The 144,179-nt window shown below is 46.5% G+C and overlaps 1 protein-coding gene across 1 annotated transcript; it reads left to right on the top strand.

Annotated features, from left to right (window-relative positions):
• The first annotated feature begins 59,435 nt into the window (after positions 1-59,435).
• On the top strand, positions 59,436-142,758 carry LOC143961559 (proteinase-activated receptor 1-like). Its single transcript, XM_077470868.1, has 7 exons — positions 59,436-59,591; positions 71,355-71,611; positions 77,092-77,202; positions 91,865-91,931; positions 96,127-96,294; positions 98,365-98,391; positions 139,555-142,758. Exons 1-7 carry the CDS (start codon positions 59,507-59,509, stop codon positions 140,490-140,492), a joined length of 1,653 nt encoding a protein of 550 aa, XP_077326994.1. The 5' UTR covers positions 59,436-59,506; the 3' UTR covers positions 140,493-142,758.
• The last annotated feature ends 1,421 nt before the right edge of the window (positions 142,759-144,179 follow it).

Below are 144,179 nucleotides of genomic sequence, written 5' to 3'. Positions count from 1 at the left end.
TTGGGACGAAGTTAGGATAGCCACCTAAAACTACTGCCCCTCCCCCCCAGCAGAGGCTGGGAAAGGGGTACACCAGTGATAAACTAAGCTATGAGATGGTATGGACCCACCCCTTAATGATGGGGTGCTATCATGCACTGGAACCCCTATGCAGCGGAGGAGGAATGAATGACAAGGCAGCTTCGGAAACGCACGACATACCTGAACTAAAGGAAACACAAGCTAGAGAAATGAGAACAGACAACCAACACAAAAAACAACATCACCTGACAAGTATGAGGATGTGGGTGCAGAAATGACAAGACCAACAGCGCATGAATGTGAACCTAATGATGACATAACCGTAGTGTATGTGACGAGCGAGCCTGAGCAACCTGCCGCGCCAAGACAGGAAATTAAAAATGAACACTCAGGGCTGAGATACCCACAGACCGTGGTGGGTAGTAGTAATGGTGAACATGCACGTATGATGTATCGTATACGGGCGAGAAGATTGTGGGGCGACAATCAATTAAAAACGAAACCTCAGCCCATATGGGTTCGTAGACGTGACAGACCCTGAATGTGAGCCCTAGCTAACAGAAATGCTATGAACAACATGCAACAACAGAAAACAACAAAAACAGGTAACAAAACAAACCCTCAAGGCTAGTGTACCCACAGACTGTGGTGGGTAGACATACAAGTGTAATGAAAAAGAGCATGCATCGTATGACATGTTATACGGGTGAGAAGATTAAGGAACAACCACCAATTGAAACGAAACCTCAACCCGCATGGGACCAAAGGCGTGACAGACCCTAGATTGAGCCCTAGCTAGCAGAAATGCTGCAAATGAAATGCTAAGACAGAAAACAGGCATGTAGCAAACAAACCCTCAGAGGTAGTGTACCCACAGACCGTGGTGGGTAGACGTACGAGTGTAATGAAATGAGTGTGCATCGTATGATGTACGGATGAGTCGAACACCCCCCGGTTCGGTTCGCACCAGAACTTTCGAACGGACCGAAAATTCGTGTGAACTTTAGAACCCGATTGAAGTCTATGGGACTCGAATGTTCGAAACAAAAAGTGCTAATTTTAATGGCTAATATGCAAGATATTGTCCTAAAAAGGGTTTGGGGACCTGGCTCCTGCCCCAGGGAACATGGGTCAATGCCTAAAATGTTTTTAAAAATGGCCATTTTTTCGGGAGCACTGATTTTAATGACGATTAACCACTTTCAGACCGGACCATTTTGCTGGTAAATGACCAGAGGTCTTTTTACACTTTGGCACTGCGCTGCTTTAACTGGTAATTGCGTGGTCATGCAATGTTGTACCCAAACAAAATTTGCGTCCTTTTCTTCCCACAAATAGAGCTTTCTTTTGATGGTATTTGATTGCCTCTGCGATTTTTATTTTTTGCGATATAAACGTAAAAAGACCGCAAATTTTGAAAAAAAATTATATTTTCTACTTTTTGTTATTAGAAAAATCCAATAAACTCAATTTTAGTCATACATTTAGGCCAAAATGTATTCAGCCACATGTCTTTGGTAAAAAAAAAGTCAATAATTGTATATTTATTGGTTTGCGCAAAAGTTGTCACATCTACAAACTAAGGTACGTTTTCTGGAATTTACGCAGCTTTTAGTTTACGACTGCCTATCTCATTTCTTGAGGTGCTAAAATGGCAGGGCAGTACAAAACCCCCCCAAATGACCCCATTTTGGAAAGTAGACCCCCTAAGGAAATTGATAAGAGGCATGTTGAGCCCATTGAATATTTTATTTTTTTGCCTCAAGCGATTGAATAATGACAAAAACATTTTTTTTTTTTTTTTTTTACACAAAGTTGTCACTAAATGATATATTGCTCACACATGCTATGGGCGTATGTGAAATGACACCCCAAAATAAATTCTGCTGCTTCTCCTGAGTACGGGGATACCACATATGTGGGACTTTTTGGGAGCCTAGCCGCGTACGGGGCCCCGAAAACCAAGCACCGCCTTCAGGCTTTCTAAGGGCGTAAATTTTTGAGTTCACTTCTCACTACCTATTACAGTTTTGAAGGCCATAAAATGCCAAGATGGCACAAAACCCCCACAAATGACCCCATTTTAGAAAGTAGACACCCCAAGCTATTTGCTGAGAGGCATGTTGAGTTCATGGAATATTTTATATTTTGCCACAAGTTGCGGGAAAATTACAAACTTTTTTTTTTTTTTTTTTTTTTTCACAAAGTTGTCACTAAATGATATATTGCTCACACATGCCATGGGCATATGTGAAATGACACCCCCAAATAAATTCTGCTGCTTCTCCTGAGTACGGGGATACCACATATGTGGGACTTTTTGGGAGCCTAGCCGCGTACGGGGCCCCGAAAACCAAGCACCGCCTTCAGGCTTTCTAAGGGCGTACATTTTTGAGTTCACTTCTCACTACCTATTACAGTTTTGAAGGCCATAAAATGCCAAGATGGCACAAAACCCCCACAAATGACCCCATTTTAGAAAGTAGACACCCCAAGCTATTTGCTGAGAGGCATGTTGAGTCCATGGAATATTTTATATTTTGCCACAAGTTGCGGGAAAATTACAAACTTTTTTTTTTTTTTTTTTTCACAAAGTTGTCACTAAATGATATATTGCTCACGCATGCCATGGGCATATGTGAAATGACACCCCAAAATAAATTCTGCTGCTTCTCCTGAGTACGGGGATACCACATATGTGGGACTTTTTGGGAGCCTAGCCGCGTACGGGGCCCCGAAAACCAAGCACCGCCTTCAGGCTTTCTAAGGGCGTTACAGTTTTGAAGGCCATAAAATGCCAAGATGGCACAAACCCCCCCCAAATGACCCCATTTTGGAAAGTAGACACCCCTAAATTTAGGGATACACTAGTGAGACTAGGTAATAAATGGCGGGTGCCCTGAAACTATAAAAAAATAACTAACCAACCAGCGTCACCTGTAACAGTTATATGGTGATCACTGGTGAAAGGGTTAACTAGGGGGCAATCAGGGGGCTTTATGCGGTAGTATATGGGGGTCCCTGGCGCTATAAAAATCTGCGGCGAACCTAAATACCTACCTGCCTAACTAGCGTCACCTGTGACACTAATACAGCGATCAGAAAAACGATCGCTTATTAGGCTGGGTTCACACTGGAGCGATGCGGGAACGCCACGAATGCGCGGCGGGTTCCCGCATCGCATGCCTCCCGGCGGCAGTTCACACTGCCCTATGCGAACTGCTGGGACTGTCAGTGAAATGTTACTGACACCCCCAGATCAGTTCGCATATCGCAGTGCGATCTGCAAACTCGGATCGCATGGTGTGAACACCCATGCGATCCGATTCTGCTGCGGGCCAAAAAAAGGGTCCCGTGCGAATTTGCGGCGGGTGCGGTGGGTGTGGCGGGTGCGGCGGGTGCGGCGAATGGCTGAACTCGAATCGCACAGAGATCGGATGTGATTTGCACTGCAGTGCGGTGCGAATCACATCCGTTCTCAAACCGCTGCAATGTGAACCCAGCCTTAGTGACACTGGCGATGGGGGGTGATCACGGGGTTAAACCTTTATTGGGGGGGTTAGGGGGGTACCTTAGAACTAAAGGGGGCTAACCCTAACTGCCCTAACAGTTATTAGTCACAAATGACACCCGCCGGGTGATCAGGGGGTTAAACCTTTATTAGGTAATAAATGGCGGGTGCCCTGAAACTATAAAAAAATAACTAACCAACCAGCGTCACCTGTAACAGTTATATGGTGATCACAGGTGAAAGGGTTAACTAGGGGGCAATCAGGGGGCTTTATGCGGTAGTATATGGGGGTCCCTGGCGCTATAAAAAGCTGCGGCGAACCTAAATACCTACCTGCCTAACTAGCGTCACCTGTGACACTAATACGGCGATCAGAAAAATGATCGCTTATTAGGCTGGGTTCACACTGGAGCGATGCGGAAACGCCGCGAATCCGCGGCGGGTTCCCGCATCGCATGCCTCCCGGCGGCAGTTCACACTGCCCTATGCGAACTGCTGGGAGTGTCAGTGAAATGTTACTGACACCCCCAGATCAGTTCGCATATCGCAGTGCGATCTGCAAACTCGGATCGCATGGTGTGTACACCCATGCGATCCGATTCTGCTGCGGGCCAAAAAAAGGGTCCCGTGCGAATTTGCGGCGGGTGCGGCGGGTGTGGCGGGTGCGGCGGGTGCGGCGAATGGCTGAACTCGAATCGCACAGAGATCGGATGTGATTTGCACTGCAGTGCGGTGCGAATCACATTCGTTCTCATAAACCGCTGCAATGTGAACCCAGCCTTAGTGACACTGGCGACGGGGGGTGATCACGGGGTTAAACCTTTATTGGGGGGGTTAGGGGGGTACATTAGAACTAAAGGGGGCTAACTCTAACTGCCCTAACAGTTATTACAGTCACAAATGACACCAATGCAAAAAAAATAAAAAAATTACATTGGTGTCACTGTGACTGGGGGGCAGGGGTAATTGGGGGGGTGATCGGGGGGTAAAGGGGGGGTGTGAGTGTGCCTGGCATGTTCTACTGTGTGTGTAGAGTGTTGGTGCAACTCACCGATCCGCTCTCCTCCGTGTCGGAACGAAAAATACCGACACGGAGGAGAGAATACATCACTTCCTCTCCTGTGTTTACATTACAGGAGAGGAAGTGATGTCACGGGGGATTTCCATTCGTCGAGAGCGATCGCGAGGGGGTGGCCATGAATGAATGGCCGCCCCCTCATCCCGGATCGCTCTCGAAGGAATGCCGACCGCCGCAGGCACCGGGGGGGGGCCCGATCGGGCCCCCCACCCGCGGGCAGGCAGGGACTTATATATACGCCCATATGCCTGCCCGTGCCATTCTGCCGACGTATATCGTCGTGCGGCGGTCGGCAAGTGGTTAAAGTGAAAAAAAAGTGAAATATTCCTTTAAATATCGTGCCTGGGGGGTGTCTATAGTATGCCTGTGAAGTGCCACGTGTTTCCTGTGTTTAGAACAATACCTGCACAAAATGACATTTAATGGAATAAAAAGTAATTTAAAACTGCTTTTAACGGTTTTCATGGAATATCTGGTTCCGGCAATATGGATGAAAATCATTGGAAAAATGGCATGGGTAGCCCCCCTGCCCATTACCAGCCCCTTTGGGTCTTGTACAGATATTAAGGGGAACCCCAAACCCATATTAAAAAAAGAAAAGACGTGGTGCCCCCAGGCCCTATATACTCAGAACAGCAGTATACAGGCGGTGCAAACAAGACAGGGACTGTGTAGGTTTGTTGTGTTAAGTAGAATCTGTTTTTAATTTTGAACTGGTACATTTTTAAAGTGTAGCTCCAGTCAAAAAAACTATTTTTTAAGCTTTTTGGAAAACATAGGGAAGGGTTATCACCCCTGTATAATTTGTTTTGCCATCCGTCTTTTTTCATCTCACTTCCTGTTGTCTCCTTCCGTTTGCAAATAGGAGACGTTTGTAAGTTGGATGTTTGAAAATAGGGGCCTGCCCTATATGCTCTGCAGAAATGGAGGAACAAGGTGTTGGTGTTGCCACAACATTGTAAGCCCTCAAAGTGACTCTTGATGGGTGCTGGAGCGACCTGCTGTGAACGATTATATCAAGAATTGTAATTACATGCCATTGTTGAACAGTGGTAGAAAAATTGGGCCTTTGGTGGTTGTGGTGGTGGTGCTGGTGCCACAACACTATAAGTCCTCACAGTTACTCTCACGTGGGCACAGGAACGGGCCCTGCTGTGAAATATTATATCAAGAATTGTAGTTAAACAGGGGCTGAAAAATTGGGCCTTAGGCACTGCTTGCTGGTGCCATGACACTGCAATCTCTCCCATATACTCTAGTTGGAGTGCAGGAATGAGCCCTGCTGCAAAGCATTGCATCAAAAATTGTAATTACATGCCCCTGTTAAACAGGGGCTGAGAAATTGGGCCTTAGGCACTGCAACCTCTCCCATATACTCTAGTTGTAGTGCAGGAATGAGCCCTGCTCCAAAGCATTGCATCAAAAATTGTAATTAAATGCCCCTGTTAAACAGGGGCTGAGAAATTGGGCCTTAGGCACTGCAACCTCTCCCATATACTCTAGTTGTAGTGCAGGAATGAGCCCTGCTCCAAAGCATTGCATCAAAAATTGTAATTAAATGCCCCTGTTAAACAAGGGCTGAAAAATTGGGCCTTAGGCACTGGTGCTGGTTCCACGACACTGCAACCTCTCCCATATACTCTAGTTGTAGTGCAGGAATGAGCCCTGCTCCAAAGCATTGCATCAAAAATTGTAATTAAATGCCCCTGTTAAACAGGGGCTGAGAAATTGGGCCTTAGGCACTGCAACCTCTCCCATATACTCTAGTTGTAGTGCAGGAATGAGCCCTGCTCCAAAGCATTGCATCAAAAATTGTAATTAAATGCCCCTGTTAAACAGGGGCTGAGAAATTGGGCCTTAGGCACTGAAACCTCTCCCATATACTCTAGTTGTAGTGCAGGAATGAGCCCTGCTCCAAAGCATTGCATCAAAAATTGTAATTAAATGCCCCTGTTAAACAGGGGCTGAAAAATTGGGCCTATACTCTGCAACCTCTCTCATATTGTCACGATCACTCTGACGTTTCGGCCAAACACAGGAGTCTTACCCGTCGAAACCTGTCGTGGAGAGTCCGTCGTTTCCCCTTGACGCGCGCTAAAGCTAACGAACGCTTTCGCGTCGACGTGAACGCGCGCACACACGCACGCAGGTCACGAACGGGTGCACGTGTACGTGCGAGGGCGCGCTGACCCGTCGTACGTCCGTTTGGCGCCCTAAGGTCTTCTTTAGTCACTGGCTCCCTTCTATCCGTGCTGTCCAGTCTACAGTGTGTCCGTGATCTTGCTATCAGTATCTGTATCCGTTACCTTGGTTCCTGATATCCGGCTTGTTCCTTGACCCTGATCCGTTGCTGCCTGTCTACGACCCCTGCTTGTCTGACCACGTCTCTGCCTCATCCTCTGTACCTTGCTGATCGATTCCTGCTGACCCGGCCTGTACCCGACTCTGCTGTTCCTGTTGTCCGTCTGAGTTCCTGTGTTATCGGACGTCTGCTCACCAGCCAGTTCCCGCACTTGTGCCCGCCTGCTACAGTCAAGCACCACCTGCTCTACCAACTTGCTGTCAGTGCCCAGCTGATTATCCAGACCAGTACTACCTGGCAGGCACTTGTGCCCCCTGAGCTATTGAATACCTGTCTCCACCTCCAGGGGTTCATTAACCAGGGGATACGAGGGGCCGCTCCCTGCATTCCAGGCTCAACAACTAGGTACGTGACACATATACTCTAGTTGTAGTGCAGGAATGAGCCCTGCTGCAAAGCATTGCATTAAAAATTGTAATTACACGCCCCTGTTAAACAGGGGCTGAAAAATTGGGCTGGTGGCATCACCCAGAACCAAAAATGTTATTCTAAGATATCAGCAGAGGAGGAAGAGAATAGACATTCAACATAACAGGACAGTCACTCAGCATCAGCATAGGCAGTCTTGAAGGGATGTGATATTTCAAACAAAAATTATTCGGTTACATCAGCTTCAGGTGCTTGGTAGCTGTGGGTGATCCAAGACTGATTCATCATTATGAAGGTCAGTCGATCAACCAAGTCAGTGGACAGGCGCACCCTGTGATCGGTAACAAAGCCACCAGCAGCACTGAAGGTGCGTTCTGAAACAACGCTGGATGCCGGACAGGCCAGTAGCTCAATTGCATACTGTGCAAGCTCTGGCCAGTGATCCATCCTCAAGACCCAATAAGCCAGAGGATTTTCGGTGGGAAAGGTGTCGAAGTCTGACCTTGCCCTTAGGTATTCCTGCACCATGTAAATCAGACACTGGCGAAGATTGCTGGAAACGATCATACCTTGGGGCTGCAGACTAAAAAATTGTCTGAACGCATCGGTCAGACGGCCACCTTCTCCACCGCTCCTTCTGACCGATGCCTCAGCAACATGTTGTCCAGGACCAGGAGTTTGTAACCTCCCAGTCTCTGAAAACGCGTTGCACAGACCTTTCTGCAAGGCCTCCCAGAGATGTCTCATCCTCTGCTCCCTCTGCGATGGCAAGATAAGGTTGGCAACCTTACCCTTGTACCGTGGATCAAGGAGAGTGGCCAGCCAGTAATGGTCCCTCTCCTTGATCCGAAGAATACGAGGATCCTTCCGCAGGCTTTGCAGGATCAGGGAGGTCATGCAGCATAGGTTAGCTGAGGCATTCGGTCCAGAGTCCTCTGGGTCACTAAGGACAACATGATCCGCAGCTACCTCCTCCCAGCCACGTACAAGTCCACAGGTTTCTTGGGACTGTAAATCATCCCTACAAGACTGCTGATGCTGAGTGCCAGCCTCCACCTCCATGCTGACACAATCCTCCTCCTCCTCCTAGTCCTCTTCCTGTGTGATGGTTGGGACAGCAGGAACACTGTCTAAATAAGAGGCAAGGAAGTCCTCCTCTTCCTGCCTCTGTTCTGCCTCAAGTGCCCTGTCCATTATTCCACGCAGCGTATGCTCCAACAGGTGGACAAGTGGTACAGTATCACTGATACATGCACTGTCACTGCTCACCATCCTTGTGGCCTCCTCAAACGGTGACAGGACAGTGCATGCATCCCTGATCATGCCCCACTGGCGTGGTGAGAAAAAAAACAAGGCTCCCCTGACCCTGTCCTGGTGCCGTAGTCGCACAGGTACTCATTGATGGACCTCAGCTGCGTGTGCAGCCTCTGCAGCATGACCAATGTTGAGTTCCACCTGGTGGGCATGTCACATATAAGGCGGTTCTTGGAAAGGTTCAACTCCTTTTGGAGCTCAGCCAGCCGAGCACAGGCATTAAATGATTGGCGGAAATGCACACAGACTTTCCTGGCCTGCTTCAGGACATCCTGTAAGCCTGGGTACCTGTCCAAGAACCGCTGCACCACCAGGTTAAGGACGTGAGCTACACAGGGCACATGGGTCAGTTGTCCCTGTCAGAGGGCGGAGAGGAGGTTGGTGCCATTGTTGCAAACCACCAATCCTGGCTTAAGGTGGCGTCAACCACCTCTCGGCCTGCCCCTGCAGAGCTGACAAAATATTTGCCCCAGTGTGGCTCCTGTCCCCCAAACAATCAAGTGCAAGCACGGCATGGCATCGTTTTGCCTGCGTACTTGCGTATCCCCTTGAACGCCTAAGGAGCACCACTGGTTCCGACGACAGAGCACTGGAAGAGGCCATGGAGGAAGTAGAAGAGGAGGGGGTGGAGGAGAGAGGTGTGTCACAACCAGTAGTAGAATTTTGGAGGCGTGGTGGCGGAACAATCTCCAACACTACTGCACCTTGTCCTGCATCCTTCCCAGCTGCCAGAAGAGTGACCCAATGGGCCGTGAAAGACAGGTAACGTCCTTGTCCATGCCTGCTGGACCACGAGTCAGCGGTAATATGCACCTTTCCGCTGACCTCCCTGTCCAGCGAGGCAAGGACATTGCCTTCCACATGCCGGTAGAGAGCTGGAATCGCCTTCCGTGAAAAAAAGTGGCGTTGGGGGACCTGCCACTGAGGAACCACACATTGCACAAACTCACGGAAGGGGGCGAGTCTACCAACTGAAAAGGTAGCAGTTGAAGTGCCATCAATTTAGCCAAGCTAGCATTCAACTGCTGGGCATGTGGATGGCTGGGAGTGAACTTCTTTCTACGGTCCAGCAGCTGGGGCAGAGAAATTTGCCTGCTACAATCGGACGTGGCTGTACTGCTAGCAGAGTGCCCTCAAGTGCTTTGCTGTGACACACCTAATTCTACACCTTCATTCCTCTCATCGCAGGTTTCAGAGAGGACTGAAGGTCTAGTGGGGTTGGAGATCCCAGCTGATGAGGAGCAAGGAGAGGTCCGCTTTGTTCTTTGGTGTGGGTCTTTGAGGTACGCTTGCCAACGAGCTGCATGGCAGGTCAACATATGTCTGGTCAAGCATGTGATGCCCAAGCGGCTGATGTTTTGGCCACACGAGATACGCTTGAGACATATGTTGCAAATAGCAGCGGTGCGATCTGATGCACTAGTCTCAAAAAACGGTCCACACCAAAGAACTTTTAGAAAAACACGCAGAGGCAGCGCCCTGCACAGGCGGAGCTCTGTGGTATGATTCAGTCGGTGTGCTGCCCCTAACCTGGTCCCCAGAGGGCATCCTGCCTCGTTGGAGATGTGCCTTCTCCTCTCTCCTACCAGGCACCCACATGGAGTCAGTGCCCTCACCATCCCCTACTTCTTCTTCACTGGAGCAAACCTGGCAGTATGCTGCAGCTTGTGGAACATGACTGCTAGATTGCTGTCCTTCTTGAGCATCCCCTCTCCCTGCGCTCATGCTACTGCCTTCCTCTAGCTGAGTATCATCATCAGAGCCTACAAAACACTGGGCATCCTCCTGAAGCACGTACCCAACACTGTGCTCAAAGAGTTCAGGGGACTTCTCAGGAGGACATAGTGGGTCTAGGGAAGGAATCACTGATGATGACATTGAGACGAGGGAAGAGGATGCGTTGGCAGCTGCTTTGCTAGTACCCTGAGCCTGGGTGAGAGAGGATGAGGAGGATGAAGAGGGCTTGGTCATCCACTCTACCAAGTCATGATGCGGCTCAAGACGTTCCAGCTGCCGAAAATAAGGACAAACGTGTCCCATGGCCACGTGCTGATGATGATGCACCGCGTCCATGACCAGCACTGTTGTCTCTAGACACAGAGCCTGCTTGCCCTCTTTTATCGGCTTGTGCCTGTTTGCCTCTCCTTGTTGGCCTTCCAGACATGGCAATGGCCTGAAGGGAGATAGGAAAACCAGCAATTGGGTAGTGTATATTGTGGCGGAGGCACACAACACCCACTAACTCCTGCAGATACCCTTTATTATAGAACAACAGGAATTAAAGGGTAGATACCGATGTATACTGTGCTGTGCTGGAGGCACACAACACCAACTAACTCCTGCAGATGGCAGATGGCTCAATTAGAGAAGAGCAAAATAGGTAGATAAAGGTATATGCTGCTCTCAGGGCACACAGACAACACCCAGAAACTCTTGCAGATGGCTGATAGCTCAATTATAGAAGAGCAATATAGCTATATAGGTGGATAAAGGTGTATACTGCACCCAGGGCACACAGAAAACACCCAGAAACTCCTGCAGATGGCCGATAGCTCAATTACATCAGAGCAATATAGCTAGATAGGTGGATAAAGGTGTATACTGCACTCAGGGCACCCAGACAACACCCAGAAACTCCTGCAGATGGCTGATAGCTCGATAACAGAAGAGTAATATAGCTATATAGGTGGATAAAGGTGTATACTGCACTCAGGGCACACAGACAACACCCAGAAACTCCTGCATATGGCTGATAGCTCAATTACAGAAGAGAAATAACGCTAAATAGGTAGATACAGGTGTATACTGCGCTGAAGGTACACAGACAACTCCCACTAACTCCTGCAGATGCCAACACACTACACAGGGCCGCAGCGCTGGTGACCTTATATAGTGTGGGGCGTGTACTACACAGCCTGAGCTATGATTGGCCACAGGCATCCTGCCTGTGGCCAATCATGGCTCTCCTCGCTGCCGGCGCTGTGATTGGCCAAGCATGGGTCACAGTGCATGCTTGGCCAATCATGAGCCAGCAATGCACTGCAATGGTGCAGTACATTGTGGGCCGTGAGCGCCACACGAATTTGGCACGAACGGCCCACAGAGTTCTGGCTTTACCGAAAGGGCAAACAGCCGGTGATCAAGTCGAACACGCGTTCGACTCAAACACCAAGCTCATCCCTAGTATGATGTATGTAACCAGGTGAGAGGATTGCGGGACAACAATCAATTGGAACGAAACCTCAGCCCGCATGAATCCGTAGACGTGACAGATCCTAGATGTGAGGCCTAGCTAACAGAAATGCTACGACAGGGAAATGTTACAAAGGAAAAAGACACAAAATGGAAATTGCTTATGACAGGAAAAACTATGACAGAAAAGCTACGAACAAAACACAAATGACGACAGAAGTGCTACAACAGAAAAAAAAATGCATACGACAGGGAAAACACTACGAACGAAAGCTGCGACAAGAAAAAACAAGACTGAAATGCTGCGACCGGAAAATGCTACGAATGAAATGCTAATGACAGGAAAAACGCTGACAGGACAAGCTACGGATGAAATGCTGCGACAGGAAAATGCTACAAATGAAATGCTGCGACCGGAAAACGCTGCGAATAAAATGCTGTGACCGGAAATTGCTACGAATGAAATGCTAATGCCAGGCAATCGCTGACGACAGGAAAAGCTACGGAGACAGGAAAAGCTACGGATGAAATGCTGCGACAAGAAATACTACAACTGAAGTGCTAATGACAGGAAAACGCTGACGACAGGCAAAGCTACGGATGAAATGCTACAACAAGAAAATGCTACAAATGAAATGCTGCGAACGAAAAAAGCTATGAGGGAAATGCTAATGCCAGGAAAACACTGACGACAGGAAAAGCTACGGATAAAATGCTGCGACAAGAAAAAATGCTACGAATAAATGCTGCGACAGGAAAATGCTACGAATAAATGCTGCGACAGGAAAATGCTATGACCAAAATACTGCGACAGGAAACAGCTATGAATGAAATGCTAATGACAGGAAAAGCTACGAATGAAATGCTGTGACAGGAAAATGCTACTAACAAAATGCTGAGACAGGAAAATGCAAAGACTGAAATGCTGCGACAGGAAAATGCTATGAATAAAAATGCTAATGACAGGAAAACGCTAATGACCGGAAAAACTACGAATGAAATGCTGCAACAGAAAAAAGCAGACTGAAATGCTGTGACAGGAAAAAGCTACAAATGAAATGATGCAACAGGAAATGCTACGAATGAAATGCTGCGACATGACTAGGGTAGCCAGATAACTTACTTCCCCAACAATACATGTAAACCTTAACTGTTAATCTTAAAATAAATACCCGGACACCTGCTTGGATGAAAATGGCCTCAACAGCCTTTATTTAAATAACAATAAAAAATTAAACTTTATTTTAAATATTTTAATAATACAAAAACTTGTAACAACTTCAGTTACCCAAAAGACCCTAAGTGCTTTTTTGGCTGGTCCCTGACGACCCCTTATTATTTTGAGCCTGTGATCCCCACTTCGTCAGCATCTGTCCCCAGCCGCCAAACTTGCCTCGAGGACTCACTAACTGACCACAGACCCCCAAATATGTTAGCCATTAATCTGGACTGACACCAGCCCAAACACAATGACTCCATCTCTGGCATGGGTCCCAACCTTTTTCAATTGACCCATGCATTTCTACATATATATATTCATATATATATATAGAAGTCGCCAAGGACCCAACGCCACCGCGGAACAAGTGTGAAACCTTACACTTGTGACCGCCGCCATGCCAGCAAAGCCCGGTGCACACCATCTTCCAGCCCTAAGGCCCACAGATCAATGCCCACAGGGTTCAAATGAACCCCGTCGCCCCTCAAATACCTCCAGGTGTCCACTTCTAACTCCCAATGACGGATGACCACCCCACCATTCCGGGCCACAAACCTCCCCACCTCTTTGTTGACCTTAATCCTGGTTTTGTTCAGTTTTTCCCAGGATCGAGCCCCTCTCCACGACATGCGGGCCACTATATCCGACCACACCACCGTCATGTCCGGGAAAGCGGTACGGAGCCTCAAGAAATCCCACTGTATGTCTTTGATCACTTGTCGCATCGGTCGGATCCCCAGATCATTGCCCCCAACATGGAGCACCAAAATATCCGGGGACCGATCCAAGGCAGCAAAACGATGTACCTCGGGGACCACCTTATGCCACATCATACCCGGGATCCCAATCCATCTGACCGTGCCTTCCTCCCTGGCCACCCTGAGTTGTCTACCTTCAGGCCTGACATCCGCCCTCCTGGCCCCCCAAAAAACAAAAGAATGTCCCATTATCCAAACGAGACATCTTGGGGGATCTGAAAAAGAAAGGAAAAAACCATGCAAACCCATCAACAGTAGTAACATACAAAATCAACAAAACAATTCAGCACAACAGTTGTGGCCTAACATATAACCGGTATCTAGCCGATTCCCACCGACCAATCCTCTTAATGACTTCCGACGGAAGTCCCCATCTAGCTGCCTCAGTAGCCGCCCCTATCCGAAACGAGTGGGAAGCATACTCACCCGAAGGAAGACCAGCTGCCTCCAGACACCTCCGAAAAACCGCAGAAAATTGGAACCTGGACAGGCAGGAGCCATCCCGATGCACCAGCAACGCCCCGTCCCCCGGCGGGCGGAGGGCCAAAAACCGTTGCAGAGCCAGTACCGGACAAAGCTGCTCCTCCACCCCTGTAAACAACTCCACCCAGGCCCCCCTGTCTTTCTGATCCATCTTTGACTTCCTAATCCAGATCCTCACCTTGTCTCCCGAGCATTGGACATCACTCCACCGCAGTCCACCAGCCACCCTCCTGGACGGCGAGACCAGCTCCCCAATCCGAAAAGCCCCAAAGAACGCCAGCACAAACGCCGCCGTAAACAGTACTACCTCGTAACCCGTGGAACACACCTCCCCCAACACTGACAGAACTGACCCCAGCACCGCAAAAGAAACAGGGCGCCTGGAGTCGCGTGTTTGGGAACCTCTTCTGTACCCCCACAGAGCCCTGCGAACCAAAAATGCCTTTGTGACATCCACCCTACCTTCCATCTGAAACCAGAAGGCCAACGCAACCATCTTCCATCCGATGGCTGCCCCGGACACTCCCTTTGCATGATTAGCACATACAAAGATCAACACCAGCATCTCCATCCCATCCGGGCCCCCCATACCTCCTACCTCATTCACCAAGTCCAACCATTCCTGCCAAACTTTCTGATAAGCCTTCCACGTTCCTGCGCTGAGAGACTGTCTGATCAATCCTGCGGCGACTCCAATGCAACCGTCCACAGCTCCTGCGGGCACAGTTCCCCTTCCTGGCGTGCCTCCGGTGCCAATTTGCGAAACGTGTCCCACTGGAAACGAGACAAAGCATCCGCTAAGCCATTGTCGACCCCAGGGATATGCACAGCATATATAAACGCATTTATGCGCAAACAGCAAAGCACCAAGTGGCGCAACAACCGTATCACCGGGGGGGAAGAGGCCGAGATGTTGTTAATGGCCATCACCACCCCCAAGTTGTCGCAATTGAATCGCACCTTCCTGTTCTCAAAGACCTCCCCCCACAACTCCACAGCTAAAACAATGGGGAACAACTCCAGCAAGACTAAATTTTTGAGAAAACCCGCTTCCCTCCAACTCTCCGGCCACGGGCCCGCGCTCCATCTACCCTGGCAATAAGCGCCATAGCCACCCGACCCAGCCGCGTCCGTGAACAGGACCAGATCAGCATTGCCGACCGGCCCAACCTGCCAAATGGCCCGCCCATTGAATTCCGCCAGAAAGGAATCCCAAATCTTCATGTCTTCCCGTAACTCCCTCGTCAACCTCACAAAATGATTCGGCATGCGTACCCCCGCGGTCGCCGCCGCCAATCGTCTACAGAAAATACGCCCCATAGGGATAATCCTGCAAGCAAAATTCAATTTGCCAAGCAAGGACTGCACTTCCTTCAAGCGAAGCTTACGCTTGCCGCTGGCCACACACACCTCCTGCCGCAATGCCACCAATTTGTCCTCCGGCAATCTACACTCCATGGCCATTGAATCAATCGTGATGCCCAGGAAAACCAAGGCCGATGTGGGGCCTTCGGTCTTATCCGCCGCCAGGGGGATCCCAAATCTGTGCGCTAAATGTTGAACCGTCCCGAGCAAAATGCCACAACAACGAGAATCCGGGGGGCCTATGCATAAAAAATCATCCAAATAGTGGATAATAGAACTCACCCCCGCAACCTCCCTCACTGCCCATTCAAAAAACGAGCTAAACTGCTCAAAATACGCACAAGAAATGGAACACCCCATCGGGAGACACCTATCCACGAAGTACTCCCCCAGCCAGCAACAACCCAACAAACACATGCTCTCGGGGTGTACAGGCAACAAACGAAAGGCCGATTCCACATCGGTTTTCGCCATCAGAGATCCCCTACCATATCTTCTAACCCACGCTACCGCCGCATCAAATGATGTATAGGTAACCGCGCAAGCCTGCGGGTCAATACCATCATTAACCGAGCCGCCCTTAGGGTAGGACAGATGATGAATCATCCTGTACTGACCCGGTTCCTTTTTTGGAACAACTCCCAACGGGGAAACAACTAAACCTGACAGCGGAGGATCCACGAACGGGCCCGCCATCCGCCCCAACGCCACCTCCTTGGCCAATTTGGCCGACACCACCTCCTGATGGAGACGGGCCGACCTCAAGTTATCCGAGAGCGGTGGCACTTCCCGCACCATACTCGGAATCCTAAACCCCTCCCTAAAGCCAACCTCCAAAAACAGCGCCGCCGTCCTGTCCGGATACCTACTTAGAAAAGGAAGCATCCTTACCAGACTCACCGGCGTCATCCCTTTTTCCAGCGTTGTCCCCTGGCCGACCCTTGCCCTGCTTAAAGCAACGCAGGAAGGGGTGGCTCCCGCTGCAGCCTGCGCACTCGTGCTTGTATCTGCACGCTGAGCCGAAACGGCAAGTTCCTTCATTGAACTGCCAGCAGACCCCTTTCTTTTTAGGGGCCGGCGATCCCGCGGAGGAAGCGCTGCCGGCCCCCCCTGGAAAAAACGGCCCGACCCCCTCGAAGATGTCATCAACTTCATCCAAAGACTAATGTCTTTGTGATCCCATCTGATGGAGGGGCGAACAGCCTTCCGCTGACGAAACTGCTCGTCATACCGAAGCCACGCCAAACCCCCATAAACCCTATGAGCCTCACTGATCGCCTCCAAATAGCAGAACAGTGCGGAGCAATTTTCCGGGGCCTTCTCCCCGATCACACTTGCAAAAATCGCAAATGCCTGCAGCCAGTTTGCAAATGTGCGCGGGATTAACCTATACCTCCTCTTCTCCTCCTCATCCTTTTTACTCTCATCCGGTTTCACCCGATCTAAATTAAATTTCTCCAAGGGGAGCAGGGAAAATATTTCCACAAACTCGTCCTTCCAAATCTTTTCCCGCACCTCCTTCTTCAAGTGGGCCCCCAATGGGCCCTCAAAACACACATATACCTCACAGCGCGCTGCATGCGCCAAACGCACCTTGTCCAAGTCCTTGTCCCCCGTCTCTGATCCAGGCTTAGTACCCCCGGCGTCCTTGTCCGTCTGCGTCTCCGTCGTCACCGACGTCTTCTGAGCCGTCCCCCCCCCACCAGCCTGCCCCCCCACCACCGCCGGCGGAACAACCCACGGCGTCACCGGAGCCGGGGGTCTCACCTCCCCCCCGTCCAATCGCCGTAGCAGCTCCCTGAGGGACTCCCACAACCCCTGCGACCCCTCCCCCACCCCCTGCCCGGCCTGAGCACTACCCTCCCCCACCCCCCTCCCCCCTACAACTGCCACGCTCCCCCCCCCAGAGGCCCCCCCGCCCCCACTCCCCCCCGACAACCCTCCCCCACCCCACAAGACAAAGAAGCGTGTGAACACTCACCAGGCTGTCCCAGGCGATGAGAACCTCCAGCCGCCCCACCGGATACTCCTGCAGCCTCCTGGGGATCTTCAGGCAGCTCTCCCTCCTCACTGCTGCTGCCAGCCCGGTCCACCGACATCGGATACCGCTGATGTCCGTCAGGTCCTCCTCCTCCCCTGGGCACTGCAGCGCTGGGCAGAGGAGAAAAGCTGGGATTCCTCACAGTGTTCCTGTCAGCATTCAAAATTGGCGCCGAGCCGGTGACGTCATCAAGCCGCGCCGCAATCTCGTCCAACGCGCAGGCATTCCTCTGGCCAGCCCTCCCAGGACCCAAACTGAGCCCGGAGGCGGGGCCTCCCGACCGACGTGCGGCAATGGCGCGATCCTGCTCACTGCCAGCAGCCAAGATGGCGACTCCACGAGGTAAGCCCCCAGCTGCCTCAACTCCCGCACTGGTGCCCGCTCTTCTGTGTCTCCCACGGCGGACTGCCCCCCCGACCGGAACCTCGCCGGAGGCAGCAGCCGAACGGATCCGAGCCATTGAGGTGGAAGGAGGGGGTGGGGGCCCGCCGGCCCCCCGAACTTCCCCCCCCTGGGACTTTGCCGTGGACGGGGATTCCTTCCAGGCCCCCCGCTGGCTGGCCGGAGTGTCCGCTCGGCGGGGGTGGCTGAAGGGTCCCGGCTGGGGCTCCCATAACGGCGTCGAGTCCGGGGGGTATTGTCTGGGCTCAGGCGCTCCGGGGGTCTAGACCTCCGAGCACGCAGCTGGACAGGCCCGGCCGTGGAAGGACCCTGTCCTACCCCCTGCAGCGTGGCAGCAATCTGGCCCTGAAGCCACTCCGTGCCATGCACCTCCGCTGCTTCCCTAAGCTGCGCCCAAAGCTCTTGCAACCCACTCATCCTAACTAACCTCTCTCTATCTGCTTGCAGGACACAACGTCTCTCCTCGCTTGCTGACCCCCAACTGCTGACTTGCCCCACCCTGGCACATGGACGAAAGACCCACACTCCTCCCCCCTTGTGACCTTCCACCAATAGGGTAAGTACGCCTGCATCTTAAACCACCCCCACGCTGCTTTTACTTTAGCCCAGTAATTCCCTTGTACCCTGTCATGTATGTCCTGCGCTTCCTTTTCTATACAGCTCCGTACATGTCTAGAAAAATGCTATGAATTGCATGCTAATACCCGGAAAAGCTACGAACGAAGTACTGGGACAGGAAAAATGCTACTAATGCAAACAGGAAATGCTACGAATGGCTGCTTAGATCATAATTGGCCCTAAAATTAAGATAAAAATAAAAACTTGCAGCGTTTAGAAAATAAATATTCTGGAGCTGTTTATATCTGTTTATGAATGTGTTTGAATAAATTATGGAGAAAAATGTATAACGTGAAATATTCCTTGCAGCTTAGTGAAAGGGCCCCTATGTCTATACACCTGGCTGCTCCATGGTACGTCATCAATGCTGCATTATTTGTGCCTGGGTAGAGCCGGGGTCCTCCAGGTTTGTTGATGTGTCGGAGGTAGTTTGCTCCCCTCTCGCTGCTGCTGTGAGCTGTGATTGGCTGCTGCCCAGAAGCAGTGCGTGGGAAGAGAGGAGAGTTCCCGGGCTGCCCACACAGTCTGAGCTCACAGTCACATCGCTGTATACAGAGGCTTTACTGCAGTGCCTTACCATCTGGCTACTGCACTTTACCTGCTTTCACCGGCAGCATGACAGCCTCAACCCTCATCTTTACCAACTTCCTGCGGCGGCCGAACCCCCCCCCCCCCCCCCCCTGCAGACATCAAGCAGACATGGACAGACTCATGGACCTGGATGTGTGTGGGGACTGGATGTGTGTGGGGAGAGGAATGAGGAATCGGAGGGGGGTGGCCGACCCCCCTCCAGCACCAGGCAGATATTGCACCCTTGGAACTGAATGTGTATGGGGAGAGAAATCGGAGGGTGGCCAAACCCCCCTCCACCGGCGGGCACCGGCAGGCAGCTCCCTTATGGAGCTGGACAAGCATATGGATGCCCCCTCCAGCAGCCGGATCTGCCCCGGGAGAGAGGAGCTGGTGGGCGGCTGGTGGGTACCCAGGGGGAGCAAGGTGGGTGGGCAGGTGGTCTCCCTGGCATGACCACAGAGAGATACACCGCCATCACTGCAGCAGATAGTAGCTCGGCAAAGACCCGGAAGTGACGTATGTCAGCCCCACCCCCTCCTGAACCCACAAATTAGTCGACGCAGGCTCTGATGGAGGAGGGATATAAAGCCCTCAGACTCCTCCTACGGCTAGCCTTCCAACATGTATATACACAGTATCTCACAAAAGTAAGTACACCTCTCACATTTTTGTAAATATTGTATTCTATCTTTTCATGTGACAACACTGACGAAATGACACTTTGCTACAATGTAAAGTAGTGAGTGTACAGCTTGTATAACAGTGTCAATTTTCTGTCCTCTCAAAATGACTCAACACACACCCACCCTCCCTGGTGTCATGTGACTCATTAATGTTACAAGTTCTCAGGTGTGAATGGGGAGCAGGTGTTTTAAATTTGGTGTTATCGCTCTCACTCTCTCAACATGGCACCTCATGACAAAGAACTCTCTGAGGATCTGAAAAAAGAATTATGGCTCTACATGAAGATGGTCTAGGCTATAAGAAGATTGTCAAGACCCTGAAACTGAGCTGCAGCATGGTGGCCAAGACCATACAGAAGTTTAACAGGACAGGTTCCACTCAGAACAGGCCTCATCATGGTCGACCAAAGAAGTTGAGTGCAGGTGCTCAGCGTCATATCCAGAGATTGTCTTTGGGAAATAGATGTATGAGTGCTGCCAACATTGCTGCAGAGGTTTAAGGGGTGGGGGGGTCAGCCTATCAGTGCTCAGACCATACACCGCACACTGCACCAAATTGGTCTCCATGGGTGTTGTCCCAGAAGGAAGCCTCTTCTAAAGATGATGCATAAGAAAGCCCGCAAACCGTTTACTGAAGACAAGCAGACAAAGGACATGGATTACTGGAACCATGTCCTGTGGTCTGATGAGACCAAGATAAACTTATTTGGTTCAGATGGGGGCCAAGCGTGTGTGGTGGCAACCACAGTACAAAGACAAGTGTGTCTTGCCTACAGTCAAGCATGGTGGTGGGAGTGTCATGGTCTGAGGCTGCATGAGTGCTGCAGGCACTGGGGAGCTACAGTTCATTGAGGGAACCATGAATGCCAACATGAGCAGAGCATGATCCTCTCCGCTTCAGAGACTGGGCCGCAGGGCAGTATTCCAACATAACGACCCCAAACACATCTCCAAGATAACCACTGCCTTGCTAAAGAAGCTGAGGTTAAAATTAATGGACTGGCCAAGCATGTCTCCAGACCTAAACCCTATTGAACATCTGTGGGGCATCCTCAAACGGAAGGTGGAGGAGCGCAAGGTCTCCAACATCCACCAGCTCCATGATGATTTTTTTTCGCCTTCCTCTGGATCAATTGTGGGCATAAAATTGGGTATCTGGATTGTACGATTATTTTTTATTTTATTTATTTGTTTTTAAGGTTGAACTGGATGGACTTGTGTCTTTTTTCAACCTGACTAACTATGTAACTATGTAACTATGTAACTATGTCATCATGGAGGAGTGGAAGAGGACTCTAGTGGCAACATGCCCAAGTGGGTTAAGGCAGTGCTGAAAAATAATGGTGGCCATACATTTTTACTTAGGGGTGTACTCACTTTTGCTGCCAGCAGTTTAGACATTAATGGCTGTGTGTTGAGTTATTTTGAGGGGATGGTAAATTTACACTGTTATACAAGCTGTACGCTCACTACTTTACATTGTAGCAAAGTGTCATTTCTTCAGTGTTGTCACATGAAAAGATATGATAAAATATTATTTGTGTCTGTGCTGACAGCCTCTGTAACCATCAAGTTCTGAACCTATGCATCCAGCATATGTGATTTTAACAGTGTTTTACCAATAAATTGTTTTACGGAATCACGCTATGGGGCTGCAATTTGTGAGATTGCAGTTTTATCTCCAGGATTTTTGTCGGAGGATGATCAGTTGGTGAACATCATAGACGGTGCAATCAGCAGGATCCTAGAACCATCCATCAGTGTTAAAAAGCTTCCCAGGAGGAGGATTGAAGAGATCATTCATTCAGGCTCTGCATTTGCCGAGGTCTGATAAGTGTCCATTTCACAGTCAGAGGGATTCGTACACAGGTGTCTGTTTATAAAACAGAGATAAGCCGTGATCCTCAGGATCTCTGGTTCTCTTTGGGGTGTACTGGTTTATATAGCTGAGATAAGGAGCAGAGAACATGTTCTCTGCTTCTCATCACAGTACAGGACCATTCTGTCACAAACGGCCAGATCTCACAGCCTTTACACTGAAATATGTCCCTTACAAATTCACCAGCTCAGAAGTGGAGAATAGAGATGGCCTTGCGGTTCGTCCGGCGGTTGGTTCGTGGCGAATTTTGCATGTTCACGGTTTGCCAAACCGGCGGACTCCTGGCGCTGTTCGCCCGGCGGAAATATGCATTTACATTGTGAAAGAACTTTGACCCATGATGACACATCCATCATGGGGTAAAGGACAGCCATTGAGACATTTCAGTGCATGGACAAATGGACATTCCCCCTACCTTATAAATAGACCTGATCTGGCGGCCATTTTACATTCTGTCTTATGTCGGTGTAGGGAGAGGTTGCTGTGTGGAGCAGGGACAGACTGTAGTGACACAAATCACTAGCTATTAGGTCCACAAAAGTCCTTTAAGGACTGGTATAGGTGTACAGTATATAGGGTTCTGGTGCACTGCTGCTGACAGCTGTGCTGCTGATTGCTGAGTGCACTGCTGACTGATTCTGCAGCTGTCTTTTGTCAGTGTAGGGACAGGACGCTGTGTGGAGCAGGGACAGTCAGTTTAATCACTAGCTATTACTATTAGGTCCACAAAGGTCCTTTTAAGGACTGCTATAGGTGTACAGTATATAGGGTTGTACACATATAATATACTTTCTTTCAAATACAGAAAGCCTATTATACTTGACTGCTGACCGATTCTGAAGCTGACTTTTGTCAGTGTAGGGACTGAGGGACAGTCTGCAAATCACTAGCTACTAGGTCCACAAAGGTCCTTTTAAGGACTGGTATAGGTGTACTATTTGGTGTGCAGTATATAGGTGTGTAATACACGTATAAAATACTTGCACATATACAAAGCATAGTATAGTGCATTTCCACTGTGCAGCATTGTGACTGCTGAGCGGTTTAGCAGCGATACTACAAGAGTGAAAAACGCAATTAAAAAAAAAGTTTTATAACTGGAATGATAGACCAGTGGCCCCCAAAAACGACAGATTGAAGCGTGGTGTTATATACCTTCTTCCACATACATACTGCACTTCTCTAGAGACTTTTGTCACAGGGTCATTTAAAAAATGACAGGCAGAGGAAGAGGCAGGCCCTTCTGCAGGGGTGGTAGGGGTAGGGCAGGAGCAACAGGCTTGAGCCAAAGTGGCAAATTGCAGAAGGTGCGTGCGATTACATCAAAAGATGCACCAGACTTGGTTGAGTGGCTCACTCAGCCTTACTGTTTTGCACCCTCCTCATCCTCTCGATCTGCACCCTCTTCTTCACTCTCTGCTGTGTGCAGCCCCAAAGACACTACCACCAACACCACCACCACCATATACCCTCCGCTTGAGTCACAATAATTATTTTCCGATCCATATTAAGACATTTCCGATGCACAGCCATTCTTGGCATTGGATCCGGAAGAGGAGGTAATGACAACCGCCACTCAGCAGTCTGACGACAGTACCCAGGTCAGCCCAAGGAGGTTGGTCCCCGGTGTTGCTGCCTACTCTGAGATCTCTAATTATAGTGGTGGGGAAGGTGACGTTGATGATGACGTGTCCACACCACATGGTGATGAAAAAGGTCCACACCAAAGAACTTTTAGAAAAACACGCAGAGGCAGCGCCCTGCACAGGCGGAGCTCTGTGGTATGATTCAGTCGGTGTGCTGCCCCTAACCTGGTCCCCAGAGGGCATCCTGCCTCGTTGGAGATGTGCCTTCTCCTCTCTCCTACCAGGCACCCACATGGAGTCAGTGCCCTCACCATCCCCTACTTCTTCTTCACTGGAGCAAACCTGGCAGTATGCTGCAGCTTGTGGAACATGACTGCTAGATTGCTGTCCTTCTTGAGCATCCCCTCTCCCTGCGCTCATGCTACTGCCTTCCTCTAGCTGAGTATCATCATCAAAGCCTACAAAACACTGGGCATCCTCCTGAAGCACGTACCCAACACTGTGCTCAAAGAGTTCAGGGGACTTCTCAGGAGGACATGGTGGGTCTAGGGAAGGAATCACTGATGATGACATTGAGACGAGGGAAGAGGATGCGTTGGCAGCTGCTTTGCTAGTACCCTGAGCCTGGGTGAGAGAGGATGAGGAGGATGAAGAGGGCTTGGTCATCCACTCTACCAAGTCATGATGCGGCTCAAGACGTCCAGCTGCCGAAAATAAGGACAAACGTGTCCCATGACCACGTGCTGATGATGATGCACCGCGTCCATGACCAGCACTGTTGTCTCTAGACACAGAGCCTGCTTGCCCTCTTTTATCGGCTTGTGCCTGTCTGCCTCTCCTTGTTGGCCTTCCAGACATGGCAATGGCCTGAAGGGAGATAGGAAAACCAGCAATTGGGTAGTGTATATTGTGGCGGAGGCACACAACACCCACTAACTCCTGCAGATACCCTTTATTATAGAACAACAGGAATTAAAGGGTAGATACCGATGTATACTGTGCTGTGCTGGAGGCACACAACACCAACTAACTCCTGCAGATGGCAGATGGCTCAATTAGAGAAGAGCAAAATAGGTAGATAAAGGTATATGCTGCTCTCAGGGCACACAGACAACACCCAGAAACTCCTGCAGATGGCTGATAGCTCAATTATAGAAGAGCAATATAGCTATATAGGTGGATAAAGGTGTATACTGCACCCAGGGCACACAGAAAACACCCAGAAACTCCTGCAGATGGCCGATAGCTCAATTACATCAGAGCAATATAGCTAGATAGGTGGATAAAGGTGTATACTGCACTCAGGGCACCCAGACAACACCCAGAAACTCCTGCAGATGGCTGATAGCTCGATAACAGAAGAGTAATATAGCTATATAGGTGGATAAAGGTGTATACTGCACTCAGGACACACAGTCAACACCCAGAAACTCCTGCATATGGCTGATAGCTCAATTACAGAAGAGAAATAACGCTAAATAGGTAGATACAGGTGTATACTGCGCTGAAGGTACACAGACAACTCCCACTAACTCCTGCAGATGCCAACACACTACACAGGGCCGCAGCGCTGGTGACCTTATATAGTGTGGGGCGTGTACTACACAGCCTGAGCTATGATTGGCCACAGGCATCCTGCCTGTGGCCAATCATGGCTCTCCTCGCTGCCGGCGCTGTGATTGGCCAAGCATGGGTCACAGTGCATGCTTGGCCAATCATGAGCCAGCAATGCACTGCAATGGTGCAGTACATTGTGGGCCGTGAGCGCCACACGAATTTGACGCGAACGGCCCACAGAGTTCTGGCTTTACCGAAAGGGCAAACAGCCGGTGATCAAGTCGAACACGCGTTCGACTCAAACACCAAGCTCATCCCTAGTATGATGTATGTAACCAGGTGAGAGGATTGCGGGACAACAATCAATTGGAACGAAACCTCAGCCCGCATGAATCCGTAGACGTGACAGATCCTAGATGTGAGGCCTAGCTAACAGAAATGCTACGACAGGGAAATGTTACAAAGGAAAAAGACACAAAATGGAAATTGCTTATGACAGGAAAAACTATGACAGAAAAGCTACGAACAAAACACAAATGATGACAGAAGTGCTACAACAGAAAAAAAAATGCATACGACAGGGAAAACGCTACGAACGAAAGCTGCGACAAGAAAAAACAAGACTGAAATGCTGCGACCGTAAAATGCTACGAATGAAATGCTAATGACAGGAAAAACGCTGTCAGGAAAAGCTACGTATGAAATGCTGCGACAGGAAAATGCTACAAATGAAATGCTGCGACCGGAAAACGCTACGAATAAAATGCTGTGACCGGAAATTGCTACGAATGAAATGCTAATGCCAGGCAATCGCTGACGACAGGAAAGCTACGGAGACAGGAAAAGCTACGGATGAAATGCTGCGACAAGAAATACTACAACTGAAGTGCTAATGACAGGAAAACGCTGACGACAGGCAAAGCTACGGATGAAATGCTACAACAAGAAAATGCTACAAATGAAATGCTGCGACCGAAAAAAGCTATGAGGGAAATGCTAATGCCAGGAAAACACTGACGACAGGAAAAGCTACGGATAAAATGCTGCGACAAGAAAAAATGCTACAAATAAATGCTGCGACAGGAAAATGCTACGAATAAATGCTGCGACAGGAAAATGCTATGACCAAAATACTGCGACAGGAAACAGCTATGAATGAAATGCTAATGACAGGAAAAGCTACGAATGAAATGATGTGACAGGAAAATGCTACTAACAAAATGCTGAGACAGGAAAATGCAAAGACTGAAATGCTGCGACAGGAAAATGCTATGAATAAAAATGCTAATGACAGGAAAACGCTAATGACCGGAAAAGCTACGAATGAAATGCTGCAACAGAAAAAAGCAGACTGAAATGCTGTGACAGGAAAAAGCTACAAATGAAAAGATGCAACAGGAAATGCTACGAATGAAATGCTGCGACAAGAAAAATGCTATGAATTGCATGCTAATACCCGGAAAAGCTACGAATGAAGTACTGGGACAGGAAAAATGCTACTAATGCAAACAGGAAATGCTACGAATGGCTGCTTAGATCATAATTGGCCCTAAAATTAAGATAAAAATAAAAACTTGCAGCGTTTAGAAAATAAATATTCTGGAGCTGTTTATATCTGTTTATGAATGTGTTTGAATAAATTATGGAGAAAAATGTATAACGTGAAATATTCCTTGCAGCTTAGTGAAAGGGCCCCTATGTCTATACGCCTGGCTGCTCCATGGTACGTCATCAATGCTGCATTATTTGTGCCTGGGTAGAGCCGGGGTCCTCCAGGTTTGTTGATGTGTCGGAGGTAGTTTGCTCCCCTCTCGCTGCTGCTGTGAGCTGTGATTGGCTGCTGCCCAGAAGCAGTGCGTGGGAAGAGAGGAGAGTTCCCGGGCTGCCCACACAGTCTGAGCTCACAGTCACATCGCTGTATACAGAGGCTTTACTGCAGTGCCTTACCATCTGGCTACTGCACTTTACCTGCTTTCACCGGCAGCATGACAGCCTCAACCCTCATCTTTACCAACTTCCTGCGGCGGCCGAACCCCCCCCCCCCCCCTGCAGACATCAAGCAGACATGGACAGACTCATGGACCTGGATGTGTGTGGGGACTGGATGTGTGTGGGGAGAGGAATGAGGAATCGGAGGGGGGTGGCCGACCCCCCTCCAGCACCAGGCAGATATTGCACCCTTGGAACTGAATGTGTATGGGGAGAGAAATCGGAGGGTGGCCAAACCCCCCTCCCCCGGCGGGCACCGGCAGGCAGCTCCCTCATGGAGCTGGACAAGCATATGGACGCCCCCTCCAGCAGCCGGATCTGCCCCGGGAGAGAGGAGCTGGTGGGCGGCTGGTGGGTACCCAGGGGGAGCAAGGTGGGTGGGCAGGTGGTCTCCCTGGCATGACCACAGAGAGATACACCGCCATCACTGCAGCAGATAGTAGCTCGGCAAAGACCCGGAAGTGACGTATGTCAGCCCCACCCCCTCCTGAACCCACAAATTAGTCGACGCAGGCTCTGATGGAGGAGGGATATAAAGCCCTCAGACTCCTCCTACGGCTAGCCTTCCAACATGTATATACACAGTATCTCACAAAAGTAAGTACACCTCTCACATTTTTGTAAATATTGTATTCTATCTTTTCATGTGACAACACTGACGAAATGACACTTTGCTACAATGTAAAGTAGTGAGTGTACAGCTTGTATAACAGTGTCAATTTTCTGTCCTCTCAAAATGACTCAACACACACCCACCCTCCCTGGTGTCATGTGACTCATTAATGTTACAAGTTCTCAGGTGTGAATGGGGAGCAGGTGTTTTAAATTTGGTGTTATCGCTCTCACTCTCTCAACATGGCACCTCATGACAAAGAACTCTCTGAGGATCTGAAAAAAGAATTATGGCTCTACATGAAGATGGTCTAGGCTATAAGAAGATTGTCAAGACCCTGAAACTGAGCTGCAGCATGGTGGCCAAGACCATACAGAAGTTTAACAGGACAGGTTCCACTCAGAACAGGCCTCATCATGGTCGACCAAAGAAGTTGAGTGCAGGTGCTCAGCGTCATATCCAGAGATTGTCTTTGGGAAATAGATGTATGAGTGCTGCCAACATTGCTGCAGAGGTTTAAGGGGTGGGGGGGTCAGCCTATCAGTGCTCAGACCATACACCGCACACTGCACCAAATTGGTCTCCATGGGTGTTGTCCCAGAAGGAAGCCTCTTCTAAAGATGATGCATAAGAAAGCCTGCAAACCGTTTACTGAAGACAAGCAGACAAAGGACATGGATTACTGGAACCATGTCCTGTGGTCTGATGAGACCAAGATAAACTTATTTGGTTCAGATGGGGGCCAAGCGTGTGTGGTGGCAACCACAGTACAAAGACAAGTGTGTCTTGCCTACAGTCAAGCATGGTGGTGGGAGTGTCATGGTCTGGGGCTGCATGAGTGCTGCAAGCACTGGGGAGCTACAGTTCATTGAGGGAACCATGAATGCCAACATGAGCAGAGCATGATCCTCTCCGCTTCAGAGACTGGGCCGCAGGGCAGTATTCCAACATAACGACCCCAAACACATCTCCAAGATAACCACTGCCTTGCTAAAGAAGCTGAGGTTAAAATTAATGGACTGGCCAAGCATGTCTCCAGACCTAAACCCTATTGAACATCTGTGGGGCATCCTCAAACGGAAGGTGGAGGAGCGCAAGGTCTCCAACATCCACCAGCTCCATGATGTCATCATGGAGGAGTGGAAGAGGACTCTAGTGGCAACATGCCCAAGTGGGTTAAGGCAGTGCTGAAAAATAATGGTGGCCATACATTTTTACTTAGGGGTGTACTCACTTTTGCTGCCAGCAGTTTAGACATTAATGGCTGTGTGTTGAGTTATTTTGAGGGGATGGTAAATTTACACTGTTATACAAGCTGTACGCTCACTACTTTACATTGTAGCAAAGTGTCATTTCTTCAGTGTTGTCACATGAAAAGATATGATAAAATATTATTTGTGTCTGTGCTGACAGCCTCTGTAACCATCAAGTTCTGAACCTATGCATCCAGCATATGTGATTTTAACAGTGTTTTACCAATAAATTGTTTTACAGAATCACGCTATGGGGCTGCAATTTGTGAGATTGCAGTTTTATCTCCAGGATTTTTGTCGGAGGATGATCAGTTGGTGAACATCATAGACGGTGCAATCAGCAGGATCCTAGAACCATCCATCAGTGTTAAACAGCTTCCCAGGAGGAGGATTGAAGAGATCATTCATTCAGGCTCTGCATTTGCCGAGGTCTGATAAGTGTCCATTTCACAGTCAGAGGGATTCGTACACAGGTGTCTGTTTATAAAACAGAGATAAGCCGTGATCCTCAGGATCTCTGGTTCTCTTTGGGGTGTACTGGTTTATATAGCTGAGATAAGGAGCAGAGAACATGTTCTCTGCTTCTCATCACAGTACAGGACCATTCTGTCACAAACGGCCAGATCTCACAGCCTTTACACTGAAATATGTCCCTTACAAATTCACCAGCTCAGAAGTGGAGAATAGAGATGGCCTTGCGGTTCGTCCGGCGGTTGGTTCGTGGCGAATTTTGCATGTTCACGGTTTGCCAAACCGGCGGACTCCTGGCGCTGTTCGCCCGGCGGAAATATGCATTTACATTGTGAAAGAACTTTGACCCATGATGACACATCCATCATGGGGTAAAGGACAGCCATTGAGACATTTCAGTGCATGGACAAATGGACATTCCCCCTACCTTATAAATAGACCTGATCTGGCGGCCATTTTACATTCTGTCTTATGTCGGTGTAGGGAGAGGTTGCTGTGTGGAGCAGGGACAGACTGTAGTGACACAAATCACTAGCTATTAGGTCCACAAAAGTCCTTTAAGGACTGGTATAGGTGTACAGTATATAGGGTTCTGGTGCACTGCTGCTGACAGCTGTGCTGCTGATTGCTGAGTGCACTGCTGACTGATTCTGCAGCTGTCTTTTGTCAGTGTAGGGACAGGACGCTGTGTGGAGCAGGGACAGTCAGTTTAATCACTAGCTATTACTATTAGGTCCACAAAGGTCCTTTTAAGGACTGCTATAGGTGTACAGTATATAGGGTTGTACACATATAATATACTTTCTTTCAAATACAGAAAGCCTATTATACTTGACTGCTGACCGATTCTGAAGCTGACTTTTGTCAGTGTAGGGACTGAGGGACAGTCTGCAAATCACTAGCTACTAGGTCCACAAAGGTCCTTTTAAGGACTGGTATAGGTGTACTATTTGGTGTGCAGTATATAGGTGTGTAATACACGTATAAAATACTTGCACATATACAAAGCATAGTATAGTGCATTTCCACTGTGCAGCATTGTGACTGCTGAGCGGTTTAGCAGCGATACTACAAGAGTGAAAAACGCAATTAAAAAAAAAGTTTTATAACTGGAATGATAGACCAGTGGCCCCCAAAAACGACAGATTGAAGCGTGGTGTTATATACCTTCTTCCACATACATACTGCACTTCTCTAGAGACTTTTGTCACAGGGTCATTTAAAAAATGACAGGCAGAGGAAGAGGCAGGCCCTTCTGCAGGGGTGGTAGGGGTAGGGCAGGAGCAACAGGCTTGAGCCAAAGTGGCAAATTGCAGAAGGTGCGTGCGATTACATCAAAAGATGCACCAGACTTGGTTGAGTGGCTCACTCAGCCTTACTGTTTTGCACCCTCCTCATCCTCTCGATCTGCACCCTCTTCTTCACTCTCTGCTGTGTGCAGCCCCAAAGACACTACCACCAACACCACCACCACCATATACCCTCCGCTTGAGTCACAATAATTATTTTCCGATCCATATTAAGACATTTCCGATGCACAGCCATTCTTGGCATTGGATCCGGAAGAGGAGGTAATGACAACCGCCACTCAGCAGTCTGACGACAGTACCCAGGTCAGCCCAAGGAGGTTGGTCCCCGGTGTTGCTGCCTACTCTGAGATCTCTAATTATAGTGGTGGGGAAGGTGACGTTGATGATGACGTGTCCACACCACATGGTGATGAAAAAGGTCCACACCAAAGAACTTTTAGAAAAACACGCAGAGGCAGCGCCCTGCACAGGCGGAGCTCTGTGGTATGATTCAGTCGGTGTGCTGCCCCTAACCTGGTCCCCAGAGGGCATCCTGCCTCGTTGGAGATGTGCCTTCTCCTCTCTCCTACCAGGCACCCACATGGAGTCAGTGCCCTCACCATCCCCTACTTCTTCTTCACTGGAGCAAACCTGGCAGTATGCTGCAGCTTGTGGAACATGACTGCTAGATTGCTGTCCTTCTTGAGCATCCCCTCTCCCTGCGCTCATGCTACTGCCTTCCTCTAGCTGAGTATCATCATCAAAGCCTACAAAACACTGGGCATCCTCCTGAAGCACGTACCCAACACTGTGCTCAAAGAGTTCAGGGGACTTCTCAGGAGGACATGGTGGGTCTAGGGAAGGAATCACTGATGATGACATTGAGACGAGGGAAGAGGATGCGTTGGCAGCTGCTTTGCTAGTACCCTGAGCCTGGGTGAGAGAGGATGAGGAGGATGAAGAGGGCTTGGTCATCCACTCTACCAAGTCATGATGCGGCTCAAGACGTCCAGCTGCCGAAAATAAGGACAAACGTGTCCCATGACCACGTGCTGATGATGATGCACCGCGTCCATGACCAGCACTGTTGTCTCTAGACACAGAGCCTGCTTGCCCTCTTTTATCGGCTTGTGCCTGTCTGCCTCTCCTTGTTGGCCTTCCAGACATGGCAATGGCCTGAAGGGAGATAGGAAAACCAGCAATTGGGTAGTGTATATTGTGGCGGAGGCACACAACACCCACTAACTCCTGCAGATACCCTTTATTATAGAACAACAGGAATTAAAGGGTAGATACCGATGTATACTGTGCTGTGCTGGAGGCACACAACACCAACTAACTCCTGCAGATGGCAGATGGCTCAATTAGAGAAGAGCAAAATAGGTAGATAAAGGTATATGCTGCTCTCAGGGCACACAGACAACACCCAGAAACTCCTGCAGATGGCTGATAGCTCAATTATAGAAGAGCAATATAGCTATATAGGTGGATAAAGGTGTATACTGCACCCAGGGCACACAGAAAACACCCAGAAACTCCTGCAGATGGCCGATAGCTCAATTACATCAGAGCAATATAGCTAGATAGGTGGATAAAGGTGTATACTGCACTCAGGGCACCCAGACAACACCCAGAAACTCCTGCAGATGGCTGATAGCTCGATAACAGAAGAGTAATATAGCTATATAGGTGGATAAAGGTGTATACTGCACTCAGGACACACAGTCAACACCCAGAAACTCCTGCATATGGCTGATAGCTCAATTACAGAAGAGAAATAACGCTAAATAGGTAGATACAGGTGTATACTGCGCTGAAGGTACACAGACAACTCCCACTAACTCCTGCAGATGCCAACACACTACACAGGGCCGCAGCGCTGGTGACCTTATATAGTGTGGGGCGTGTACTACACAGCCTGAGCTATGATTGGCCACAGGCATCCTGCCTGTGGCCAATCATGGCTCTCCTCGCTGCCGGCGCTGTGATTGGCCAAGCATGGGTCACAGTGCATGCTTGGCCAATCATGAGCCAGCAATGCACTGCAATGGTGCAGTACATTGTGGGCCGTGAGCGCCACACGAATTTGACGCGAACGGCCCACAGAGTTCTGGCTTTACCGAAAGGGCAAACAGCCGGTGATCAAGTCGAACACGCGTTCGACTCAAACACCAAGCTCATCCCTAGTATGATGTATGTAACCAGGTGAGAGGATTGCGGGACAACAATCAATTGGAACGAAACCTCAGCCCGCATGAATCCGTAGACGTGACAGATCCTAGATGTGAGGCCTAGCTAACAGAAATGCTACGACAGGGAAATGTTACAAAGGAAAAAGACACAAAATGGAAATTGCTTATGACAGGAAAAACTATGACAGAAAAGCTACGAACAAAACACAAATGATGACAGAAGTGCTACAACAGAAAAAAAAATGCATACGACAGGGAAAACGCTACGAACGAAAGCTGCGACAAGAAAAAACAAGACTGAAATGCTGCGACCGTAAAATGCTACGAATGAAATGCTAATGACAGGAAAAACGCTGTCAGGAAAAGCTACGTATGAAATGCTGCGACAGGAAAATGCTACAAATGAAATGCTGCGACCGGAAAACGCTACGAATAAAATGCTGTGACCGGAAATTGCTACGAATGAAATGCTAATGCCAGGCAATCGCTGACGACAGGAAAGCTACGGAGACAGGAAAAGCTACGGATGAAATGCTGCGACAAGAAATACTACAACTGAAGTGCTAATGACAGGAAAACGCTGACGACAGGCAAAGCTACGGATGAAATGCTACAACAAGAAAATGCTACAAATGAAATGCTGCGACCGAAAAAAGCTATGAGGGAAATGCTAATGCCAGGAAAACACTGACGACAGGAAAAGCTACGGATAAAATGCTGCGACAAGAAAAAATGCTACAAATAAATGCTGCGACAGGAAAATGCTACGAATAAATGCTGCGACAGGAAAATGCTATGACCAAAATACTGCGACAGGAAACAGCTATGAATGAAATGCTAATGACAGGAAAAGCTACGAATGAAATGATGTGACAGGAAAATGCTACTAACAAAATGCTGAGACAGGAAAATGCAAAGACTGAAATGCTGCGACAGGAAAATGCTATGAATAAAAATGCTAATGACAGGAAAACGCTAATGACCGGAAAAGCTACGAATGAAATGCTGCAACAGAAAAAAGCAGACTGAAATGCTGTGACAGGAAAAAGCTACAAATGAAAAGATGCAACAGGAAATGCTACGAATGAAATGCTGCGACAAGAAAAATGCTATGAATTGCATGCTAATACCCGGAAAAGCTACGAATGAAGTACTGGGACAGGAAAAATGCTACTAATGCAAACAGGAAATGCTACGAATGGCTGCTTAGATCATAATTGGCCCTAAAATTAAGATAAAAATAAAAACTTGCAGCGTTTAGAAAATAAATATTCTGGAGCTGTTTATATCTGTTTATGAATGTGTTTGAATAAATTATGGAGAAAAATGTATAACGTGAAATATTCCTTGCAGCTTAGTGAAAGGGCCCCTATGTCTATACGCCTGGCTGCTCCATGGTACGTCATCAATGCTGCATTATTTGTGCCTGGGTAGAGCCGGGGTCCTCCAGGTTTGTTGATGTGTCGGAGGTAGTTTGCTCCCCTCTCGCTGCTGCTGTGAGCTGTGATTGGCTGCTGCCCAGAAGCAGTGCGTGGGAAGAGAGGAGAGTTCCCGGGCTGCCCACACAGTCTGAGCTCACAGTCACATCGCTGTATACAGAGGCTTTACTGCAGTGCCTTACCATCTGGCTACTGCACTTTACCTGCTTTCACCGGCAGCATGACAGCCTCAACCCTCATCTTTACCAACTTCCTGCGGCGGCCGAACCCCCCCCCCCCCCCTGCAGACATCAAGCAGACATGGACAGACTCATGGACCTGGATGTGTGTGGGGACTGGATGTGTGTGGGGAGAGGAATGAGGAATCGGAGGGGGGTGGCCGACCCCCCTCCAGCACCAGGCAGATATTGCACCCTTGGAACTGAATGTGTATGGGGAGAGAAATCGGAGGGTGGCCAAACCCCCCTCCCCCGGCGGGCACCGGCAGGCAGCTCCCTCATGGAGCTGGACAAGCATATGGACGCCCCCTCCAGCAGCCGGATCTGCCCCGGGAGAGAGGAGCTGGTGGGCGGCTGGTGGGTACCCAGGGGGAGCAAGGTGGGTGGGCAGGTGGTCTCCCTGGCATGACCACAGAGAGATACACCGCCATCACTGCAGCAGATAGTAGCTCGGCAAAGACCCGGAAGTGACGTATGTCAGCCCCACCCCCTCCTGAACCCACAAATTAGTCGACGCAGGCTCTGATGGAGGAGGGATATAAAGCCCTCAGACTCCTCCTACGGCTAGCCTTCCAACATGTATATACACAGTATCTCACAAAAGTAAGTACACCTCTCACATTTTTGTAAATATTGTATTCTATCTTTTCATGTGACAACACTGACGAAATGACACTTTGCTACAATGTAAAGTAGTGAGTGTACAGCTTGTATAACAGTGTCAATTTTCTGTCCTCTCAAAATGACTCAACACACACCCACCCTCCCTGGTGTCATGTGACTCATTAATGTTACAAGTTCTCAGGTGTGAATGGGGAGCAGGTGTTTTAAATTTGGTGTTATCGCTCTCACTCTCTCAACATGGCACCTCATGACAAAGAACTCTCTGAGGATCTGAAAAAAGAATTATGGCTCTACATGAAGATGGTCTAGGCTATAAGAAGATTGTCAAGACCCTGAAACTGAGCTGCAGCATGGTGGCCAAGACCATACAGAAGTTTAACAGGACAGGTTCCACTCAGAACAGGCCTCATCATGGTCGACCAAAGAAGTTGAGTGCAGGTGCTCAGCGTCATATCCAGAGATTGTCTTTGGGAAATAGATGTATGAGTGCTGCCAACATTGCTGCAGAGGTTTAAGGGGTGGGGGGGTCAGCCTATCAGTGCTCAGACCATACACCGCACACTGCACCAAATTGGTCTCCATGGGTGTTGTCCCAGAAGGAAGCCTCTTCTAAAGATGATGCATAAGAAAGCCTGCAAACCGTTTACTGAAGACAAGCAGACAAAGGACATGGATTACTGGAACCATGTCCTGTGGTCTGATGAGACCAAGATAAACTTATTTGGTTCAGATGGGGGCCAAGCGTGTGTGGTGGCAACCACAGTACAAAGACAAGTGTGTCTTGCCTACAGTCAAGCATGGTGGTGGGAGTGTCATGGTCTGGGGCTGCATGAGTGCTGCAAGCACTGGGGAGCTACAGTTCATTGAGGGAACCATGAATGCCAACATGAGCAGAGCATGATCCTCTCCGCTTCAGAGACTGGGCCGCAGGGCAGTATTCCAACATAACGACCCCAAACACATCTCCAAGATAACCACTGCCTTGCTAAAGAAGCTGAGGTTAAAATTAATGGACTGGCCAAGCATGTCTCCAGACCTAAACCCTATTGAACATCTGTGGGGCATCCTCAAACGGAAGGTGGAGGAGCGCAAGGTCTCCAACATCCACCAGCTCCATGATGTCATCATGGAGGAGTGGAAGAGGACTCTAGTGGCAACATGCCCAAGTGGGTTAAGGCAGTGCTGAAAAATAATGGTGGCCATACATTTTTACTTAGGGGTGTACTCACTTTTGCTGCCAGCAGTTTAGACATTAATGGCTGTGTGTTGAGTTATTTTGAGGGGATGGTAAATTTACACTGTTATACAAGCTGTACGCTCACTACTTTACATTGTAGCAAAGTGTCATTTCTTCAGTGTTGTCACATGAAAAGATATGATAAAATATTATTTGTGTCTGTGCTGACAGCCTCTGTAACCATCAAGTTCTGAACCTATGCATCCAGCATATGTGATTTTAACAGTGTTTTACCAATAAATTGTTTTACAGAATCACGCTATGGGGCTGCAATTTGTGAGATTGCAGTTTTATCTCCAGGATTTTTGTCGGAGGATGATCAGTTGGTGAACATCATAGACGGTGCAATCAGCAGGATCCTAGAACCATCCATCAGTGTTAAACAGCTTCCCAGGAGGAGGATTGAAGAGATCATTCATTCAGGCTCTGCATTTGCCGAGGTCTGATAAGTGTCCATTTCACAGTCAGAGGGATTCGTACACAGGTATCTGTTTATAAAACAGAGATAAGCCGTGATCCTCAGGATCTCTGGTTATCTCTGGGGTGTACTGGTTTATATAGCTGAGATAAGGAGCAGAGAACATGTTCTCTGCTTCTCATCACAGTACAGGACCATTCTGTCACAAACGGCCAGATCTCACAGCCTTTACACTGAAATATCTCCCTTACAAATTCACCAGCTCAGAAGTGGAGAATAGAGATGGCCTTGCGGTTCGTCCGGCGGTTGGTTCGTGTCGAATTTTGCATGTTCACGGTTTGCCAAACCGGCGGACTCCTGGCGCTGTTCGCCCGGCGGAAATATGCATTTACATTGTGAAAGAACTTTGACCCATGATGACACATCCATCATGGGGTAAAGGACAGCCATTGAGACATTTCAGTGCATGGACAATTGGACATTCCCCCTACCTTATAAATAGACCTGATCTGGCGGCCATTTTACATTCTGTCTTATGTCGGTGTAGGGAGAGGTTGCTGTGTGGAGCAGGGACAGACTGTAGTGACACAAATCACTAGCTATTAGGTCCACAAAAGTCCTTTAAGGACTGGTATAGGTGTACAGTATATAGGGTTCTGGTGCACTGCTGCTGACTGCTGTGCTGCTGATTGCTGAGTGCACTGCTGACTGATTCTGCAGCTGTCTTTTGTCAGTGTAGGGACAGGACGCTGTGTGGAGCAGGGACAGTCAGTTTAATCACTAGCTATTACTATTAGGTCCACAAAGGTCCTTTTAAGGACTGCTATAGGTGTACAGTATATAGGGTTCTGGTGCACTGCTGCTGACTGCTGCCTGATTCTGCAGCTGTCTTTTATCAGTGTAGGGACTGAGGGACAGTCTGCAAATCACTAGCTACTAGGTCCACAAAGGTCCTTTTAAGGACTGGTATAGGTGTACAGTATATAGGGTTGTACACATATAATATACTTTCTTTCAAATACAGAAAGCCTATTATACTTGACTGCTGCCTGATTCTGCAGCTGACTTTTGTCAGTGTAGGGACTGAGGGACAGTCTGCAAATCACTAGCTACTAGGTCCACAAAGGTCCTTTTAAGGACTGGTATAGGTGTACAGTATATAGGGTTGTACACATATAATATACTTTCTTTCAAATACAGAAAGCCTATTATACTTGACTGCTGACCGATTCTGCAGCTGACTTTTGTCAGTGTAGGGACTGAGGGACAGTCTGCAAATCACTAGCTACTAGGTCCACAAAGGTCCTTTTAAGGACTGGTATAGGTGTACTATTTGGTGTGCAGTATATAGGTGTGTAATACACGTATAAAATACTTGCACATATACAAAGCATAGTATAGTGCATTTCCACTGTGCGGCATTGTGACTGTTGAGCGGTTCAGCAGCGATACTACAAGAGTGAAAAACGCAATAAAAAAAAAAGTTTTATAACTGGAATGATAGACCAGTGGCCCCCAAAAATGACAGATTGAAGCGTGGTGTTATATACCTTCATCCACATACATACTGCACTAGAGACTTTTGTCACAGGGTCATTTAAAAAATGACAGGCAGAGGAAGAGGCAGGCCCTTCTGCAGGGGTGGTAGGGGTAGGGCAGGAGCAACAGGCTTGAGCCAAAGTGGCAAATTGCAGAAGGTGCGTGCGATTACATCAAAAGATGCACCAGACTTGGTTGAGTGGCTCACTCAGCCTTACTGTTTTGCACCCTCCTCATCCTCTCGATCTGCACCCTCTTCTTCACTCTCTGCTGTGTGCAGCCCCAAAGACACTACCACCAACACCACCACCACCATATACCCTCCGCTTGAGTCACAATAATTATTTTCCGATCCATATTAAGACATTTCCGATGCACAGCCATTCTTGGCATTGGATCCGGAAGAGGAGGTAATGACAACCGCCACTCAGCAGTCTGACGACAGTACCCAGGTTAGCCCAAGGAGGTTGGTCCCCGGTGTTGCTGCCTACTCTGAGATCTCTAATTATAGTGATGGGGAAGGTGACGTTGATGATGACGTGTCTAGTGATATCACATGTGTGCCCACAAGATCTCGGTGCTGGTGTCAGTGCTCTCTATCACTGTGCTGGTGTCAGTGCTCTCTATCTCGGTGCTGGTGTCAGTGCTCTCTATCACAGTGCTGGTGTCAGTGCCCTCTATCTCGGTGCTGGTGTCAGTGCTCTCTATCTCGGTGCTGGTGTCAGTGCTCTCTATAACTGTGCTGGTGTCAGTGCTCTGTATCACGGTGCTGGTGTCAGTGCTCTCTATCACAGTGCTGGTGTCAGTGCTCTCTATCACAGTGCTGGTGTCAGTGCTATCTCGGTGCTGGTGTCAGTGCTCTCTATCTCGGTGCTGGTGTCAGTGCTCTCTATCACGGTGCTGGTGTCATTGCTCAGTCTCTATCGTGGTGCTGGTGTCAGTGTTCTATCTCAGTGCTGGTTTCAGACAGTGAGGGAGATAGCAGCGGAGAAGCCAATCAGCAGGTAGTGCCAGCACCATGGCTGAGGATCAGCACTGGACTGGCACCTCCGGACCACCGCAGTGGAGCCCTGCATAGATGGGGGTAAGGGCTGGGCAGAGGGAGGGGCTCAAGCACAGGTTGGCACACTGGGACACTGGCACAGGACTGTGCTGCCCTGACTGTGGCACTGATCATCTCCTGCACCCCCTTCATAGCCTGCCCTGACCTTGCCTCTCCTCCATGGCCTTCATGCGCTCCTGAATTGTCAAAATTTCACAGATAAAAAAAGAATACTTGACGTTGTCGATCCCAGATTCACTTAATACTTTTGTTATGTCAGTGTCCATGTGGTGGGACTATGTGGGCACAGCTAGTAAGTATTTTGTGGCTGAAAATATGACCTGTAGGTTTTTAAGGTTTGCCTGCCATTAAAGTCAATGGGGCCCGCGGCGAACTTTGCGGTTTCGCAAACTTTTGGTCGCGTTTGCGGTTCACGTTCGCGAAAAATCCCATCTGAAGTTCGTCCATCACTAGTGGAGAATCTGGGATAGAAGCTGGTGTTGTAAGAGGAAGAAGGCTTCTTTTTTCATAACATCAGCACCAGTTGGATAAAAATGAATACATATACTACATACAAGTTTATATATATCTTTATATATATAAGTAATTAGTCAACCATCGATCGTGCAAGTTCTCCCACTTAAACTGATGGGAAAGGCCTGTAATTGTCATCATAGGTATACCACAAGAATGAGAGACAATATGTGGAAACAAATCCAGACAATCACATTGTCTGATTTTTTAAAGAATTTATTTGCAAATTATGGTGGAAAATAAGTATTTTGTCAATATCAAAAGTTCATCTCAATACTTTATTATTTGCACTCAAAATTTCACGAAACATGGCACCATTCATTCTTTAATGTACACGGATCAGTCGTCCTGTTTCCTTTGCAGAGAAACAGCCCCAAAGTATGATGTTTCCACCCCCATGCTTCACAGTAGGTATGGTGTTCTTTGGTTGCAACTCAGCATTCTCTCTCCTCCAAACACGACGAGTTGTGTTTCTAAACAGTTATACTTTGGTTTCACCTGACCATATGACATTCTCCCAATCCTCTTCTGGATCATCCAAATGCTCTCTAGCAAACCTCAGACGGGCCCAGGCATGTACTGGCTTAAGCAGGGGGACACGTCTGCCACTGCAGGATCTGAGTCCCTGGTGGCATAGTGTGTTACTGATGGTAGCCTTTGTTATGTTGGCCCCAGCTCTCTGCAGGTCATTCACTAGGTCCCCCGTATGGTTCTGGGATTTTTGCTGACCTTTCTTGTGATCATTTTGACCCCATGGGGTGAGATCTTGCGTGGAGCCCCAGATTGAGGGAGATTATCAGTGGTCTTGTATGTCTTCCATTTTCTAATTATTGCTCCCACAGTTGATTTCTTCACAAGCTGCTTACCTATTGCAGATTCAGTCTTCCCAGCCTGGTGCAGGTCTACAATTTTGTTTCTGGTGTCCTTCGACAGCTCTTTGGTCTTCACCATAGTGGAGTTTGGAGTGTGACTGTTTGAGGTTGTGGACAGGTGTCTTTTATACTGACAACAAGTTCAAACAGTTTCCATTAATGCATGTAATGAATGGAGACCATGTGAGAGCCAGTAATCTTGCTTGTTTGTAGGTGACCAAATACTTATTTTCCACCATAATTTTCAAATAAATTCTTTAAAAAATCAGACAATGTGATTGTCTAGATTTGTTTCCACATTTTGTCTCTCATAGTTGAGGTATACCTATGGTGACAATTACAGGCCTCTCTCATCTTTTTAAGTGGGAGAACTTGCACAATCGGTGGCTGACTAATTACTTTTTTATATAAATATATATACACACTTGTATATAGTATATGTATTCATTTTTAACCCACTGGTGCTGATATTATGAAGAAAGAGGTCTTCTTCCTCTTTTTAAGTGGGAGAACTTGCACAATTGGTGGCTGACTAAATACCTTTTTGCACCACTGTATATGTGTGTATTTATGTATATATATATATATATATATATATATATATACATAAATACACACATATACAGTGGTGCAAAAAGGTATTTAGTCAGCCACCAATTGTGCAAGTTCTCCCACTTAAAAAGAGGAAGAAGACCTCTTTCTTCATAATATCAGCACCAGTGGGTTAAAAATGAATACATATACTATATATATATATATATATATATATATATATATATATATATATATACAGTATATATACATGTTTTGTTTATGTTTTTGGGGATCTTTGTTGAAGATTTATTTAACAGCTGCCAAAGACTCCTTTTTATTTTGAGTTTAATTAGCTATTATCTGATTATTTTGGTTTGAATGAGTGTTAAATCTAACTGTGTCCTTAAAGTGGTTGTATACTCAATTTTTTAACTTTTACCTACAGGAAAGCCTATAATAAAGCTTACCTGTAGGTAAAAAAAATATCTCCTAGACCTGTACGGTTTAGGAGATATTCCCCTCGGTATGCGCCGCTGACCGCAGCGGCGCATGCGCACAAGGGGATTCTCGGCCTGAAAATCCGGCAGTGGCCGGCCGGCCGGAATGAAATCTCCCGCGCGCATGCGCGGGAGTGATGATATCTCGGCTCCGGCCACTCACAGCGCCGGAGCCGCGATACCCGGAAGAGACGCAAGGGAGCATGTCAGCTCCCTCGGCGTGGATCAGGCCAGATGTCGGGGCCTCGTTCTAAGGTAAGTATTTCATAATGAGCTAGTATGTGGTACATACTAGCTCATTATGCCTTTTGCTTTGCAGGTTTAAAAAAAAAAAAAAATGTGCGGGTTTACTACCGCTTTAAGTGCTTGATGGCGTGGGCCCCTCTATACACTTCTCTATTACATATATATATATATCAGGGTAGTACAGCAATATTATATCTTCACATACAGTATGCCATATGTGTGAGTTAGAACATTAACCTCAGGCCTAGTAGGGGGGAAACTCGAATGTCAATGTCGAGTGATGGCTAATCTCGCAAGTAGAATATTTATGAGGAGGCATTTAAAAGTGGTGGGGGGAGGACATTCTCAATGCGTATAGTAGTAAGTAAAGTAAGTTCTCGTGAGTGTGTGATTTGGTTATTCATAACATAATGGACTAGTTGGAAAATATCTGATCAATAGGTTGACAGTTTACAACAAGTCCTAAAAAGGCGGTATATGTCCCCTTTGAATCCACAGCCAACAAAAAGGGGTTGTAGAGGGGTCAATTTTGTGGAGAATGTGTGGAGTCACGTACAAATGTTTGTAAATGTTGGAGGAAGGGGACTTCATTTGCCTGGAACAGAGAGGTGATGTTTCAATCCCAAATATGTTATGTTTCCTCTGCCCAAACATAGGGGTAGAGTTTTTTTGAGAATAGCTGTGGTGCCAGAATGCAAAACAAGAACTAAAATGCACAACATAGAAATGTTCACATTATAATATGATACCAAGCTAAAGTCAGATAATGTTGTTTGTACCGCAGCCAGGGTAGGGTCAAGGCTAGCCAACATACAGTAAATAGGACGTCGTCGGCAAACAGACTAATTTTGTGTTCTCTCTGGCCAAGCTTGAAACCTGAAATAGTTCATAAGGATCTAACCTTTTCTGCCAAAGGTTCCATAAGGAGATTGAATATGAGGGGGCCACCTTGCCTTGTGCCATTGGTGATATTAAAGTATTAAAGGAAGAGGATAACATAGCTGAGCAGTACACTTGAGCTGAAGGGTGGGAATATAGTGCCATAATTGCGTACAGAAGATTATAACCTTGAAAAAACAATTTTTGGAGAGTCAGAGTTAAGTATGTCTAGTGGACCCTATCAAATGTGAATATATGAAAACTGTGCTTGGTGCAAAACAAAATAAAAAAAATTCACAGCAACATTCAAAAGCATGAAAAAATACAAATACCAAATATATAAAATGGACAAAAATAGGGGGCATGGCCTGGATGGAGACCAAGATGGCAGCTTGAGTCTAGTGCTCCTGTAACCTGGGGAACGTGATTCACCTTTTGGGAAGCCTGAACCACTAAATCCCCATGAACAAATCAACCAGGAGCTTCTCTACCTCCCGTGCATCTGCTGATACCGGGACACAGCTAGGCCGAAACATCCTGGAGCTGTTCCGGACCCAGTGCCTGTCGGCGCACACGGCCTCACAGGCCCAAACACCAAGCTCGCCTGACGCAGCATCCGCCTCGCAGATGTCAGGAGCGGAGACACCCACCCTCATGCGGACCCAACCGCCCAGCCTGCTGGACCTGGAGAAAATTGCCTTCGATATGAAAAGCACCGTTACGGCTGTTGTTGCTGACCTCCGATCAGACATCCAGGCAGTCGCTCATTGCATCAGCAAGGTGGAGCAAACCACACAGACCCATGCTGTGGCCATCCGACAAGTCCAGGGGACTTACGACGCACAGCTCACACACCTTCTAGATCTTCAGAGATGTCGAAGATCTAGACAACTGTGGATGCAGACATAACATCAGGGTGTGTGGTGTGCCTGAGAATAATGACCCTGGACTTCAACAAACTGTATGTAATATTTTTAATGCACTGATTGACTCTACAATAGAGGTGGAAAGAGTGCATCGGGCCCTGTGCCCTCAACCTTGTGACAATAAACCTCAACCACAACCTTGTGACAATGAACCTCCCAGAGATGTAATTTGCCGCATTGTGAATTTCCCCCTCAAGGAGGAAATTCTTAGAAAAGCATGAAAAGGGTCGGATTTTACACAATGGCGCTGAAGTTAAACTGTTTCAGGACCTATTCGAGATAACCTTACAGAATGGGAGGGCTTTGCACCCCCTGGTGGAAGCTCTACGGTCCCGGGACATACAATACCGTTGGGAATTCCCATTCGGGCTGTCTGAGACTGCCAGGGGGCGCTCAGCCTTACTTCGGATGCCGGAAGACCTACATGCCTTTTGTGATTAACTTAATCTCCCCCGTATCGACCTTCCGGAATGGCACTCCTACTACCCAATGGAACCATGGCTACCTGTCGCTCTCAATCCATCGCCGAAAGCCCAACAACAAAGATCCAGGAGACATAGGGTGGACTAACTGATCATCGCCCCGAGACCTGTACCAACATAACCCTGGTTCTCCACCATCCGCATCTGCTAGACGAGACTGCGTGGAGGCCTATCAAGTAACGCTCTCACACCCAACCCGTTCATTCAGGCCACTATACAGAGATTCAGGGAAGCTTGCAAATTCCTACAATTGACACCTACCCCGGGTCCCTTGACGCCTTTGGACCATAATCCAGAATTCCCAGCGGGTATATCCCGACGTCTACCACATACAGACCCCTCTACACTCAAACCAACTGCACACAATTTCTTCCAAAATGGGGAACTCCTTACACATTCCCTTATGTCCTCAAGATTCTCGGAATACCACATTCCCTTCTTCAAATATCTACAAATTCGACACTTCCTCCGTGATCCCAACAGAAACGGGTGTTGGCATAGAAACCTCACACCCTTCGAAACTTTATGCGTCAGTCAAGAACCCCAAAGACACGTCATCTCACTGGTATACTCACTTCTTTTCTCCTCGCATGTTATTAAACAAGACGCTCTAGTGAAACGTTGGGAATCTGATCTTAACTTAAACCTCACCACTGCCGATTGGGAAAACATTTTTTACAATATTCACAAAGCCTCGATTAATGCCACTACTCAAGAAAACAGATTTAAAATATTTTCACGCTGGTACAGAACCCCTGACAAAACTCATAAATTCCACCCCTCCACTCCCCCTAACTGTTGGAGATGCAACGGACCCATCGGGACACTTCTCCACATATGGTGGGATTGTCCACTCATTCACACATTTTGGACTGAAATACACAAATTGATTTCTCAAATTACAACATACACCCCAGACTTCTCGCCTGCACAGTTTTTATTACATCACACCCATACACCCAAACGAGCTTACACTAAATCCCTTACTATTCACCTCATTAATGCAGCTAATCTTTGTGTTCCTGTACACTGGAGAAGCACAACACCCCCGTCTATAGCTGAATGGATAAAAAGAGTGGATTCTATAGCCGAAATGGAGGATCTTATACACCAGGCACTTGACAAGCCGACTGCTTATAGTTCAACATGGGCATGTTGGACGCATTTCCGCAATTCCATATCACCCGTTAATCCTGGGAACGTAGCGATGCCCAGCTCACTGAACATTCCGACAACACCACCTTAATAGGTCATCAGGTTAATTATCCTTCGAGGTGCTCTCCCAACGTTGCAGTTGACATGCTCATAATACATCCTGTAATGTCTCCTTCTACTTACCCTACTCTTTCTCCCACTATCCCTTCTCTGGTCGCAGTCAGAGCCCTCTAGGGGTGACCGGAGACAGGTATATATTAAACTAACTTTCCCACGACACCCAATTTTCCCTTCCCTAACCTTTCCACCCCCTTTCCCCATAACTTTGGCTACTATGTTTCTCGAAACGTATTATTTGGCGTGTAAAGTACACATTCTCTACTTTCATTGCTTATTTTTCCTAATTTTGATGCATTGATATATTACTAGCTGTTTATCCTGTTCAAATTGATTTCTGACAATAGTTATTATACTGTCTTGTGTTCAATTGCTTATGCTTGTATTGCTTTGTACTCTGAAAAATCCAATAAAATACTTTTGAAAAAAAAAAAAAAAAAAGTAACGCTCTCACTCTGCCTTGAAGCAGCCATGTCCGCGTAAGGCTCCTTACACCAGTCTCCACATTTGTTTCCCCTCTTTCCCTCCATGCCCCATTTTTTCTCCCTACGTCCCCTTTCTTATTCCATCTAATAGACGTGCTAGACTGGGCCGACTGCATATCCTCATATCCTCTGGCCTGCTCACCATCTGGACTTTGCAGTGGCTGTTTGTGAACCTGATACCCGGTTGTCTACAAGTCTGCTACGAACTGCACTTCTGGTAGACAATCCCACTTGGAAGGTAAGCTACACTGAACTCTGTATACACTGCAATAGCCATTGCGGTGTATGCAATCCATGGCTGCCCTGCTTAGTATGCCCCATCAGACATCAACCCCCCCTCCCCCTTTTGCAGTGGACTCTTGTGAGAGCCTCAAATACCTCTGTGACATTTTGGTACACATCACTACCGGATCCCTCATTCATTTTTTCAGAACATGAGGGGGAGTTATCTGGTTGCTGGCATAGCACCGTCTATAACCTCTTCCAACCACAGATGCAGGTGCGCCCAATTTTTGAACACCTGCTCCCTTACCCTAATATGCCAATTCCCCAACACAAGGATATCAATACGTCCTTTTTGTCTCAACCATTACTGACCACGTGGCTGTGGTATTGGTCACCATTATATACATATAAACATGGACTAAACCTAAGTAATCCACTCTAAGTAATGAGATGGGAATCTTGCGTTCTCTTGTGGTCAGAGGGGACATGCTATGTACAATGAGAGAAATTGTATGCCTCTGCAAGGTTATGCGTTAATGTGCTCCTGCATACACTTTTTGTGACCCCCTTGCAAATAAAACCTAAACTTTGGGAACACACGTGCATTCTCCATGGCACACACCTTCTCTGAAAACAGGTAGGACGCTAGCCCATTGTGGAGTCCTTACTCTTTTAACCCTAGCAACCCGCTTCACCATGACTCCACTTCCCCACTCCACTCTACTTCACATTCATTTTTAGACACCTCACATGCTCTTACCTAGTCAGTGTGACATGCTTGCCCCCCAGAACAATTGACCATTTATAATAGAATTCTAATGCTTGCTATGCCAAGGGAGAATGTGTGTGGCATCCCTTGCATCATACCTTCACTAACCGGTTCTGGAACAGCACCTGTATCCATTGCAGACAGGGGGTGTACTCCACATTGGCTGCTGAAGCGTGGGGCACACCAAGAATCTAAGACTGCCCCTTTTGCCCACTTAGAACTGTTCAGACTTGCTCTATTCTTATGCCAGTCAATGACACCCTTCCTCTAGATTCCCCTAAACATTTTTGATTCTCGGGGCACAACACGCTCAGTTCCCCCCTCCCCCCCATCAGAATGATAGAGGAAGCAAAGATTACAGATATAACTTTATCACCACAGATTATATGAGGAGCTGCACTGTTGGGACCAAGTACCCTTTATTGGTGTAAGGCATAGAGTCTTACCAATATACAGTATAAAAAGTATGTGAACGCTTTTGCAATGATAATGGATTTCTGCACAATTTGTGATCTGATCTTTATTTAAGTCACAATAGACAATCACAGTCTGCTTAAACTAATAACACACAATGATTTAAATGTTACCATGTAAACATTCACAGTGCAGGTGGAAAAAGTATGTGAACCCTTGGATTTAATAACTGGTTGAACCTCCTTTGGCAACAATAACTTCAACTGAACATTTTCTGTAGTTGCAGATCAGACATGCACACTGGTCAGGAGTAATTGTTGACCATCCCTTTTTATAGAACCGTTTCAGTTTAGCAATATTCTTGGGATGTCTGGTGTGAATCGCTTTCTTGAGGTCATGTCACAGCATCTCAATCGGGTTGAGGTCAGGACTCTGACTGGGCCACTCCAGAAGGCATATTTTCTTCTGTTTAAGCCATTCTGTTGTTGATTTACTACTATGCTTTGGGTCGTTGTCCTGTTGCAACACCCATCTTCTGGTAGTGGACAGATGGCCTTAAGTTCTGCAAAATGTCTTGATAAACTTGGGAATTCATTTTTCCTTCGATGATAGCAATCCGTCCAGGCCCTGATACAGCAAAGCAGCCCCAAACTATGATGCCCCCACCACCATACTTCACAGTTGGGATGGGGTTTTTATGTTGGTGTGCTGTGCCTCTTTTTCTCCACACATAGTGTTGTCTGTTTCTTCCAAACAACTCAACTTTGGTTTCATCTGTCCACAGAATGTTTTGCCAGTACTGCTGTGGAACATCCAAATGCTCTTGTGCAAACTGTAAATGTGCAGCAATGTTTTTTTTTTTGGACAGCAGTGGCTTCCTCTGTGGTATCCTCCTATGAAATCCATTCTTGTTTACTGTTTTACGTAGCGTAGATTCACTAACAGGGATGTTAGCATATGCCAGAGTTTTGTAAGTCTTTAGCTGACACTCTAGGATTCTTCTTCACCTCATTGAGCAGTCGGCGCTGTGCTCTTGCAGTCATCTTTACAGGATGCCCACTCCTAGGGAGAGTAGCAGCAGTGCTGAACTCTCTCCATTTATAGACAATGTGCCTTACTGTGGACTGATGAACAGAAAGGCTTTTGGAGATACTTTTATAACCCTTTACAGCTTTATGCAAGTCAACAATTCTTAATTGTAGGTCTTCTGAAAGCTCTTTTATGCAAGGCCTCATTCACATCAGGCAATGCTTCTTGTGAAAAGCAAACCCAGAACTGGTGTGTGTTTTATAGGGCAAGGCAGCTGTAACCAACACCTCCAATCTCATCTCATTGATTGGACTCCAGTTGGCTGACACCTCACTCCAATTAGCTCTTGGGAATCGGATTAGTTTAGGGGTTCACATACTTTTTCCACCTGCACTGTTGGTGTTTACATAATGTGTTCAATAAAAACATGGTAACATTTAATTCTTTGTGTGTTATTAGTTTAAGCAGACTGTGATTGTCTATTGTTGTGACTTAGATAAAGATCAGATCACATTTTATGACCAATTTGTGCAGAAATCCATATCATTCCCAAAGGGTTCACATATTTTTTTTTGCAACTGTAGCTCAATCTCAGTTTTTGCAGACAACACAAAAATAAGAAGGACAATAACTTCACATCAGGATATGGAAAATTTTACAGAAAACCTGAACACATTAATGGAGTGGGCAATTACATGGTAAATTAGATTTACAGTGGTGTGAAAAAGTGTTTGCCCCCTTCCTCATTTCCTGTTCCTTTGCATGTTTGTCACACTTAAGTGTTTCGGAACATCAAACCAATTTAAACAATAGTCAAGGACAACACAAGTAAACACAAAATGCAATTTGTAAATGAAGGTGTTTATTATTAAAGGTGAAAAAAAAATCCAAACCATCATGGCCCTGTGTGAAAAAGTGATTGCCCCCCTTGTTAAAACATACTATAACTGTGGTTGTCCACACCTGAGTTCAATTTCTCTAGCCACACCCAGGCCTGATTATTGCCACACCTGTTCACAATCAAGGCATCACTTAAATAGGAGCTGCTTGACACAGTAAGGTCCACCAGAAGATCCTTAAAAGCTACACATCATGCCGAGACCCAAAGAAATTCAGGAACAATTGAGAAAGAAAGTAATTGAGATCTATCAGTCTGGAAAGGGTTATAAAGCCATTTCCAAAGCTTTGGGAATCCAGCGAACCACAGTGAGAGCCATTATCCACAAATGGCGAAGACATGGAACAGTGGTGAACCTTCCCAGGAGTGGCCGGCCACCCAAAATTACCCTAAGAGCGTAGCGACGACTCATCCAAGAGGTCACAAAAGACCCCACAACAACGTCCAAGGAACTGCAGGCCTCACTTGCCTCAGTTAAGGTCAGCGTTCATGCCTCCACCATCAGGAAAAGACTGGGCAAAAATGGCCTGCATGGCAGAGTTCCAAGGAGAAAACCACTGCTGAGCAAAAAGAACATCAAAGTTCGTCTCAATTTCTCCACAACACATCTTGATGATCCCCAAGACTTTTGGGACAACATTCTGTGGACCGATGAGACAAAAGTGGAACTCTTTGGAAGGTGTGTGTCCAAGTATATCTGGCGTAGAAGGAACACTGCATTTCATAAAAAGAACATTATACCAACAGTAAAATATGGTGGTGGTAGTGTGTTGGTTTGGGGCTGTTTTGCTGCTTCAGGACCTGGAAGACTTGCCGTGATAAAAGGAACTATGAATTCTGCTGTCTACCAAGAGATCCTGAAGGAGAATGTCCGACCATCTGTTCGTGTACTCAAGCTGAAACGAACTTGGGTTCTGCAGCAGGACAATGATCCTAAACACACCAGCAAGTCCACCACAGAATGGCTGAAGAAAAACAAAATGAAGACTTTGGAGTGGCCTAGCCAAAGTCCTGACCTGAATCCTATTGAGATGTTGTGGTATGACCTTAAAAAGGCCGTTCATGCTCGAAAACCCTCTAATGTAACTGAATTAGGACAATTCTGCAAAGATGAGTGGGCCAAAATTCCTCCAGGACGCTGTAAAAGCCTCATTGCACGTTATCGCAAACGCTTGGTTGCAGTTGTTGCTGCTAAGGGTGGCCCAACCAGTTATTAGGTTTAGGGGGCAATCACTTTTTCACACAAGGCCATGATGGTTTGGATTTTTTTTTCACCTTTAATAATAAACACCTTCATTTACAAATTGCATTTTTTGTTTACTTGTGTTGTCCTTGACTATTGTTTAAATTGGTTTGATGTTCCGAAACACTTAAGTGTGACAAACATGCAAAGGAACAGGAAATGAGGAAGGGGGCAAACACTTTTTCACACCACTGTAATGTGGAGAAATGTAAAGTAATGCACTTGGGGCAAAAAACATAAAAGCAAACTACTCACTAGGGGGAGAACTGCTGGGGGAATCAAGGATGGAGAAAGATCTGGGGGTCCTAGTAGAAAACAGACTGAGCAATAGCATGCAATGTCAAGCTGCAGCTACCAAAGCTGCCATAATTTTAGCATGTTTAAAAAAGGGGAGATAAAACGATAATCCTGCCACTATATAAAACTCTGGCTAGGCCACATCTGGAGTATTCCGTCCAGTTCTGGTCACCAGTCCTCAGAAGGGATGTGCTGGAACTGGAGAGAGGAACGACTACAAGCACTGTGACGGGAGGGCACGTGGAACCCAGAATCCCTCGGAAAAGTTGGGAAACCCATGTTTCAGCTCCCCATACAACTCTTATGTCTTAGTCACCCTGTGCCATCCTGGTAACGGGTGAGTGAGAAAATATATCTTGGATTACTTAAAATGTAAGTAATATTTATCCACAGTATCTCCCAGGATATATGTAAAGACTATTCTTAGGTTGTTAATTCTGAATACACAATCCTTGAAAGAGCTGATTACATTGACCTCCGGAGATGGACTGTCTGGTCACCTAGGCTGCCTTAAGTGCTGTGTTAATTAACATGTTAATTATGTAATTGTATTTTAAGTTGTTGCTATAGGGGAGGGGGGAGTATCCATGAGCAGCCCTACCTCGTTATCTAACCCCTTGTGTTAAAAGTGTATAAAAGGCTGGATTCAGCGAATGCGCGGCGCTGAACATGATGGCGGCCTGAAGGGATAGCTCCGTCTCGCCCGGAACTTTATCAGCGCCCTGGAGGGATTATATTCAGTTTGGCACCTCACGACCTACACCCTCCAGGTCCCCTAAACACGGTGCATGCCGGCGAAGAAGAATAAATCTCGTAGCGGGAGCCAGCATACCTTAACTCACTATCTCCTGCGCACGAGGGACAGCAACGTGATGGCCCAAGATGGCGCGGAGCGGTGCGGTATCGCTTCCTCCCCGCTCGCCTCACCTCAAGTCTCCACAGGCTCTCCTTTGCTCCGGCCCCAGGTAGGAGACAATAATTTTCTCTCGAAGGCGGATCTTGACGCCAGCCTGGAAGCTATGTATGACAGGCTGGCGTCCGAGTTTCAATCAGAGCTGCACAAGACCTCGCAAGCCTTGGCTCAGGAGATTGCGGCCCTGGGTTCCAGGACGGACAGACTTGAAAGCAAACACGACGAACTTGCGCTGGCACATAATGATCTCAGCAGGGAACATGAAACCCTCGCTTCAATGGTTCTAACTATGCAGTCGCAAATCGAGGAGCTCGATAACAGGAATAGACGCAATAACTTGCGTCTCAGAGGCATCCCGGAATCGGAGACAGACCTAATACCCACGGTTATCCGCCTCTTTAAATCTCTACTGCCGGACCACGAATCGTCCTCCTTTACATGCGATCGGATACACCGAGCCCTCCGTCCGAAGCCTCCTGCAGACAAACCCCCACGGGATATTGTCTTGTGCATGAAAGACTTTCTGGTTAAAGAGGACATATTGCGTGCAGCAAGAAACAAACAGCGCATTCTTTTAGATGATGCTCAAATTCAAATCTTCCCGGATATTTCCCCAGCCACTTTGGAGAGAAGGAGGAACCTCAAGGATGTTACTTCTGCCCTGCAATCGGCCCGGATTCAATACAGATGGGGGTTCCCCTTTAAGCTAGTGGTACCTCACAATGGTAGCACCTATTCTGTCACTACGCTCCTGGAGGGCCAAGAGCTCCTTGTCAAGCTGGGTCTCTTGAATGCTGCGGATCTTCACAGACCACCCTCTACCCCCAGACCAGCTCCTATTTGGCAAACTCCACCCTCGCGGAGAGACAGAAGAAGAATTTGTTATGGAATTGGGGACCACAACGCTGACAGCCCACGTTAGCCGGAACTGCTTCCTTTTGGTTTCCTCCCCTATTTTTCTAACCCTGGCTACCCGCCTACCACTTGAACTTTCTTGCCACCGTGACGGTATGCTCCCTACTCTACGCATTGTTCCGGAAGGGCCTCTCTGTTGGTCTGTCACGGGTTTGAGCTGCTGCCTGCTTCCCCCACCCAGCAAATTTCCTATTATTTCCTTTTTTGCGTAACTCTTTGTGATTTTACGTCAGTACTGAGCTGGGTTCGAGACCCTGTTGTCTCGGTGTACTCTATTTTTCTCGTTTTGGGGTTATCAGGTAATTGGACAGTTCACCTTTTTTCCTTTTTTTTTCCTTTTCCTAGTTACCTGACCCTACCCCTTCTTGAACAGGCTAAGCCTGGGTACGTTCAGTTCTCTGGATATGTTCAAGTACTTTGACTTTTTTCGACCTGTTCTTGTTTTTGGTTTTTATTTTTATTTTTCTCTCTTTTTTTTTTATTACACCCAACTAGCGATGGTAGATACTTCTCAGATAACTCTGACTGCATATGTATGGTTATATCTCTATTTTGGTTCTCTGGAAGGAGTTGGTTTTCAGATATTATTGGACGGGGTGGATGGCAGAGCCCCTGGTAACCTTATTTGGGTTTTTCACCCCACCCCCTCGTATCCATTATTCTACCCCAGTACTGGGGTTTCCTTAGCTAACCTCACCCTAGATCCTATCAATGGTAATCACATGCATATCTCATAATGTTCAAGGGTTTAACGCCCCTAATAAGAGGAGGAAGGCCTTCGACTTTTATAAGACATTAGATGCCAAAATTCTCCTCCTCCAAGAAACCCATTTTGCACGTAAATCCCACCCTAAATTTTTTCATAGAAATTATCCCCAAGCGATTTACTCCCTTTATTCCTCCAAGTCCAGGGGTGCTGCCATCTTCTTACATTCTTCCTTTCCTATGGAAATTAAACGTGTATATAAAGACGCAGAGAGTAGATATGTTATCATCCAAGGGGTAGTGTGTAATAGAGAATTAACTATTGCTAGTGTATATGCACCTAATGATGCACCAGCTACCTTCTTTAAGCAATTTTTTGAAAAGCTCTCCTCATTCCAATCCTCCCATTTAATCATAGGCGGGGACTTCAACCTGGTTGCAAATCCCACCCTAGATCGCTCTTCTCACACAACTTTATCTAAGGCCTTCCCCAAATCCCTAAACGGCAATCTAACAGAGTTTCAACTCTCTGATACTTGGCGAGCCCATAACGTGGGTATCAAAGAATTCACATTTTACTCCCGCCCCCATAATAGCTCGGCGAGGTTGGACTACATCTTTACCTCACCCATTATACTGGCCAACTCAACCGAAGCGGTCATTCATCCCTGCGTTTGGTCTGACCATCACCCCACCTCCTTTTCCACCACATTTATCAAATTGGCCCCTACCTCGCACTCCTGGAGGCTTAATGAAGCCCTGCTGTCTGATCCCTCTTTCATACCTACTATTGAAGAGGCCATTGAAGACTATTTTAACATTAATGCTCAACCTGATATATTACCCTCAGTGTTATGGGTGGCTCATAAAGCAAATCCTGACTCTCACGCGAGAATTAGACCAACTTTACAGGAATACGGCCTCCTTGCACTTAGAATCTACTAGACGGGAAATAGACAGCAGACGGCTTGATTTGGACTCCTTGTTGTCCAACAAGGTAGAGAAGTAATTTAGATGGGCAAGAGCTAAACACATCCTCTTAGACAATTCAGCATCCTCACCCTTCGCACGAAAAAACTTAACCGCCTTTCCCGCCCTCCTCATATCTATAAGTTGAACAACAGAGAGGGACAACTTACATCCCACCCGAAAGAGGTCCTAGACATCTTTAGAAATTTCTATTCTTCCCTGTTAGCCCCCAATGCAGACATTGAAGCCCGGGCAGTGGATTCCTGGTTAGACACGGTACCCCTTCCCACCCTATCTCAGTCACAGTCTGAACAACTTAATTCACCTGTTTCCACAACTGAAGTTTTGAACGTCATTAAATCCCTTAAATTAGGCTCAGCCCCTGGCCCAGATGGGTTTGCGTCAGTTTATTATAAGAAATTTGCGTTTCATTTAGCACCTAGACTTGCCTGCCTGTTTAATTGGGTGATGCGTGGCGGCAGTTTCCCAGAAGAGATGTTGCTAGCTAACATGTCTTTGATACCTAAACCCGACAAAAATCATTCCCTCCCACAAAATTACAGGCCCATATCAGTTATGAATAATGACCTCAAAATTTTCAGTAGGATCCTGGCAGACAGATTGGCTAAATTTATTCCCTGTCTTATCTCCCCATTCCAATCCGGATTTATTCCCCATAGACTGATAACAGACAACATCCGTTTGGCCACGGATATCATCCAAGATGCCAACTCTAACTCCCGTAGCTTACTTTTACTTAGTCTGGACATCCAAAAGGCTTTTGATAGTGTTGCCTGGCCCTACCTTACCTCCGTTTTGCAAAAAATGGGTTTTGGTGGGGAATTTTTGCATTCCTTCCACACCCTCTATAAGAATCCCATGACCAGAATTAAAATCCCTGGCTGTTGCTCGGATTTCTTCAATGTAGGTAGGGGCACAAGACAGGGTTGTCCCCTTTCCCCATTAATTTTTGCCCTTGCCCTAGAACCCCTAGCAATAGCTATTTTGAATAACCCTGATATCTCTGGTTACACCAAAGGCCCCTTGTCCTATAAGTTTTGTATGTATGCGGATGATGTCCTCATGTTCCTAACGAACCCACTGCTCTCCCTTCCTAATCTATTTGCCTCCCTTTCAAAATTTGCAGAGATATCGGGGTTAACCATTAATATGGCTAAATCATCTGCCCTTCCTATAGGTATCCCCCCGATAGATCTATTGCATCTCAAACAGTCCTTTCCCTTCCACTGGCCGGACTCTCATCTATCCTACTTGGGTATAGCACTCCCAGATCATTATAATAAATTATTCAAGTCCAACTACCCGCCAATTGTCAAGAAACTTAAAATGACCCTGAAGATGTGGTCCAAACTTCATATATCCTTCCTGGGTAGGATTACTGCCCTAAAGATGGTAGTGCTTCCTAGGCTCTTATATATTTTTCGTTCTCTCCCTATTAGATTGTCAAAATCTTATCTTAATGATGTACAAGCCTCCCTCCTTCGCTTTGTTTGGCAAGATAAACCCCCTAGATTTTCCAAAGCTATATTGTACCACTCTTCTAAAAACGGGGGATTGGGGGTCCCACAGATATGGCTGTACTATGTGGCCAGCAGATTCTCGCAACAGGCTCAATGGAATATCAGGGATTCTAGAGTCCCATGGGTACAATTTGAACAAGAATCTGTAAAGCCTCTGTTTCTACCGGGTATGATGTGGATCCCTCCCTTGGCCAACCACACTAAGTCTTATGGGAATATGATTGTCTCGGATGGCATGCTCCTTTGGCACAGATATAAGCACGTATATGGTTTGGTGTCTCGGGCTCCGGGTGGTGCCTCCTTTTTGGGGGACTCCAGGTTCCTGACAGCACACAACCACTTAAATGCTTTCCGTCTTTGGATAGAATTGGGTCTTATATCCCTTAAGGACTTTATAGTGGGTTCAAACTTCACCACGTTCCAGGACCTACAAGTTAGATTTCAGATCCCCCACACAGAGTTTCTCCATTTTTTGCAACTTCGACATTTCTTTCTTCATCATTACCCAGGTCCCTACTCAACGCCCCCGACTGCTTTTGAAGAGATCTGTTATACAGCTCCTAGACAGAAAGGGTTGATCTCTATGCTTTACCGGGGCCTTGAGGAGGTGACAGATAGAAATTACCTGAAATATAGGTCCTCTTGGGAGCAGGAACTTGGGGATCTGAATGACTCAATTGACTGGGTGGAGGCCTGGCGCAATATGTGCCAATGCACGAAATCCCTGTCGGTTAGGGAAACTGCTATAAAAGTGATCACTAGGTGGTATTATACTCCCCTTCGGATACATAAAATCTTCCCGCAGGCTCCAGACAGTTGCTTTAGGGGCTGCCCCCTTCCAGGCTCGTATAAACACATCTTCTGGGACTGTGACCGGATACTACCTATATGGCAACTTCTCTTTGATATAATTGATAAGTTGGCAGGCTTCCATATCACTTTAACATCACATCATACCCTGCTGTTTCAATCCCCACCAGATGTTCCCAGACCACTGAGAAGGCTGATTCATTCGATCTGCCTGGCCATGCTATGGTCAATTGCTTTCAACTGGAAGTCCCCCTCGCTTCCATTCGCCCAGGTTTTGTCCCGAGTTGATCTTATAATGCATTCTGAGAACATTTACCACACTCTTCATGACACTATGCCTCTATATGAGGCCAAATGGAATCCATGGTTTATATTTCGGCTATCACACTGACCACGCTAGTCTCTCCTTCCCACTCCTCTTCTTTTTCTCTTTATATTTTCTGCTTGTTTTGTGCGTGTATTCTTTTCTCTTCTTTTTTCACTCTATGTATCTACTTTCTTTTTCTTATATGGTATCTCACGCTCATTATACATCTGATTTAGGCGAATGCAACAATTAAAACCCATGAGCATGTCCCAGATCCATGCAGATTATTATTGCTGGAATATCTCTCCCACCTTTGATTACATGTAATTATGTTTATGGTAGTAGTTTATCACTATGTTAATCTGCTGTATTTAACGATGGTTATGTAATACTGCCTTTTTCCCCCTTTTTTTTGTATGGTTCTGCATGGGAATTTCCCAATACTCATACCTTGTATTTCTGTTGAATCTTTTTCAATAAAACGTTTGAAAACAAAAAAAATAAAAGGCTGGATTCTGTCCAACAAAGCATTCAAGATTCTACAAGCTATTTTTGGCTAGACTTGTATTCAATGCAGCTATGAGAATATATCTCTCTGATAGTCAGGTTGGAGGGGGCAGGATATACTGATGGAAGCACTCAATCGGAGTGTGGGATCGGATCCGTCACAAGCACTAAATTTAATCTCGCTGGAGAAGAGACGCTTGAGAGGGGACATGATAGCGATATACAAATACCTCAATGGGGATCCCAGCATAGGAAATAAACAATTCAGTCTCAGGGCATCTAAGAGGACACGGGACCACCCAATGAGATTGGAGGAGAAGAGGTTTAACCTTAGACTGAGCAGGGGGTTTTTCACTGTCAGAGCGGTAAGGATGTGGAAATCTCTTCCACAATTGGTGGTGGCAGCGAGGAGTATGGATATTTTTAAGACTCTTGGATGTGCATCTTAATCACTTCCCGACCGACGCACGACGATGTACGTCGGCAGAATGGCACGGGCAGGCAAATTGGCGTACAGGTACGTCCATTTGTATTTGCCGCCCTGCCATCGCATGTCGGTCAGGACCCCTCCCTCGTCTCACAGGGGGGCTGAACGGGGAGATGCCAATGTAAACAGCATCTCCCCGTTTTGCCTAGCAACAAGTGACACTGATCTCTGCTCCATGTGATTGGAGCAGAGATCAGTGTTCACTAACACACAGCCCAGCCCCCCACAGTTAGTAACACGCCCCTAGGACACACTTAACCCCTACACTGCCACCCCCGGTTAACCTCTTCACTGCCAGTGTCATTTACACAGGAATAAGTGCATTTGTATAGTACTGATTGCTGTATAAATGACAATGGTCCCAAAAATGTGTCAAAAATGTCCGATGTGTCTGCCATAATGTCGCAGTCACAGTAAAAATCACTGATCGCCGCCATTACTAGTAAAAAAAAAATATTAATAAAAATACCATAAAACTATCCCCTATTTTGTAAACGCTATAAATTTTGCGCAAACCAATCAATAATCGCTTATTGCGTTTTTTTTTTTACCAAAAATATGTAGAAGAATACGTATTGGCCTAAACTGAGGAAAAACATTTTTTTTTATATATTTTGGGGGATATTTATTATAGCAAAAGTAAAAAATAATGCGTTTTTTTTTAATTATCACTCTATTTTTGTTTATAGCACAAAGAATAAAAACTGCAGGGGTGATCAAATACCACCAAAAGAAAGCTCTATTCGTGGGACAAAAAGGACTTCAATTTTGTTTGGGAGCCACGTCGCATGGCCATGCAATTTTCAGTTAAAATGACGCTGAGCCGAATCGCAAAAAGCGGTCTGGTCTTAAGCCAGCAAAATGGTCCGGTCTGAAAGTGGTTAATGAACACAACATACAGGGGATATGGGAAATAATTATAGACACTAACAAAAGTACACCTACACAGGTTGAACTGGATGGACTATTGTCTTTATCCAACCTTCCCCAACTACTCTATGTAACTAAGCTCTGGAACAACTGCACTAGTAAAGTGAACAGTCTACTTGCCTTTAGTAAATCGACACCATGTTTGGTTTTGTAGACTGAAACGCACACAAGTGAAACTATGCTGCTTCTCTCATCCCTACAAAAATATATGGCTTTAGAAATACATCTATGCTGTTGTGATTTTAGCTAAGGGTAAGCTGTATATCCAGTTGTAGTTAATTTCAGCACAATTGATATTTAGCTGTTTATATTTAAGCAGATGCCTTTTTGAATTCTTTAGATAACTGACATGTTTTGTAATTATAACAAAATATCTGTCAGATATGATCTTTAGAATTCATCCAACCCCTTCTACTGAAAAGCATATTTTTCACCAGTTGCATCAGTTGAGGTTTCTTTCATTGCTCGGTGCTCAACCTTAAAGGATGGAAGTCCATCTACTTTTACCTCTCTTCCTTCTACATGGGATCGCCTTGTTCTGTGCAGTGAAATGCGTCAATATGACGGAGGGTGAGTACCCAGGAGACATAAAAATGGTGAAAGGTTTGGGGGATAAAACGCATAGAGAGAGACTTTAGGAACATAAAAATGTACAGTCTGGAGGACAGAAGGGAAAGGGGAGGCCTGACTGAAACCTTTAAATACATCAAGGGGGTAAATAAGGATCAGGAGGGCAGTTTTTTCAATATTAAACCAAAATCAAGAACACGGGGACATGACCTCAAACTGGAGGAAAGTATTCTATTTGTTTACTGAAAGGGTAGTTGATGCTTGGAATAAACTTCCAGCAGAGGTAGTGAGACAGTCAACAGTAAATGGCATCAAAGATGCTTAGGACAAACATAGATCTATAGTCACAAAAGCAACGGAGAAAACAAAACAAAAAAACAGGCAGACTTGATAGACTACTTTCTGTGTTTCTATTCTAAATTCCGTAAGTTGGCTCATAGGGCCTGGTCAACAAAATTAACCACCAGTTAAGCAAAATGAAGACCTATGTAGGCAATCCATTCCAGACAGATAGACTATGACATTACACAGGGGCTACTAAAAATATTGGGCTGCCAAGTCACCTCTATGACCAAATGTACTTGTATGTGGCCAACATGACTCAGGGAGTCTATGAGAAGACACCAGAAGTTGGTGAGAATATTAGATCTTCCTTACAATAGTCCAAGCTAGATGTTCCATTAAAAGCTACAGCCAATCAGAATTTTAATTTCACTTGTCTGACTTCACAGTGTTAGAATTAATCAATCTTGACTCAGCTTAGGATGACATCAGCTGGCTTGAAAGCATTGTAGTATGATATAATGGTAGTGAGTTGCTTCAGGGTGGAATTTTTCTCACTAATTCAATGGCTTTAATGCCTTACATTTACACCTAAGTATTACATACAAACATGGTACATACTTCTTACTATAGTAAACAAGTATTGATCTAATTTAGTATAGAATCATATCTCTATATAGTATAGATCTCTATATAGTATAGCAGTGATTCTCAACCAGGGTTAATGGAACCCTTGGGGTTCCTCCAAAGGTTGCTAAGAGTTCCTTCAGCATTCGGCAATTTCTGCCTCTCAGATAAGTTCCCACTCACACCATTGATCTTTTTAGCTATCTGTAATGAGATAATTCTTCCCAATGACCACAAGTATAAGGACCATTCCTCTCACTTCCAATCACACTAATGTATAATGAGTTGTAGAGTTCTAATTTTTAGCAGGGGTTCCTCGAGACCAGAGAACTGTTTCAAGGGTTCCTCTGTTGAAAAGGTAGAGAAAGGATGTAGTATAGAATCAATTGTACAAAGGTTTTAGGCTGGTGTGAAGAAATGCTGTAAAGTAAGAATGTTTCTTTTTCATATATATATATATATATATATATATATATATATATATATATATATATATATATATATATATTAATTGTTTGAGTGAGGGAATGGACAAAAAAAATCTAAATCAAATTGGTGTGACCACCCTTTGGCTTCAAACCGGCATCAGTTCTTCTAGGTATACTTGCACACAGCTTTTGAAAGAACTCGGCAGATAGGTTGTTCCAAACATAATGGAGAACTAAACAGTTCTTCTGTGGACTACTTTGCTTCATGCTTACTTCCTTTTGATATCAGAAGAAGTCCAGCAATGCCACCAGCACAGAACTGGCGGAAACCAGTGGGAACCACGTGCATCTACTGTCTGGAGAACTCTGGCCAGAGGTGGTCTTCATGGAAGAATTGTGGCCAAAAATCTATATCTCCCACGTGGAAACATGGCTAAGTGACTCAACTATGCAGGAAAACATAGGAACTCAGGTGCAGAAAAATGACAGCAGGTGATCTGAACTGATGTGTCAAAATGTGAAATATTTGGCTGTATAAGGAGGCAGTTTGTTGGCAAAGGGGCTGGAGAGCAGTACAATAATTGGTGTCTGCCGGCAACAGTGAAGCATGGTGGAGGTTCCCTGCAAGTTTGGGGCTGCATTTCTGCAAGTGGAGTTGGAGGTTTGGTCAGGATCAATGGTGTCCTCAATGCTGAGAAATACAGACAAATACTTATTCATCATGCCATACCATCAGGGAGGCACATGATTGGCCCCAAATTTATCCTGCAGCAGGACAACAACCCCAAACATACAGCCATACAATGTCATTAAGAACTATATTCAGCATAAAAAACAGGGAGACCGTAAGTGATGGTTTGGCCCCCACAGAGCTCTGATCTCAACATCATGGAGCCTGTCTGGGATTACATTATGAGACAGAAGGATATTAGGTAGTCTACTTCCACAGAAGATCTGTGCTTAGTTCTCCAAGATGTTTGGGACAACCTACCTGCCGAGTTCCTTCAAAAACTGCAAAAAGTCTAACTAGAAGAACCAATGATGGTTTGAATGCAAAGGCCGGTCACATCAAATATTGAATTTACTTTTCCCAAGCCTCTCTAATCCTTTAGGACTCCCTACCCCAATTTGTCTATCTCCTACTCTATCCATTTTTAGGCGATCCCTGAAAAGCCTTCTCTTCAGAGAAGCCTATCCCACGTCCAAACAACTGTATTTCCACTATCTCCATCAGCTCATCCCCACAGTTATTACCGTTTGTATCACTTGACTCTCACTTTTAGATCATAAGCTCTAATGAGCAGGGCCCTCTGATTCCTCCTTTATTGAACTGTATTGTAACTGTAGAGTTTGCCTTCATGTTGTAAAGTGCGGTGCAAACTGTTTTCACTATAGAAATCCTGTATTAATTCTTGTACTTTGAGTAAATACAAAAAGTCCCTTACAAGATACATACTAACCGCAGCAAAAATCCTCATTCCCCTACACTGGAAAACCACTCACTTCCCTCTGGTCAAGGATTGGTTGGACAGAGTCCAGTACCTATATCAGATGGAAGAGATTCTGGCGATGAAAAAAGAAAACAGTGAGGGTCGGTTCACACAGGGGCAACACAACTTTCAACACGACTTTTGGAGGCAACTTGGACACGACTTGAACACAACTTAGACACGACCTGGGGCAACTTACAACACGACTTTAAGTCGCCTCAGGCCAGGCGACTTTTGCCATTGGCCAATCAGAGAATGAGCTCTCAAGGGAGAACTCCACACCAAATAAAAAAAAAACGGCATGGGTTCCCCTCCGAGAGCATACCAGGCCCTTAGGTCTGGTATGGATTTTAAGGGGAACCCCCTACGCTGAAAAAATGGCTTGGGGGTCCCCCCAGATCCATACCAGACCCTTATCAGAGCACGCTACCTGGCCGGCCAGGAAAGGGGGTGGGGACGAGCAAGCCCCCCCCCGAGCCATACCAGGCCACATGCCCTCAACTTGGGGGTGCCTTGGGGAAGGGGGGGCCATGTCACCTTGTCCCCATGTTGATATGGACAAGGGCCTCTTTCCGACAACCCTGGGCGTTGGTTGTCAGGGTCTGTGGGCAGGGGGCTTATCGGAATCCGGGAGCCCCCTTTAATAAGAGGGCCCCCGGATCCCGGCCCCCCCACCCTATGTGAATGAGTATGGGGTACAATGTAGCCCTACCCATTCACCTGTGAAAAAAATGTAAAAAAAAACACAACACACAAGGGTTAAAATAGTTTATTGCACAGCTCGGGGGTCTTCTTCCGTCTTCGGGGTCTTCTTGCCGGACTACTCCGCTATCTTCTGCTAGCTCTTTTACTAGCGGAGGAGCCCGGCATTCTTCTTTGCCGCTGCTACCCTCTTCTTCCGACTTCGAGGGTCTTGTCCCCCTCTTCGGGGGTCCTGTACCCCTCTTCGGTTCCTCTTGCTTATCTTCTGTCACCGCTGCCGCCGTCGCCATCTTCTGTTCTTCTCTTCAGGAGATGTTGCCTCGTTGCTGTCTCCGTTCACTATGACAGGACACGCGGCGTGCGGCGACTTATATAGGGACATCGCCGGATGATGTCCCTATATAAGTTGCCGCACGCCGCGTGTCCTGTCATAGTGAATGGAGACAGCGTCGAGGCATCATCTCCTGAAGAGAAGAAGAGAAGAACAGAAGGCGGCGACGGTTACAGCGGCAGCGGCGATAGAAGACCGGTCCACCGCTTGTAAAAGAGCTAGAAGAAGGTGCGGTGGCTCGGCAAGAAGAACCGAAGAGGGGGACAAGACCCCCAAAGTCAGAAGAAGAGGGCAGCGGCGGTGAAGAAGAATTCTCCACTAGTAAAAGAGCTAGCAGAAGATAGCGGAGGAGTCCGGCAAGAAGACCCCCAAAGATGGAAGAAGACCCCCGGAGCTGTGCAATAAACTATTTTAACCCTTGTGTGTTGGGTTTTTTACAGGTGAATGGGTAGGGGTACATTGTACCCCATACTCTTTCACATAGGGTGGGGGGCCGGGATCCGGGGGCCCCCGACCCGCAGACCCCAACAACCAATGGCCAGGGTTGTCAGGAAGAGGCCTTTGTCCTCATCAACATGGGGACAAGGTGCTTTGGGGTGGGGGGGCCGTGCGGCCCCCCCTTTTCCAAGGCACCCCCCATGTTGAGGGCACGCAGCCTGGTACAGCTCGGGGGGGGGGGGGGGGGGCGCTCGCTCGTCCCCACACCCTTTCCTGGCCGGCAGGGTAGCGTGCTCGGATAAGGGTCTGGTATGGATCTGGATCTGGGGGGGGCATTTTTTCGGCATAGGGGGTTCCCCTTAAAATCCATACCAGACCTAAGGGCCTGGTATGCTCTCGGTGGGGGAACCCACGCCAAATTATTTTAATTAATTTGGCGATGACTTCCCTCTTGAGAGCTGATAATTCTGTGAGAGTCGCCTCCATATAGATGAAGATCCGACTTGGAGGCAACCTCCATTGAAATCAATGGGTGCCAGTCGCCTACAAGTCGGATTGAAGTAGGACAGGAACCTTTTCTGAAGTCGGAGTGACTTCAGTAGTGTGCATTAAGACGGCTCTCATTCACTTACATTGATTTTTACATGTAGCGCGACTTAAGGCGACTAGGCGTGACCTGAAGTCGGATCTGAGTCACCCCTGTGTGAACCGGTGTTCTGCCTAATAGTGTCCGCCTATCAAATGCTGTCTGCTCCGTACTGCGCATGCGCAGTACGGAGCAGACGAAGCTTCGGAAAAACTCAGAAGTTGAACGGCGCCTGCGCCGTGAGTGGAGGTGGTGGCCCCACTATCCAAGCGGACATAGGGTTAAGAATTTTAGAGGGCCCCTCGCGGGCGAGCTTCGCTCGCCACGCTTCGGGCTTGGCCTCGCTCCGCTAGGCTCTTTTTTATTCTAACTCTATGTCCACTTGGATAGTGGGGATAGAACCTGGACTCACGGCGCAGGCGCCGTTCATCCTCGGCAATTTTCGGAATCTGTGTTCCTGTGTACTGCGCATGCGCAGTACGCAGGGGACACCATCTGATGGAGGACACTATTTTACAAGACACCGGCTCTGAGAGTTTTATCAAAATATGGCAGCGATGGTTGTTTACCTATTCAACCGAATACCAAACACTCCTTGCGTAAAGACATAGATATAAAACCCTTACAATATAGCATTCATAAGTTTATATATATATGTGATATAAGTTTATCAGTACGCTACTAATACCTCCCCCCACCCTCCCCCCCAACCCTCCTCTTTTCCTAACCTCCTCTCTTTCCTTTCTTTTTCCCCCCAACCAACTCCAATATTATTGTCAATGTAAATGTAGCACTAACCCCTGAAGGAGCTGCTGGTTTTATTGGGCTTACCGCTACCTTCTGGCCTGCTTCTCCATCTATGGATTCCCGTGGTAGATGGCCCAAAGAAATGTGGAAACTGACACTGAATCTTCTTTTGGGTTATTTATTTGAAACAGAAACAGAGTCTTTCAATGTAGGGTAGAGGGTTAGGAGTAAGTTCAGGTACTTTAGAATGCAAAAATGGAAATTCTCTTATAGGAAAATGCAGAGAATAGCAACCGTTTCACAACTGGATTTTACAAATCCCGGATAGACCTTCTCTCACTAGGCCTAGCAGCCAGTAGGGCAGGGGTCTCAAACTGGTGGCCCTCCAGCTGTTGCAAAACTACAATTCCCATGAGGCATTGCAAGGCTGACAGTTACAAGCATGACTCCCACAGGCACAGGCATGAGGGGACTTGAAGTTCTGCAACAGCTGGAGGGCTTCCAGTTTGAGACCCCTGCGGTAGGGTGTTCGGAAAATTCTCTGCCACAGATTTAAGTGTAGGATGTTTGACAAATTTAAAGAGCTATCATACGGTACCAGTATCTCTCAGCCGATCTGGCAATACTGAATAAGTGTTGATCCAGGTTGCGTCCTTCAACTAAGCCTCCAGGCTCCTTCAGAGAAGCCAGCCTTGCACACGGCCTCCTCCTGAAGGTTCTTCAGTTGCTGGGCCTCTCCCTTCAGATTAGACGGCACCGGACCACCCTTGGATCAATAGGCCCCCGAAATCCACTCTGGCCTGTCCCTGTAGGTGCGTTGCCTCAGGCCAGCCAGCCCAGAGACTAGAAATGCATGATTCCGCACCCCAGGCCAGGAGGGCCATAGGACTCGGTCAGGAGGACCACCAGAACCAAACAGACAGAAAATAATCTCTGGAACCCCGAAGAACGTGATGTCGGCACCTTAAATACCACCTCCCAGAATGCACCGCAAGGAGAACACTCCCACTGGGCTGGTTCAGAGAGAACAGTGGCATTCAATACACCCAGCTAAACTGCGTTCTCACACTTGCCGGTGGTGACAGCGACACCTGCGGTCAAGGAGAACCCATTGCAACCCATCTGGACTGGTACTGAAACCAGAAATTTAGAAAGTTAACCCCAAAACCCAACTGTGGTTTCAGGAGAATTAACTTTGAAAAAAAAAAACATAGCGCCTGCTCATCAGGAGCCAGCGCTACATAAACAATTTACCTTTCTTCAATAAAATTCTTAATTGGGAAAAATAAATAAATAAATAAATCCTGTATAACTAGAACTTAACATATAGGCTGAATATAAGAAGCCTGACCTTTAGGTTAGGTTCACATTTGTGTGGGTCCAGGGACATGTGTAAATTGCACATGTTCCCCAGCCTACAGGCAAAATGCACTGCTCTTTAGCAGACATGCAGGGATGTCTTTAATTCTTAATGGCAGCCCCACTCATTGGAAATGCAGCATGTTTTCAGGTGCAGGAAATGGCATGGTTTCACAGAACCATATGCTTCAATGGACCTACGATTTTAAAAGAAGGGTCGGGGGCATTTTGCCCATGTTTATGGCATGTACAGCAGCCCACTTGAATCAATGGGCTGCTGTGACCATGTAAATACACCCTCCCAAAGCCTTAGATTAAGAAGTGACTAAGGATTGATGTCTGCATGCTTTCCCCTAGTGTCATGGACCCGCTGGCACTTAAGACAGTTCTTGTTGCATTGGAAGAAACTTCACCTCACTCAAGCCATCAAAATACTGACACCCATGCGGGAGAACCTCCGCTGGAAGGCAAGGGGGAGACTCTTTCCAGGTCTCACTATTTAATGGACCGTACTTGCACAGATGCCAGCTCAATAGGCAGGGAAGCACACTGTGGAGACTCCGGGATACAGGGCAAATGGAAGTTCGCTACTGAGAGCATTGTATCCAACTTTTGACACTGACATTGCTGCAAACCAATTCTTCTTCAAATGGTCAACAAAGCAGCAGTTTCATATATTCAGAGGCAGGGGGATGAACAGATTTTTCCTATTGAAGGAAGTAAAACCAATTATGCTCTGAGAAGAACCTTGTAGACCCAAGAGTGGTCTACTGGTCCAGCAAGTTGAATGCCGAAGCAGACCTGTTGTCCTGGAATTTCCATGGACAACAAAAAAAACAACAACAAACTGCTGATGTTTATCTTTTGTTTCCTTCACCGTCTAGTGGAGGATGTGGGTGGCATTTCATGTCTGGGGAATTGCAGTCAGTACTACACTTTCCCTCCCCCTCCACTTACCATGAAATTCCTTATGAGGTTGTTGAATGAGCCAATAGAGGGTCTTAGCCATTCTCCCTTATTGGTCAAGCAGGCCTTGGTTTCCATTAGTGATGCACCTCAGCTCTTGTCCATCTGTACCTATTCCTCCTTTTCATTGTCTGCTCACACAGGTGGAGTTTTTCCACTCAAATCTCTACAGGCTAGACCTTCAAGTATGCTCAGCTGGAGTCATGTCAACACTTCCTAAATCAAAGAAGCGCCATGTATGCATGTATATGGGAGAAGGTTTTCTCATTTGCTGTTCCACTTCTGGAGTTCCTTCAAACTGGTCTGAATCTAGGCTTCTGTCTTACCTCTCTTATAGTTCAAATATCTACTATCTCAGCAGTAACAAATTAAAAATGGGCAGATAACCCACTGGTGGTACAGTTCCTTAGGGGTGTTATGAAGATTAGGCCCCCTGAAAGGCACCCTTCCGACAATGGGACCTGGCAGTGGTGCTGGAAGTTCAAGCCAAACATCCAGTAGAGCATTGTTCACTATGGGATATAATACCAGGGCTGTCTTTAATATTGACTGGACCCTGGGCAAACATTTTCTTCGGCCCCCTATTTAATGCAATTTCGCTCTCCACATGCTTTGAGCCATACAATAAATAGCAGCTAGACTCAAAATCAGTTTACTGAATCAGTTTAGGCAGCAATTGCTTTTGATTGCCAGAGGTTACAGTGTATCATCCCCGCTCACTAACTGGCTGCTAGAGGTTACAGCACACATTATGGCTCACTGTTATCTTCTAGAGGTCACAGCACATGACTTCTGCTTGTTGATTGGTTGCTAGACATTACTGTACATCAATACTGCTCACTGATTGATTGCTAGATGTTGCTGCACATCTATACCACTCACTAATTGGTTGTTAGAGGTTACTGCACATTATTACTGCTCACTGATTGTTTGCTAAATGTTACAACACATCGTCTCTGAAGACAGGTTCCACCTCTAATTTGCTTACTTTTTCAGAACAGGCTGATGTTAGGCTTAATGACCACAGTTGTAGGCAGGACTTACAAGCATGCTCCTATACCTCCCCTGTGGATAGCATTCAGCAGAAGTGATGATGGATGTGACCTCAGACAGACATAATATACATATGAATGCTGTCTCTATTTACATATCAATGCCACGGTCCATGACTATTTACATATTATTACCACCACTATTTACATATAAATTCAAGTTATTTACATGTAAACACAGGGTCTGCAGGTGAGTCAACTGAATAGGGCAGAGCTGGGCAGCTGCAACAGAAGTTTACACTGAGATATCGGGACAAAGCACGGGACTAAAACTTCAAGGGATAAGGGAAAGTATGAGGCAGCTGCTTTGGGCCCCACTACAATTATGGGGCCCAGGGCAGGTGCCCCTTTTGCCCTGCCTTTAAACCGGTCCTGTATAACACCAGAATCAAAATTTCTGATAGCCATTAAATCAGGCATACGATTGTCAGTGTTTCAGGCCCTTTGTTCACGCAAAGAGTACATTTCCCCTTTCCCATATAGAGTGGAATTCCGCCTCATGGAGGTCTTTGTTCCAAAGGTGACATTATCTTTCCACTCGGTCAGCATATGGGCTCTACCAACCTTTCCAGGTAGTCAAACTGGTTGTCTGCATGAGTTGGATGTAACTAGCATTCTCAAGGCCTACCTGGCAGCCACAGCACTCTTCAGAGCATCAAACAGATGCCCTGGAAAAGGAAGCCTCCTATAGGTTAAAAACATACAGTACATAAAGCGTACAGGATAGGGGGTATGAAGCCTCCTTAAAGTATGAAGGCTCATTCGACAAGACCAGTGGTGGCAGCCCTGTCCAGGGACTCCATTGAAACCATTTCTAAAGCGGCTACCTGGTATTTCCAGCGCACCTTCCTGAAACACTACAGAGCTGATCAGGGTGTCTTGACAACAGTAAATTTTGGAAGACAAACTGTTCAGTCAGCATTGTATTTTCCTAAATAAAGCTTTTCTATTGAGCATCAACCCATCCGTTTCAGCTAGTTGTTTGTCACAGGTATATGCTGCCATGGAGGCACCAGGAACGTGTGTACACACATGAGCCAAGTATTGCTGGTATTGCTGGTTCAACAGAAACCGACCGACATTTGTTCAGTGTTTACAGCAGCCTGTCCAACAGAAACTGGTCTAACGAAAAAGGCACAACAAGGGAGATTGCCACGCTAACATTGCGTGCGTTAGTATGGAGATTTTTTCATTTTCCTTCGTTCAGCCCACTGAGTTGAATGAAAAAAAAAATGCTTAGTATGTACCAGGCTTCACCATAATTTTTATTTTCCCAGTGCCTATCTATAGTATGACAGCATACATTCCCACACATGGTATCAGAGCTTTACGAAGAATGCTGGGGGTGTCCTTATCTTTTCTTTTTAACCACTTGCTTACTGGCCACTTAAACCCCCCTCCTGCCCAGAACAATTTTCAGCTTTCAGCGCTGATGCACTTTGAATGACAATTGCGCAGCCATACAACACTGTACCCAAATTACATTTTTATAATTTTTTTTCCCACAAATAGAGTTTTCTTTTGGTGGTATTTAATTACAGCTGGGAGTTTTATTTTTTTTGCTAAACAAACAAAAAAATGCAAAATAAAAACAAATAAAAAATCATGTCTAATAGTTTGTTATAAAATTTTGCAAACAGATAATTTTTTTCCTTCATTGAAATGCGCTGATGAGGCGGCCCTGGTGGGCACTGATAGGCTGCACTGGTGGGCACTGATAGGCTGCACTGGTGGGCACTGATAGGCTGCAATGGTGGGCACTGATAGGCTGCACTGGTGGGCACTGATAGGCACAGTTAAGGCAGCACTAATAGGCACAGATAAAGTGGCACCAATAGGCACAGAAAAGGCAGTACTGATGGGCACAGATAAGGTGGGACTGATGGGCAAAGATGGGCACAGATAAGATGCCACTGATGGGTGGCACTGATGGGTGGCACGGATGGGTGGGACTAATGGGCGCTGATAGGTACCACTGATAGATGGGACTGATGGGCACTGATAGGTGGCTCTGATAGGTGCCACTGCTGGGCACTGATGGGCGTCACTGATGGGCACTGATGGGCATGGATATGTGGCACTGAGGTGCAGCACTGTTGTTGAGGCAGATTGTGGGCACTGATAGGTGGCACTGTGGACACTGATGGGTGGCACTTTTCCCCATACTTTAAGTGGCACTTGCAGGGGGCAGGTGGGCACTGATGAGCTGGCTCCAGCTCGCCGTGATCAGGACTGAAGTCCCTCTCACAGCCGCCAGTGATCGGCTTTTTTTTTCTCATAGACTCGCTGATCACAGAGCACGCCACGTGTGCCGCGCGCGCCCCCTGAGGCCGCTCCTGCACAGGACAACGTCAATAGATGTAGTCCCGTCAAAGCAGGTCCGCGCTGTATACGTCATTCGGCTATAGCGCGGATCTCTAGCGGTTATACTATTCACCAGTCTTGAGGGAAGAGTCACAGCCAGATCTATGTCACAGATAGGCTCACATGGATAGGGGACAGGAAAGGAAAATTACAGTAAATATTTAATATAATTCTCTTTTTATTTTATACATGTAATTTTAACATTTAGGCCTCATGCACACTGGACGTTATGATAAGGTTATAAAAACACTAGTAGCTTTACAGTGAGTTTTTCAATGTTTTTGCAATAGGGAATTCTATTGGTTGTTGCTTTATTAACCAAAAAATCATTTTAGTTGCAGCTGCCATTACAATGTCAATCATCTGTCTTCATATTATCTTTTTATTGCAGAGTTCCTTGTTGACAATCATACTGTCACACAAAGACCGACTACTATGCAGAATGTAACCCCTCCACAGTGTGATAATTGCACAAAAGAAATGACCAAACATTACATGACCACCGTGCTACGCACCAATCATACCACACAGGGGCCTTCTCCTCCACCATCTCCCAGAGAATACATCCTGATTGGTGAATCAGGAAAAGTCTATCTAAGAATAAAGGCAACCTTCATAGTAATACTGAACTTCACCAAGATCAGAAATGTGAGTTAGTCCTCCTGAGTATAATCTAGAAGTTGTAAAGGCTCAAGAAATAATGGCAATGAAGAATGTTAATTCTACTTGTAGGTTAGGATTGGTTTGGATTATCTCAGAGTAACAGAAGGGTCACATGAAAGTTGGAAACATTCCAAAAGATGGAAATCACAGTGTCGCTGATTGTATGATCTGGATTAGGTGACAGGTTACTACAGTTATATGCAGGAAAATGGTATCTCTTTGGGTTGACACTGGTTGGGCTCACCAGCCATGGGAGATGTTTTCCAGCTTTGGGGTCCATCTTTTTCTCCGGGAACACTCCAGCAATCCAATTGTATTCCAAACAAAGGCAGCATGATGGCTCTTTTTCAATAAACTTTATTGTACAATGTTCATTGCATCTCCCTCCAATCTATCTGTTCTACTCTATAACATTTCACCCTCTGTCAGGGCTTGGTCATAGAAGTACATTTTGATTTTTAAAAAATATTTCTTTCCTATTTAGGCGGTAAAGTCATCTTGTACAATATTGATAGAAAGATGGCTGAAATAGTAAATTGATTATAGAAATTTGCACAATCCAGCACTGGATTTTAATAATAATGTTGCTTTAACCTTAGCTTTATACTATTAAATATTGTTGTTTTTACATGGGAGGGTTTCTTACAAGGGGTAGATATATAAGAGTAGTGATGAAATAATGGTTTGGGTATAACATGGGTTCACAGTACATTCATGGTTGGTGGTCCAGGCAAAATAATGTCGGATTTCACCAGGCCTAATGCTTAGAAGAGCCAATAGTTGTGTTTTTTTTTTCTGGACAGATCCGCTCATCCCTACAATAAAGTAGTTGCAGTAAGGTGGATCACCCTATGTGCTTGTTTTTAGCTGAAGAAATAACAATGTTAAAGGCCAAGTTCACCTTTTAGATCAACAGGCCCATGCAGACAAGGGGCCATGCGAGGGAGCTCATATGAACGTGAAAAGTACTTGCAGGAGGAAGCAGAGACAGCCGCCGGGGGACCCCAGAAGAGCAGGTTCGGGGCCACTCTGTGCAAAACAAGTTTGTTATTTTAAAAAAAAATAACTTTACAACCCCTTTAACCGGTTCCCGATCGGCGCACGCCGATGTACGTCGCAGAATGGCACGGGCAGGCATATTGGCGTACAGGTACGTCCAATCTTCAATGCCACACTGCCATCGCGAGCATGCTCGCATGCCGGTTGGGACCCCCATGAGTCCAGACGTGGGTCCCACGGACTTGATCGCCGCGGGCATACCCGTGATCGTCTCACGGGGCGGCTGAATGGAGGAAATGCTGTGTAAACAGCATTTCCCCATTCTGCCTAGCAACTAGTGATGCTGATCTCTGCTCCATGTGATTGGAGCAGAGATCAGTGTTCACTAAATGAAAGCCCAGCCCCCCCACAGTTAGAACCACACCCCTAGGAATACTTAACCCCTACACTGCCACCCACTGGTTAACCCCTTCACTGCCAGTGTCATTTACACAGGAATCACTGCATTTATATAGCAGTGATTACTGTATAAATGACAATGGTCCCAAAAATGTGTCAAAAATGTCTGATATGTCCGCCGCAATGTCGCAGTCACAATAAAAATCGCTGTTCCCCGTCATTACTAGTAAAAAAAAAAATAATAAAAAATTATTAATAAAAATGTCATAAAACTATCCCTATTTTGTAAACGCTATAACTTTTGCGCAAACCAATCAATCTCTTATTGCGATTTTTTTTACCAAAAATATGTAGAAGAATACGTATCGGCCTAAACTGAGGGAAACTTTTTTTTTAGATATTTTTGGGGGATATTTATTATAACAAAAAGTAAAAAATAATGTGTTTTTTTCAAAATTGTCGCTCTATTTTTGTTTATAGCGCAAAAAATAAAAACCGCAGGGGTGATCAAATACCACCAAAAGAAAGCTCTATTTGTGGGAAAAAAAGGACATCAATTTTGTTTGTGAGCCACGTTGCACGACCGCGCAATTGTCAGTTAAAGCAACACAGTGCTGAATCGCAATAAGTGGCCTGGTCTTTGGCCAGCCAAATGGTCCGGGGCTTAAGTGGTTAAGCAAAACACTCTCAAAAAAGTACATGAGCTTCTTTTTTGGCAGATTACAGGCGTTTTACTGTTTTTCGTTGGTCACTTGTCAACTCATAGGGAACTATTTTGCAAAAAAATAAAGGTACATCCAAGCATATAATTCCCCCCCCCCCTCCCCAAAAAAAATGTTTTTTGAGGCAACCCACATTTACACACATACGAGCATAAACAAGTTTCGGGGGGGGCTACACTTGAAAACATTGATTGTGATATGCATGTTACATATTGCCGCACGCGCCAAAGTGACAGCATGAATCCTAGCATAAGACCTCCTTCGTAACACTAAACCAATGACCTATAGGGGCTTTTGTAATATAAATATGAAATATAGGCTCCTGAAGATCATGGCAATTTCAGCTGCACACGCAAATTTAAGGTTTGTTGGGTATCTATTTACTCGGTGCAACCTCATCTTTTATATTTTCCCGAAAATGAGTTTCCTATACCTTTGTGGTAATATTGTACAGCATAAAAAAATGGAACTACCACTATTTTATTCTTAAGGGTGTCTGCTTTCAAAAAAATCTATATTGTTTGGGGGGGTTTTATATAATCTTCAGGCCTAAAATTTTCTTTTAAACATGTGTGTAAAAAATGCAAAAATAGCTCTGGCAGTGAAAAGGTTAAAGTTGATTAAAAAAACAAAACAAACAAAAAATAAACTGTGGAGATCACATGTTTTCTGTGGAAAGAGGAACTCCAATCTGCAGCCAGATACCCTCAGGGGAAATGCAGATGTAGCAGGAAACATGTGACCTCCACTTCCACGCGTTGTGTCTATTGGTTGTTTGTTACATTAAAGTTAATCAAAAAAGGTGGAGTGGAGGTCACTTTCCTGCCAAAAGTGGAGCTCCAGTCTGCAGCCAGACCCCATTTCAAGATTATCACAATAGTTTTCCGTGGAGACTCGGTGGCCATTTTATTGTAGCCCATGTCCTGGTAAAAAGCCAGGACATAGAAATGTAAACAGTGGGAGTAGGGATGGGCTCAGGGCTTGTTTGGATCATACCCACGAGGAAGCCCTCCCTCACTGCACACCACCAAACATAGGCAGTGAGGCATTTCCTGGCCCGCAGCTGCACACACACACACGCTGCTTATGATTGGTGGTGTCCAGTGCCGGCTTCTTGTTGGAATTGCTCAGGTGGGTTTGGGACTACGATCTGACCATGCCTGAGCCCATCCCTAATTGGGAGTATTTCAGTCAGGCTTCTCAGGTAAAAGGAAAGGCCTACAGGCGTATTTATGTATTTTAAACATCTCCCTCCCCATCTGCATGGGCAAGTTTAAGGAAGTGGTGAAGTTGGCCTTTAACATGAATATGTTCTACCTTTTTAAGATTGGAAATTGTGTGAATTGAGTGCATATAAATGTCCTCATCCCTCTCTATCACCTTTACCTCTATGACAAAGCCCTGGCAGAGGGGGGGACATGTCAGAAGAAGAGAATTATATAAGAAAAAAACAGACAATGGGGCCTAAACCCCATTGCCAAACAAGCCTGATTTCTTTTTATGAAGAGGCAAGTAAAACCTTGGACAGAGGGGTGGCGGTGGATGTGGTATACTTGGATTTTGCAAAAGCGTTTGTTACAGTTCCTCATACATAGCTCATGTGTAAGGAAAAGTCTACATGCTTGGAAATATCAGTTTGTAAATAGATAGAAAACTGGCTAAAATACAGAATTCAGAGAGTAGGGGTTAATGAGTCTTATGCCGTGTACACACGATCAGACTGTCCGGCGGACTTAGTCTGGCGGACAAACCTCCGTAAAGTCCACCGGACTGTCCAAACGAGTGGACCTGCCCACACACTTGACTTTTCCGGTGGACTAGGTTCCATACTCAGATGATACCGGTACGATGAAACGCGTTAGGGTGAAACCTTACAACAAACAGTGGGACAGCAGCAACCGAGAGATCAGGAGAGGTCGGTCTGAGCCACGAGATAGGAAAGAGACATAGCCCGTGGATGGGAGAGTGGTAGGACGATCTGTATACACCTGAATATCTTGTTGTGAGCAAATGAACCAATGCCTAATTAATCTTGGATGTTTGTGCATGTAAAATTCTTTGTTTTATAAAAAAATGTAAAAAACGTATGGTTTTGCAGAATTACACTATATTTGTTCTCTCCACACATTCGTTTTTTTGGAGATATTGGGTTAATGAGATGTGTAGGATGGAGGAATGAGAAGTGATCTGAAAAAGCCACGTTGATTCTCGAGAAGCTGATTATACCAGCGGGTTCTGGTAAGAGCACTACCAAAGGGGGATTTCACCTATCACATATCCCCTTGAGTGTGTTTTCTCCACACGTGTGAAGGTGTTTTGGAGAGACGGGCTGTGGTCCAGCAGATTTCAATACATGAAAGGACTTAGTTTTTTTATATATACATCTAGATAGGATATATATTGGTTGAACAATGATGGACTTTTAATGGGGTTTCATTTCTGTTTTATGTTTACTCATTGATACATTTATTTATATTTAATGAGGACATATTATCATTAACATCTGCATTTTGACTGATAATAAATATAAAGCAGCTGCTAGATTGGATTAGGAATCCCACGGCTTCCAGTACACACACACGTTTAGTGTGTGAGCGCTTGTGCTTATACAACAAGTTGGACAAGGGTGATTTAGTATAAACTTTGATAGAGCATCTTACAAAATAGTTCAAGCTGCCTGGATTTATAGCAATGTCCTGATCTTACAGTGTACAAAGTTTGGCTCTTAGCGGGCTTGTAGTTTTCTAGGTATAAATATGTCAGCCAAAGTACAGTAGGTTCAAGTTGCAGACGGCAGAGGATAGGCACCTGTCCGTATACTGTCTGGCACTGCCAGAATCTGCCTCAGAACAGCAATAACAGCAGTCCCTTAATCCAGGTACTAATTCATAGTTCCCGGGAGGTGCAGGTTCTGAATTGTCTCATAAGAGCTCTAGAGCATTGGCAGCACAGTTCCGCATATACACCTGTTAAGAAACTGCCCGGAGGTTCTCACCACTCCCTTGAGTTGACATAATGGTCCAGGTATACAGCTCCTTGGTTCCTGTCCTGTGTGTTGGAAAGTTCACATAAAGCCGATGCACTATGCCTGGTAGAGCTGTGCGGGTGGCTGATCTGGCTCCCCCAGGATGATGGAAGACATGATGGAGCGCAGGGCTTAGCTAGTGCTGCCTACGTCAACGAGTTTCCATAGTTTGGGGGGACATGCAATGAACATGGTTTCTTCAACCTGTTAAGTTTACAATGAATCCCCACTACAAATGTTATGCATATTAATAGCATTGAATAGCAGTATTAATAGCATTAAACCATCACCCTGGTCTGACGGATCCTTGTGTTCTTCAGGTCACCATCCCATCACCTCCAATCACAAAGGTCTATGGACGGTATGGTAACAATTTTGTAGATCTGGCATTCGTCTTTCCAGGAGGAGAACTTTGGCTGATATTCAGAAAGGTATGGAGAGCACAGACTGGGCAGGGGGGAGGGGGGGGGGGGGTAATTATTTACTGGCAAAAGAATGCCAGTAAATACATAGATTTTTGTTTTGTGACCATATGTAGATGGGGTGTCCAGCTTAGACATAGAGGCTCTATGCAGTAACACACAGTAGACTATACTTTGGGCCTCCAGGTGTGTGAATATGTAATTTTAATACTCAGGGTGTTGCCTTCCAGTCATACACAGAATGCATTTTAGAACTCTTAAGATTTTGTGTTGGAGCACAACTTATTCCTATTTGATGGCAAGATATACAAACAAAAGAGAGGGACTGTGATGGAAACAGCGTGTGCTCCACCTATGCCAACTTCTTTGCTGGTCTTTAAAGGGGATCTTGAGATCTATACATTAAGAATTTTACTATGGGCTTATATCATAGATAATGTGTTCATCTTGTGGCAGGGTGCAATGGAGACCTTTGATGATTTTGTAATCCGCTTGAACAATGATATAGGAATATTTTTCATGCCAACACTGCACCACAAGCCTACCATCTGACCCACGTCTCGGTCTCAGAAGAAGCTCCTTGCATCTCCAAGCGCCACTCCAGCACCCACAAGAGGATACTTTAACTCCCCTATTCCAGCTAACGAAGGCTCCGTGGATTGAACACTACACCTACATCAGTGAGCTTGCTTATATTTCTCCATCCTTATCTCCACTGGTATAGCGGTATGAAGGAGGTAATTGGCTTCATCCTCAATATTCCTTAGTTTCCAGCCTAGATAACCACTTTTCACCATAAACTTTGACTCTGTATCTGAATATACCAATATACCACTATTCATTAGACTACCCCCCCCCCCCCCCCGCCCATGTGTTTGACCTATTTACCTAACCTACCTTCTTCCATCCACTTGCCTCCCCCCCACCCTCTTTTTTTCCCCTCCCCCTTCCCTACCCTATACCCTTACCCTGAAGATTTAGCTCCTCATTATTGGTAATACAGTCTCCCTATGAGCCCCAGGAGCGTCCCTTGCTTTGCTATCTTGCCCACCCCTTCCCACCAACCCTTTTTACCCTATCTCTTGTTTTAGTGATGCCGATACAGGATCCCCTTATCTGGCATGCCCCTCCATTCCTTACAACCCCTTTCTTAGTTCAATATTTATTTGAATATTTATCTTAGCTCCTGGTGTCCATACTGTCCTTGTACCTCACGTCTTTGAACTAAAAAAGAATGTCCAGAATTTCAACAAATGTAAGCTTGGTGTTTACCATTAGCATCCCCTGTTATTGTTTTTATGTGCTTTACTACTGAATAGTGTTGGAAGAATGGTTCAGCCCGAGCATGTGTTCGGGCCAAACATTAGCTGTTTGCCCCCCGTTCAGAGACCGCCTGGATTATCGGGTCTTTCGACAGTTTGTTCGGCCCACCGAACGACCCCAATGCACTGAAGCCCTGATTGGACATAGCTTTCATTGCATCAGCCAATCAGGGCACATAGCAGTGCCAGAGCCATGATTGGACACTGTCAGGATGACTCTATCCAATCATGGCTCATTGCTCTTAGTCCCTCCCTGCACTGTAAAAATATTCTTCTCATAGCAGCCATAACGGGTCCCTGTTCAGTGATACTAGCGAGATTGTGTGCTATTGTGATTCTTTTGTGAGTGTAAAATATCAGTTTAGTGTGAATCTAGTGATAGTGCAGTGTGAGTGTAGTGCGAACATTTATTTTTACTCAGGGCTGGCCCAAGACATTGTGCTGCTTGGGTCCAAGAATTAAATGCTGCCCCACTCCCCTCAAAAAAAAAAAAATCACGCCCACCAAAAGGCCCCCACATCCATTAATTGATATCATGATAAGTATATACTCATCAGTGCCCAGCAGTGTAACTTATCAGTGCCCACCAGTACAGTCCACCAGTGCTCATCAGTATCACCTCATCAGTGCCCAACAGTGTCACCTGATCAGTGCCCACCTGTGCAGCCTATCAATGCAGCCTCGTTAGACAATCCACACAGGCATCACATTGGGGAGAAGCCGAATGACCTGCCAGCCAGCTCGCTCCACATCCGAACAGCACTCTGGGGATCACAGCACTGCCGCTCCCACTCCTCCTTATTTATCTGAACCTGCAGCCTCTGCCTTCTCCCTACCATACATCGGGGGGAGTTTGAGAGTCAGCGGTGCTCCCAACCCTGTCACCTCCCCTCCTCCCTGTGGACTACTACAGCTGCCTCAATCAATGCTAGTGGCATTGTAGGACATGAGGCGGCCCCCAATGTGCAGACAGTGCAAGAAGCATGACACGCTAGAGGGAGGGAGTCTCAGGTCCTCGGGCAGTCCATCCTCTTAAATTGCTGCCTGGGTCCCATGGACCCACAAGGACCTATGGTAGGGCTAGCACTGTTTTTACTTTAGTGTCAGTTTAGTGCAAAACTAGTGATAGTGCAGCGTGAGTGCAGTGCAACCGTTCATTTTTACTTAAAGCGTAACTCCACTTTTGTTGAGAAAAAAATGTACATTGCAAGGATTGTGTAGCGCCGGCTCCTAAAGAGCACACGCTATGTTTTTTGAAAGTTAAGATTACACTTGAACTGCAGTTTGGTTTGGGTACAATTGTTCTAAATTTGGACCTCAGCATTAGTCTGACTGGACTATAGGATGTTCAGCTTGGCCACAAGGGGCACTGTCTTTTCTGGCAGGCATAGAACCACAGTCTAGTTGGGTGCTTTAAGTTTACTCTCTCTCGGAGCCCGCTTAGTGGGAGTGTCCCTCTTGCTGTGCTTTCTGGGACAAGGTACTTAAGATGCAGATGTCACGTAGTCCGGGTGTTTCGGTTCAGAAGGATGTTCTGATTCCATGGTCCTGTTCCTCTTGACCAGCCCCCAGGAAGGCTATGGCCTGGGGTGTGGATCCACTCGACTTATTGTCTTGGGGCTAGCTAGCCTGAGGCAAGGAAACTAAAGCAGGATTCCGAGGTGGTCCGGTGCCATCTCTGGTGGTTGGAGCGGCCCAGTAACTTCATAGCTATCCAGGGGAGGACTCTTCAGAAGCAGGCCACGTACGGGTTGGTTTCATAGCAAGAGCCTGGAGGGGCTGAAGTACCTAAGTGAATCCAGTCTCGTGGGTATTGCCAAGCTGGCTGAAAGATCCAGGATTCACGCGAGTGTTCCATAAGTGTTTCCTGAAGTCTACAACACCGTCTGTGACAGAGACGTATTCCTGTATGTTCTACAACAACGTCTGTGGCAGAGACTTGTTCCTGAGTAAAGCACCTTGTTGGCTGCTAGGCCTTGTCCAGTTGTGAATGGCTATTCTCTGGATTTAGACAAAGTAAGCAAGTTCTTCGTTATGGACTTTGACACTAATGCCCCGTACACACGAGCGGACTTTTCGACATCCAAACTCCGACGGACTGAGTCCGTCAGACTATCCGATCGTGTGTGGGCTGCAACGGACTTTAGCTTCGCTAAAGTCTGACGGACTTTAGAAATGAAGCATGCTTCAAATTTTCCCGACGGAACTCCGCCGGACCCGGTCCCCTTCGAAAAATTCGCTCGTGTGTGTGCTACTCCGACGGACTAAAACCGACGCAAGGGCAGCTATTGGCTACTGTCTATGAACTTCCTACGTCGAATCCAGTAGTACGTCATCACGTTCGACTCCGTCGGAGTTTGGTGTGATGGTGTGTGGTCAAGTCCGTTCGGTCGAAAAGTCCGCCAGAACTCCGTCGGAACTCCGTCGGAACTCCGGCGGAACTCCTTTGGAGGTCTGTCAGACTTAATCCCTCTCGTGTGTACGGGGCATAAGAGTACCTAAACTTCCTTCCTAACCCTCTGATCCTATTTTAAGAGACTGTTCATTGTCTACATTTTGCAAATAAAAAATCCCTTTATGCGGATCTGTTGTCAGTCTCTGAGTTTACTGGGCCATCTAGCACAGGAACCCCCTAGACACAGATTGAGGAGGAGGTAACGGTAAGCCCAATCAAACCAGCAGCTCCTTCGGGGGTCAGTGCTACAATTATAACAATCTTTGTTGCGGATTCCTACCTTTTGTTATTCTGAAGAAATTCATGTGTGTTTGTCTGTGTCTCTGTACCGAGTGGGTCTAATGGGAGTGGTTTCATAATTACATGTCAGGTGTGCAGCTGCAGGGCACCTATGAGGAAATCTGTTGGGCCTGCATATCTTTAGACATGCTCCTTTCGAAAGTATCTCTCCAAAAATGACATTTTTGTTGCAGGGGATGCCTGAAATCTGACTTGTATCTTAGTGCAGACTTCTGGGAAAATTTTTTGAGCCAACCACACAAGCAGGAAATTATGTTACTCTGTACCTCATCATACAGACTGGCTCCCCAAGCCATTGTTTATAAAATAAAGAAATCTTGCAGGGAAAATGTCATTTTTGCTGCAGCAGGTGCATGGTACAGATGCTCCACTTTACATGCAGACTAAGGGGACCCCGACACTATATTTAAAGGAATTTTTCATTTTTATTTCACTTTAAGCATCAGTAAATCACTGCTCATTTAAAAATGTTTTTTACAAACTTTTTTTTCATTGATACATGTCTCCTAGAGCAGTACCTGCACCCCCATACCATTTGTATGCCCAATAACTTGCATCTAAGCCCTCAAAATGGGCGCTTTTAATATTTTACAGTTCAGGTCCCATAGACTTCAGTTGGGTTTGTTATTCGCCTCTGAACTTTCGTGATATTCAAGAGTTCTGGCGCAAACCGAACCAGGAGTCGTTCAACCCATCTCTACTACTGAAATGTATGTGTTGGTAGCGGGCCCTATCCACACATTGTGTCCTTCCTCGCTTGGGATGAGCCTACTGATGAACGATTCATACACCACTGTTTTTTATGTTCTATATTCCCTTCGGGCTTGAAATTGTTGTCATTGTGAATATTGTTAGTTTGTTAGTATCTTCTTCTTGTTGAATTTACCCTGTGATGTTGTTAGATGCTAAAATCACAGACTGTATAGGATCCACTCTGACAGCCATCCTAAACTAGCCCTACCCTCCTCACCTTCTCTTATATCCCACTCCCACATTCCTCTACAGCCTGAACATAACCGGGTCATATTAGTATTGACTAGGGATGAGCTTTGTGTTCGAATCGAACATATGTTCGACTGGAACATCGGCTGTTCGCCCGTTCGGCGAATTCCGAACGTTATGGGCCGTTTGCGCCAAATTCGTGTGGCGCTCACGGCCCACAATGCACTGCAATGGTGCAGTGCATTGCTGGCTCATGATTGGCCAAGCATGCACTGTGACCCCACATGCTTGGCCAATCACAGCGCCAGCAGCGAGGAGAGCCATGATTGGCCACAGGCAGGATGCCTGTGGCCAATCATAGCTCAGGCTGTGTAGTATACGCCCCACACTATATAAGGCCGCCAGCGCGGCGGCCTTGTGTAGTGTGTTGGCGTCTGAAGCAGTTAGTGGGTGTTCTGTGTACCTTCAACACAGTATACACCGATCGTTATCGGCCGATTTTCGATCTTGCTGTTGTGTAGTGGTTGTTGTCTGCGTGCCCTGACCGCAGTATACACCGCTATATTCGCCTCACCTATATAGCTAGCGATATATCTATCTTTTATAATAGAGCTTGCAGTCAGTGTTAGGAGCTTGTGCGTGCTGTCTGCGTGCTCTGTACCCAGTACACACAGCTATATCCACCTACATAGCTCTTCTCTATTTGAGCCATCAGCCATGTGCAGGAGTTATTGGAAGTTGTGGGTGCCTCCAGCACAGCACAGTATACATCTGTATTTATCCTTTATTGCTGGTGTTCTATAATAAAGGCATCTGCAGGAGTTAGTGGGTGTTGTGTGCCTCCAGCACAATATACACCTGTATCTACCCTTTATTGCTGTTCTCTAATAGAGCCATCTGCAGGGCTTAGTGGGTGTTGTGTGCCTCCAGTACAGTATACCCCTTTATCTACCCTTTATTGCTGGTGTTCTATAATAAAGGCATCTGCAGGAGTTAGTGGGTGTTGTGTGCCTCCAGCACAATATACACTACCCAACTGCTGTTTTACCCAACTCCCTTCAAGCCATTACCATGTCTGGAAGGCCAGCAAGGAGAGGCAGAAAGGCACGAGCCGATAAAAGAGGGCAAGCAGGCTCTGTGTCTAGAGACAACAGTGCTGGTCGTGGACGCGGTGCATTGTCATCAGCACGTGGCCATGGGACATGCTTCTCCTTTTTGGCAGCTGGACATGTTGAGCCGCAACATGCCAACAACCTGGTAGAGTGGATGACCAAGCCCTCTTCATCCTCCTCATCCTCTCTCACCCAGTCTCAGGGTACTAGCAAAGCAGCTGCCAACGCATCGTCTATCCTCGTCTCAATGTCATCATCAGTGACTCCTTCCCTAGACCCACCACGTCCTCCTGAGGAGTCTCCTGAACTCTTTGAGCACAGTGTTGGGTACATGCTCCAGGAGGATGCCCAGTGTTTTGTAGGCTCTGATGATGACACTCAGCTAGAGGAAGGCAGTAGTGTGAATGCAGAGAGAGGGGATGCTCAAGAAGGACAGCAATCTGGCAGTCATGTTCCACAAGCTGCAGCATACTGGCAGGTTTGCTGCAGCGATGAAGAGGGAGGGGATGATGAGGGCAATGACTCCACGTGGGTGCCTGGTAGGAGAGAGGAGGAGGAGGCACATGTCCAACGAGGCAGGATGCCCTCTGGGGGCCAGCTTAGGGGCAGCACACCGACTGAATCACACCGCAGAGCTCCGCCTGTGCAGGGCGCTGCCTCTGCGCGTTATTCTAAAAGTTCTTTGGTGTGGGCCTTCTTTGAGACGAGTGCATCAGATCACACCACTGCTATTTGCAACATATGTCTCAAGCATATCTCGCGTGGCCAAAACATCAGCCGCTTGGGCACCACATGCTTGACCAGACATATGTTGACCTGCCATGCAGCTCGTTGGCAAGCGTACCTCAAAGACCCACACCAAAGAACAAAGTGGACCTCTCCTTGCTCCTCATCAGCTGGCATCTCCAACCCCACTAGACCTTCAGTCCTCTCTGAAACCTGCTCTGAGAGGAATGAAGGTGTAGAATTAGGTGTGTCACAGCCAAGTGCTTCCGGGCACTCTGCTAGCAGTACACCCACGTCCGATTATAGCAGGCAAATGTCCCTGCCCCAGCTGCTGGAACGGCGAAAGAAGTTCACTCCCAGCCATCCACATGCCCAGCGGTTGAATGCTAGCTTAGCTAAATTGCTAGCACTTCAACTGCTGCCTTTTCAGTTGGTAGACTCGGCCCCCTTCTGTGAGTTTGTACAATGTGCGGTTCCTCAGTGGCAGGTCCCCAAACGCCACTTTTTCTCACGGAAGGCGATTCCGGCTCTCTACCGGCATGTGGAAGGCAATGTCCTTGCCTCACTGGACAGGGCGGTCAGCGGTAAGGTGCATATTACCGCTGAATAATGGTCCAGCAGGCATGGACAGGGACGTTACCTGTTTTTCACGGCCCATTGGGTCACTCTTCTGGCAGCTGGGAAGGATGCAGGACAAGGTGCAGTAGTGTTGGAGGTTGTTCCGCCACCACGCCTCCAAAATGCTACTATTGGTTGTGACACACCTCTCTCCTCCACCCCTCCTCTTCTTCTTCCTCCATGGCCTCTTCCAGTGCTCTGTCCTCAGAACCAGCAGTGCTCCGTAGGCGTTCCAGGGGCTATGCAAGTACGCAGGCAAAACGATGCCATGCCGTGCTTGCGCTGGTTTGTTTGGGGGACAGGAGCCACACTGGGGCGGATGTTTTGTCAGCTCTGCAGGGGCAGGCCGAGAGGTGGTTGACGCCATGCCAGCTTAAGCCAGGAATGGTGGTTTGCGACAATGGCACCAACCTCCTCTCCGCCCTCTGACAGGGAAAACTGACCCATGTGCCCTGTGTAGCTCATGTCCTTAACCTGGTGGTGCAGCGGTTCTTGGGCAGGTACCCGGGCTTACAGGATGTCCTGAAGCAGGCCAGGAAAGTCTGTGTGCATTTCCACCGATCATTTAATGCCTGTGCTCGGCTGGCTGAGCTTCAAAAGGAGTTGAACCTGCCCAAGAACCGCCTTATATGTGACATGCCCACCAGGTGGAACTCAACGTTGGCCATGCTGCAGCGGCTGCACACGCAGCAGAGGGCCATCAATGAGTACCTGTGCGACTACGGCACCAGGACAGGGTCAGGGGAGCTTGGTTTTTTCTCACCACGCCAGTGGGGCATGATCAGGGATGCATGCACTGTCCTGTCACCGCTTGAGGAGGCCACAAGGATGGTGAGCAGTGACAGTGCATGCATCAGTGACACTGTACTCCTTGTCCACCTCTTGGAGCATACGCTGCCTGGAATAATTGACAGGGCACTTGAGGCAGAACAGAGGCAGGAAGAGGAGGACTTCCTTGCCTCTCAAGGCCCCCTTTATCCAGACAGTGTTCCTGCTGTGCCACCCATCACACAGGAAGAGGATGAGGAGGAGGAAGAGGAGGAGGAAGATGATTGTGTCATCATGGATGTGGAGGCTGGCACTCAGCATCAGCAGCAGCAGTCTTGTAGGGATGATTTACAGTCCCAAGAAACACGTGGACTTGTACGTGGCTGGGAGGAGGTAGCTGCGGATCATGTTGTCCTTAGTGACCCAGAGGACTCCGGACCGAATGCCTCAGCTAACCTACGCTGCATGGCCTCCCTGATCTTGCAAAGCCTGCGGAAGGATCCTCGTATTCTTCGAATCAAGGAGAGGGACCATTACTGGCTGGCCACTCTCCTTGATCCACGGTACAAGGGTAAGGTTGCCAACCTTATCTTGCCATCGCAGAGGGAGCAGAGGATGAGACATCTCCGGGAGGCCTTGCAGAAAGGTATGTGGAACGCGTTCCCAGAGACTGGGAGGTTACAAACTCCTGGTCCTGGACAACTTGTTGCTGAGGCATCGGTCAGAAGGAGCGGTGGAGAAGGTGGCCATCTGACTGATGCTTTCAGACAATTTTTTAGTCCGTAGCCCCAAGGTAGGATCGGTTCCAGCAACCATCGCCAGCGTCTGATTTACATGGTGCAGGAATACCTAGGGGCAAGGTCAGACTTGGACACCTTTCCCACTGAAAATCCTCTGGCTTACTGGGTCTTGAGGATGGATCACTGGCCAGAGCTTGCACAGTATGCAATTGAGCTATTGGCCTGTCCTGCATCCAGCGTTCTTTCGGAACGCACCTTCAGTGCTGCTGGTGGCTTTGTTACCGATCACAGGGTGCGCCTGTCCACCGAATCAGTTGATCGACTGACCTTCATCAAGATGAATCAGTCTTGGATCACCCACAGCTACCAAGCACCTGAAGCTGATGTAACCGAATAATTTTTTTTGAAATATCACATCCCTTCAAGACTGCCTATGCTGATGCTGAGTGACTGTCCTGTTATGTTGATTGTCTATCCTCTTCCTCCTCCGCTGATATGTTGGAAGAACATTTTTGGTTCTGGGTGATGCCACCAGCCCAATTTTTCTGCCCCTGTTTAACAGGGGCATTTAATTACAATTTTGGATGCAATGCTTTGCAGCAGGGCTAATTCCTGCAATAAAACTAGAGTATATGGGAGAAGTTGCAGTGTCGTGGCACCAGCACCAGTGCCTAAGGCCCAATTTTTCTGCCCCTGTTTAACAGGGACATGTAATTACAATTCTTGATATAATATTTCACAGGAGGGCCCGTTCCTGTGCCCACCCAGAGTAACTGTGAGGACTTATAGTGTTGTGGCACCAGCACCACAACCACCAAAGGTCAATTTTTCTACCACTGTTCAACAATGGCATGTAATTACAATTCTTGATATAATCGTTCACAGCAGGGCGCTCCAGCGCCCACCAAGAGTCACTTTGAGAGCTTACAATGTTGTGGCAAAACCAACACCTTGTTTCGCCATTTCTGCAGAGCATATAGGACGGGCCCCTACTTTCAAACATCCAACTTCCAAACATCCAACTTCTAAACATCTCCTACTTGCAAATGGAAGGAGACAACAGCAAGTGAGATGAAAAAAGATGTACGACAAAACAAATTATACAGGGGTGATAACCCTTCCCAATGTTTTCCAAAAAGCTTAAAAATAGTTTTTTTGACTGGAGCTACACTTTAAAAATGTACCAGTTGAAAATTACAAACAGATTCAACTTAACACAACAAACCTACACAGTCCCTGTCTTGTTTGCACCGCCTGTATACTGCTGTTCTGAGTATATAGGGCCTGGGGGGCCACACGTATTTCCTTTTTTTAATATGGGTACGGGGTTCCCCTTAATATGCGTACAAGACCCAAAGGGGCTGGTAATGGGCAGGGAGGGCTACCCATGCCATTTTTCTCAATGATTTTCAACCATATTGCAGGAACCAGATATAACATTAAAACCGCAAGCAGTTTTAAATGATGTTATTTCCGTTAAATGTCATTTTGTGCAGGGACTGTTCTAAACACGGGAAACATGTGGCACTTCACAGGCATACTATAGACACCCCCCAGGCACCATATTTAAAGGAATATTTCACTTTTTTTTCACTTTAATCCTCATTAAACTCAGTGCTCCCGCCAAAACGGCCATTTTTAAAAACATTTTAGGCATTGACCCATGTCCCCTGGGGCAGGAGCCAGGTCCCCAAACCCTTTTTAGGACAGTATCTTGCATATTAGCCGTTAAAATTAGCACTTTTAATTTTGAACGTTCCAGTCCCATAGACTTCAATGGGGTTCTAACGTTCGTACGAATTTGGGGTCCGTTCGAAAGTTCTGGTGCAAACCGAACCGGGGGGTGTTCGGCTCATCCCTAGTATTGACCTTATATATGCCTTACGTTGGCCATGGTGACCCCTGAGGCAGATCACCACTGATACCCTATTGTGGACTAGGGATGAGCTTCGAGTTCGAATCAAACTCATGTTTGACTCAAACATTGCCTGTTCGCCCCTTTGCCGAACAAAGAACAATTTGGGGTGTTCACGGCAAATTCGCAAAGCCGCGGAATGCCCTGTTAAAGTCTATGGGAGAAATCTAAAGTGCTAATTTTAAAGGCTTATATGCAAGTTATTGTCATAAAAAGTGTTTGGGGATCTGGGTCCTGCCCCAGGGGACATGTATCAATGCAAAAAAAAGTTTTAAAAAACATTTTTTTCTGGATTTTAATAATGCTTAAAGTGAAACAATAAAATTTTAATATTCCTTTAAATGTCATACCGGGGGGGGGGGGGGGGTGTATAGTGTGCCTGTAAAGGGGCGCATGTTTCCCGTGCTTAGAACTGTCCCTGCACAAAGTGTAATTTCTGCAGGAAAAAAAGTCATTTAAAAGCATTTGCGGCTATAATGAACTGTCGGCTCCCCGTAATACAGAGAACAGTCATTGAAAGTCATTGATAAAAAAAAAAAATGTGAAAAAATTCAATTACCAGGCCCTTCAGGTCTGGTATGGATATTAAGCGGAACCCCACATCAAATTTAAAAAAAAATGACGTGGGGGTCCCCCTAAATATCCATACCAGACCCTTTCTAGGTCTGTCAGAATTTTCAACGCAGAGCAGACCAAGTGTCTAAACCTGTTCATTTGAAACTCTCCTAAGATAATTACACTAGTAACCCTCTCATAATACTTCATGAATTCTGCCGCAGGCTCACTGACCTATACTCAGGCACCTTTGACCAATCACAACCAAAAACTCTATTCTCCAACATCAAACTCCACACACTTTCACACTGAGAGAATCTTGATAAACCTATTACAGACACAGAAGTTGTAATGGCTATCAAGACTTTAAAACCGCACAAACGACCTGACACCCAATCAGCTACCTATTATAAAGAATTTGCAGACCTTCTTTCTCACATTATTGGTCGCAGCTTTCAACAAAGCTTTGACAGCTGCTATTTCGATGATACCTAAGCCTCACTTAGATGGCACCTCATGGTCTAATTATAGACCCATCTCTGTCCTCAATCTCAATATTAAAATCTTAGCGAAAAACTTTTCAAGTTGCTTGAACTTGATGATAGGTTCCTTAATCCATAGGGACCAAATAGGCTTCATCCCATCTTGCGAGGCTGGTAGGCAGAGGAGAAAGCACCACTCCAGGTGAGCCTGATGAGATTCCACAGCAGGTAAACCTATGGGTGCTGGCCTGGCTCAACACCACAACAAGGAAACTTGGAAAAGGCAGCTGCACACCGCAATGGGATACCAATAAAACATTGTTATTGTAGTGTAGACATATTCTGTCACAGGAATGAACTGAGCTTTCTGTTCATTCCTGTGACTGCATATGTCTACACTACAATAATGGAGTTTTATTGGTATCTTGATGTGGTGAGTGCGGCTGCCTTTTCCAAGTTTCCTTGCCAGACTGGTGACAGTGCCTGCCAAGCGGTTCTCCTAGCCCACTCAGTATGCACCAGTAAAATATTACTTGACCTCTGAGTTGGCCCAGCTCCCCAAATACCATGCCTCCAAGGAAATACCTTTATGGGTGACACTGGAATTGGTAGACTGCGACCCCCTATCTGTAGCTAACCTCTTATAACTCGATCCGTCTCATGGTTGCTCCCTCACTAATCCTATAATGCTACATTACTTCCATCTGGGACAGGCTCAAAACGCGTCACAGTATTCGCTACACAAATCTCCCCTATCGTTTCTCCGCAATTCAGCACTCTACTCGACTTGAACATCATCCCCCTCTTTCTCGACATGGTCCTCAGTCAGCCTTTCCTAGAGTATACGTTTTTTTACCTCCATCACAATCCTGTCGTTCCCGCCCATATGCAAATCCTACGATATTCCTTCCTCTGAACTCTTTTGCTATCTCCAGATAAAACACTCTCTGATTCCATTGACCCCTCCGACCTTTTCACATACTAAATGTCCTCTTTTAAAGATATTTGTAAAAGCGACCCTTACAGGAGGGGTCTTATTTCAGATCTGTATCGACAACTACTAGATATCATCAGCACTAACACCCCCTCATATGTCCCTAAATGGGAGAGGGACCTCGTAATTATTTTAGATCCTTCTGATTCGACCCACATATGGGAAGACACCAAGTCTTCCTCTCAGAACATTGTAGCACTAGAAACAAACTCCACATTTTTGTCACACTACCCCCCCCCCCCCAATGCTTTTGTGGTTGCAATAATATAGGCACCCACTTTTATATTTGGTGGGAATGCCCAGTTGTACAGACCTTTTGGTTGGATATTTTTGACATTTGCCTATTACCCCGGACCCCTCTGTGGCACTTTTGAATAAGAAACCACAGGACATGAGCCATCGACAATTCAAACTGTTGCTCCAGGTCACCACTGCGGCTAAACAGACCATAGCGAGAGCCTGGAAAACTCCCTCACTTTGTGTTCTGGCAGTTCGAAATAGGGTCACACAAGCTATGATCCATGCCAAAATTGAATCTGTACTCTTGGAAAAATGGCCAAATAGGAGAAACTCTGGGACCCATGGGTGAATATGGATTGTGCTCTCCATGTTGGTTAAATAAGGGCTTTACTTACCTGTCATTTGAGGCTACTCAGCTAGCTCCTTTTTTTTTGGGGGGGGGGGATTTTGTAGTTTTGGTATTACTGATTATTGGCAATGGCAACCTTTTTCTTTTTCTTATGGACTAAGGTTCCATAAAACAGTACAAATATATGTAGCCATTATAGTCATGGTTGATATTAAGGCGAGAATTAATGAGGTTGTTAGTTATAGTTTGGCTTGTCTTTGGAACATTCTCATTTATTTCTATTTATTTTTTATTTTTATTTATTCTCTATTATTTCCGCTAGATGGTGATAATGATGAAACAGTCTGTGTGCATGGTGACGTCATCACACATACGTGCGTGATGACGTCATGATACGCTCAGTGTGGCGGCCATCTTAGAATATATCTATAACCAGAGGTGAAGTAAAATTCAAGTCGCCATTTGCCATGTGGTGATCTGCTGCACTCTGTTATTTACTGGCACCCCTGACAAAGCTTGTTTTAGAGTGAAACATATAGGGTTTGTTGTTTGTTTGTTTTTAGGTGCACATTCTTTTCACTTTTGTTGTTTTGGTTCACATGATTTTTGTAGGGAATAGGAAGGGGATCCCATGTTTACCTCCATTTGTTTGATTGACATACACCGTGCTATACTGAATGGCAACAGGGGTGGGATGGACAATTAGTGAGTGTGGTTTGGACTATTATTTTATTACGTCCACCATATACCCCACCTATGCGAGTATTGGGTTGGAGTTTGTCCTTTATTCTCACCGTTTAAAGTCACACACTAACTAGTGGTGAGAAGTGACGTTTATCACTACCTTGCTGAGACCACTGTGTTTTTAATGCTTTACGTAAATAACAGCACGACTTCATTAATTTATAAAGTGTTATGAGTTGGGCTCTATCCTGTGGGCTTTGTTGTATGGAAATGTCCATCCCTGTTGTGCACAGATTGATTTACAGTCACAGTAAGGGATATAAATCTTTTTAGACAACTAAGGCCATCAGTTTAGTTTGAAATACATCATACATGCATGGGTGTATTTACGCCAATGTACTAAATCTAAAATGAAATAAAATTAAAATAAAATTATATTTATAAAATATTTTTGTACTTTTTTTTTCAGAACGAGAAGGAAAGTTTGTTTTACCTGGAGACCATTTGGGTTGGCTATCTGAAGCACATTCAGGGAGGTAATACACAAAACATAATATCGTACTTACAGGATAACTTACCAAACATGTTAGCACTGTGTTCAGTAGTACTAGTCAAGTTAAAAGGTCACTCCATCCAAAACTGATATTTTAGTGTTTGGTAGATGCTGGAAAGTAGAGGTGCAAGATTAATCGCAATACAATCGCGATCTAGATTCACCCCCCCCACGCAATCTAAGTTCTGGGTGACCCGCAATTTTCTTTTACCGCCGCCAGTTCCACATAACCAGCGTGGAACGCAAATGGTGGATATCGGAACTGATGTCAGCCACCGAAACTGGCGTCAGTCATTGAAGCGCACGATGCAGCGTGCCGCTGCCTGGGCGTGGGCGGGTACAGTGGCCGGGAAACAGCAGTGTGAGTGCGCACTGCTATACACAGTAGCACTAATAAAAGACAGGCAAGATCACAGATTAAGTATTCCTGTGAAGGTAACCTAGATAGGACAAGGCTCCAGAGGGTTTGCAACACCATTATTGAGTCATCAGAACATATTTACACACACGGATTAAATAAAAACCCTCCGACAGACACATTTAGGAAAGTGGAGGTGTTTATCAGAAACAGATTGACGTCTGGTCCTGCATAAATCAGCAGCCAGTGTAACCATGCCACGGCGCTGCCAAAAAATAACTGTTTGGATAAAATGTGCAGATCTATTCTGTACCGAGGCAAATTCATTACTATATCTGCAAACATCAATGGACAACATATTAGCTCTGATAACCTAATGTTCTCAGAAATTGTACATTTTTCAAATAAAACAGTTTTTTTGAGAATCGTGAGAGAATCGTGATCTTCATTCTAAGCAAAAGAATCGTGATTCTCATTTTTCCCAGAATCGTGCAGCTCTACTGGAGAGCTAAACCTGGTTACAGTTGATGTCTGCACTGAGTTCCCCAGTCTTCATACCTGTTTTGCATCTGATGTTGCCCAATATGAGGGTTTCCAATCACCCCTCCACCGAGTTACCTGGGCTGCACACCAGCTGTGTCAAATATACGAGGGGTTACAACCACCCCTTCATGCAGTTTTCGTGCCTGCACCGTGTTTGCCAATTATGAAGGGTTCACACTTTTCCTAATGGAAGAATGAAGATATATAAGAAGCCAAGAACTGACCAAGCTCCACATGTATCATTTTTGTGTGCTCCTTGTATGTCCAGTGCTGTATAATTTGGTAGTTGTCCTAGCTGTGCTCAAGCAAATAGAAGAATCAAGAATATTGGCACCATAGTGCTCGCGATGTCAGTGTTCTGCTCCTGCATGCCAAGGTTTAGGCCTTTGAAGTGAATGGAGGCAATTTTAGAAATAGTAAGCCACACCAGATTTAAATATTGATGCAGCTTTAACTAATAGTAATCTGATTTTACCACTGCAGACGGGATCAACAAACTCTGAAGAATCATCTCATCATATCGTCCATCACATTTTTCCTTTATTAAGTAACAACTTTTTGGTTTTACCCTAACATTAATTTCCTGTATCAGGGCCACAGCGTTTTCTAATTTAGGATTGGTGCCCGGCTCTCTCACCTTACCCTAACCTTCTACCCCACTCCAGAAATACATTGTACTAAAAGAACTACATTACAGTAGTTCCCTCTGGCTTCAGTACTGTACTTAAAATTACATTAAAACCATTTTTATTTTATTTTTTATGAAATGCTTATAGTAGGACTTACATGATCTTGCTATTCTTTTAAAAATATCTCCTTTCTTCTTGCTCTGCTAATGTGCTGAGATGAGATCTCATCACGAATTGCATCCATCTTGTTATATCCTGTAGCAAGTTAAAGGTAGAAATGTTGATGAGCATTGGACTAGAGGGTGTTGATCAGAGTGTTGAAACACATCTGTTTGGTTGCATGGAGGGAGGAATTATTTTCTAGGAGAGCAGCTTTATACAGGGTCAACTCCTACAGCGACCTTGTTTTATAACACAAATGGCTATGCTCTCTGAGACTTTGGGAGCCATCTGTTTGCCAGGGTTATAGTGTTCTTGCCTAATTCTGCATGTAGTGAGGGGAGAAAGTGTGTCCAGGGAGGAGAAGAGTGAGCTGTTGTATACAGAAGTGGCCAAGTCAGGTAGGGCGGGGTGAGATAATATTGTAGTTTTAAAAACTGCAGTTTTTTCGGGAGCAGTGATTTTAATAATGCTTAAAGTGAAACAATAAAAGTGTAATTTTCCTTAAAATTTTGTACCTGGGGGGTGTCTATAGTATGCCTGTAAAGGGGCGCATGTTTCCCGTGCTTAAAACTGTCCCTGCACAAAGTGTCATTTCTACAGGAAAAAAAGTAATTTAAAAGCACTCGCGGCTATAATGAATTGTCGGCTTCCCGTAATACAGAGAACAGTCATTGAAAGTCATTGATAAAAAAAAATGCATGGGGTTCCCCCCAAATTCAATTACCAGGCCCTTCAGGTCTGGCATGGATTTTAAGGGGAACTCCATGCCAAATAAAATAAAAATGCTGTAGAGTTCCCCCAAAAAATCCATACCTTTATCTGAACACGCAACCTGGCAAGCCGCAGGAAAAGAAGGGGGATGAGAGAACGCCCCCCCTCCTGAACCGTACCAGGCCACATAACCCCAACATTGGGAGGATTCTTTGGGGGTCTGTGACCCCTCAAAGCACCATGTCCCCATGTTGATGGGGACAAGGGCCTCATCCCCACAATCCTGGCCGGTGGTTGTGGGGGTCTGCAGGCAGGGGGGCTTATCAGAATCTGGATGCCCCCTTTAACAAGGGGACCCCCAGATCCCACCCCCCGTTTAAAATGGTAACGGGTACATTGTACCCCTACCATTTCACAAAAAGTAAAAAATTGTTAAAAAAGACAGACACAGTTGGGATAAGTCCTTTATTAAAAATAAAAAAAATAAAAAAAAAGATTCCAGCGGTGGTAATCTTGGTATCTAGTGATGGGTGATCTCTTCTCTGGGGTCCAGCAATGGGGGATCTCGCAGACCTCACAGACCCCCAAGGCATCCTCCCAATGTTGAGGGCATGTGGTCGAATAGGTTCTGGTATGGAATTTGGGGGGAACTCCACACCATTTTTGTTTTAATTTGGCGTGGAGTTCCCCTTAAAATTCATACCAGACCTGAAGGGTCTGGTGTGGATATTTGGGGGGAACCTCACTTTTTTTTTTTTTATTATTTGACACGGGGTTCCTTTCAATATCCATGCCAGACCTGAAGGGCCTTGTAATTGAAGTTGGGGGGAACGCCACGTGTTTTTTTTTTATCAATGACTTTCAATGACTGTTCTCAGTATTACGGGGAGCTGACAATTCATTTTAAATTACTTTTTTCCTGCAGAAATTACACTTTGTGCAGGGACAGTTCTAAGCACGGGAAACATGTGCCCCTTTACAGGCATACTATACACACCCCCCAGGTACGAAATTTAAAGGAATATTACACTTTTATTGTTTCACTATTAAAATCACTGCTCCTGAAAAAACTGCAGTTTTTAAAACTTTTTTTGCATTGTTACATGTCCCCTGGGGCAGGATCCAGGTCCCCAAACACTTTTTATGACAATAACTTGCATATAAGTCTATAAAATGAGCTTTTTAGATTTGTCCCATAGACTTTTACAGGGTGTTCCGTGGCTTTTCGAATTTGCCGCGAACACCCCAATTTGTTCGCTGTTTGGCGAACGGGCGAACAAGCAATATTCGAGTCGAGGATGAGTTAGAATCGAACTCGAAGCTCATCCCTAATGCTGATGTTGGCTACATATTTACTCTGGTCACATTAACCCTATAAAGGGTGTAACTTTTTAGAAAAAAATGTAAATACTAGTCCTACTCTTTTTCCTTTCACTCACTTTTAGTAGTCCCAGCTATAATCTGTTTTAGTTTTTGGCAATAGCCTTAGCTGAGCTCAGCCTTCTATCCATGCATTAATCTAGGCAGGATTACAGCCATTTTCCTTGTTTACCCTACTGGTATATATTTTTATTGTTTGGGTAATGTCCCTCATTATGCTCAGCTGGACTGCCTTGTATATTAGTTTAGGCAGGTATAGCATTGTTCTCTTTGTATACCAGCTCTAGCCATGTCCAACCTTGTTTTTTTTATGTATAGCAGTCCCGACATCATTTTGTCTTTCTACATTTGATAGGCATGCTCAGATATAAACTCTGTCTCTGTTTGCTTTGCAGAAGAGATCCACACAAATACTTCTGTGCATCTAAAAACCTTTATTACCCCACTTGGGCATTATTTTACCAGTAAGGAGGTGAACTTATTAGTTGCACCCGATGTGAGCGTTGTGTTTCTGAATGCCAAGGTTCAGGCCTTTGAAGTGAATGGAGGCAATTTTGGAAATGGTAAGCCAAACTAGATGAAAATATTGATACATTTTCAAAGAGGGAATTGATCAGTGCAATTTCCTAAAGTGATAAAATCTAAAAATCTAAAACTCCAGTATATGCAATAATACAGACCAATAAAGTGAAATGCAAACAAAATGTCCAAACAAGTGAAAGTAAAGTTGCTCTTCTGAAAAGTGATAACAGGTTCTTCTTAATATATATATGCGCATTTTACCTGCAACTTTAACTCATAGTGAAGAAAAAAGGAGGGTTTGGGACTTTATATGGAGCACTGTACCTCCATCCCTGATAATTGAGATATATAGAAGAAAGGTTTGGGACTTTCTATGAAACAAGCAGCCAGAGAGGCAACACAACACAATGATATCTGGTAGGTAAACCATAATAATAATCACCATATATCTTGCATAATAAAAAAACATCCACTATAATAAAATACAGAAACATTTTATTTCATATCATAGTAATATAGTAACATGTTAGCATGGCTAAACTGTCACTCTTCAGGAGAAGATGCAGTGTAGATGTCTATAAGGGTATTAAAGGTAATTATTAAATTGGGTAATGTATAGAAGGAATTGTACAAGAGTAAGTCCCCGCTAATACTTACAGACCAATCATGATTCTGGGCACAGGCATTAGGGGGCAAGGGCCAGCCGGGCTGATCATTAACCCTGGGACCTGAGGCAGTAATCCCCAGGATAGCAATGGAATGGCCAACAAAGAAAGCAGTCCCGGGACGAGTCCCCCATGGATAGTGAAGGGTAGTGTAAGCCACATAAAGGAAGCCCATCTATAAAATAAATTTGAATTGTATGTATAATGTATTAAGACCTATGTAATACAATGACCAGGCCCTCCGGCCAGGAATAAAAAATTCCTCTGGTTCCAGCCAAAAGGCCCGGCCCAAGAGGCAGGTGCTAAAAAAGCCTGTTATATGGTGCAGTGACCCGGGTGCCATAAATCAAAGTGACCCTCACTCATAGTGATTGTACGGCACCCCTGGACTGCCACTTCAGGGGCACATACTCCATATGCTTTCAAAGACCAACCCTGACCAATGACTCAGACCACAGCATCCCTCACCCCAGGGAGGAAGGCATGAAGTTCTGAGGGCTTGGTGAGAGCTCTTTACCATCAGGTTCTACCGTCGCTCCCATCACTCCTGCCTAATTACATTCGGGAAGTACTAACTGCTCCTCCCCCCCTCAAGAGGAGGTGCCGGTGTTCTCTCCCGAAAAACTGTCCAGAGCTAGAACTGCCCCAATCTAGGCCAGAAGGCCAGGGACCGACCCTCTTGGTCAGACTGCATGCAGCACCCATCCTCACCAGGAGCACCCTTCGGGCTTCTGGATGGCTCAGACTCGATCAATTGCTGGCCCACAGTATCTGTCAGGCAACCTGCAGAGACAGTGCCACCCATGACGCTGATGTCGTAATGTGCTGCAGACAGTGCCACCCGTGCCGCCAATGCCATAATGTGCTTCGACAGTGCCACCCATGCTGCCAATGGCATTATGGAGGGGCCAGGGGTGGGGCTAAAGGAAGGACCAGGTGCGGGGCCAGGGGTCAAACTGAAGGGGGCCCCGTCAGGTAGGCTGTATGGGGCCCCATGATTTCTATCAGAGGCCCTGATGGAAAGTATTGGGGTAAGAGGACCTGTAATGTTATTATGGACAGGATTGTGATAAGAGGACCTGCAATGTTATTATGGACAGGATTGGGGTAAGAGGACCTGTAATGTTATTATGGACAGGATTGGGGTAAAAGGACCTGTAATTATATTATGGAAAGGATTGGGATAAGAGGACCTGTGATTTTATTATGGACAGGATTGGGGTTAGAGAACCTGTAGTGTTATTATGGACATGATTGGGGTAATAGGTATCTATACTGATCAATTTATTTACTGCTCATTGCTCTTAAAGTTTATAATACCAGAAGCTAAAAGGAAAGGGGAAAGCTGCAATTGTTCAAGGAATTGAAATAACTGTTTAATCAAAGAACTGAATTGTATATTCTCTTTGAATGATTCTCATACATTTTACCCTAACATTTTTGCAGATAATGCAACTACATTTGTCAAATGCGGTAAGCAATTTATCATTTAATGAAATTTTACTTTCAACATATTATTGTTTTGACTTCAAATATGTCTACAAGGGTTCTTTTTTTATCCTGAAATTGTGTCACTTTAGTTCCAATAATATTGGTCTGCATGTCACCTAATGTTGTTATGGACAGGATTTGGATAAGAGGACATGTGGGTGGGTGCTACATTGGTCACGGTGACACAGATCACAGTTGCAATGAACAAAGCGTGTTTTGGGAAGAAAGTTCAAGGATACAACTGCCTAGAGGGAAGGGACTCCACTGGGAACACTCACAATATGTCTGTCCGGGTAGTACTGAGCAGTTCTTGAGTGTGACTACAGCATCTGTCTCAGAGGGTGGAATGCACACTGGCCAGTCAGCACCCAAATGAGAGGATTCCAGAAGTAAGGTGTGCCCCTGGCTGGTCCCTACTCATCAGAAACCTCTCCATACCACTAGTCACTTTCCCTGATAGAAAGGAGATCTGTCCCTAACCTGTCCCCACTTGCAACAATGTGTGCCAATCCCAGCAGCCAGGTTCCTAAATAGACTCTGATTGACCTAAGATGGCCACCAGAGTCACATGGGTTTCCAGCATCCAACTAGATCACTGCCCCAGTGATCCAGGAAACCATAGAGGAAACTAGCACTGCCGTTGCTGTGGTTGGAAAATAGACTGCACCTGTCTACACTCTTTGCCAGCGGTTGGACTGCGAAGGACGACAATTCCCAGTGTCCTTTATGGAATCATGTTGCAAGTAATCAGCTTCTGGTCAAAACCAAGTCAAACCGATTTGAACAGTCTGTGTAACTCCCTGGGGTAGCTGGACTATATGTACTTGTTGTGCTGGGGTTTTTTGCCTCTCAAGTATCAGGAACCAGAGGCTCTAGCAGGAGAGGGGGCAGATACCATTCCTTTGGCACCTTCTGTACTGGTGGGATATTCTCAGAGTTAAATGTCTCTCTGTCTCTAGCTGGTTTGGTAGAGCAATCACCACTCATCACACAAGGTCTCATTAGGTTAGTATGAATAGATCCTTAATGGGATTAGACCCTTCCATGGCTACATTGTACACCAGACTTGATTAGAAAGGCCACCTGATAAGAGGTACAATCTCATTTGGGTTCCAGTTTGGTGCCCCTCTCATTTTTGGTATTTTTCAACAACACCCGGTCCCGTGGTCACAATGGTAGTTCATCCAATACTGGGTCCAAGGCCAAGAAGACTTGTGAAACCAAGTCCACTAGCCACGGGTAAAAGAAGAATATCTTGACTAAGGACTGTGTGTAAGAAGTGTGTCCAGCCCTGAAATATCGCTAGTGGCGTGCAGCAACCGACCGACCTGGAGTATGTGCCTCTGGGGACCACAACCTGTAATATGTCTCGTTGTTCAGTGGGGATGCGTGTCTGATGGTATAGGACATTTTTCCACATTTCAAGCCAATCTCACTGCCTTAGGATCGCTCGGGCTGTGGTAGACAGTTTCTGACAAAAGGATGGCTTACATCATCGCGAGAGGAAGCATTGCACCAGCATGAGGACAGGATCCTTCTGCCGAATCAGTGCCCACTCCTCTGGGGTGTATATTTCGCCAGGTCCATCTTGGGGAGTGAGGTCCTGCTCCTTAAGGGAGCACAAAATGGCTGCCTTAGGCAGGACAGGGGCTACTTCAATATCCTCTTGATTAGAGTCCACATCCTCCACTGAGTGATCCAACGGGTATTGGGACAGAGTGTATGCAAGCCCATTAAGATTCCTGGGCTTGTAGTAGATTTTATACCTGAAACAGGCAAAGCGAGCAAACCACCTTTGCTCCTGCTCCCCTAATTTCACTGTATCCAGATAGACCAGTGGATTGTTGTCTGTGAAGACCTTAATCTCCACTCCAGTGAGGTACTCCATGAATATTTCAGTGTTGGCCTGTTCTTCTGGGTGGCTTGACCACTCACAGCTAGTTGGTAGGGGTGGCTATTTGAGTAAACTTCGGGATGAGCCGCCAATAGTACCCCACCAACTCCAGGAAAGAGTGCAGCTTAGTAACAGTCTTTGGGGGGTGCCAGTCCTGGACATCCTGGGCCTTAGCTGGGTCTGGGAAAACTCCCCTGGCTTTCACAATGTGCCAGAGATATTGAATTCTCTGTCTCATCACGCAGCATTTGCTGAGCTTTAGTTTCAATCCATACTGCGGTAGATGGGTCCAAGTGTTGGACATGGTCCTCAAAAGTCTTTGAGAAAATGATTATATCATCCAGATAAACTAGCAAAGTCTGCAAATTGAAGTGTCCCAAGTACCTATTCTGTTAGGTCAGAAGAATATGGAAAAAATATACAGCGCTTGACAAGATTAAAAAATTACAAAGGATCACTAAAAACTCTATAGTCTGCAGCCCAGGTGGGATAGACACACACACTGACAGTAAGAAGAAAACAATGAAGAGCTGCACCAGTTTTCAGTAATTAAATTAACAAACATTTTCAATACATAAGGAACAATTGAAATATTCAACCAGTTCAACAACACCTATAAGTCCGTATCCATTAATCCTCAATGGCAGATAATGACAATGCCATAAAGGTGTTTCATTAGCAAACATTAGAAAATATTTTTTATAAAAAAGAAAAAAAGTCCAAATAAAGGTCCTAATTAAAGCACCACGGTGACTTCACATATGCTTTGTCGAGTGAAGAAACTTGCCCGACCACCAAGATGATAATGCGCTTACCAGATGGCGAAGTGTAATGAACATATAACCTGACCCATCTGTAGTCTGAAGCATGTATTTTTGGACCTTGCAGCTCACTGGATCGGAACCTTTCACTAATATCAATACTCAAATGTTCCACAGGGCAGTTTCTCCAATAATTGCTGTTTTTTTTTCTTGTTTTTTTTCGGGGTTCACTTTAAAATGACTTCTTATCTGAGCATTTTGTAACCAGTTGCTGAGTTAACGCCTTCCCTTCCAGTGTCATTTACATAGTAATCAACAAGCTCACATCGAACATTTGTTGACGGAAATTCCGAGCGTGTGTACGTGGCATTAGTATCACATGATCTGTCGTTACCAAACACTGTCCATGAAGACCAAGGAACTCTCCAAACAAGTAAGGGACAATGTTGTTGAAAAGTACAAGTCAGGGTTGGGTTATAAAAAAATATCCAAATCTTTGATGATCTCTAGGAGCACCATCAAATCCATCATAACCAAATGGAAAGAACATGGCACAACAGCAAACCTGCCAAGAGACGGCCACACACCAAAACTCACAGACCGGGCAAGGAGGGCATTAATCAGAGAGGCAGCACAGAGACCTAAAGTAACCCTGGAGGAGCTGCAGAGTTCCACAGCAGAGACTGGAGTATCTGTACATAGGATGACAATAAGTCGTACGCTCCATAGAGTTGGGCTTTATGGCAGAGAGGCCAGAAGAAAGCCATTACTTTCAGCAAAAAACAAAATGGCACGTTTTGAGTTTGTAAAAAGGCATGTGGGAGACTCCCAAAATGTATGGAGGAAGGGGCTCTCGTCTGATGAGACTAAAACTGAACTTTTTGGCCATCAAAGAAAATGCTATGTCTGGCGCAACCCCAACACATCACATCACCCAAAGAACGCCATCCCCACTGTGAAACATGGTGGTGGCAACATCATGCTGTGGGAATGTTTTTCAGCTGTCGGGACTGGGAAACTGGTCAGAGTTGAGGGAAAGATGGATGGTGCTAAATACAGGGATATTCTTGAGCAAAACCTGAACTACTCTGTGTGTGATTTGAGGCTAGAAAGGAGGTTCACCTTCCAGCAGGACAATGTCCCCAAACACACTGCTAAAGCAACACTTGAGTGGTTTAAGTCAAAGGCCAGACCTCAATCCAATAGAAAATCTGTGGTCAGACATAAAGATTGCTGTTCACAAGAGCTGGAGCAGTTTTTCAAGGAGGAATGGGCAAAAATCCCAGTGGTAAGATGTGGCAAGATCATAGAGAAGTATCCACAGCAACTTGGAGCTGTGATAGCTGCAAAAGGTGGCTCTACAAAGTATTGACTTTAGGGGGGTGAATAGTTATGCACATTAAATTTTCTGTTATTTTGTCCTATTTGTTGTTTGCTTCACAATAAAAAAAAAAAAAAAATCTTCAGAGTTGTGGGCATGTTCTGTAAATTAAATGATGCAAATCCTCAAACAATCCATGTTAATTCCTGGTTGTGAGGCAACAAAACACGAAAAATGCCAAGGGGGTGAATACTTTTGCAAGGCACTGTATGTTGAATTGTTTCACAACAAAGGACTGTATTTCTATATATTATTATATTTATATTTATCTTTAAATTTATTAATTTTTTGCAGTTTTTTTGTTATATTATTTGCACATTTTATATTTTTGCACATGTTTATCATTTTGTGGTAACACAAATGTTCATACTGTATGTATATTCCATTTTTTCTGATGACAAAAAGCATTGGATATTAAAGTGGAGGTCCGCCCAAAAAAAAAATACAGAAAATTAAAAATCAGCAGCTAAACATATTGCAACTGCTGTTTTTTAACCACTTCAGCCCCGGAAGAATTTACCCCCTTCCTGACCAGAGTACTTTTTGCGATTCTGCACTGCGTCACTGACAATTGCGCGGTTGTGTGATTTTGTACCCAAACAAAACTGACGTCCTTCAAATAGAGCTTTCTTTTGGTTGTATTTGATCACCTCTGCGCTTTTTTTTTTTTGTGCTATAAACAAAAAAAAGAGTGACAATTTTGAAAAAAAAAGCTATATTTTTTTACTTTTTCCTATAATAAATATTCAAAAAAATATATAAAAAAAACGATTTTTTTCCTCAGTTTAGGCCGATATGTTTTCTTCTACATATTTTTGGTAAAAAAAAAATCGCAATAAGCGTATATTTATTGGTTTGCGCAAAAGTTATAGCATCTACATAATAGAGGATAGATTTATGGCATTTTTATTATTAATTTCTTTTTACTAATAATGGTGGCGATCTGTGATTTTTAATGTGACTGCGACATTATGGTGGACACATTGGACACTTTGACGCTATTTTGGGACCATTGTCATTTATACAGTGATCAGTGCTATAAAAATGCAGCCCAGGCACTGAAGGAGGCAGACAACGAAGGACCCCCTAGCAACAGCCATTTAGAGGTGAGTAAAAAAATAAATTAAAAAAATGCTCTTAGCCAAAAGGCAGAGAAGGTCGGGTAACAAGCTTGAGTCAGCCACAGAGGTACAGGGACAAGCAGAGTCAACAAGACAGGTCTGGATATGGAAGTACACAGGATCAGGTAAGTTGCTTTGCCCACACGAGCCATTCTGCCGATGTATATACACGTTAGACGGTCGGCAAGTGGTTAATAAATGGACTCTTACCTGTCCTGGAGTCCAGCGATGTCGGTTCCGCAGCTGATGTTTCCATCAGCTGTTGTAGGAGCCAGCAGTAAGCCCTCAAAACATAAATAATAAACTTGCTTACATGACTGCCACATATTGCTAAAGGCGGAATAATCTATTTGTGAGACAAAACAAAGTATAAACTTATGCCGGCCATACACGGTTCGAAATTTCGAAAGAATTTTCTTTTGAAAATCGTATCTAAAGAATTTTCGTACGAATTTCACACCATTAGTGGGGCTGCAGCAACAGCCGGTTTTCGTACGCCAATCAAATTTGAGGAATCGGACATGTTGGAAATTTTTTGAAAAACAAACGATTTTCTAATCAATGATGGGAGAATCGTGAGAGAAATGTAATAAGAAAAAAAATGCGCGTGTGCAAGAAAAGAAAATTTTACGGAGAGAAAAGAATATTCCCGGCCACGACAATTCTTTTCTGTAGCAACATGAGGTGAAATTGAAGGCTTGGTCGACCGAATTTCGAAAATCAATGATGGCGCCATCGGATCACAAAAAAAAAAAAAAACTTTCTGACTTTGAAACGAAAATTAGTTTGAAATTCGACCGTGTATGGCCTGCATTAGTGAAACTCAAGTATTATCGATGATAATGTGGCCACAAAGTATTAAGTTGTTGGTTTTCAGATATTAAACCTGAGATGGAAATTGTAAGAATCCTCCATGGTAAGCACTTCATAAAGTGCAATAAAATGTCCAAAGTCCAAAAAGCTGTGTCCATTCACTCCCAATTCCTGTGATTAAAGTGCTCCATGAATCCTATAAAGTGCTCTCAGTGCCCTTACCTCATGGGATTGTAAAAAGCGCTCTTATAGAAATCTTATCCCCGTGTCTGTGATTGTAGGTCAATCCAGCAATACAGATTGAGTTGGGAAACGAATGGTCACTCAAACTCCATAATGGTATTCACATGTAAAATAAATGGGGTTAAATAAAAATGGCTGCTTACATGTCAGTAGCTAAAAGTAGGTCAGACTCACAGTGTAATGGCGTTCCACGCCACTTCTAACGTTACTTCCAGTCCGCGGCATTCACTTCCGGCCGGTCGTAATGACTTCCGGTATGTGATGTTTACTTCCAGTTTTGCGTCCTACGCGTTACGTTACCGCGCACACCTCCTGACTTCATCAGGGAACCGGATTTGATGTTACACACATCCTTTTATATGCTGTATACAGGAAATGGTCTATACAGGAAATGGTCAAAACGCCATTTTGTCGTAGACCAAAGAGCGCACTCTCTAAAATAGGATTATTACTGGCAATGAGCTATATAATTCATGAGAAATTTACTGGGGAAATATAATTAAAATTAAAAATTAAAAACGTAATGATTAACATTACTCTATCATTCCACTATTAAGCACACCATTAAGACTTGAAAACTCAGGCGCAAAGGATTATATAGTGGCATTTTGTGGTGAAATAGGGGTACTGCATCCAACTTCTACATCAATTTAACTGCTTAAGGACCGCCTCTTGCACATATATGTCGGCAGAATGGCACGGCTGGGCACAAGCACGTACCGATACGTTGCTCTTTAAGTGCCCAGCCGTGGGTCGGGAGCGCGGCGCCGCCGGCGCGCTCCCAAACCCGGTCCTGAGCTCCGTGACCTTGGCCTCAGGACCAGTGGACTCGATCACCGCTGGTGTCCTGCGATCGGGTCACAGAGCTGAAGAACATGGAGAGGTCTGTGTAAACAAACCTCTCCCTATGCTTCCTACTGTGGCTCTCACTGATTGTCTGCTTCCTGTTATAGGGAAAGATGATCAGTGACGTCACATGCCAGGCCACGCCCCCTACAATAAAAAAAAAACACATAACGTCACACATAACCCCTCCTCGCCCCCTAGTGGTTAACTTCTTCACTGCCAGTTTCATTTACACAGGAATCAGTGCATTTAAATAGCACTGAATGCTGTATAAATGACAATGGTCCCAAAAATGTGTCAAAAATGTACGATGTGTCCGCCATAATGTTGCAGTCACAATAAAAATCGATGATCGCCGCCATTACTAGTAAAAAAATAAATATTAATAACAATGCTATAAAACTATCCCCTATTTTGTAAACGCTATAACTTTTGCGCAAACCAATCAATAATTGCTAATTGCGATTTTTAAATATGTAGAAGAATACATATTGGACTAAACTGAGGAAAAAAAAAATTTATATATTTTTTGGGGATATTTATTATAGGAAACAGTAAAAAATATTTTTTTTTCAAAATTGTCGCTCTATTTTTGTTTATAGCGCAAAAAATATAAACAGCAGAGGTGATCAAATACCACCAAAAGAAATCTCTATTTGTGGGGAAAAAAAGAATGCCAATTCTGTTTGGGAGCCACGTCACACGAATTGTCAGTGCCAAATCGCAAAAAGGGGCCTGGTCCTTTGGCTGCAAATTGGTCCGGGGCTTAAGTGGTTAAATCGTCACATTGAAAAAAATATATATAAAAAATAAAAAATATTAACAATATATTAAAAATATGAGTATATAAAAATATATATAGAAAAAATATATATATTGCACCTTAGTGTCAATTAACATAGATTTTAGGGTATAGAATATCACGCCATAAAAATATATTGATAAAAAAATCTAAAGTGGATAAATAACGCACATGGAAATAAAGAAGGAAGTTTACATAAATAATTAAAAATCACTAATAAAACAATTTAAATCAAAATCAATATTTAACCCTTGAGGTGCCAATGTTTTCATTTTATATATCCACTGGGATTCTGGCTTATTGTTCTCACTTTATGATCCCCCTCCATGCTTTCTTGTATCTTTCTATCCCCCAAAACATTAACTCTGATGGATCATTATTATGGGCTGCGGCAAAATGCCTGGAAACATTATGTTTGGAAAATCCCTTAATTATGTTCTGTACATGTTCTTTCACCCTCACTCTTAGTTCATGTTTGTTTCTTTCTATATATTGTAATTTGCATGCACACTGTAGGACATATACCACCCCCTCTGTGTGGCAACTTATAAAATCCCTAATTGGGTAGGATTTTCCCGTGCTGGTTGCTTGGAATTCTTTCCTTTTTCCTCGGAATTTTTTTCGTTGATAAGCAAAACAGTATTTACAAGGGTAGAACCCTTGACTAGTGTATAACATATATGTATTTGCTACCAACCTATACTCCACTTACCCCTAGGGTTGCCACCTGTCCAGGATTCACCCAGACAGTCAGGGTTTTGAATCATGTGTCCAGGTTTCAGGCAGACTGAAACCCAGACACATTATTCAAACCGGGCGGTGGCTCCTCAAGTAACCGAGATAGTCACTCAAATCTGTTGCCATCTGGGAGCTGCAGGTGGCTGTCTTGGGGCAAGTTCAGCATCACTGGGTGGCAGGGTGATGATGTCAGAGCAATTTGGCCACACCCACCGTTCGCTGCTGCACGCTATGCACACCACATTACTACTCTCCTTGGGGCACCCAAAGGTGTCCCATGCCGCTAAAGTGTTCGGGTTTGGCTTGAAGAAAAGGTGGCAACCCTACTTACCCCCCCCCCATTATATAATAAATAAGACCATACCACTTTTGGAGTAAAATAGGCCATAGCAGCCATTAATTTATTAATCAAACTGTATAAATATCCAAAAATATATAACTCTTTAAATAACATGAACAATAATAAAAAAACAGTAACAAAACAATAACAACATCAGTTATGACAAAACATCAGCTCCCCCTAGTGTTGGTCTTTGCAGGTCCACCAATAACACTCAGTTATATCCAAAAATTATGACACTGCGGTCCCTCTGACGTGGGTTATTGGGCCTCAAGCCGACAGGCTGACTCAGAGACACCCACCTACCGCAATGCCCCCATAACCAATTACCAGATAACCTCTGTTAACTGGAGTACCACCCACAGGACCCGTACCACCGACAGATCCTGACTCTTCCTTCAGATCTCTCTTCCTTCACCCACAAAGACCAAAGCCAGCCATAGCTAACAAGGGTAACCCTTTACCCTTGGGAGCCCCTCCACACACGCAATGCTCGCTGCGCTCCATCCTGGATCCCCAGTGCCCACAGATCAGTCCCCACATCATTGAGGTGCACCCCATCCTTCTTCCAGTATCGCCAAGTCTCAAATTCTAATTCCAGATGTCTTATCCCCAAACCTCCATGCTGTACCACAAACCTGCTGATACCCCTATTTATTTTACGTCTGGCCCTGTTCACGCCCTCCACCGACCTGGCCATCCTGCAAGATTGATGAGCCACCATGTCGGACCACACGATGATAATGTTCGGATAAGACATACGTAGCCGCAGTATGTCGAACTTCATATCCCATGTGATATCCAACATGGACCTGACTCCTAAATCGTTGCCCCCCCACATGAAAAAACAAAACATCTGGAGGCCTGTCCCGCCGTGCAAAAAGGTGAACCTCCGATACCATTCTGCTCCATAACATACCCGGAAACCCCAACCAATGAACACAGGCTTCTCGCTTGGAAAACCCCAGCTGACGCCCGTTAGGCCGGACATCTGCCCTTCTGGCCCCCCAGCAAACATATGAATGGCCCAAAATCCAGATCAGGCACTGCACCGCATCTGGAATGAAAGAAAGACAAACATGCCACCATGACCATCCAAAACAACTTAAACCCCAACTCAACAGATCCCTAGCCCCCCAAAACAAACTGCCATCACAACAAGTGAGGGCGGACATATAGTCTAAACCTCCTGGATTCCTACCGCCGGATGCGTTTTACTGCTTCCTCATCCAAACTGGACCTAGTCGCCTCGGTCGCTGCCCCTATCCTGAACGAATGAGAAGAGAAACCTCCGTCCTCCAAACCCATACCCCATAAACACTTCCAGAAAATAGAAACAAACTGAAATTTTGACAGCAGAGACCCATCCTCATGCATTAAGAAAGAACCTGTAAACCCCGGTCTGTGTTCCAAAAATCCCCTTACCGCCTCCACTGGATGTAAAGCCGATCCCTCAAAGGGTAGACGTATACCATCTTACCCCTGCCCGCTTGATCAGTTCTTGATCTCCGCAGTCGAACGGAAACCCCGTCTGCTGTGCACTGGACATCCTGGAACCCAATGCCCTCTTGGACTTTCTTAGATGGGCTAACCAATTCCCCAATTCTAAACACCCCAAAAAACGCCAACAAAAAAGCCGCCCTGAATAACCCCAGCTCGTAGGTCGAGGAGCAAGCCCCCACCAATTGCTCCAGAATGCCCCTCAGGATCGCAAAAGACACAGGTCTCCTAGCATCCTTCCACCCTACCGACTTCTTGTATCCTTTTTAAAATCTGGAAGCCCCTGCCATTTGAAAAGAAATGCTAAACCTGCCATTTTCCTGCTCACTGCGGCCCCTGAGGCTCCCTCCTCCATCTGTCTAGATAGGTAATACAGCACCATCCAGTGAACTACCGGGATCCTCACCCAAACCCTGAACGAAAACTCCCCATTCCTCCCACACCTTACCATATGCTCTCCATGTGGGTTCGCTCACCGACTTCCTGATCCATCCCGTGATTCGCCCAATGCCATCCTCCACAACCAGTCGGGATAGGGCACTCCGGTGCCAACTCCCGGAACCTGTCCCACTGAAAGTGAGACAACGCATCAGCAATCACGTTCTCCACACCTGACAAGTGCACCGCATAAATTAAGCTATTCAGCTGCAAACAACGTAAAACCAGGTGTTGCAGTAGCTTTATGACCGGAGGGGACAATGCAGATACTCTGTTGATCACCTGCACCACCCCCAGGTTATCACCATGGAACCACACCTTCCTGTCCTGGAACGATGCCCCCCACAGCTCCACCGCCAGCACCACTGGAAACAATTGCAGCAGCACCAGATTTTTTTTTTTTTTAAATAGATTTTATTAAATCAAAGGTGGTACACGTAATCATTGAAGATGGTACAAAAACAGATCCCCTTGTCAGTCAGGGTGATGTACACATGCCAACAGTCAAGGCATTTAGAAAAATAACAAAAAAAACAATGTGTGCATGAAACTAAGATTCGTACAGAAAAAAGGTAGCTCAGAATATAACTGCCATGTCACCAAAACTGCATGGATCTAGAGTAAGTATCCTTGGAGGCTACAGGCGGTACCATAAAAGGGAAATAATACCAAAGTGAAATAAAATAAAGTATACAGTGGGGGGGGGGGGGGGGGGGGGTAAGTATTGTTCCAAAGTCTTTGAAGACACAAGTGTGAAGGGGTCAATGGTGAAACCGCTTTTCTTGCGTTCAGGTTAGGAGACCACAATAGAGACAGGGACAGAGACAGACTCGGGTAGCTATGCCAAATGTACCATTGAAGCTGATGAGATTGACAGAGGTGAGACAGGGCAAGTGAGTTGAGGGAGGGCTTGAGCCTCGGAGGCGGCTAGATCCACAGTGGGAGGGTCGAGGATTGGGTCTTCAGCTTCCTCAGGAGGATGGGTAGTGGGAGCATAGTATGCAAAAGAGAAGTTTTCGAATATGGAAGTCTCTGCACTGGATAGGTTCAAATGCATGAAAGCCCACCATTTGGAATAGAAACATTGTCTGGTTGTCACATGTTTGAAGTCTGTGTTGAGTTTTTCCGTGTGGAGTAGATGCAGGAGTTCCCTTTTGAGATACGATACCAGTGGGTGGCTAGGGGAAGTCCAGTGTTTTAAGATCAACCGCCGGGCTATTAAAAGTGCAGTCAAGGCCCAGGCTTTGTTATCGTGGGGGGATGATGGGGACCACGGCAGCAGATGGTCATCCCAGTAGCCGAAGATGAGTAGAAGAGGGTCCTTTGGTAATGTCTGTAGAGTTACCTCGAAGATGAATAGCACCAGATTTTTGGTGAACCCGGCATCCACCCACGACTTCGGCCAGGGGCCCGCACTCCAGCAGCCCTGGAAAAAATCTCGGAAGCCCAATGCCCCCGCCGCATCGGTGAACAATTCCATATCGAAATTACTCACCGGTCCAGTCATCCACAAAGCCCTTGCATTAAAGGCCTCCAAGAAACGGTGCCAAATCTGCAGATCATCCCTATGCACTTTAAGCAGCCGCACATAGTGCACGGGTGACCTCACCCCCGCCATGCTCACCGACAGCCATCGACAAAACACCCTACCCATTGAAAGAATTCTACAAGCAAAATTGAGTTTCCCCAACAGTGATTGTAGAACCTTAAGCTGCACCTTGTGCTTGTCAAGTAGTCTCTGAATCCCGGTCTTCAGATCCACCAGCTTGTCTCTTGGCAACCTGCATTCTATCGCTTCAGAATCCAACACAATACCCAAAAAGGTGATGACCTTTCTGGGCCCCTCCGTCTTGTTGGGGCGCCAACGGGATGCCAAACCGATCCGCTATGTGTTCCAGCGTCGCCAGCAACACCCCGCACACTCTGGAATCCGGCAGACACACGCAGAGAAAATCATCCAAATAATGGATAAAAGAGTTCAGCCCTGCGACATCCCCCACCACCCATTCCACAAACGAGCTAAACGTTTCAAACACCGCGCACGAAATGGAGCACCCCATGGGGAGACAATGGTCAACATAAAACATGTTGTTCGGGATGGATGGGGAGCAACCGAAAAGCCGACTCAATGTCTGTTTTCGCCATCAGTGCCCCCCCGCCCGTATCGGCGGACCCAACTCTCCGCCGCATCAAAGGACGTGTAGCTAACCATACACTCCTCTGGATCAATGGTATCATTGACCGACTCGCCTTTCGGAAAAGTGTGGTGAATTAGCTGAAATTTCTGCAGTTCCTTCTTTGAAACCTCCCCCAAAGGAGAAACCACCAGATCAGGGAAAGGTGCCACCGGAAAAGGGCCTCCCATCCATCCCAACTCTACCTCCTTACACAGCTTCATAGAAACCACGTCAGGATGCATCAAGGCAGACTTCGGGTTCCGCGGTACCGGCGGGACCACCTCTAACCTACCCGGTATCCAAAACCCCTCCGTGAAACTCTCCTCCAATAGGTGTGCTGCTTTTCTATCTACCTACCGAGAAACGGTCGCATCCTTTCCACCATCACTGGCTTCCTCCCTCTTTTGTGCAGCATCTCCAGATCTGCTCCTGCCCTGTTTAAAGCAGAGTGACAAAGGGTGCATTCCCCCGCAGCCAAAACACTTGTGCTTGTACCGGCAGGATCCGCCGAACTTACAGGATCCCTCATTGAACTGCCAACACGTTCCCTTCTTTCTACTGGCCGATTGTCCAGGAGCGGAAGATCTGCCCCCCCCCCCCCTCAAAAAACTGGCCCGGTGCCCTCGCCGACGTCATCAGGCGCATCCACAGACTAATGTCTTTGTGGTCCCATCTCAGCGACGGCCGTACCGCTCTCAGCTGGCGAAACTGTTCATCGTATCTCAGCCACGCAGTTCCCCCGTACATTCGGTAAGCTTCCCCAACCGAATCCATATAACAGAAAAGAGCCAAGCAATGTTCAGCATTATTTTCTCCAATCACACTCGCTATGATGGCGAATGCCTGCAGCCAATTCGCAAAGGTCCTCTGTATCAGTCTGTACCTCCGCTTCTCCTCGTCTTTTTTGGTATCATCCGGCTTGACCCTGTCCAGGTTGAACTTCCCCAGTGGTAGTAGAGAAAATATCTCCACATACTCACCCTTCCATATTTTCTCCCATATCTCCTGCTTCAAATGAGCCCACAACGGCCCTTCAAAGCAGACATGCACCTCGCATTTCGAAGAGTCCGCCAAACGCACAATGTCCTGTCTAGCCTTAGTGGGCACTGGCGGTTCCTGCCCTGCGGGCCCAGCCACCGCCCTGACAACCACCCCTTGGGCACTGACCACCGCTCCCGTGCCTTTTTCGCCTCCCCCTGACACCCCGCCAGAGGGGACCCACGCCGCAGCCGGGCCCGCGGCAACCCTCTCCTGGTTCTCAAACCTGTCTACTAGCTCCTTGATCCCAGCTAGAAAAACCAATAGCCCACTTTCCGCCCTGACAGCCCCACCTGTCCCCAAACCTCCTTGCTCCACCACCACCTGTGTACCTGCACTCACAACACCGCTGGCATCCGCCGATACAACTCCCCCACCAATAGGTAAACTTAAAGGGTACTCACCAGGCTGCACAGGAGCGATCCCACCAGTCGATCTCTCTGACACCCTTTCAGGAGTTGGACTCCTCGGTACCCACCCCTCTGATCCGGACACCTCACCCTCCGACCTTTGACCGGACAGCAGCGCATCTTCTCCAGACAACCCACTAGGGGACGTGGCTCTGGCTGCTGAGGGTAAAACAGCCGACCTGGCCTGCCACCGTGCTGCGTACCCACCTGCAGATTTTCTTGTTGCCTTTGCAGGGCTGGTGCGGACCACCTCACCCCCTTCCGACTGACCACCAATCACTGACGCCAGCCTTCGTCCCTCCTCACCCGACCTGGTGACGCTAGCCATGGGGGTGACCCACCCCCGCGGCCCGAGATCTCCCCCGCTGAGGCCCTAACCCTGCGTGCTCCACACCAGGTGGGGGGCCACATCCGCTCCTACAGCTCTCCTATGGGGCCTGGCAGCTCCTGTTGATCCCCCTTCTGGCCTGCTCCTCTGTCCCAGCCTCCATGGGGATGGGCTCCTCAGTCTCCCCCCTCCAGTCCTGGTTGCCCTCTTCGCCGGGGGGCCCAATGGAGCTCTCCCCGGACTGCTGGCATCTGCACTCTCTCTCCTGGAGGTTCAGGGGAGAACCTAGATAGCGGCCTTGACCTCCGTGGGCGCCCCCCCTCCCGCCGCCCGCTGACGTTCCGGCCGTTTGCCCCAGCAAAGCCCCCAGAGTCTCATGCAGCCATACCTCCCCCCGAATGGCTGCCTCCTCCCTGACCTTAGCAATCAGCTCCTCTATGGCCGCCATGCTGCTGTCCTCCAGAAACTTTCCTCCGGAATGCTGCCTCATGGAGGGGGCGGGATCAGCTTCCCTGCACTGAACAACCCTCCTCGACCAATCCCCCACCCCCTATCACGCAGAGCTGACATGCATTGTTTACACAGTCATGCCAGCCCTCTGCCTACGGGGTTTTGTTAACCCCTGCAGCACCGGGCTTTTCTTTCCCATTGAAGAATGTAAATTGGTTACTTGTGGGTGGGTCCACCACATTCTTCACAATTAGGTCTCTTAGTGTAGTGGCTCGTTTAGAAATGATGACTGGTTTATCCGGTAGGAGACTTTGTAAATGTTTGTCACTTTTCAGGATGTGCCAGCGTTTCTTTAAGATAAATACGAAAACTTATTTCAAAGAAGTGGCTAGGAACAGTTACATACCGATCATGAGTTGCCACCATAAACCCTGGCTGTTCAATATTCCGAAAAGCCAGCTGGTAAGAGTCAGAAGGAATTGTACAAAGGACTCTGACTTAAAAATACAAGCTGATCTAATTAGTCAGGGGTTCATTAAGAAAGGCTATGACCAACAGTTTATGGAAAGACAAATTGATCAGGTACAAACCATGGACAGAAAATCAATGATCTATGGAGAGAAGAAAGTACAACAGTTTCCAGAAGCACCAGCCCTAATATTAGATTATAATGTACAATATAAGGATGTGGAGAAAATCTTTAAGAAACACTAGCACATCCTGAAAGGTGACAAACATTTACAAAGTCTCCTACCGGATAAACCAGTCATCATTTATAAAAGAGCCACTACATTAAGAGACCTAATTGTGAAGAATGTGGTGGACCCACCCACAAGTAACCAATTTACACTCTTCAATGGTAAAGGGTTCTACCCTTGTAAATACTGTTTTGCTTGTCAACACTCAAAAAAATTCCAAAGAAAAAGGAAAGAATTTTAAGCAACCAGCATGGGAAATTCCTACCCAATTAGGGATTTAATAAGTTGCCACACAGAGGGGGTGGTATTTGTCCTACAGTGTGCATGCAAATTACAATATGTAGAAAGAAACAAACGTGAACTAAGAGTGAGGGTGAAAGAACATGTACAGAACATAATTAAGGGATTTCCCAAACATAATGTTTCCAGGCATTTTGCCGCAGCCCATAATAATGAGCCATCAGAGTTAATATTTTGGGGGATAGAAAGATACAAGAAAGCATGGAGGGGGGATCATAAAGTGAGAACAATAAGCCAAAAAGAATCCCAGTGGATATATAAAATGAAAACATTGGCACCTCAAGGGTTAAATATTGATTTTGATTTAAATTGTTTTATTAGTGATTTTTAATTATTTATGTAAACTTCCTACTTTATTTTCAGTGTGCGCTATTTATCCACTTTAGATTTTTTTATCAATATATTTTTATGGCGTGATATTCTATACCCTAAAATCTATGTTTATTGACACTAAGGTGCATATTTTTTATATATATATTTTTATATACACATATTTTTAATATATTTTTAATATTTTTTCTTTTTTCTATATATTTTTTCAATGTGACGATTTAAATTGATGTAGAAGTTAGATGCCGTACCCATATTTCACCACAAGATGCCACTATATAATCCTTTGAGCTTGAGTTTTCAAGTCTTAATAAGTAATAGTGGAATGATAGAGTAATGTTAATCATTACGTTTTTAATTTTTAATCTTAATTATATTTCCCCAATAAAGTTTGCTAATGGGAGATATTTCTCATGAATTATATAGCTCATTGCCAGTAACAATCCTATTTTAGAGATTGCGCTCTTTGGTCCACAACAAAATGGTGTTTTGACCATTTCCCGTATAGACCATTTCCTGTATACAGTATATAAAAGGATGTGTGTAACATCAAATCCGGTTCCCTGATGAAGTCAGAAGGTGTGCACCGTGGCGTAACGCGTAGAACACAAAACCGTAGGTAAACACATAGTTGCCAACTGTCCCGAATTTCCCGGGACATTCCCGGGATTAGGACATTTGTCACGATTTAATTTTGTCCCGGGAACTTCGGTTTGTCCCGTTTTTCACCGCCGCCGGCCGCTAGAGGCCGCCATTTTAAAGAACACTTCAATAGAGATCAGATGCTGCGGTGCCGCAGTTCAAAGTCATTCAAAGTCATTCCGTGCAGCAACGACGGGGTGCCGCATCTGGAGGAGATGTCGGGGCCAGTCTGGAGATGTGGGGGGCCAGTCTGTGTATGTCGGGGGCCAGTCTGTGTATGTCGGGGGCCAGTCTGTGTATGTCGGGGGCCAGTCTGTGGATGTCGGGGGCCAGTCTGTGTATGTGGGGGGCGGTCTGTGGATATCGGGGGGGGGCGTTCTGTGGATGTCGGGGGGGGCGGTCTGTGGATGTCGGGGGGGGGGGGCGGTCTGTGGATGTCGGGGGGGCGGTCTGTGGATGTCAGGGGGGCCAGTCTGGATGTCAGAGGGTGCAGTCTGGATGTCAGAGGGGCACCAGATGTAAGGAGGGGCTGCATTGATGGACACAGATGTGAGGAAGGTACCTCTGATGGGGCACCTGATGTAAGGAGGGACTCTGCTGGGGGCACCTGATGGCATCTGGTGGCAGGCAACGTGGCTAGTAGGGATGAGCCGAACACCCCCCGGTTCGGTTTGCACCAGAACTTTCGAAGGGACCCAAAATTTGTACGAACTTTAGAACCCCATTGAAGTCTATGGGACTCGAACGTTCGAAATTAAAAGTGCTAATTTTAATTGCTAATATGCAAGATACTGTCCTAAAAAGGGTTTGGGGACCTGGCTCCTGCCCCAGGGGACATGGGTCAATGCCTAAAATGTTTTTAAAATGGCCGTTTTGGCGGGAGCACTGATTTTAATGACGATTAAAGTGAAAAAAAAACTCCTTTAAATATCATTCCTGGGGGGTGTCTATAGTATGCCTGTGAAGTGCCACGTGTTTCCCGTGTTTAGAACAGTCCCTGCACAAAATTACATTTAACGGAAATAACACCATTTAAAACTGCTTGTGGTTTTAATGTTATATCTGGTTCCGGCAATATGGATGAAAATCATTGAGAAAAATGGCATGGGTAGCCCCCCCTGCCCATTACCAGCCCCTTTGGGTCTTGTACGGATATTAAGGGGAACCCTGTACCCATATTAAAAAAAGGAAATACGTTTGGCCCCAAGGCCCTATATACTCAGAACAGCAGTATACATGCGGTGCAAACAAGCAGGGACTGTGTAGGTTTGTTGTGTTAAGTAGAATCTGTTTGTAATTTTCAACTAGTACATTTTTAAAGTGTAGCTCCAGTCAAAAAATCTATTTTTAAGCTTTTTGGAAAACATAGGGAAGGGTTATCACCCCTGTATAATTTGTTTTGCCGTCCATCTTTTTTCATCTCACTTCCTGTTGTCTCCTTCCGTTTGCAAGTAGAAGACGTTTGTAAGTTGGATGTTTGAAAGTAGGGGCCTGCCCTATATGCTCTGCAGAAATGGCGGAACAAGGTGTTGGTGTTGCCACAACATTGTAAGCCCTCAAAGTGACTCTTGGTGGGCGCTGGAGCGCCCTGCTGTGAACGATTATATCAAGAATTGTAATTACATGCCAGTGTTGAACAATGGTAGAAAAATTGACCTTTGGTGGTTGTGGTGCTGGTGCCACAACACTATAAGTCCTCAGTTACTCTGGGTGGGCACAGGAATGGGCCCTCCTGTGAACTATTATATCAAGAATTGTAATTACATGCCCCTGTTAAACAGGGACTGAAAAATTGGGCCTTAGGCTCTGGTGCTGGTGCCACGACACTGCAACCTCTCCCATATACTCTAGTTGTAGTGCAGGAATGAGCCCGGCTGCAAAGCATTGCATCAAAAATTGTAATTAAACGCCCCTGTTAAACAAGGGCTGAAAAATTGGGCCTTAGGCACTGGTGCTGGTGCCACGACCCTGCAACCTCTCCCCTATACTCTAGTTGTGGTGCAGGAATGAGCCCGGCTGCAAAGCATTGCATCAAAAATTGTAATTAAACGCCCCTGTTAAACAGGGGCTGAAAAATTGGGCTGATGGCATCACCCAGAACCAAAAATGTTCTTTCAACATATCAGCGGAGGAGGAAGAGGATAAACAATCAACATAACAGGACAGTCACTCAGCATCAGCATAGGCAGTCTTAAAGGAATGTGATATTTTAAAAAAAATTATTCGGTTACATCAGCTTCAGGTGCTTGGTAGCTGTGGGTGATCCAAGACTGATTCATCTTGATGAAGGTCAGTCGATCAACTGATTCGGTGGACAGGCGCACCCTGTGATCGGTAACAAAGCCACCAGCAGCACTGAAGGTGCGTTCCGAAAGAACGCTGGATGCAGGACAGGCCAGTAGCTCAATTGCATACTGTGCAAGCTCTGGCCAGTGATCCATCCTCAAGACCCAGTAAGCCAGAGGATTTTCGGTGGGAAAGGTGTCCAAGTCTGACCTTGCCCCTAGGTATTCCTGCACCATGTAAATCAGACGCTGGCGATGGTTGCTGGAACCGATCATACCTTGGGGCTGCGGACTAAAAAATTGTCTGAAAGCATCAGTCAGACGGCCACCTTCTCCATCGCTCCTTCTTTTTTTTTTTCCATAAAGATTTTTATTTTCAAAAAGAAGTGGAGAGTAACAGTACATGTTGCGAACAGAATGTATGCAAAGTCGAACAAGGTAATTCCAGATCTTTTGACATAGAGGTAACATACTCAAAGTACAATCATGGATAGCAATCTTCATAACGGTATCTGTAGCATTGAGGGAGGATCCCTGGAATCATACCAACCTCTGAACATAGTGAAACGTATTGATGACTAAGAGGGGACTCCTCAGGGGTCCATCATGGGGCGTTAGAAGAATATCAGCTCATGTTTGTGATGTCACGGATTTCCATAAGCGTGTAAGTAGTCATCTAATCCTGAGGAGGTGTTTCCCTGGCATTCAGAACAGGGAAACGGGCATGGAGTATGTGGCGTACCGTAGGAACTGTCAGGTGTCGCGGGTCTAGAAGAACCAAGTCCGTCAGGGTCATAAGGGGAGAAAAGTAGGCTGAAGAGGGGGGATATCAAGGGGGAAAGGGGAGGAGGGGGGGTAGGATGGGGATGGACAGGAAAGGGTACGGGAGTTTGGGAAAATGGGGGGGAAAGAGATGAGGAAAAGAGGAGCAGAAAAGAGGAGAGAGAGAAGGGAGAAGGAAAGGTGGGAGAAGGGAGATAGATAAGAGAGGGTCTCTACGGTCTCCACCGCGGCCACCCAGAGGGCGTGGCGATTGCCCCCTCTCTGACGTGTGAACTCCAGCGCATGAGTCGAGGTGGTGCTGTGTGGGGTATCGTTAGCTTTCAGCTACTGGTTACTGTCCTCAGTAGTTTTATGAGGGCGGGTGGGGCCCTTAAAAAGTGACGTGTCCAGAGATGAGAATCTCAAGGATTCTGTTCTTAATTTGAAGGGTTAGGGGGGGTTAACCCCGTGAGGACTCTATATCTTTCTGAAGATCTGAACTGTATCCATTTATTCCAAGTTCGGGCAAATTTATGGGGGGTGTCTTTTGCAATCTGGATAAGTTCCTCCATTTCAGCCATTCTTTCTACTCTAGAGAGCCACTCAGATATGGAAGGAACATCAGGGGAACCCCAATGGGTGGGTAAGCAGAGTTTGGCCGCGTTAAGTAGACAGATAACCAGCGACTTTCGGTATAAGTGGGCAGGTGTGGGGGAGTGGTGTAGGAGAAGCTGGGCCGGGGTAAATGCTAGGGGGCGGCCGGTAATTTGAGAGGTGATCTCATGTACCTGAGCCCAAAAAGTTTGAATGCTAGGGCATGACCACCAGATGTGTAAGAAGGTTCCCTGACTAGTTCTGCATCTCCAACAAGTGTCTGGTACGTCAGCGTTGAATTTATGTAGCCGGTCCGGGGTGCGGTACCATCTGTGGATAATTTTATAGTTAATCTCCTGGATACGAACGTTAAGGGATCCCTTATGAGCGATAACAAGGATTCTTTCCCACTCTGCATCTGAGAAAGAGATGTGTAGGTCTCTTTCCCAAGAGGGGCAAGCTTTACCGTCTTTCGAGGAGCTTGGCGTGAGTAGCAATGAGTGTGTATGTGATATAAGATGCTGCTGCGGCGTAGATTGAGAGCAAAGCTTTTAGAAAGGGGTCAAGTGTCTCGAGATCGCCTCTGTTCGGTTTGTCGCTTTAAGAAAGTGTCGGATCTGAAAGTAAGTCCAGAGGGGCACGCGGGCTCCGGTCGGGCTGGTTGGGAGGGTATCGTAGTCAAGAAGGGCACCATCCTTGTAGAATTGGTGTGCGAGAACGTCATGGTGTGGCCAAATAGGAGTAAGGAAGTGGTTAGACATGCCGGGAGTGAAGGTGGGGTTGAGTCGCAACAGGGTTAGAGGGCCCGGATTGGAAGAAATGTGGGATTTTTTACAAACATCTCTGAAGATGTGCAGTGTGGTACCTACTATAGGGTGATCTTTCAGAGCCTTGGGTATATGGGAGGGGGGGATCCATGGTGTGAACTTGATTGGAATGTGGGAGAGCGCATCCTCTAGCTTAACCCAGTCCTTAGTTTTGTCATGTATTGACCAGTCAACTATTCTACTTAAGTGGTAAGCGTATGCATAATCTCGGAGATCCGGGAGGCCAATGCCTCCCTTCTCCCTGGGTTTGACAAGCTGAGCTAAACTAATTCTCGGGTGTTTATTGCGCCAAAGGAAACATCTAGATGCGCTTTTAATACTTAGGAAGAAGGAAGGTGGGATTTTGATAGGAATGGCTTGGAGAAGGTAGAGGACTCGAGGTAAAATGTTCATCTTGAGGATGGCGGCACGACCAAACCAAGAAAATTGCGGCTTGTCCCATTTGCTTAGGTCCTCTTTAATTGTACGGAGGAGTGGAATAAAGTTCTTTGTGTATAGGTCTGTGAGGCGGGAGGGCAGTTGAATTCCTAGGTATGTTATGTCATCGTGTTTCCAAGTAAAGGGAAAGTTTCTTTGACATAGCGTGACTAATTCCGTCGGGAGGGAAATATTGAGAGCAGTGGACTTGGAGAAATTGATTTTCAGGTTAGATAGGTGGCCGAAGAGTTCGAAGTCTTTAAGAAGGTTGGGGATAGAGGTGAGTGGGTCATCGAGAAACAGGAGGATGTCATCTGCGAATGCAGCTATTTTGTAGATCTTGTCTGCTATCTGTATGCCCTTTATGTTTTCATTTGTTTGGATGCGTCTTAGGAGGGATTCTAGGGTGAGGATGAAGAGGATCGGGGAAAGCGGGCATCCCTGTCTGGTTCCATTTCTAATGGGGAAGGCGTCTGAGAGGTGGCCGTTAACTCTGATCCTGGCAGATGGAGTTGTATAGAGAGCCATGATCAGGTTATAGATTCTGTCTGGTAGACCCAAGTGGCGTAAAACCGCTCCTAAGTAATCCCAGGCCAACCTGTCAAACGCCTTTTCTGCGTCTAGGGAGAGGAAAAAAAACTTTTTTCTTGTGTGTGGAAAGCCAATGGTTTATATGGATAGCCTTTATGGTGTTGTCCCTGGCCTCTCTGCCAGGGACAAATCCCACTTGATATTTGCCTATCGTCAGAGGGAGTAGAGGTATGAGCCTATTTGCCAGGACTTTTGCATATAGTTTCAAATCAACGTTAAGCAGTGAGATTGGCCTATAGCTGGTGACGGAGGTGGGATCCTTACCCTGTTTCGGGATGACCATTATGTGGGCTTCAAGTAGCCTGTGGAATGGGGTTGGGGTGTCCGAGAGGGAATTGAATGCTTTCAAGAATGGGGCAGATAAAGTTTCAGCAAAAGTTTTATAATATGGGGCCGACAAGCCGTCCGGGCCTGGACTCTTATCCGGTTTCAGCTGCTTAATTGCCAGGGTAAGTTCTTCTTTAGAGATGGGGTATCTAAGGATTGTAAGGTGTCTCTAGGTAGTGCGATCGGGTAGTGATTATGGAGGAACTGAGAGATCAGTTGCTCTCTGTGTAAATGGGTTCTAGAGGAGGTGGGCTGTTGGGGTAAGTTATTAAGTCCCTTGTAATATTGTTCAAATTGGTCCACTATGTCTGACGTAGACGTGTGTGATGTGCCCAAATGGTCATTAATGGAGTGGACGCTTGTGGTGGCTTTCTTGGCCTGGATGGCTCTAGCTAAAAGTCTACCGCATTTGTTTCCATGTTCATAGAATAGTTTTTGGGTGAGGACGAATTTGCGCCGTATGTTGCGGTTGAGAAGATCAAGGAACTGCTTTCTCGACTCAACCAACTCCTGGAGGGTGTCCAGGGCCCGTGATTGTTTATGCGTGCATTCTAGTCGCTTAATAGTGTTTGCTAGTTCTGTTAGTTTGAATTGGTGAGCTTTTTTCCTAATGGCGGCTAGTTCGAGGAATGGTGCATTTATGTGCTTCCCAGATTGCAATAGGAGAAACGTCTGGAGTGTCGTTTTCCCTAAAGTAAGCGGACAGATTAGTGCGAATGTAGGTTAGATCAGTTTCTGAGGTAAGTAGGGAGGCATCTAGACGCCAAGTTTTCGTGGAGATTCTTCTTTCGGGAAGCTCGAGGGTCAACGAGATTGGGTGATGGTCCGATATGTAGAGTAGTTCGATGGTGGCGGCTTTTAGCATGGACAGGTCGTCTTGGGAGAGAAATAGGTAGTCTAGTCTGGAGTACCTAGCATGAGGCGCGGAGTAGAAAGTAAAATCTTTATCATTGGGATGTAAGGTACGCCACGAGTCATGTAGGGATAGAAATTGCAGTTGTGAGCGAATTTGTCTGAGGGATCTGTAGGGGAGGGAGGAGCATCCTGCGGAGGAGTCGAGCAGGGGTTGAAGAGCGACATTGAAGTCGCCTCCAAGGATAGTCATTCCCGATTTAAAGCCAGCTAGGGCGTCTACCACAGAGCGGAAAAAACTTACTTGGGCCGTGTTGAGACTGTAGATATTCGCAAGAGTGACCGGTCTGTTGTGGATCGTCCCTTTTAAAAAGATGTAACGCCCCTCGGGGTCTATCAAGGACTCAGAGAGTTGCCAGGGTGTAGTCTTATGCCCCGTACACACGAGCGGACTTTTCGACATCCAAACTCCGACGGACTGAGTCCGTCAGACTATCCGATCGTGTGTGGGCTGCAACGGACTTTAGCTTCGCTAAAGTCTGACAGACTTTAGAAATGAAGCATGCTTCAAATTTTCCCGACGGAACTCCGCCGGACCCGGTCCCCTTCGAAAAATTCGCTCGTGTGTGTGCTACTCCGACGGACTAAAACCGACGCTAGGGCAGCTATTGGCTACTGTCTATGAACTTCCTACGTCGAATCCAGTCGTACGTCATCACGTTCGACTCCGTCGGAGTTTGGTGTGATGGTGTGTGGTCAAGTCCGTTCGGTCGAAAAGTCCGCCAGAACTCCGTCGGAACTCCGGCGGAACTCCTTTGGAGGTCTGTCAGACTTAATCCCTCTCGTGTGTACGGGGCATTAGAGATTAAAATCGAGACTCCTTTCGTCTTGGCTAAAGGATTGGTGGCATGATATGCAGTGGGATATTTTAGATTCGAGAGATTGGGAAGCTTGTTGGAACAGAAGTGAGTTTCTTGTAGGAATATGATGTCGGCTCTAAGTTTAGACATCAGGTTCAAGATTTGGCTACGTTTCTCGGGTACATTAAGGCCTTTTACGTTTTGAGAGACTATCTTAAGGGTCATGGGTACTGATCTTGGGTGTGGAGCCAGCATAATTGATAAGGTGTGAGGGGGCGGTAACCAGCAAGGCTACGAGTAAGCGAGAGTGAGCCGGGGCTTATGTTAGGGTGGGGTGAGTAGCTGGGAACTAGGAGTTTTGTGGAGAACTTGAGCTGTATGGGGGAGTGGGTGCCGCGATGGAGGCCAAAGAGAAGGACAGATGGAGTAGGAAGAAGAAGGGAGGAGAGGGAAGAAAGCAGAAAGGGGGGAGGGAGGGAGAAAGGGGATGGGGGGAGAAGAGGGGAGTAGAGAGGTATAAGAAAGGGAGAGGGTGGTAAAGAGTCCGGGAGGTATTGTAGCACTGCTACCTTACCCTAGATGGAGGTCGTGAGGTCCGGGTGGGGTCGACGGTCGATGTACTCTACCGTCGTGTGGAGACGTGGAGGGTAGTCCGGTGTGGGTCTGTGTAGTGTCCGGTCCGCCAGGTTCCAGCGGAAGAACTGTTGGGTGCTGTTACAGAGGTGCCTATACGGAGTAGAGCATGGGGGATGTGGAACAAGTTAATCAGGGATCTTGCAATCATACTGAATTAGACATGAGCATACAGTCAATAACGGTATACATTGGAAGGAGAGAGAGCGTTAAAACAGGTATAACGATAACAAAACAACACATTCCTGACATGCCTAATTCTCCTGAAGTATACCCAGAAGGTCAGAGGAAAACACTGGGGCTCATCACTTAACAATAGGTAAAACAGTGAAAGAGATAAACACTAAACTGTAAACTGAGCAGACTTTCCCACGGATAGTGGGACCTAAAAAAAAAAGGGAAAAGGGGGAGGAGTGAGCTCTGAGAGCAAAATATCTAACGAGAAGGTTGTAGGAAACGGTCAACCAGGTGGGCGCTCACTCTGTCAAGGGGCTCAGATATGCGTCAGAAGGGATGTCTAGGACGCCCGTCACGTTAACAATGTGAAAGTCTGAAAGCTGGTATGTTGGGCCTAGCCAGCCAGGAGAAGTCAGTTGGGGGGGTCACCTAGGCTGGTTCGTGGGCGGACGACTTCTGGCCTGAGGGACCGTGTCTACCAGCAATGTGAACTAATTATCGTGAGAGTTGCTGATCATCTGGTATAGGAGCATGAATGTAGTACCAGTTGTCAGACGTGTTTTCCAAGGTCTCAAAACGGGGGGCAGGAAGGGGGTAGAGGACAAGTCCAGGCCAGTTTAGTGAAGACAGTTATCCAGGACTTACAGTGGCACTTGTCAGAGGGAGTCAGCTGCGTGCCCTGGGTCTCGGGAGAGAAAACGGAAAGGGGTGGGGGGGGGGGCGGTGGGTAAAGTGGTAGCTTCGGACAGAGTCTCTCACTATAGGTGCCCCCCGGTCCCCAAAATGAGAAGTAAATAAACAGTTAACTAGGTTGCACAGAAACTTACGCGGCTCCATTCAAGGCCCAGCATAAAGAGAAAAGAGAAAAAAAAGACAAAAAAGGGAGGGGGGGAGAGAAGGGAAATTGGAGGGTGGGAGATGGGGTAGGATTCTGGAGCCTAAGGTAGGGGAAGGTTTGGAGGATGCGTAGCACCCCGAGAGGTGCTGATAAGGTGGTTTGTGGTCCCCCTGAACAGAGCAAAGTATCTGAGCCGTGAATGTAGACAGGCAAGCAAGCTTATCAAGGAGCAATTACATAGGTAAAGATAATAGCCTTAGTCCAGTAATCTGAAGACTGTGGACGGCAAAAAGCAAAAAAAGAAGAAGGAAAAAGAAAAAAAAAAAAGGGAAGATAAATGTCTGGGACCGCAGATGTCCGTCTGGGTTATAGCCAGTGGGGGATGAGCTCAGAACCAGAAATCACAATCTTGGGGTCAGCTCAGGAGCTATCCGGCCTGGCACGCCTGTGGGCAGGAGAGGCTGTAGGGCTAACGGTTGCTCTTTCTCTCTGTCCTCTCTGCGACTGTGGACCCGGCGAAGAGGATCTTCTTCTTCTGATGTGGAAATCGTCCCGTTCAGGAATCGCATCCATAGAGTTGGATCTCTGGAGGTGAGGAACGCGGAAGATCTTGTACCAGTCCGGGAGCTCCACAAACGGTATCTGTAAGGTGTAACAGAAGCTTCTCAGATCTTCTGGCACTCTTAGATTTGCTGTGCGTCCTGCAACTATCGCAGATAAGCAGAATGGAAATTTCCATCTATACTGGATTTCCTTGCGGCGTAGCATATCCAGTAAGGGGCGCAAATCTCTTCTGTTTTGAAGGGTTATCGGGGACAGGTCCTGGAAGATTTTTATTTCTGATCCTTGGAAGAGGAGATTGCGTCGGTCTCTGGATTTTCTAAGGATGTCTTCCTTCAGTTTAAAGCTCACAATGTGGCAGATCACGTCCCTGGGGGGGGCAGTGTCTCTGCTTCTGGGTTTGAGGGCCCTGTGCAGTCTGTCACATTCGATCGGTGTCTCCGGTGGCCTGCCCAAAAGATCATTGAAAATGTGAATGGTGGTCTGTGATAGTCAACGGTTTCGGGGATCCCTCTCACCCGAATGTTGTGGCGACGGCCCCTGTTATCAAGGTCTTCTGTATATCTATGTAAGTCCCTTAACTGAGTGTTGTACTGGTGGGACGTCTGTTGCAGATGCTGTATGGCTGTGTCATGGCGGGAGACTGATTCCTCTAGGCCCGACATCAGCGTGTGGATGGAGTGGATGTCCCTTCTAAGCTCCGAAATGGCCGCAGCAAAGGAGTTCTTAATGTCAGAAGCGACTGACCTGAGATCCTCCATGGTTAGGGCACGAGAGTGTTGCGGGCTCGGCGTCCTCCGTGAGGCACTGTCTGCTGATGGGCTCCGGCTAGATTCGCGTGACTCCATGCAGGCCTGAAGCGGGGCCTCGGCCTCGCGTGTGCGGCCTCGGAAGATCTCCGGGATATTGCGTCCGGATCGAGCGCTGGGGCCTCGCAGGGATCTCGAGCGAGACTGTGTCTCATTACCTCTCGGTTTCCCCATGTTTTCGGCGCGGATGGTCTCTGTAGCTAATGGATATCAGGAACCCGCGGACGGAGTCAGCTCTTAGGCATCCATGTCGTCTCGGCTCCATGCCACGCCCCTCCACCGCTCCTTCTGACCGATGCCTCAGCAACACGTTGTCCGGGACCAGCAGCTTGTAACCTCCCAGTCTCTGGGAACGCGTTGCACAGACCTTTCTGCAAGGCCTCCCGGAGATGTCTCATCCTTTACTCCCTCTGCGACGCCCTCTGCGACGGCAAGATAAGGTCGGCAACCTTACCCTTGTACCGTGGAGAGTGGCCAGCCAGTAATGGTCCCTCTCCTTGATCCGAAGAATACGAGGATCCTTCCGCAGGCTTTGCAGCATCAGGGAGGCCATGCAGCGTAGGTTAGCTGAGGCATTCAGTCCGGAGTCCTCTGGGTCACTAAGGACAACATGATCCGCTGCTACCTCCTCCCAGCGACGTACAAGTCCACAGGTTTCTTGGGACTGTAAATCATCCCTACAAGACTGCTGCTGCTGAGTGCCAGCCTCCACCTCCATGCTGACACAATCATCCTCCTCCTCCTCCTCCTCCTCCTCCTCTTCCTGTGTGATGGGTGGCACAGCAGGAACACTGTCTGGATAAAGGGGGCCTTGAGAGGCAAGGAAGTCCTCCTCTTCCTGCCTCTGTTCTGCCTCAAGTGCCCTGTCCATTATTCCACACAGCGTATGCTCCAAGAGGTGGACAAGAGGTACAGTGTCACTGATGCATGCACTGTCACTGCTCACCATCCTTGTGGCCTCCTCAAACGGTGACAGGACAGTGCATGCATCCCTGATCATGCCCCACTGGTGTGGTGAGAAAAAAACGAGCTCCCCTGACCCTGTCCTGGTGCCGTAATCGCACAGGTACTCATTGATGGCCCTCTGCTGTGTGTGCAGCTGCTGCAGCATGGCCAACGTTGAGTTCCACCTGGTGGGAATGTCACATATAAGGCGGTTCTTGGGCAGGTTCAACTCCTTTTGGAGCTTAGCCAGCCGAGCACAGGTATTAAATGATCAGCGGAAATGCACACAGACTTTCCTGGCCTGCTTCAGGACATCCTGTAAGCCCGGGTTCCTGCCCAAGAACCGCTGCAACACCAGGTTAAGGACGTGAGCCACACAGGGCACATTGGTCAGTTGTCCCTGTCGGAGGGCGGAGAGGAGGTTGGTGCCATTGTCGCAAACCACCATTCCTGGCTTAAGCTGGCGTGGCTTCAACCACCTCTCGGCCTGCCCCTGCAGAGCTGAAAAAACATCTGCCCCATTGTGGCTCCTGTCCCCCAAACAAACCAGCGCAAGCATGGCATGGCATCGTTTTGCCTGCGTACTTGCGTAGCCCCTGGAACGCCTACGGAGCATGGCTGGTTCTGAGGACAGAGCACTGGAAGAGGCCATGGAGGAAGAAGAAGAGGAGGGGATGGAGGAGAGAGGTGTGTCACAACCAATAGTAGCATTTTGGAGGCGTGGTGGCGGAACAACCTCCAACACTACTGCACCTTGTCCTGCATCCTTCCCAGCTGCCAGAAGAGTGACCTAATGGGCCGTGAAAGACAGGTAACGCCCCTGTCCATGCCTGCTGGACCATGAGTCAGCGGTAATATGCACCTTACCGCTGACCGCCCTGTCCAGCGAGGCAAGGACATTGTCTTCCACATGCCGGTAGAGAGCCGGAATCGCCTTCCGTGAGAAAAAGTGGCGTTTGGGGACCTGCCAATGAGGAACCGCACATTGTACAAACTCACGGAAGGGGGCAGAGTCTACCAACTGAAAAGACAGCAGTTGAAGTGCTAGCAATTTAGCCAAGCTAGCATTCAACTGCTGGGCATGTGGATGGCTGGGAGTGAACTTCTTTCGGTGGTCCAGCAGCTGGGGCAGGGACATTTGCCTGCTATAATTGGACGTGGGTGTACTGCTAGCAGAGTGCCTGGAAGCACTTGGCTGTGACACACCTAATTCTACGCGGAAAAGAAGTATTCCTGCGCCACGTCAGGGAAATAGAGGGAGATAGGGTACTGCTGCACACACTGAAAGGGAAATATCTGAACCCCGGGGAATAATGAATAAGAAAGGTAGTGGTGCGCTGTACACAAAGAGGATATATCTATTGATAAAAGCAGTAAATAAAATTTGCAATGGGGGGATATCCAGTAAACAATACAGGTCTGGGTATGTCTACGTGACTAGTTTAAACAGCAACACTCATTTCTACTAATAGTCCACAACATAAATACATAAAATAGTGAAAATTCATATAAAATTCATATAAAATCCAAAGTGCAACGTGTTGGGATCCTGTAGTCGCATAAAAGTGCAAATATTCCAATGTGCCGCTGTGGCTGATAAAACAATAATGCTCGTTAATTCTACACCTTCATTCCTCTCAGAGCAGGTTTCAGAGAGGACTGAAGGTCTAGTGGGGTTGGAGATGCCAGCTGATGAGGAGAAAGGAGAGGTCCGCTTTGTTCTTTGGTGTGGGTCTTTGAGGTACGCTTGTCAACGAGCTGCATGGCAGGTCAACATATGTCTAGTCAAGCATGTGGTGCCCAAGCGGCTGATGTTTTGGCCATGCGAGATGCGCTTGAGACATATGTTGCAAATAGCAGCGGTGCGATCTGATGCACTAGTCTCAAAAAAGGCCCACACCAAAGAACTTTTAGAATAACGCGCAGAGGCAGCTCTGCGGTGTGCTGCCCCTAAGATGGCCCCCGGAGGGCATCCTGCCTCGTTGGACATGTGCCTCCTCCTCCTCCTCCTCCTCTCTCCTACCAGGCACCCACGTGGAGTCAGTGCCCTCATCATCCACTCCCTCTTCATCACTGGAGCAAACCCGGCAGTATGCTGCAGCTTGTGGAACATGACTGCCAGATTGCTGTCCTTCTTGAGCATCCCATCTCTCTGTGCTCACGCTACTGCCTTCCTCTAGCTGAGTATCATCATCAGAGCCTACAAAACACTGGGCATCCTCCTGGAGCATGTACCCAACACTGTGCTCAAAGAGTTCAGGAGACTCCTCAGGAGGACGTGGTGGGTCTAGGGAAGGAGTCACTGATGATGACATTGAGAGGAGGGAAGACGATGCGTTGGCAGCTGCTTTGCTAGTACCCTGAGCCTGGGTGAGAGAGGATGAGGAGGATGAAGAGGGCTTGGTCATCCACTCTACCAAGTCTTCGGCATGTTGCGGCTCAACATGTCCAGCTGCCGAAAAGGACAAGCGTGTCCCATGGCCATGTGCTGATGATGACGATGCACCGCGTCCATGACCAGCACTGTTGTCTCTAGACACAGAGCCTGCTTGCCATCTTTTATCGGCTCGCGCCTGTCTGCCTCTCCTTGTTGGCCTTCCAGACATGGCAATGGCCTGAAGGGAGATGGGAAAACCAGCAATTGGGTAGTGTATATTGTGCTGGAGGCACACACAACACCCACTCCTGCAGATGGCTCAATTAGAGAAGAGCTATGTAGGTGGATATAACGGTGTATTCTGCGGTCAGGGCACGCAGACAGCACGCACAATCTCCTACAGCTGACTGCAAGCTCTATTTAAAAAGAACAATATAGCTAGCTATATAGGTGGATATAACGGTGTATTCTGCGATCAGGGCATGCAGACAGCACGCACAATCTCCTACAGCTGACTGCAAGCTCTATTTAAAAAAAGCAATATAGCTAGCTATATAGGTGGCTATAGCGGTGTATTCTGCGGTCATGGCACGCAGACAGCACGCACAACTCCTACAGTAGGGATGAGCCGAACACCCCCCGGTTCGGTTCGCACCAGAACTTGCAAACGACCCCCACGTTCGTTACGAACGTTAGAACCCCTTTGAAGTCTATGGGACTCGAACGTTCGAAATGGAAAGTGCTAATTTTAACGGCTAATATGCAAGATATTGTCCTGAAAGGGTTTGGGGACCTGCCTCCTGCCTCAGGGGACATGGGTCACTGCAAAAAGAAGTTTTAAAAACGGCCGTTTTGGCGGGAGCACTGATTTTAATGACGATTAAAGTGAAAAAAAAAGGTGAAATATTCCTTTAAATATGGTGCCTGGGGGGTGTCTGTAGTATGCCTGTGACGTGCCACGTGTTTCCCGTGTTTAGAACAGTCCCTGCACAAAATGACATTAAACGGAAATAACACCATTTAAAACTGATTGCGGTTTTAATGTTATATCTGGTTCCTGCAATATGGTTGAAAATCATTGAGAAAAATGGCATGGGTAGCCCTCCCTGCCCATTACCAGCCTATTTGGGTCTTGTACGCATATTAAGGGGAACCCCATACCCATATTAAAAAAAGGAAATGCGTGTGGCCCCCAGGCCCTATATACTCAGAACAGCAGTATACAGGCGGTGCAAACAAGACAGGGACTGTGTAGGTTTGTTGTGTTAAGTTGAATCTGTTTGTAATTTTCAACCGGTAAATTTTTAAAGTGTAGCTCCAGTCAAAAAAACTATTTTTTAAGCTTTTTGGAAAACATAGGGAAGGGTTATCACCCCTGTATAATTTGTTTTGTCGTCCATCTTTTTTCATCTCACTTGCTGCTGTCTCCTTGTGTTTGCAAGTAGGAGATGTTTGTAAGTTGGATGTTTGAAAGTAGGGGCCTGCCCTATATTATAGCGGTATGTACTGGGTACAGAGCACGCAGACAGCACGCACTATCTCCTAACACTACTGACTGCAAGCTCTATTATTAACCACTTGACCACTGGGCACTTAAACACCCTTAATAACCAGACCAATTTTCAGCTTTCGGTGCCCTCACATTTTGAATGACAATTACTCAGTCATGCAACACTGGACCTATAGGAAATGTTTGTCCTTTTTTTTCACACAAATAGAGCTTTCTTTTGGTGGTATTTAATCACCTCTCAGTTTTTTATTTTTTGTGCTATAAAAGAAAAAAGACCGAAAATTCTGCGAAAAAATGAATTTTTCTTCGTTTCTGTTATAAAATTTAGCAGATTAGTAATTTTTTCTTCATAAATTTTGGCCAAAATTCATACTACTACATATCTTTGGTAAAAATAAGTACAAATTGGTGGATATTATTTGGTCTTTGTGAAAGTTATAGAGTCCACAAGCTATGGTGCCAATATCTGAAAATTGATCACACCTGAAGTACTGACGGCCTATTTCCTTTTTTTTTTTTTTTCCACAAAATTGTCATATTATCAGGTTATTTCACACACACAGCATATGCATACCACAAATTACACCCCAAAACACATTCTGCTATTACTCCCGAGTACGGCGATACCACATGTGTGCATGGGCGTCCGCAGAACTTTTTCCAAGGGGGGGCATAATTTTAAGGCCACTCATGCTCCGCCCCTGTTCGACAATCTCATGAAAATCTTTCCACTGGTAATACATATGTGTTATATAACAGATAATTCATCTTCACTTTGTATTGGAAGTTACTCAGGTGGCTGTATACCATGCCCATATAGCTTAGAGAATGTACATCTCTTTACATTGCAATACATCTGTTGTGGCCATATTTTGATCTCATACTGTCACTGTATTGGCTGTTTTCATCAAGATAAAAATATGGCCACAACAGATGTATTGCAATGTAAAGAGATGTACATTCTCTAAGCTATATGGGCCTGGTACCCAGCCACCTGAGTAACCTTGCGGACGCCCATGCTTCCAAAAACCAGCCCTGGAAAAAATTTCATACCAGCCTCACAGCATTATTATACCAGCCCAACAGCATAACGTCATTATTTTCTTGTTCATGAAAGGGAAAACCATAAATTGTAAAGCACATTTTATAAAGAGAGTATTAGATATAGATATGAAATCACATAGGGCTTGCTTTATATATATATATATATATATATATATATATATATATATATATATATATATATATATATATATATATATATATTCAAATTCCAGTTAATAGTGGTAAGTGATCAATCATCAAGAGGGACCCCAGAAACTCAGAACGTGGGGGGGGGGCGCCTTTTGCAGAAAGAATACTCTAAGGTAAGGGGGGTGGGTTACTAATATAAGGAGGAGACCCTTTATATCAGTGCCCCTTACATTATCGTATTCACTCCCCCCCTTACATCAGTGACCCCCGACTGGCCTGGCGGTGCTTTCACTGACCTCCTCTCAGGTGCACTGTGCAGGGCTCAGTCAGTCGGCTCCAGCTTGGTGGCTCTGGTTTTACTCTATAGTCTCCCCACCACAGTCCACACAAATCTGACTTCTCCCATGACCCCCATCCCAGCGGTGCTCCCACTCTTGACTCCAATCCAGACTCCCTCAGAGACTGCAGACATGCTACAGGAGATGGTCAGAGACTGCAGACTTGATGCAAGAGCTCAATGCAGCCTCACCAGTGCCCATCAAATGCAGCCTCACTGTGCCCATCAAATGCAGCCTCACTGTGCCCACCAATGCAGCCTCACTGTGCCCACCAATGCAGCCTCACTGTGCCCATCAAATCCAGCCTCACTGTGCCCATCAAATCCAGCCTCACTGTGTCCATCAAATGCAGCTTTACTGTGCCGTGAATGTAGCCTCACTGTGCCCATCAAATGCAGCCTCACCAGTGCCCATCAAATGCAGCCTCACTGTGCCCATCAAATGCAGCCTCACTGTGCCCATCAAATGCAGCCTCACTGTGCCCATCAAATGCAGCTTTACTGTGCCGTGAATGCAGTCTCACTGTGCCCATCATTGCAGCCCCTCTTCTGCCCCATGTCCCAGTCTGCAGTCCCTCTCTGTGGAAAGGGGTGTTGTTGATGCTTGGTACGGTACCTTGCATGCCAGCAGGATATCCATGACGGCCAGCAGCAGGCAGGGTCTGTTCTAGTTTTGGATGGGGACGATACTCCTTCCATAGGATCTGTCTGCTGTGAGATGGAGTGGTCGCTGGCCACCTGCACCTTCAGCCTTCCTCATTTTCCGGCCCCAGTCAGCCTGCCCTCTGGGCCTTGGGAAGTGGAGAGCTCTGGGTGGGAGTTGGAGAGAAGGGGGAGCAAAGAGTACTGGCGGGGTTGGAGAACACATGGGTGGGGGCAAAGAGTGAGGGGGGAGTGGAGATCACAGGGGTGGGGAGCGAAGAGCGCTGGGGGGAACTTGAGAGCACTGGGGGGGGGCAATAAGAACAGGGGTAGAGAGCATGGTAGGCTGAGAGCTACTGGGGGGGGGGGTACAAAGAGCAGGGGGGAGTGGAGAGCAATGGGGGGAGCATGAGAGCACCAGTGGGGGCCAGAAAGAACAGGGGTGGAAAGCACAGGGGACTGGAGAGCTCTATGGGGGTTGGAGAGCACATGGGTGGGGGCAAAATGCAGGACGAGTGGAGAGTACAGGGGTGGGGAGTGGAGAGTGCTGGGGGGGGGCAGCCAAAAAAGAACAGGGGCGGAGAGCACGGAGGGGAGAGAGCACTGGGGGGGGCTGGAGAGCACCAGGGGGCCAGAAAGAACAGGGGTGGGGAGAATGGGGGGCTGGAGAGCACTGGGGTGGGGGCTGGAGAGTGATGGGGAGAGCTGAAGAGCACTGGGGGGGAGAAAGCACTGGGGGGAGTGGAGAGCACTGGGGGGAAAAAACAGGGGGAGAGCACTGGGGGGGGGGGGGGGAGAGGAGAGCACTGGGGGGGGAGGAGAGCACGGGGGGAGAACACTGGAGGGAGTGGAGAGCACTGGGGGGTAAAGAACAGGGGGGAGAGTACTGGGGGGGGAGAACAGGGGGGAGAGCACTGGGGAGGAGAACGGGGGGGGGGGAGCACTGGGGAGGAGAACGGGGGGAGGGGAGCACTGGGCGGAGTGGAGAGCACTGGGGGGAACATGGGGGAGAGCACTGGGGGGGAACAAGGGGAGAGCACTGGGATGAAGGATGGGGAGAGCTGGAGAGCAGGGAGGGCAGCAAGAACAGGGGAAGAGAGAACTGCGGGGGGGGGGGGGGGGGCAGGAGTGTGTGGTGGTGGAGGAGAGCATGGGTGGCAGGAGAGTGGGGTGGTGGAGGAGAGCACGGGGGGGGGGGCAGGAGAGTGTGGTGGTGGAGGAGAGCACTGGGGGGGGGGGGGCAGGAGAGTGTGGTGGTGGAGGAGAGCACTGCGGGGGAGGGGCAGGAGAGTGTGGTGGTGGAGGAGCACTAGGGGGGGCAGGAGAGTATGGTGGTGGAGGAGAGCACTGGGGGGGGGGGGGCAGGAGAGTGTGGTGGTGGAGGAGAGCACTGGGGGGGGCAGGAGAGTGTGGTGGTGGTGGAGGAGAGCACTAGGGTGGGGGGCAGGAGAGTGTGGTGGTGGTGGAGTAGAGCACTGGGGGGGGCAGGAGAGTGTGGTGGTGGTGGAGGAGAGCACTGGGGGGGGGGCAGAAGAGTGTGGTGGTGGAAGAGAGCACTGGGGGGAGGCAGGAGTGTGTGGTGATGGTGGAGAGCACTGCAGCCCCCCCCCCCCCCCCCTCGATCCTCCTATCCAGGCACTGTGTGGCACACAGGGCGGGCTGTACAGATGGGCATCTACTCCTCTGGATCACAACGCTGGCTGGCTCTGTGTTCGGTCGCCGCTCTGTAACACAGTCCCGACCCCCCAGACCGGTTCATGTGATAGGCGGAACGTTGATTAACTCTACTATCACACGAGCTGGTCTGGGGGGGGCGGGACTGTGTTACAGAGCGGCCGCCGAACACAGAGTCAGCCAGCGTTGTGATCCAGAGAAGAGAGCGGAGGATACAGCCGCCTGCGGTTTCAGTAAAAAAAAATTCAGCATGGCGGCGGCTGCAATACCTTGGGGATTCCAGGGGGGGGCACTTGACCCCCATTGCCCCCTGCTGCGGACGCCCATGCATGTGTGAGACTTTTACACAGCCTGGCCACATACAGAGGCCCAACATGCAGGGAGCGCCATCAGGCGTTCTGGAGCACCCAGGCCAATTCTGACATTTCTCTCCTACATGTAAAAATCATCATTTATTTGCTAGAAAATTACAGAGAACCCCAAAACATTACATATTTTTTTTTTTAGCAAAGACCCTGGAGAATACAATGGTGGCAATTTTTCAAACGCGTTTTTTTGGGGGAAAAAACAGTTTTGTGCTTAAAAAACAAACAAAAAAAACAGTAAAGTTAGCCCAATGTTTGCATAAAGTGAAAGATGAAGTTATGCTGAGTAAATAGATATCAAACATGTCACTCTTCAAAATTGCACATGCCCGTGGAATGGCGCCAAACGTCACTACTTAAAAAATCCCCATAGGCGACGCTTTAAATTTTTTTTTACTGGTTACATGTTTTGAGTTGCAGAGGAGGTCTAGGACTAGAATTATTGCTCTCGCTCTAACGTTTTCGGCGATACCTCACATGTGTGGTTTGAACACCATTTTCATATGTGGGCGGTGCTTACGCATGCGTTCGCTTCTGCATGCGAGCACATGGGGACATGGGCGCTTTAAAAAAATTTTTTTTTTTTTATTGTTCATTTTACTTTATTTATTTTAGTTTGACATTTTTTTCCCCAAAAATATATTTTTGATCACTTTTATTCCTATTACAAGGAATGTAAACATCCCTTGTAATAGGAATATGGGGTGACAGGTCCTCTTTACAGTGAAATCTGGGGGTCAATATGACCCCACATCTCACCTCTAGGCTGGGAAGCCTGAAATAAAAATAAAAAAAAGATTCTGGCTTTGATCGTACTGGCGAGTTGGTAGAAGCACCGGAGGGCGGTGAGGGGTGGGGGGCGTCTATGGCTGGGTATTTCAGGGTATCACCGAGTATGGCTGGGTATCTCCGAGTATGGCTGGGTATGGCAATTTATGGCAGGGTATTGCAGAGTATTGGCGGGGTATTGGCGGGGTACTACAGAGTAATAGTGGGGTACTGCAGAGTATTGGGGGGTACTCCAGAGTAATGGCAGGGTACTGCAGAGTAATGGGGGTTACTGCAGAGTAATGGGGGGTACTGCAGAGTAATGGCAGGGTACTGCAGAGTAATGGCAGGGTACTGCACTGCAGAGTAATGGCGGGGTACTGCAGAGTAATGGCGGGTACTGCAGAGTATTGGGGGGTACTGCAGAGTATTGGGGGTACTGCAGAGTATTGGGGGGTACTGCAGAGTAATGGCAGGGTACTGCAGAGTAATGGCAGGGTACTGCACTGCAGAGTAATGGCGGGGTACTGCAGAGTAATGACGGGGTACTGCAGAGTAATGGCGGGGTACTGCAGAGTATTGGGGGGTACTGCAGTGTATTGGGGGGTACTGCAGAGTATTGGGGGGTACTGCAGAGTAATGGCAGGGTACTGCAGAGTAATGGGGGGTTACTGCAGAGTAATGGGGGTTACTGCAGAGTAATGGCAGGGTACTGCAGAGTAATGGCAGGGTACTGCACTGCAGAGTAATGGCGGGGTACTGCAGAGTAATGGCAGGGTACTGCAGAATATGCACTGGTATTGCAGAGTAATGGCAGGGAATTGAGGGGTTAAATTCGGTGAGACCGAATCTCTTTCCCCTCCGCTGTACCGATCGGTACAGAGAGGGGAGGGAGGAACCGCTTCATAACATGACGCCGGTTTGTTTACAAATGATCACTCCGTCATTTGACGGAGGGATCACGTGGTAAACGGCCGCGACGAGCGGCCGTTTACCGTGATCCGTGATGCGCCGGGTCCTGTGGACCCGGCGGTCATGGATGCTCTCGAGTGCGCGCCCCAGGGGGCGCGCGAGAGCAGAATTCTGGGAGGCCGTTAATTAATGGCCTCTCAGAGTTAAACAGTTAAGTGGTTAAAGCTAGATCACTAGCTATATAGGTGAGGTGAATATAGTGGTGTATACTGCGGTCAGGGCACAGACAACAACCACTACACAGCAGCAAGATAGGAAGTCAGCCAAAAACGATCGGTGTGTACTGTGTTGAAGGTACACAGAACACCCACTGCTTCAAATGCTAACACACTACACGAGGCCGCCTCAAAGGCGGCCTTATATAGTGTGGGGCGTGCACTACACAGCCTGAGCTATGATTGGCCACAGGCAGGATGCCTGTGACCAATCATGGCTCTCCTCGCTGCTGGCGCTGCGATTGGCCAAGCATGCGGGGTCACAGTGCATGCTTGGCCAATCATGAGCCAGCAATGCACTGCGCCATCGCAGTGCATTGTGGGCCACACAAATTTTGACGCGAACGGCCCAAACGTTCGGAATTCGCCGTTTGGACGCTGAACGTCCGAACAGCCAATGTTCGAGTCGAACGTACGTTCGACTCGAACACGAAGCTCATCCCTATCCTACAGCTGACTGCAAGCTCTATTTAAAAAGAGCAAGATAGCTAGCTATATAGGTGGATATAATGGTGTATTCTGCGGTCAGGGCACGCAGACATCACGCACAATCTCCTACAGCTGACTGCAAGCTCTATTTAAAAAGAGCAATATAGCTAGCTATATAGGTGGATATAGCGGTGTATTCTGCGGTCAGGGCACGCAGACAGCACGCACAATCTCCTACAGCTGACTGCAAGCTCTATTTAAAAAGAGCAATATAGCTAGCTATATAGGTGGATATAACGGTGTATTCTGCGGTCAGGGCACGCAGACAGCACGCATAATCTCCTACAGCTGACTGCAGCCTGTAGCCAATCATGGCTCTCCTCGCTGCCGGCGCTGTGATTGGCCAAGCATGCGGGGTCACAGTGCATGCTTGGCCAATCATGAGCCAGCAATGCACTGCGATGGAGCAATGCATTGTGGGCCGTGAGCGCCACACGAATTTGGCGCGAACGGCCCATAATGTTCGGTATTCGCCGAACGGGTGAACAGCCAATGTTCGACTCGCACACGAAGCTCATCCCTAGTGGCTAGTGACACGCTCAGGGCTCCCACTGATTCTCCATTATGGTGAGTTGAATGATTTCATTTCATATTACACTGTAATAATAGAAATAATGCTCTGCCCCCTCCTTTCCCTCTCCATCCCGCATTCATCTCAGACTCTAACCACACCCCTTTGAGCCACACCCCTGTGTAAGCCCTGCCCACTATTTTGCATAAACCACACCCGTATTTTGCCACATTTTCACCTTTTTCTATGCCACACGTTTAACCGCATGCCCCGCCCCCTAATTATAACACAACTCTGCCACTGCCAAAAAAAGTGTCCCGAATTTCTTTTTTACAATGTGGACAACTATGTAAACATCACATACCAGAAGTTGTTACGACTGACCGGAAGTGGATGCTGCGGACCGGAAGTAACGTTAGAAGTGGCGTGGAACGCCGTTACACTGTGAGTCTGGCCTACTTTTAGCTGCTGACATGTAAGCAGCCATTTTTATTTAATAAAGTGTATATTATTTAGGTAATGCACTATCGGAGCCCCATTTATTTTACATGTGAATACCATTATGGAGTTTGAGTGACCATTCATTTCCCAACTTAACCTATATTGCTGGATTGACCTACAATCACGGACGCGGGGATAAGATTTCTATAAGAGCGCTTTTTACAAGCCCATGAGGTAAGGGCACTGAGAGCACTTTATAGGATTCACGAAGCACTTTAATCACAGGAATTGGGAGTGAATGGACACAGCTTTTTGGACTTTGGACATTTTGTTGCACTTTATTTGTATTTTGCACAGCTGGTATCACTTTATTATTTCCACAGTGAGTGCACTTTATACACTTTAAGAACCCTCTATATCACTGGACTATGTTGAATGCATATTGAATGCATCACAGACTGTCATCACTAGGAGTGCACTTTATACAAACAGATATTGTATTTGATTATTATATGCACTGTTGTTAATGCACTTTATTGTTCTAGCACTTTATTAGCCTCTATTATTATTATTATTTTCAGTAATTTATTTAATTAATTTGGTGGTCATTGGACCACGCAGGTTATGCGCTAACATTTGAATGTATTGAGCTTTTTTAGTTTCATGTGAGTGGTGATCACTTTAGATTTGGCAGCATTTCCATACATTTTGTTTGGTTGTATAGTGGCGCAGAAGTCCCCTTTTATATTATTTTACTTCATAAAGTGTATCAACATCCAACAATGTTGAATAAACAGTGATCACATCCAGTCTGGGGTCAAAAATTGACTTGATCTTATATAATTCCCCCGACTGTAAGATGCTCTAAATCAGTAGCGACACATATCCTGTAACTATTCTAATATTATCTTTTAATTTCCAGATAAAATCGAGGGACCTTATTATGGGAATTATAAGAACCCATTCATACATTGGGGTGTGACCAAACTTATCCCATCCATCTATACTGTTGTGTTCCTGGTGGCTCTTCCTCTCAATATCATCTCGATTGTCATATTCCTGGTGAAGATGAAGGTCAGGAAGCCGGCAGTGGTCTACATGCTGAATCTCGCCATAGCAGATGTCCTCCTCGTTAGTGTCCTGCCTTTTCATATTGTCTATAGATTCTTGGGGTCTGACTGGATCTTCGGGGAAGTAATGTGTCGTATTGTAACAGCAGCATTTTACTGTAACATGGGTTGCTGCGTCCAGCTCATGGCAAGTATCAGCGTGGACCGTTTCCTGGCCATAGTCTATCCGGTGCGGTCTCTCCCCTGGCGCACAGTGACCCGAGCCTGGCTGGTGTGTGGTGTCATCTGGGTCATCTCATTGGCCAGCTTTGTGCCTCTTCTCATGAAAAATCAAATTTATAAAACCGATATACAAAATATATGTCATGAAGCCATGGCACATGAAGATTTTAAAACTTTCTATTTTTTTTTTGGCACCACTATCATCTCACTTTTCTTTTTGCCACAGTTATGTATTATAACTTTCTCCTACATTGGAATCATCCGCAGTCTCCACAGGTCAAATGTTGATGGCACACATAAGAGAACCCGAGCTATCCGCCTAACTGTAGTTGTTCTGAGTGTGTTTGTCTTTTCTTTTTTGCCGATCTTTGTCATTTATTTAATTCACTATGTGCAGATGCTTTCTCAGGATGACTCTCTCTATGTTCCCTACATGGTTTGCACCAGTATCAGCAGCATAAACTGTTGTCTGGATCCTCTTATCTATTATTTTGCAACCCCCAAGAAATACTTCTACAGATTGATGTGCTGCAAGAAAAATGAATGCACACCAATAAAAAATAAATAAAAAAACAAACAAAAACAAAATAGAGCATATGAGTTATAGTAACACCTCTCATTTTATTCCACTGTAATTATCTAAAAAAAGATCAGTTGATATAAATGTCACTATTATGAAAGCTTCAGTTTGCTTTCAACTTCCTCCCAAATGAGAATTATGCCCCGTACACACGGTCGGATTTTCCAATCGAAAATCTTCGATGGAAACTTGTTGAAATTCCGACCGTCTGTAGGCTTCATTGGACATTTTCCATCAGAATTTCCATCACACAAAATTTGAGAGCTGGTTCACAAATTTTCCAACAACAAAATCCGCTGTCATAAATTCCGATCGTGTGTACACAATTCCAACGCACAAAGTTCCACGCATGCTCGGACTCAAGCATAAGAGCCGCACTGGCTATTGAATAAAATTTTTCTTGGCTGTGTTGTACGTCACCGCGCTCTTGACGTTCGGAATTTCCGACAAGATTTGTGTGACCGTGTGTATGCAAGACAAGTTTGAGCCAGCATCCGTCGGGAAAATAATCCATGGATTTTGTTGTCAGAAAATCCTATCGTGTGTATGAGGAAATAGGGTGGAAAAATTTTAATGATAAAGCTTTAAGAAACAAAAAATTCTCGCCCTGCAGAATATTATCTGCATAGGGAGTTCATAATTACTCATAGGTGGTATCTTCCCCCTCCTAGGTAATCGAATTACTATCCTGACTTTTAAAATAGTGACACTTACCTGTCCAGCGCGCCCGCGATGTCGGCACCCGAAGCCGATCTCTAGATCGTCACTCGGGTGCTGCCGCCGCCATCTTGGGTATGGGAATCAGGAAATGGAGCCTTTTCGGCTTCATTTCCCGGTTCCCTACTGCGCATGCGCGAGTCGCACTGCGCAATAAGGACGATGTGTTTCCCAGCAGGCAGCGGGGCACTTGCGGAAGGGGGCGGGCACTTGCAGAAAGGGGCGTAATCTACGCCCCTTTCCGCAGAGAGCTATCCCGGAAGTGGGTGCAGTTTTTTTCTAACACTGGGTTCCTTGTTTCTATTATTATTATCATTATTTGACACCAACATATAGATGGGTATTTTACCATATACTTACATCAGTTACTGTGACGGAACCAATCCCCCACACTCCGATTGAGTGTTTCCATCTATATACCGCTTCCTAAGTCCTGGAACACGAGTCCAATGGATCTGGCTATAGGAACCCCCAAGAACTAGACAACACCAGTCTTGGAGGACATCAGGAATTACCTTTATTTGCGACCTCACACAAAATATATACAGCGGGGTGACTAAAACCTAACCTAATTAGCATGAACTAATAACTAATGTACTAATATATATCTAATCAACACTGGACTCCTTCATTCAATTGCAGGTTAATTAGCACAAACAACAAAACAACAATAGATGAAATACTCTTTAGAATCTGTGTCAAGCCAGACTAGACTAATTTACATTATACAAGACACAGACAGGTGGCTGGAGGTGATGACATTAGCATCTAAGAGTTTGTGTCCCAATGGTGTGATTCAGTCTATTGCTAGCATGGCATTTACATATCCAGGGTCTGTGTGCCTGGGGGGGGGGGGGGGGCACGGACCTGAATTCAAGTAACACCACCTCAGGGGTTCCCAGGCATACAGCTCACAAAGAGCACCGTTCCCCCAAATGCGAGGGCCCATAATCACAAAGCAAGAGGCTCGCCTTTAGTCCCCTCCAAGAACCTCGGTCCCAGCTAGGTCTGTCAGTTACATTTTCTATAGAAAGTTTGGAGTCCGCATTGATACCACCAGCCGCAGCAGTGGAGATTTCCTTTCCTTGTTGGGGAGTTTTTTTCCTGCTCTGTTTTCCTGTCCTGGGGGTTCCTCCTACCTCAGCTCCCGGTGGAGACATTTTATGGTGCCCCTTGATCTCTCAGTGATCGCCAGTGACATGTCGTGTCTGTCAAGTGAGTAGTGATTCAATGGCAATTTCCCGCCTATGTCTCCTTTCCCCCTATATCTCCCTTGGTGATTGGGATCAATATATATTCAATGATATACACTTTTTTCACAGATGTGTCATATGCACTTATTCCCCTTCTTTTTTTTTTAAAGTTTCATATGAATGTGTTCATGGAGAAATAACGGGAATGTTATTGTATATCATATACCACTCGTGTTTAATGCTTTGACTATTTGAGTTTCTGTAAATAACATCTTTACTGCAATTTTTATCCTTCACCGTATGATGTCATGTCTATGGCTTAATAATAAAGGATCTGTTCTACACCTGGTTCCTCTTGGTGCCTCATTTAAAGTCCCAAACTGCCCTTTTCTTTATATTGCAATTAGGGATGGAAGCACCTCTTGCCCCGAGGTGCTTCATTTAAAGTCCCAACCCGTTCTTTTCACTTCCTGTAGACGAAAGAGAGAGAGAAAAGAACTGGGAGGGAGTGAAGAGAGGGCAAAGGTGGAGAGGAGAGAGAAGGCAAGTCATGTCTCATATACCGGATTTCCCAGTTTACAATCAAAGTGAGAGAAATGTGCTGTAGTTAACCGCCCTGCATGTATTTAGTGCTCATTGCCACCCAGTCTTAGGCATTGCTAATTTTCTTCGTATCTATCTGTAGCACTAACCCCCAAAGGAGCTGCTGGTTTAATTGGGCTTACCGTTACCTTCTTCTCCTTGATTAGGGGTTTCCCGTGGTAGATGGCCCAGTAACTTTAGAGACTGACGACAGATCCGCTTAAAGTTATTTTTATTTGCAAAAACGTAGTCAACGAACAGTCTCTTAAAACAGGATCAGAGGGTTAGGAAGAAAAGTTCAGGTACTCTTATGCCGCGTACACACAACGGGACTTTTTGACAGCAAAAGGTCAGATGGAAGGAGTCTGTTGGACAATTCGATCATCAGACCTTTGCTTGCCAAAAATCCGGCAGACTTTAGAAATAGAACATGTTTTAAATTTTTCCACCGGAACTCCGCCGGACCGAGATATCCGTTTGTGTGTATGCTAGTCTCACGGACAAAAACCGATGCTAGGGCAGCTATTGGCTACTTGCTATGAACTTCCTTATTCTAGTCCGGTCGTACATCATGTTCAAATCTGTCGAACTTTGGTGTGATTGTGTGTGGCCAAGTCTGTTTATTCGTGAAATGGATATTTTGATGATAGGCAACTCCTATCCTGATATTGATTAGTGGTTCCAAATTAATAACTACTGCAGTAGGGAACAGACACAAAAGATATGCTCAGCATCTTTCCAATAACCGTTCTCCTTTATTATGACGCTATTGAAGGCTTTTATACACATGATTACGTAGGTATCACATTAATATTACAATTGTACGTTTATGGTAACAAGGGGCGTTACATAGGCAGGCTAATTCTAATCTGGACTTGAAAGAATGCAAAACATGTACTGAAAACATTGTTAGTGCCGTCTGCACAGTGAGGGCATTGTGCAATACATATAAAATAGAATACAATTATATACAGAACCTACAAATTTCCATAACAGTCTCCTCTCTTTTGATCAATATTTTGATCACTAACCATACCTGCTATCACCTTTAACCTGGAACCTCCACACGCTTTGCCAAAGAGGCAAAAACTCCATTGTGGAGAAAATAATAGCTGAGCAGCTTTTTTCATTACAAAATGACTTTTCACTGTGAAAAACAAAGACATATTTACAGAGTACTGGC

Source organism: Lithobates pipiens, unplaced genomic scaffold (assembly GCF_037356315.1).
Source record: "Lithobates pipiens isolate NorthernLeopardFrog02 unplaced genomic scaffold, aLitPip1_a1.2 Scaffold_8, whole genome shotgun sequence".
Classification (NCBI taxonomy): domain Eukaryota; kingdom Metazoa; phylum Chordata; class Amphibia; order Anura; family Ranidae; genus Lithobates; species Lithobates pipiens.
Note: the sequence above shows the minus strand (reverse complement) of the source record. Positions and strands in the feature narration are given on the sequence as shown.

Coding starts and splice junctions, on each gene's coding strand:
- LOC143961559 (XM_077470868.1), top strand. CDS start 59,507: ATGGAAGTCCATCTACTTTTACCTCTCTTCCTTCTACATGGGATCGCC. Junction 71,612..77,091: donor ACTTCACCAAGATCAGAAAT/GTGAGTTAGTCC, acceptor TGTGTTCTTCAG/GTCACCATCCCATCACCTCC. Junction 96,295..98,364: donor TGGAGGCAATTTTGGAAATG/GTAAGCCAAACT, acceptor ACATTTTTGCAG/ATAATGCAACTACATTTGTC.